General features: G+C 45.0%; 2 protein-coding genes and 1 pseudogene across 3 annotated transcripts in view; 1 reads left to right on the forward strand and 2 right to left on the reverse strand.

Moving 5' to 3' along the window:
• Positions 1-7,832: 7,832 nt before the first annotated feature.
• Positions 7,833-77,529, reverse strand: chrna5 (cholinergic receptor, nicotinic, alpha 5; the record flags this gene model as incomplete). Its single annotated transcript, XM_084337109.1, has 7 exons — positions 7,833-7,982; positions 10,571-11,281; positions 11,950-12,127; positions 14,232-14,341; positions 43,180-43,224; positions 43,456-43,607; positions 77,451-77,529. 7 exons carry the CDS (start codon positions 77,527-77,529, stop codon positions 7,833-7,835), a joined length of 1,425 nt encoding a protein of 474 aa, XP_084193235.1.
• LOC311247268 (ubiquitin-conjugating enzyme E2Q-like protein 1) lies at positions 15,282-19,895 on the forward strand (annotated as a pseudogene). The gene is made up of 2 exons: positions 15,282-15,303; positions 19,320-19,895. The product of its transcript is annotated as a ubiquitin-conjugating enzyme E2Q-like protein 1 (transcript).
• A 35,347-nt stretch (positions 77,530-112,876) lies between the features above and the next one.
• chrna3 (cholinergic receptor, nicotinic, alpha 3) overlaps positions 112,877-144,179 on the reverse strand; it is a gene marked incomplete at both ends in the record, with an annotated part of 43,624 nt that continues 12,321 nt past the window's right edge. The window contains 4 exons of the mRNA XM_084337110.1: positions 112,877-113,005; positions 113,408-114,617; positions 114,986-115,095; positions 136,309-136,353. Coding sequence (XP_084193236.1) covers positions 112,877-113,005; positions 113,408-114,617; positions 114,986-115,095; positions 136,309-136,353 — 1,494 coding nt within the window. The remainder of the gene's footprint in view (positions 113,006-113,407; positions 114,618-114,985; positions 115,096-136,308; positions 136,354-144,179) is intronic.

Here is a 144,179-nt window from a genome sequence, read left to right on the forward strand (position 1 = left end):
GGCTAGTGAATGAATGAATGAATGAATGAAAACTTTATTAACAGATTGCAGAATGGGTACAGTACAGTACAGCTCAATACATACAATTGTTAAGGGGATGCAGACCAGAGAAAGACTTTTGTCTTGTTTACATCAGGGTCCCCCAGTGTTGTGATTCCAGATGCTTTCAATGCAATTGGCTGTGCTGTTTTTAGCGGTAGACAGTATTTTGTTTCCTCCGCATATGAACGTGAAGTAGTGACTGAGGCTATACGAGCGTTTTGGGATGGAAGTCTGAACAGAAACTCACTTTTAATTTTGCCAAGCGTTTTGGGGTGGAATTCTCCGACGACGGAGCCCTGCTGTCACACGATTGGCGCATATGTCACATGACGTGCTGTGAAGACCCGCCCTACTCTGCCTCTGATTCGCAGACTGTGGATGGGGAATGTGATTGTACCAAAGCAGATGTCACTCACAGACAGAGTGTCCAGTCACGCCGCGGGGACACATTCTTGTGTAACCCTTTCACTGCCACACTACGTCACTCCCAAAAGAAAAACAGCTCAAAATGTATTTTTGACTGTCAAAAACGAAATAAAATACTGCATTCCGCCTGCATTATGAATTTATGATGAGATAGTAACGAAATAGTAATGCACAGCCACTTGGACAAGTAACTGCAATCAGATTACTGGCTTTTAAAGATTAACGCGTTAGATTACTATTTTCGGGGGAAAGTAATCAGATTACAATAAGGCGTTACTTAGTAACGCGTTACCGGCATCACTGCCCAGGATACCCTTGGCCGGACGAGGCAGCCAGACTCTACCCCCCCCCCCCTCCTACTCCTGTTGTCTTACAAGCGACCGGATTACCCCCCTTAGTGTATCCAGTCTTATAATCATTAAAGTATCATTGCTGTTATTCCTTAACTATTCCAGGTTGTATATTTACCGCCTGCGCCACCAGAGATTGGACATTCTCTATTGATATACCGACGAATACTCTTGCCATAAAAGTGCATACTAATTCCCATTCATAAATGTGATTGATTTGATTAAGTGCTTGCTCTACACACCATCGCTGTGTAGAAATAAAGACCTATTTCTAATTCGTACATTTGTGTTGGATCCGTTTCATCTACGTGACAGTGTTCATCATAATATATTTATGCCGAGTACTGGGTGGCCGAATATTAAGTACAAAGGTAGTGGTAGTAAGTATCATATCTAGTAATACAGTCAGGGAATTGTACCCCTCAGTTACAGGCGTGGTTTATTATTAACATTGGTTCATAGTACAGCAGCACATGAGGTCTCCTCTTCGTGAGAGGTAGATGGGTAAGAGACAGAATGGGGAGTCGGCATCAGCTTTTATACTCTACCTGGTGGTAACATTAAAAGCTCCACCTATAGCGCCCTCCAGTGGAAACAGTTATGTACAGTCAGTGGAAACAGTTATGTACAGTTAGACAGTTACTTGCAATCCTACATATAACCTCTAACTTTAACACTCCCACTTAGGGTTGTCTAGCACACTGTATAACTTCTTCAAAAACAATTTACAAAGAAAATAATACAGTTCAGAACAACAAAAAGAATATGGCAGTCAATATTTACACACCAAACATGACCTCTGCAAATCTTTTCAATTTCAGTTTGGAAGCAGGTTTCGTCATAGCGTCTGCTACCATGTTGTCTGTTGGACAATAAATCAGTGTCATTCTTTCTTCCCTGATGACAGATCTGATGAAATGATATTTTATATCGACATGTTTACATCTCTGTCAGCACACAGGGTTTCTAGCAATCGCAATGGTTCCCTGGTTGTCCTCGTAAACAACAGTCTTCTTATATACATAGGTATCCATTCATTTGAGCAGTTGTTCTAGATAAATACATTCCTGTATTGTCATAGCTAGAGCCATATATTCGGCTTCACAAGTTGATAGTGCCACTGTGGGCTGCTTATTTGTTTTCCATGACACCAGTGAGCTGTTTGAGTTCAAACACACAATATCCTGTGGTACTTCTTCTATCTGTGGTGTCAGCTGCCCAGTCTGCATCACTGTAGGCTTTAAGCCCTAAGCCCTAAGCCGTCGCTGCTCTTTCTGAAACACAGCTGTTTATCTGCTGTACCTTTGAGATAACGAAAAACATGTTTTGCTGTAATCCAGTGCTCCTCTGTGGGGTCAGCAAAATGCTGTGACAATTTACTCACTACAAAACATAGGTCAGGGCGAGTACATGTTGTCAAATAAATGAGGCTACCCACAACTTCTCTGTACATTTTTACATCTGTCAGTTTCTGAGCATCCTCCTGGTAGTCTAGTTTTTGATCACATGGTGTTTCCTTTGATCTACATTCTTGCATGTCAAAACGTTTCAGGATCTTTTCCACATATCTCTTCTGGGATATTTTTACACAATTGGCAGACTGTTCAGATTCAGATTCAGATTACTTTATTCGCCATTTCATACAGGTACAAAATGGAACGTGTTTTGACATTACAGTGCATACTTTTTTCACAATTATGAACAATACAACAGTAAATAAATAATTTTAAGTAAAGTGCAAGACAGGACAGAACAGTGAGACAACAATAAGACTGTGAAAGTGCGGTGGTTGGGGACATGGATACAGTGCAACACAAAGTTCAAGTCCAGAAGTCCAGCCCTAGCAGCTCGCCATCGAGGGGGGGGGGGAACAGGGGGACACCTGACTCGTTCAAAGTCCATGCCTAGAAAATGTTTCAACCTTCCAATGTCTTTCATTTTGAATCTGGTGGAGAGCATACCTTTCACCTGTTCTAGGTTTCTAGTGTTGTCTGCTGCGATGATCAAATCATCCACCCAAATGACGATTATCACTTTTCCTGACTCTTTTGACTCCCTTGAGTAAACACAGGGGTCTACTGGGTTCTGTAGGAAGTGATCTTCAATTAGACGTGTATGAAGCATCTCGTTCCAATTTCGCCCACTGTTTCAGACCGTAAATGGATTTTTCTAGCTTACACACTAGCTTCTCTCCTTTCTTTTCGTAACCTTCAGGTTGTTCCATATATATCTCCCTATCTATGGGTGCGTGCAGATAGGCTGTCTTCACATCCATCTGATGTAAAATCAAATTGTCCTCAGCTGCTTTCTGCATCACTACCCTTACACTGGTCAGATTGGCTGTGGGGGGGAATATTTCACCATAGTCTATCCCCTCCCTCTGACTGTAACCTTTAGCTACAAATCTCGCTTTGTACTTGTCGTGGCCTTCAATACCCTCCTTGATTAAATACACCCATTTCCCTCCCACTGTCTGTCTGCCCTCTGGTAACTTGGTTAGAGTAAAGGTGTGGTTGACCTCTAGGGACCTCATCTCCTCATCCATTGCTCTCTCCCATTTACTTGATTCAGGGGACACTATGGTCTCTTTAAAGGACTGAGGTACCCCACTGACTACTCTGTAGCAGTAATCAATGGTGGTAAGTGTACTGTCATCCTCGTCACTTTCTCTCCGGGCATAGTCTGTCAGATACTTTGGGGGTTTGTGTTCCCTTGAGGGATACCTCCCACTGCTTGGGGCACGTGACGTCACCCTCGGGTGCTCCTCGTCATCGCCCTCTGGGGGTTGCTGACTGTCTGTCTGCATGACCGTGCTAAGTACACTGGGCTGAGGTGTCTCTGTTTCTTCACACCTTACTCTGGAGTCCAGCTCTGGCTCCTCTGTCTGTGTCTCGTTCTCACATGTTGTCTTTGTGACAAACTTGACTAGCCTGTGTTTCTGCACTCTCCCTATACCGGGATGATAAACTAGGAAAGCGGGGCTTCCTTTGTCGTGCCCTACAAAGAGTCCTTTTTCACATCTGGACTCGAGCTTTCCTCTGTCCTGCAGGTAAGCATAACACACTGATCCAAATTGGTGCATTCTAGCTAGATTACACTTCTTTCCTGTCAGTGCTGTATACGGGGTGGTGCCTGTGTGCTTATTAAAGCACCTGTTTCTGGTGTAAGCGGCTTCTTGCACCTCATAATGCCATAGACTCTTAGGTAAGTTACTGTCTACTAGCTTACACCTAGCCATTTTGAAAAGAGTGCGCCATTCCCTCTCTGCCACTCCGTTCTGGTGTGGGAAATATGGACATGACGTCTCGTGTCTTATCTTGTTCCTTCTCAACAGTGATTGGAACTCTCTGTTTGTGAACTCGGTTCCGTTGTCGGACCTCAAGCATCTTATGTTACCATAAGGGGCTACGTCTGCCAGGAATTTCTCCGTGGCCTGGAGTGTGTCACTCTTCGCTTTGAGAAAGTAAACAAACACTGCCCCTGTGCACACATCTGTAAAAGACTGTACATATCTAAAGCCTCCTATGGACTCGTTGCTTACTGGACCGGCTAGATCTGTGTTAACTAGCGCAAGTGGTACCTTTACTTTTTCTGTGGGATTTCTGTTTCTCGATTGAGTAAACTTCCCCTTTATGCACACTACACATTCTTTGTCAGGTCTACGCTTTTCACCTTCAATGTGCATGCCTTCTGTCACTGCTTGCAGTTTCAGTAAATCCTCGTAATTACAATGACCCATAATCTCATGCCATGTCTGAATATCATGACTGACAGTCACGTTACACATATCATTATTATCATTACACTTGTCGTTGTCATTACACTCTGTTTGCAGATAATACATTCTCTGGTACACCTTTATGTTAAATCGTGTACCGTCAGGCTCTACAAGAACATTTTACCTTCATTGAAGAACACTTTGACACCATTCGCAGTAGCAGATCTTACAGAGTATAGTCCTTGTGGGAACGAGGGTACGTAGAGAGCGTTCTTTAATGTCACTGTACACCGGCGCCCCTCACTGTCTATGAGGCATACCTGTGCGTCTCATCTCTCTTGCCCCAACCCGTAGGTGTGCTTCCCGTCTGCCAGCTCCATGCTGTGTCTCTCCGGGTGGAAAGTGTTGTCAAAGTTCTTGAACCGACTCCTGTCGCTGATGACGTGGGACGACGCACCTGTGTCCACGATCAGTCCCTTCCTTTGGGCCTGCTGCAGCTGCGTTGGCCTGGTGACGTACGCTGTCTGCGCCCCGAAGATGAAGTCTTCTTGTCCCGCTACTCTCCGGGTGTCGTCTTGATTCGTCTCACGTCGACCGTCGCCGCCATCTTGTCCGCTGCCGCCATCTTGTCCACAGCCGCCATCTTGTCCATAGCCGCCGTCTCGTCCATGGCCGCCATCTTGTCCATGCGCGTATCGCGCGCTCTGGTCGCGTTTCTTCATGCACGCTCTGTCTGTGTGCCCCGTGGATTTGCAGAAGCTACACCAGACAGTCTTTGTGCAGTTACCTTTCCGATGGCCTTTTTCTCCGCATCGCCAACACGCCAGCTCCGTCGTGGGCCTGGTTCTCCCTCAGCGTCGCTCGGGCCTTCAGCACCCTCTCTCCCGCCTCCGCGGCGGCTGGGTGGATATCTTCTGAGGCCTCGAATTTTTTTAACTTGGCCTTGAACTTTCCCAGCGTCATGTCCGCTGAACCATGTGTTACCAGGAGTGTGAACGGTTTGTACAGCTCCCGTAGTCCCCTCATCACCATCGTCATCATTAGCCCATCGCTTGGTGCTTCTCCTGCACTCTTCAATGCCGTAATGATCTGCTCAGCTCTGATGACGTATTCGGTCACAGTCTCGGTGTGCCCCTTCTTCAGTGCTGTTAGTGTTATGTAGAGGGCCACGACTCGGAGTCTTCCTTGTCCGATATAATGTTCTCTCAACACTCCCAGGCTTTCTCGGCCTTTGTCTTTAGTGTCGCGGAATATCAGCCCCAAGCTTGTGTCGTCAAGCAGTGGTGCTAACTCACAGTATGCATCTGCATTACGCTTGTCGTCCAGGGCTTGTGCTTCCGCCGTCAGGTCTCCCGTGGGGGCCGTCAAGATCGTCGTCTTCAGTCCCACACCGTGCATGCAGCATAACGTGCGCTCTTCCCAGAGCTCATAGTCCTCTGCCTTTCCATTTAATGAGGGCCATTTGCTCCTTCCCTTGGTCGCCATCCTCCTTTTTGATGGTAGGCGTAGCTTTAGCTCTGTTGGTATAGCCTTTAGCCACGCTGTGCCCCCGGCGCTAAACTAGCCTATACTTCAGCTAAACTTGCTACCCTTATTATTTCGCCCCTGCGTGATCTGGGCCCATAACCTGTTGACAGAATTGAAGAACTGTTCATGTTCTGAAATGTTATTTCTAAAGATTGAGAAGATTGGATCAGTTGTATACTTGAAACCCTTTTTTTGTGGAATATTTGATGCGGCCCAGCCTCACCCAGACTCTACCTCCAGCGGCCCCCAGATAAATTGAGTTTGAGACCCAAGGGCACAGGCATAACATAATGTTAATTCGTATGAGTGGCATTACACTGTGCTTGCGATGTCTCCCTCCAGTGGAGCAACTAACAATGAATTGAGTTTTTGACGGTTCTACATCTACATTAGTGTCACTGTGGACCTCTGCTGGTACCAGTGTATATAAGGATGATTTATATACAGTATGTAGAATGACAGAAAAACAGAGCTGAATGCCCAACCTCCTTCAAAATATGCTCTAGGGTTAAAGTGATAGAACCCTCAAAGATAGGCAATGTGCAGGCAGACATGAAGAAATACATGAAAAATAACATTCTTATCTTGAACTAAAGATCTACCATATAAGGTGACAGTGGGGGAATACAGGCTATAGGTTTCTGCATAAAGACAGGATACGCAAGGCTCACTGCAGTGTAGGCCACATCCCACCTCTGAGACATGCACATTTAACAATAACAGTATTAAACATCTGGCCACAGTGACGTTCATTGAAGCATCAGCTTGAATGACCCTGTGAGTCCTTTTATTAGGTCTCTTGTCCCCATCATTTAGTATCTACACAGTATCAGTAACAATGTTACCTAATCATCTCCATACCTTATCCAGGCTTATTGCAGCATTAATAAATGTGAACATTTTCACAAATGTATTGATTTGTGAAATGTAGATAAAAATAGAAGTATTTATTTTTGTTTTAGTTTTTTTCAGTGGGAGACCAGTCCATCTTCATCGTGTTGAATCCATTCCCTTCACTTAAATTTCATATTTCATAACAAACTAAATAATTATACATAGAAAAAGTCCCTCACCAACTTGTGAGTGAATGTTGCGTCACTGACAGAAATGTCTGTGGGATATACTCTGCATACTAGCCCAGCGAGTGCAGAGAGAGAGGGACACAGGAGGCAGGTTGACGAGAAAACCCAACAATTTAATGAAAATAGGCAGGCAGGATAGAATAAAAGAAAGAAAAATAACTCAGGAGAAAGTTGACAGCAGCCTGGGTGACTAACCTAAAACTGGTTAACAAAAGTCAGCTAACAGAAACAAACAGTATGGGCAGGAACAGGGAACAACGGAGGCAAACAAACAATCTGGTCAAGACTTCTCCTTCTGTGTTGTTTTAGAGCTGCAGACACTATCACTTCTATTTTCTGGCTCTTCTTTACCACTTTCCCGGTGCAGTTAATCACCATAGCTATAAATGCCAACAACTGTCTTTTTCCCTATACCCAGATGCACTCCAACCAAGACTGACAGGGGGGGAACTGTCTTAATGACACAAGGGGGGAAATAATGACTAACGAGGGACAGCTGGTGGCAGACGAGACACAGGACTGCATGTGAGAGACACACATGAGGATGCCTGCTGGACCTGCAGGGGAAACACAAGGAGGGTTGTGTAGGGGGAGAGAAACAAGCAGGAGAGGAACAGGGGCTGGAAGTCACCACCGTGGCACTGCGGTTGAAGGGTTGGTTGAAAGGTTGGTTGGTTGGCTTTGGCCTTAACTGTTGTAGTTGGGGACAATGATGCTGGCCCATTTATAGATCACAGGAATGAAGAGCAGAGCAGTTCCCACGACTGAGACCAGGAGGAAGGCCCACAGGAACACCCGGTCCAGAACCTGGGCCACAAACTTCCAGTCTTGAACCACCTGCACACAGAGAACTAAGGTCAGCCACCACTCTTGTTTTGGAAACAGTTTAGGTAAGCTTTAATTCACTAGGTAGTAGGTACTGTGGTAGATATCACCCCCCGTCTGATGGATATGTGAAGGATGGGAGATAATACTGCCACAGGAGGAGTGGAAGCAATTAGGTAGCTGATTAGGACTGATAGAACACACCTGTGCACCATTAGATCACCCACATCCCACATGCACACACACACCAGACACACATACTGTACCATAAAACACTAGGACAGATAGAGTATTGTTGAGAGGAGGTGAGGTTGGAGCTGAGTACGTTGTAGAAAGTGATTGTTGTTAACGGAGTATTGTAAGGTGAGAGGTAGTGAGAGGAGAGGTGAAGGCAAGCAGGTGTTCATTGTGTACTGGACCCTAGACTGGCTGAGAAACCCCCTTGTGTACTGACCCTGGACCGGAAGACTACTCTGAGTATTGAACAATCCTTTTTTTGTACAAGAGCCTGTTTTTGTGTTTTGGACATCGGACTGTATTACGACCATTCTATTTTGCCCATCGGACTATATTCAAGTCAAGTCAAGTCAAGAGTTTTATTTGTCACGGCATACAAGTATACAATGAAATGCGGGTGGTCGAGCCTTTAATCAATAAATATTCGTATTCATTGATATTGCACTTGTGTGGACATATGTTTTTGAAACGTGACGAGTCTGAACACCACCAGGCTCGTCACACTTGGTGGAGGGTGCAAGCAGAGTTCTTTGGTTTCAAAACAATTACAACAATTGTCAAACAAAAACACAGGAGCAATGGTGAATCCAGTCGATGTGACGGCATTGTTCCAGTGGGCACGTTACAGTGAGACCCAGCAACAGGTGAATCAGAAGCGCCATGAGGAAGCAATGCAAGATTCTCAGGCACGCCATGACGCGATTCTGAGTGAAACTCGGGAAACTGCGGAGAAATGGAGATTGGAAGCGCTCGTTTCATTCCACCGCACAGAGACCCACAGAGAGGAGAGGCAGATGCATGTCATGTATACATGTCATGATGTCATGTATGTTGTGTATGTCATACATGTCACTATGAATTGAAAATGGGGGACCCTGATGTAAACAAGACAAACATCTTTCTCTGGTCTGCATATTATATGACCATGCCTAAAACCTAGGTAGAGGGTCATAAGACTTTACCAAGTCTTCTCCATATGGGTATTGCATGTCTATATATTGGATATTATATGACCATGCCTAAAACCTAGGTAGAGAGTCATAAGACTTTACTAAGTCTTCTCCATATGGTTATTGTATGTCTATATATTGAATATTATATGACCATGCCTAAAGGTAGAGTGTCATATGACTTTACCAAGTCTTCTCCATATGGGTATTGTATGTCTATATATTGGATATTATATGACCATGCCTAAAACCTAGGTAGAGGGTCATAAGACTATACCAAGTCTTCTCCATATGGGTATTATATGTCTATATATTGGATATTATATGACCATGCCTAAATACCTAGGTAGAGGGTCATAAGACTTTACCAAGTCTTCTCCATATGGGCATTGTATGTCTATATATATTGGATATTATATGACCATGCCTAAAACATATGTAGAGGGTCATAAGACTTGAAGCGGACAGTGTCGGTTAGCTAGGCAACGTCTGTCTCGCTCGCTCTTCATTGAGACTGACTGAGACAAAATTGGTGTAATTCTCGTCTGTCCTCTTCGCCGTGGACACATAATTCTCCTATACGATTGATAGCTGCCAACGCTAGAGCTTTGTTGTCGATAGCTTTTCTGCTCAGAGCTCAGTCAGTGTTTACTTATGGAGATCTGATCACCGTCAGTGAAACTGCGCCCCCGCCCCCCCCCCTCAGCCCATCCCCTCGACATTGTAGTCCTTTCATATTATTGCGGGGAAAAACAGCCTTACAATATAATAACAATTAACGTATTTACAAGTCGTATTAAGTTATGCAAATAATATAACATCTCAAAGCACTAGAAAATGTAATTTTTCTATTTTTACCGATTTCTGAAAAGAGGGACTTTCTGACAATTTCTGAGAAATTCGAAATCCCTTTGTTACCCGCCGGCGGGTGCAAACAGCGTGAGCCGACTCGAGAGGGTTATTGGAACATCCACAATGTTGCCACTGACAATACAGCCTTGGCAACACTGACACTGAACCGAGGTGTGATCCATTATGAATCTTCATCACTGCTGTTGAAAGTTTAACGCACATTTCCTGAAATGTGGCTAACTACTGTTTTCATGTAGTGTGTGTGGGCCTGCATGTCATGATGGATAGTATAAATAAAGTATGTTCAATGATCACTGTTCAAAACTGTTTCCAAAACCAGGTCTTATATCATTCATAGTTGGCCAAAACCCATGGAAATCTATATTTGATGATTTAAGGCAAGGCTCCTCAGTTGACAATGGAAAATAAATGTTTCCCCTACTGAATACAGTCCCCCATTGGGCCTTGAGTCAATTGAGCCTTGATCAACAGCACACCTGTAGGAAAACGAAATGCCTACAACAGTAAGTGCACAGGTATATATATCAACAAGGTGTTTACCTCTCTGACTTCATTCTCCTTGACTACATGCATAGTGATGTAGCGGATGGAGTCCAGCGCCGCCTGCAGGTTGTGCCGGGCGACCAGGAGAGGGGTGGACTCCTTCACACCACCCACTCCTTCAACCCCACCCGTTCCCACTCCTCCCGCCAGCCCCAAACTGGCCACTCCGCCGTGGGTGGCGTAACGGTCCACGTGGCTCCGCATGCAAAGGAGTTTGGGCAGCCGGTGCAGGAAGATCCTCCTCACCCACGGGGCCATGCCGTGGTGGGTGGACGAGGATCGGTGGTGGATGTTGATGGCAAAAACGGTAATGACGATGGAGAGTGTGACGAAGATCATGGTGAAGACCAGGTACTCCCCGATTAGCGGGATGACTTTGGAGGACGAGGGTATGATCTCCTCGATGACGAGGAGGAAGACGGTGAGGGACACGAGCACCGAGGTGCAGAGGGAGATCTTTTCGCCGCCATTGGAGGGCAAGTAGAAGACGAGGATGGTGAGGAAGGAGAGGCCAATGCAGGGGATGATGAGGAAGAGGGTGTAGAAGAGGGGCAGCCGGCGGATGATAAAGGAGTAGGTGATGGTGGGGTAGGAGCAGCTCTCATCAGTCCTCAGGCCGCGGCTGCCTGTGGCCTTCACAATCTCCCATTCGCCGTTGTCAAAATAGTCCCGCTTGTCCACATGGAACTCCTCCAGGAGGATGTCCACCTGTTGAAGAAAGATGGGAACATAATGTTTATACATATAAAGTTGTAGATTATTTTATGAATTGATAGTTGTGTTTCCATTTGTTTTGGTAGCACTGCATATTACGGTACACAAATTACAAAGTAATAACAGAAATACAGTACAGTAGTTGTATCTTTCTATCTATCTATCTATTGTAGTATAAACTGTATGTTCTTTCCCCCCCTCCATTTGTCATCCCCCCACACCTACTGTAGTCCCAATTTCCCCTGATTAATCAGCCTATTGTTCCCCAATACCCACGTCCTGTCTTCCTGTCTCTCAGTGATTTTGTCCCCTGATCAATCATTATTCCCGTCACCCCTGATCAATCAGTCACCAGCCTTTTGTCTCTCACCTCCAATAGCTAAAACCCCCACCTTCCCTAACACTTCCTCCCCCTTTCCGGTATAACTATACACCAGGCTCGCCCCTTCCAAGACCTGTCTGTCTGTCTGTCTGTCTGTCTGTCTGTCTGTCTGTCTGTCTGTCTGTCTGTCTGTCTGTCTGTCTGTCTGTCTGTCTGTCTGTCTGTCTGTCTGTCTGTCTGTCTGTCTGTCTGTCTGTCTGTCCGTCTGTCCGTCTGTCCGTCCGTCCGTCCGTCCGTCTTGTCTGTACAATACTGTGTTTTATTATATCATGCAGTTAACCTGTGAGCCATCATATGTCCAGGAACCAAATTTCATGGAGCAGTTCTGGAGGTCAAAGGGGAAGAAAGTGACGTCTATGATGCAGGCTGACTTGTAATTGGCTGGCGGCGTCCATGATATGGTCCCATCGTATTTCACTACAGCCTTGGTGACCGTCCCCTCAAAACGTCCGTCCGCACTGCGGGAGGAAACATAACATCACCTTATCTACTAAATGAAAGTGTCTGTCTGTCTGTCTAGCTTTTGGTTTTAGCTTTTGATGATGATGATGATAATGATGGTCAATCTAAACTCTAATCCTCAAGAGGAAATGCATGTGACCAGGGCCCTCATTTATCAACAATTCTTAGAAAGTGTTCTATTTTTGTACTTAAGCATAGAATTTAGAATGTGTGTACGCACAGAAATATCCGGATTTATCAACCGTGCGTACACGGGTCCTACGCTCCTCCCTGTTGATAAATACCATTTTGTTCTTACCGTCAATGCTCGTGCATGATTATCCATATATGGTAATGAAACACCCCCATGGGATGTGAAATAATGGACTAACCCGAGCGAACTCTGAGAAACTACACAAGCGAGATTGTTCACGGAGGTGCTGCCGAACCAAGAAGACACAACCCGTGTTATGGGATAAATAAAAGGCTGGCGGACTTGCACATGGTGATGTCAGATATCAATGACTCCCTAAGACCATTGCTGCAATTCTGCCTGGACAGCTCAAAATACTAATAGACCGTTCGTTAACCACTGTTTGGCGTTGGTGTGTCATTATTATTACCATGCTGGAATATGAATGCCTTTATTCGTTTAGTTCGATTGGCTACCGGGTATAATATGATTTGTAGAGGCATATGATACAATCTATTTTGTTGTCGGTATTAGGTAGCCTATATCAATTACATATAATAGCAGCCAGCCCATAGCCTACATTATGCAACAGTAACTTGCACATATATAATAGCACATGGCACAGCCCTGCGAACCCTGCACAGCAAACTAACTTGATCATTAATCTAGCTGTTGTATCTTTACGCTTATGAAAATATTAAATAATATGTATAGGCTATAGGCCGTCGCTTTGCATTAATAGCCTATATTCTCAAATGGCATTTAATGGCTATCCGACTCCTCGCTATCCTCGCGGACGGACCAGTATACCTTATATCATATCATATTCGTATATGTCTCCCAGGAATCGTGGGGCTCTGGGGAATAAAGGTTGGGAAGACCCTGCTATGATAGCCTATCCTTTATAATGTTATAGGCTATTTCATTTACAGTTTACTCTATCAGCCTACCCAGCATGTAATATGTTCTTTGTTAGAACTCAACTCGTTATTATTTTGCGCATAGATTGCAGAAATACGGGAATGTTTTGATTTATATTTAAAAGGCTTTGACATTGTAAAACTAAATAAGTGAAATTCTGTAAGCAGAATACAAGTCATATCACCCACACGATATATGCTACCTGTATCCAGAGCATGTATGCTTTTCATTAATTTAAGACTTTTTATTGCAAGGGTTTTGTATACACATACACTCAACAAATAACCTCTGTTCTCGTTGTAATGCGTTTTAATTCTTTCTTATACAGTAGGAAGGGGGAAGAACACTATATCGTGGGTGTTCATATGACTTGTATTCTGCTTACAGCTTCGAAATTCCACTTGTTTCGTTTAACAATGGCAAAGCCTTTTAAATATAATCAAAACGTTCCCGTATTTCTGCGATCTATGCGCAAATTAATAACGAGTTGAGTTACGCGGAGCGCAGTCAGTACACCCCGTAGTATTCCGATAACACTATATATAAACCATGCTGCATTCGTTCAGAAGGAAAGACCTATTATTCCAAATGCTATTTATAGGGTGTTGACCATAATTACACTACTGTTGCTATTTTACAATGAACTAGCATATGCCGTCCGTCTGCAGTATCGATATTCTACTGCCGGGCGCCAGGTACGCATGCCCTGAGCTGAGCGTAAATATATGCACAAAGTCAAGTTCACGTTCAAATTGATAAGTCACACACTTTACTTAGAAATGATCGTACGCACGGGTTACGCACATATCTGTGCGTACGCAACGTTGATAAATGAGGGCCCAAGTGCGTAAACCCCCATCCATTAAAACAGGATGTAAACGATTATGGCAGATAACATTCAATAGAATCAGATAACATAAAATGTGTGAATAAACAGACAACCATAGTCATGATTAGGAAGCTATTTTGTTTCTCAGAGATAAATATTCCCATTTCCATGAACATACTTATCATACAGCACAATGTCAGGGCGCCAGACAGTGTTAGAGGGGACTCGGATAGTTGTGATGCCCAGGTAGTCTTCAGGGTTCCACCTCAGCTTCATGTCAACCCACTCCTGCACAGTGGGGAGGAGGGAGTCATGGCTTGTAATCACTACATGCATGTAATTTAGATGCCATAGGAATTATTTCCTCACTGCAAAAAAAAAGCTTCTGTTGATTCTTAAAATCTTATTTTCAGAAAGGTAAATACAAATCTGTGAATCTGAAAATTTACCTAGCTCAGACCCTGTTCTATTTTCATGATCCTCCAATCACAACTGTTTGTTCTTCCAGCTGAACTCATTTCAATGATAGGGCCACACTATAAATAAATAAAAATAAATACACAGTAAACAATAAACATTGAAATCTGTGTTGGACACTGTATGTTCCATTGTTCATTTTAGGACTTTTATTTAATGTTTTATGAACATATTTAAAAGCATAGAAACATGTGACTCTCTATGCAAGGTGAACCTATTCAAGTTGCACACGCTCCTTTTACTGTTTGAAGGTCTCAATACAAACAAGCCGGACAATATTTACTGCGTAATGGGGGTTTTGTATGCATGTTTCAGTAGGTACACGCTTCTTTTTACTGTCTGAAGATATAGGTCTCCAACACTACCAAATGTAGCTAACCATATTACTTTTCTATACATATTTTACACATTGATGTCCCTGATTCGTGTAACCCTTGTGACTGCATAGACCTCTTGATTATTATTATTTTATTCTTTAATTTAAAAAAAAGTGGCGCCTTTTTTTCAACTTTATCAAGGTTTCGCAATTGTTATGTCCCTAGTCTGCATGATAGCAGGTGCTAAAGACGTTCTCTTCAAACTGTTATAGGTTGGAAGCAAACTTTGCTTATGTCCACTAAATTATAAGTTAACCTAGGCACACTGAAGCGCCTCAGTATACTCGTGCACTCTTAACTTTTTATGGGTCACACTCCTGAGTGAAAGTGTGGTAAATGATAAAAATAAAACATTACTGATTCCTCAAGGGACAATGCTACAGGACGAATGCTGTGGTAAGTGGTTATAGGGAAAACAGTTAATCTTTAGGGTAAAGAGTGCAAACCGACTATACAATGATAAATATTCAATAGAAACTTCAGTTAGAATCAGAAAATGTCTCTCTCTCTCCAACTGCAAATGGCCTTTCCCCCTTCACATATCTTCTATAGGAGGCCACAAGTATATTTAGATTACAGCAGGCCTTGAGGCCAGTAAGGAACAGATGGTGGGTGAACCCAACCTCCCCCCACACAAACGGACATTGTGATTGAGTAGGGCCACTGTAAATAACTTTAGACCAATAAATGGCGCCTGAAGGCTAGATAGATTTGGCAGGTCAAAAGTTCCTGTTTACTCTATCTAGACACCAACAGGTCACTCAGAAGACCCATTGTTAGGCTGTGAGCAAATCATCTATTTTCAATCTTTATTGGGTCCAGCTTCCCAGGAGAAGGGCACCTGGTCATCTCCTGGCCACAGAAAACTACTTTTAAGTAATTGCCTAAATTTGGACAACAGTAAACTAAAACTATAAAGTATTATGTATTAAAAGTTAGCCTGGACGGGTTTAGTTTATTGTATAAATCAGTTTGAGATTAAACAAGTAACGGATTGATCTATTCGAATTTAAATTAAGCTACCAACATATTATAGAGTAAAATTAGATGTTGGTTACAATGTTTGAGTATTTGAAAAGGTTAAAAACTAAGCCAAAGATACTACTTTAAATTATATAGAACAATAAGGAAGGAAAGATCAATAAATAGGGTTAAATAGCTGTAGAAGGCTCCAGAATTCGGGAAAACCATTAAACTAATATAGTTTGAATAATTAGGAAGTAATCTGTAAATTTTAATCCTTACAAAACAAAGTAACAAATAGGAATAGTGATTTGAAGTAAACTGCTGATGGATGTAGTGGTAAAAATAGTGACTGCCCTCCAGTTATGGCAAAACTCAGTTTAACAACTCAAATACCACCTTAAAAGGAGATGATTCTCAAATTCAAGATGACGTGTCACAAAATGGATGCCATCTAAAGTAATTCAGCCAATCAGATAAAGCCATGCTCCTGGGCCTACGTCACATGATGGGACAGGACGAGGGGCGTGGCTTTAGTTTCTTAAGCAGGGGTGTTCGTTGAAGGAGGAACACGCTCAGAAGAAATCATCCCGGGAGACGCTCCACTGAGACGGTTCGAGAAAAGAGACGATAGAACGAGACGCAAACCAGCAGCCCACCTGAAGATGATGACTTAGAATAGAAGTAATTTCTGCTGTTAAACCCTGATGATTGAGCTGTGTTTTTCAATAAAACACAGAGAGCGTTCTGTTTGCATCTGCCGCCATCGTGTCGTCTCAGATTCATTTCAAGGGAGCCAATCGAATAAAAGGAAAGCGTGTTTTCAACGCAGAGAAAAGGAAATTCCACTATACGAGACAAGACAACGCTCGATTAGCGATACGTTACATAGAAGAGATACACGTTAAATGGTACCGTGATTCCGAGCTGTATATTCGAACCAAGCCAAGACCAAGATGCATTGCTACCAGGAGGACCGAAACTCGATCTCTCTCATCTACAACGGCAACGGTTTTTTCAACATCAGCCGGGAACAACAACGAATTTGACGGTGAGTAAACGGAGGGATGGGGCGTCTAGAATTGGTTTGGGACGAGCAGCCTTCGAATAGGGTTGGATATAAAGAAATTACCGTGTTTTACAAAAAGATATTGTCGATCACGGCAGAGATCAGAAACCAAGATTCACACCGTTGGGTCTGGTCTCGACCGCGCGAATAATGTCTGAACGTAAAGCACTGATGGGGGAGATATTTGTGGTATGTACAATTGGGAGATTCAGTGTAGTGTAATGGGTAGAAGTGAGTTTGCATCGATATCAGCCCTGCATTGTACAGGACCGGTAGCGATGTGGATAAGGTAAAAATCATTCAGACTGTTGCCCGATCAGGGTAGAAAAAGAGAATGGGACGGGACTGGCTGGGATATTTGTTGTTTGGTAAGAGGGTGCGAGTATGGGGACTCTGCCCACTGGGCGGGAGCGTGCCGCTCGCTCTGGGGTTCGCCCCGTTGGGTGGGGGGAGCACCATACGAGTATGATGAATTGCAAACCCTCTATTAAACAATGATATGCTAGTCAGTAAGAAAGGTAAAGTAAGGCTATAACTGGGTCAGATTGTGCGGCCGCCAGGTTTAAAGGAAAGCATGGGAATCCACCAAAAGGATGGACTGCTTTAAATCGATGTGCGTGACATTTGATTTTTGTGAGACGTTGCAAAACTTAAGAAATGTGCAATACATCGAAACGGTTCGACTCCGATTACTGCGCCAGAGAGGGAGACCTCGGTGCTGGAAAACAAGGTTGCTATGATAGAATCAAATTGAGTACATTAAGTAAAGCACTGAGAACACTGTTACTGGATGAAAGAGTTGAAAATAACTGTGGTGATGTGATATAACATATGTGTTTTGTGAATGGATTAGTGGTTAGGAATGAATGGAGATGCGTGGGTTATTTTTTGTAAACATTACGTAACTCCCATGACGAGATCTCGCATGATGCTACTACTGGTGGCTGACTACGAGACCTTGCATGTTTGTAAACATGACGTAACTCCCGTGACGAGATCTCGCGTGATGCTACTACTTGTGGTGGACATCGAGACCTCGCAATGTCCGGTTAGAGAGACTCCGAGAGCAACTTCCTGTATAAAAGGATTCTGGGAGTTGTGGTTTCTTATTGAGTAAGCACGTCGAGTTAGACGTCGTGTGGTGGTTTGCTGCGTGATGACGCACTTGTAGTAGGAGGGTGATGACACCTCCTTCGACAGGAGATTGTGGGTATTGTAGTGCAATAGATGTAATGTTCGAAAATTACAGCAGAGGGCGATGTTGCCTCTCTAATGCTCCCTCCCTCTCTCGCCTTCTTTCCTCCCTCCATCCCTCCCACTCTCTCTCTCCCTCCCTCCCTTCCTCCCTCTCTCTCCCTATTTTCCTGCCCTTCCTCCCTCTCGTTCACTTCTTTCCTCCCTCCATCCCTCCCACTCTCTCTCTCCCTCCCTCCCTTCCTCCCTCTCTCTTCCTATTTTCCTGCCCTTCCTCCCTCTCGTTCACTTCCTCCCTCCCTCCATTTCCTCCCTCCCTCTCTCTCTCCCTCCCTCTCTCTCTCCCTCCCTCCCTCTCTCTCTCCCTCCCTCCCTTCCCGCCCTTCCTCACTTCCTTCCTCCCTCCATCCCTCCCTCCCTTATTCTCTCCCTCCCTCCCTTCCTCCCTCTCTCTCTCGCCCTTCCTCCCTCTCGTTCCCTCCATCCCTCCCTCCCTCTCTCCCTCCCTCTCGTCCTCCCCCTCTCTCCCCTTCCTCCCTCTCGTTCACTTCCTCCTTCTCCTTCCCTTCCTCCTTGCTGGGTTGCTCTTTAGACTGAAGGTGATTGGAGATACGCTAAATTAAGAGGCGGCTCTCACTCTCTCTTTCCCTCCCTCCATACCTCCTTGCCAACCCCCCCCCCCCCCCCCCTCTTTCCCTTTTTTCCATCAACACTTGCCCTTCAGATGATTAAAAGTAGTAGGGAATACGCTGCTAACAAATTCCGGTTCAAGTTGTGAAATGCGTAGTGGTACTAAAGTAAAGTTTAATCATTCGGACCCCCCCCCCCACTCTTTCCTTAATGTCCCCCCCCCCCACTCTTTCCTTAATGTCCCCCCCCCCCCACTTTTTCCTTAATAATGTCCCCCCCCCCACTCTTTCCTTAATGTCCCCCCCCCTCCCCACTCTTTCCTTAATGTCCCCCCCCCACTTTTTCCTTAATGTTCCCTCCCTCTCTCTGCCCTTGCCCGCTCTCTCTCATTCTCTCCCTCTCTGAGCGCACCATACTGTGATCATGTGCATTAGGATCGGCTAGGAAACGAACTAACAATAATAATAGACATGGTACTTACATACTGTAGTGTCATTAAGTGAAATATAGGGGATCGGATCGCCGAGGTTGTCTAATGCATGACTAATTTGACCAGTAAAAGAGGTGAAAGGCGCAAAGGAGAAACAGCAAAATGCAGCACGAGGGGTGATCGCCAGGGTGATCGCCAGGGTGAGAGAAGCCAGTGCATCTTCTACACCGCCACCGGCACCTCACTGCGCCCAAGTCCGAACGCGGAGACTTATGAGAGAGCTCCAGGAGATCCGGCGGCAGCTTCGTCACGGTGGAGCTGGTCGAGGACAACCTCTTCGACTGGAATGTATTATGAATTATACCAGGTAGATGTAGACTCTCCATTATGGCAGACTCTCCATTCTCTCCGCCTTTCATGCGGGTGCTCACCCCGCGGTTGGAGAATGGTTACGTGATGGAGGGTGGGGCCATATGCATGGAGCTGTTGACACTGCGTGGTTGGTCTAGCGCCTATACCATGGATGCGGTTATGAGGCAGTTTGCCGCAAGCCTCGTGAAAGGACAGGGTCGCATTAGCAGAAGGGTAGAGGAGGCTGGTGGGGAGACTTTCAGCCGCAAGGGGGCAGAGGCCGCCTTTAAGACCCTGGTAAAAAACCATGAAAAATATGGCTGGAAGTCTCCGCCGAAGTCCAAAGGCTAAGTTGCGCCACCTACCTCCCTCCAGATATGAGTTATGTTTTTTTTTATGCATGATGTCTTTTTTGGTTCCAGTTCCCCCCCCCCCTCATCCTTACGGAATTCCTTTCCTACACCCCACCCCTCCCTCTGGATCCCGTCCATCTCACCCCTCCCTCTAGATCCCTTCCTAGTTCCTCCCTTCCTAGTCTCCCCTTTCCTCGTTCCTCCCGTCCTAGTCTCTCCCTCCCTAGTCACTCCTCCCTTGCTCCCTAGACTACTCTCCTACGCCCCTCCTCCTTCCAGCACCCCTGGGTTCTTAGGTGAGCCTTTACATCCCCTATTTTTACAAGGGAGGATTTTCCGTTTCCTTTCCATGCCCTTTCCCTGCCCGGCTACACCCCCTCATTCCCTTTTTTCATTGGGGGTTTGGCTAAGGGTGGGTTGAAACATTGTGAGTGTTGTTTGTGGGTGGACATGTTGTTAAAAGGCGTGTTGTTATTTGTTATTTGTGGGGGTTACAGGAGGTATAGGAAACGCGCGGCTGAAGGAGGAGAAGGCAGTGATAACGCAGAAGAGGGCAGGCCGGTCCAAGGATGTGCTCTGGTTTGTCTAGACATGCGAAGTGTGCTTTAGTGACGTGCACTCTGGTAACAGGGTGGTTGTTATGTGCGGTGGGGGTTATGCTGTATTTTTGGGACCAGACACCCGAACTTATAAATATAGACGTGGACAAGCGATCTTTGCCGGAACCTCACAAAAATTTGTTTATAAAAATGGCAAGAGCAGTAGCGAAAGTTGCAAATAAGACAGATTGTTATGTGTGCGGCTTAGCGCCACAATCTGCGGCAGCTGGATTACCTCTTATGGCACACCCATTGACTGAGTGTCATGCCTCAGTGGTGAAGGGATTTAATATGCCTTTCCTGTGTAAGGGGGTAGGACAGGTGAGGATGGAGGGATATCTTGGGACAGGGTTGTCAAAAGGGGGGAAGACGATGCGGGCTCCGTTAGATGTTGGGCCTATTCCGGTGGCGATTAGACCGGAGGAGTTTACGAGGTGTGAGGACGGTAAGTCGGAGGGGATAGAAGTGGGGTTGTTAGGTAATTGCGTGGGCAGTGTGGGGCTAGGGGCTGCAGAGGTAGCTGCGCTGGCTCCCCCGGGTACGTATTGGAACTGTGGCGAAAATGCGTATGCCTCGTTGCCAGCGGGTTGGAAAGGGATGTGTGCAATGGGGTATTTGGTGCCGGCTATGAGGGTAACTGATGTCTTGCCAACGCACCCTGGGGCGAGGAAGACGCGGGCTGCGACTCATACGAGTCGTTTTTTCGGGGTGGTACTTCCCCCATATGGGACATGGGCGAATATGAAGGAGATTGATTATTTGGCTAAGGAACTTGAGGACATGGCTGCCACATCAGCAAAGGGGTTTGGCCTGGAGAACGAGGAGATGCGGTCATTGAGGCTGATGGAGATGCAGACTAGAGCAGCTATGGAATTTTTGTTGGCAGCTTCGGGGGGTACATGTGCATTAATTGGTCAAGAATGCTGTGCATATGTGCCTGCGAACGATGAGACGTCCATGCCAGACATAATTGAGCATTTGAAGAACAGGGGGAATCATGGGCAGATTGGGGTATAGGGCAGCTAGGGTATGTAGGTTGGGTGATTGTTAAGTACCTACTCTATGCAGTGGTAGTGTTTGTAATATTAGTCGTTTGTGTGTCTGTGATGAGAGCATGCTTTGGGTATCTGTTTAGGACTCTCTGCGCAGCCGGCCCGGCGGTAGAGAAGTCACTCTGCTCGGCTGCACCTGCTATGGCGATGATGATGGTGATAGAGGAGGATATTCCAGGGAGCCGAGCAGGGGTGGGCATCCCGTTGGTGCCAGGATACCAGGAGTACGCCCTGGCTACCATTCTGTGATCTGAAATGGTGGACATTTTGGGTCAATGGGTGGTGGGGTTGGGGTGTACGTAAGGGTATGTAATAGGGGACGTGCCTGGGGATATTGTAAAGTAATGTTTGTTATGAATAAGTGAAATTTTTTTCCATAGGAGGTACACAAGAGGAGGATGTGTTGGGAGTTATTATGTCCCTGGGGTCTGGTGCTGGGTCTGAACGATTATGCATGATCGTCCGGCAGGGCATTGGACCTCCTGGGGTTAATAGACTGGATGATGCAATGGGGTGATTGGGCATTAACTACCTTGTACCTGTGGTGAGGTATATCCTGGCCTCTGTGGAGAGTCTGTAATGGACGCTTCAGAAAACAGAGGGTGGGGCCTTGCGGCGTGAAGGGAGCGATGTCCAGGTATGCTTTTGAAGGGTGTTAGTGGACATGTGTCTGAGTTCGACATGTGTCCGCTGGGTGGAATGGTATTGAAACATGGAAACAAAAGAATGAGTGATATGTGTAATCAGGTTTGAGACTCTAATCTAGATGTTTGTGATTTTCGAGGTGAACAGAATTGGAGTGAAACCACGAGGAACATTGGAGAGCCGAGATTCAACAAAGGAGGAAAACCAGTGTGTTGACCAAGAGCGGAGATAAGGGAGTAGACACCTAAGACGCAAACACCAATGTCAATCACAATATCTCTCATTGTTTGAAATTTGTATGAATTAAGTAAAAGATTATTCATACTGTTGGTACAAGATCTCTCAAAAATGTTATGTGGTATGAATTTTAGATAAGAAACATATTCATACTGAAAAGACTGAGTAAAGTGAAATTCCAGTTGGAAATTAAAGAGAACTGTTGTATTTTGTGCTCTGTCTTTCAGCATTTCTGCCAGGCAACAAGGGCACCACAAGTCAGGTAAGACTACAGATCACCAGTGAGAGGGAAAGAAAAGAATAGACAGGGTGTACAAGTGCCGTTATTGGCTGTTCGAGTAGGAGATAGTCACAAAAGAATAGACACCTACATTTAGACAGGGAATACAAAAAACACTTCCTTGCCTGCTGCCATTTGAAAAAACAAAGAAAAAGATTTCTTAGACTAGAAAACAAAATAGGAATTAAAACTCTGGTAAATGAGAAATAGAAACTCATATAAGAAAATGGAAACCGTGACAAATAAAGAGATGACCACCCTAATTGGTTGGATGGAGGATAATCCAGTACAGATTATCGCTAAAAATAATCCTTTCACACAGGACAATCCTTATTATTTGGCAAAAATTACTAGATTATCAAAGAAATGGAACAAAAGATGGCCACACATCGCAAAATGTTGGCCTATTGAATGCTCTTTTGATTTAGCTATAATAGCAGATTTGCATGCGCTAATTAGGATTTAGGAGGAAAAGGGGAGGAAGGGGAGGAAAAGAGGGGAGAAACGCATGCAAGAGATAACGACTTTAGAACTCTTCTCTTGGGAAGCAGAGAGAAGGAAGAGTGAGGAAAAGGGCAGTTCTACTGTCAATGAGGAGGCCAAGCCGATAGAGGAGGTAGCCCCAATCACGACCACTCCCCTGGCCCCTAACATCGACAATTGTCACCTCCCAAAGTGCAGCTGAGATAGCCCCGCTCACCCAAGACTCCAACCGAGAGCAGAACAGGTAAGAACTGAGGTAACTATAGCACCCCCACCGTATGATAGCAGGAATAGGGAACCAATATACCCTATCCTGCCTGTGATAGAAATGAACAGCCTTTATAATATAACTAACGACAGGGGCCGTGAGACAGAGACGGGACGTGCAGTGACAAGAATCACCCTAACGCCTGGAGCAGCCGAGCAAGAGGAGATTGAAAGGAGGGGGCGAGCAACTCGTTCCCAAACTCCTCCTGCTACCAGAGCGGCAAAGAGATATATAGAAGAACAACAGCGACAAAGGAGGACTGCACCACTCTCTGCCGCACAGAAGGATATCCTCTGGGCTGAAGGACAGGGACGCCTAGGGGGCGAACGGAGGACTCAGACTATTAAAAAAAATATATATACGGTAGCGACCTCAGCGATAGGGAATACTACCGCCAGAGAGAGCCAACGAGAGGTCCCCCCCCTTGGCCGTCAGTGACCTCAGCGATAGGGAATACTACCGCCAGAGAGAGCCAACGAGAGGTTCCCCCCCTCAGCCGTCAGCGACCAGGACGAACTAGAGGAAGACTCAGCGGTGGGCGCCACACTGGACCAGTGGGAGAAAAAGGACAAGGAAGAGGAGCAAGAGCAAGAGGAGGAACAGAGGGGAGCCTCCGTGAGGACACCAAGAAGTAGGCCATCTGCTCCAAGATACTCTTCCCCACCAGAGGCCAAAGAAAGCAGCGAGATGACGAAACTAAGAGACGCCCTGGAGGACTTAAAAGTAAAGCACGAGGGAGTAGTCGTGGAAGAAAGAGAGATGGAAGAACGGATACAGGCCTACAACACGGCAAAGGACTCCGATTCCGAGGGCTACAAAGCGATCACCCACACCTGGAGAGAGGCCGAAACCATAAGGAAAGCTTTGGAAAAATAAAGTGACATGATAATGAAAAACATCAGAGAGCTGGAAGCCACCGAAACGAGAAGAGTGACAAGATCAACTACAAGAGAGCAACTGTTCAAGATAAACCCAGTAATAATAAAACAACAGGGGTTGGAATATAAGCCCTGGAATGCTTCAGATATGACCCAAATATCGGAGAAATTGCCATCCCTCCAGAACGGGGCATTTCCGTGGATTGCCAAACTGGAGGAACTGATGGTAGGCCAACAGCTGGCTATAGGCGATGTCAAGCGTTTGTTCTCACACAAAGTAGGAGTCTCGGCCATGGAAGCACTACTACAGAAGGCTGGTATGATGAGGTACGTAGTTTCAGGAGCACATGACCAGGACCTATTTGCCGCCCACAGGGGAGTACTGTGGCTAGCCCTGCGGGAAACCTATCCAACCATGATGCACCCAGACAAGATCCACATTGGTACCTTGGGGCCTGATACCCACCCCAGGGAGTATGTGGCGAAGGCCTACGCCACCTGGAGGGACATGACTGGCCAAGACCCAGAAGCCAATCCGATGGGGGAGGCGATGCTCAGAGAAAAGATTCAGCGGGGCCTCTCCAATGAGGTGAGACAAAAACTGATTGAGGTGGTATGTCTGGGAAGTCTTCCTTTAAACCAGTACATGGAAAACGTGAGCCATCAAGTTGAACTTTACAGGAAAAAGGAGCAACAGGCCAAGGAAAAAGAAACGGCTAGCCAGCGAAAGCTCTTGTACCAACAGCCTGCCGAGGCAACCAAGGTAGTGGAATACCTACAGGCTATGGTACAAGCCGCACAGCCCAAAGCCGAGATGGGGACTGGTGGACAACTGAACAACCAGGAACCAACACAGCCCGAAACACAGGGAGGGCCGGCACCAGTACAACAACAGTACCAGAAGGGGCCGAACTGGCAGCCCCGAGGACAGAATGGAGGCCGAAGAGGAGGACCGACTGGATACCCGTCTTCGGCAGAATGCTGGGTTGTGGTGAAATAGGACATCTGGCCAGGAACTGTGACAAAGGGTGGCGAGCCCAAAGAGCCAGCAACAGGGGTCAAGAAAATACCAGAGGAGGAGGCCGAGGAGGATACGGCCGACTCCAGGATCAGTATTACGGGCCGACGCAAGGCCAGACCCAGAATCCGACGCAAGACCAGACCCAGAATCAGTATCAAGGCCAGACCCAGAATCCGAATCAAGGCCAGACCCAAAATCAGAATCAACAACAGAACATGGGCCCAGTAAATCCATCCAGGGGGCCGGAGCAGACGTTCTGACGGGGCCCAGATAATTCAATGGGGGGGTGTCAGCTGTCATTGTCAAACTTAAGGGAGGAGCCCATAGTGTACGTAACGGTAAATGATCAACCTGTCAGGATGATGGCAGACACCGGAGCGGCGTTCACTGTAGTCCAATTTAAGGATGCCACACACCTACCCATGTCCGGTCGATATGTACGGACAATTGGATTTGAGGGAATCAAACAGCTGATCCCAGTGACAGAACCTGTCACCCTGAAATATAGAGGCAAAGAAGCTACGGTTTCCATATTGGTCTCAGACACCGCACACCCATCGGCTTACTGGGCAGGGACGGCCTTGGTATGCTGGGGATGAACATTTTATGCACGCCTGATGGTTGTGTGATCGATGTCCCGGAAGATCACTACTATCAGATGATGCAAAGGACAGACACCCGACCACCGGAAGTATACTGGTTGGGAGACCTAAGCCAGGAATTGCTCGGGCCAGCGTTGGAATGGGAGGCATTCATCACAGCCAACATGCCAGGAACAAAGAACCCAGAGACACCATACCATTGCACTCTACAGTACTATAGAGATGCGGATCAGTCACAAGCCAAGGAGTGGCTGAGAAATCAACCAGAGGAGGTACAGCTCAACGCCACCAGCATTATAATGGGACCCCAAGGAGCAGCAATACGTCTCGCATGGAGCACCTATCTGCAGAAAGAACACGAGATCGCAGGCAGCGTTCCACACGTGACACTGAAAGTGGCGGACTCGTGCGATCAACAACACATCGGAAGGATGATGAAAGAGGCAGAAAAAATGGATTTCGAACAGATGAAGGAGAACCGATTCATATGGATAAGCCCGGACAAGCGGTTTGTCAAGATAATGGTTCAAGGCACAGGGATGGGCCGTCCCCAAACGGTGCAGCTGTCACAGGAGACAGTGGAAAAAATCCCCAAGAAATTGAGCCTCCAGGAGGAGATGATGGAGGCCGTGCCAGAAGTGCTGTGGTCGAAACATAGCACTGACATCGGACTGATCAAATCTGCTCAACCAGTGAGGGTGGAGCTTAGACCAGGAGCAACCCTGCCTGGAAAAGTCAGTACCCACTGAAGGAAAAAGCGGTGGCTGGAATCGAGCCACAAATCAGAGGACTTCTGAAAGCAGGAGTACTACAGAAAACGGATAACCCCAGGAGCAACACGCCGTTGCTTCCAGTAGAGAAACCTGACACCTTGTACCGGTTGGTACACGACTTGAGTCAATGAGGTTTTAATTGACTATCCTGCTGATGTCCCAGATCCCCAGACGCTACTGACATTTATCCCACCGCAGGCTGAGTATTTTACGGTTATAGATTTGTTTAGTGCTTATTTTAGTGTACTCTTGAGCAAGGAGTGCCAAATTCTTTTTTGTTTTACCTATAAAAATGAGCATTATGAGTACACTAGGATCCCTCAGGGATTAAACCATTCTCCACACAAATTTAACAAAATCTTAAGAGAAGATCTAGATGGGTTAGACCAGATATTGAAGTCCAGAGTCATTCAGTATATGGATGACATTATTTTGTGTGCCGATGATCAGACAACATGTCATATTGAATCTGTTAAGTTATTGCAGCTGTTAGCAGAGAAAGGCCACAAGGTGTCTTTGAAAAAATTGCAATATTGTCAACCTAAGGTGACATATCTAGGCCAATCAATTTCACAGGGCCATCGGGCTATTTCAGAAGAACATTTGGTGACTATTAAGAAAGCTCCCAAACCTGTGACGGTACGTCAGATGATGGCTTTTCTGGGGATCGTGGGGTATAGTTCCACTTGGGTGGAGAACTACACAGAGCTAGTAGGGCCCTTAAGAGCCATGATAAAAATGTGCAAAAACGATAAGTTGAGTGCTAAATTAACATGGACTGAGGAGGGCCTGCGGGCATTTGAAACCATAAAGACCCGTCTGTTAGCGGCCCCTGCCCTGGCCTTGCCTGATTATACCAAGCAATTCATACTCTATGTCTCTTCCTCTTCAGATCAGAGGTATGCATGCGCGGTGCTGACCCAAAACACCGGGGTGGGGATCCATCCACAACCAATAGGATACTACTCCGTCGCCTACTCAGAGGTGGAAATGGGGATGCCTCCGTGCTACCGAGATTGCACTGGGGTCTTCTTGATGTACGAAAAAGCTGCAAGTATCATGATGGGGTATCCAGTAAATATTATGGTAGCACATGCCGTAATTTTTTTTTGGAATCTGGTAAATGTGCACTAACGATACCCTGTCTTAAAAATTATTACAGGATTTTGGAACAGGAAAATGTTACTTTGACTAGGTGTTCCACGGTGAACCCAGCGGAGACCCTTCCTAAGCCTGAGGATGGAGACCCTCACGACTGCGTGGCTGAAGCCGAGAGGTACTCCAGACTTAGAGCTGACTTGCAGGCTTTTCCGTTTAGCAGTCCTGATTTGGAACTATGGACAGACGGCTCATGTTACAGAGTTGGAGAGGACCTAAAAGCAGGTTACTCTGTAGTAAAATCACAAGGTGATGGGTTTGTCATAGAGAAGGCCAAAGCCTTGACACAACCCTGCTCAGCTCAGTTGGCAGAATTAGTCGCTCTGACTGAAGCATGCAAAATGGCAGAAGGCAAGACTGTAAATATCTATACTGATAGCAGCTATGCGCAGAACATAGCTTTTCTCTATGGAGCGGTGTGGAAAGGGCGAGGTTTTAAGAGAGCAGATGGTACCGCCATACGTCACTGTAGTCAGATAACCGATTTGTTAGGAGCAATAATGGAACCCAAACAAATTGCAATAATCAAATGCGCTGCCCATCAGTCTGATGAGTCTAAGGTGACCAGAGGTAACAACATGGCAGATGACGCTGCCAAGCGAGTGACAGTTGCGGACAGAGCAGGTAAAGTATTGGTTATCACACACGAGGTTGAGCTGGAAAATAAGATCACTTACAAAGATGTTTTGACCTTTCAGGAAGAGGCGGGTCAGGTGGAGAGAAATCTCTGGTCAGCAAGAGGGGCTAGTAGGGATGGGACAGGTTTATGGCGGAACCATGAAGGACTTGTGGTTGCACCGACGGGCCTGGTTGGACTGCTGATCCAAACGGCGCATGACTTCTGCCATGCACACCGGAGAGAGGTGAGTAGAAAAATAAAAGAGTATGGTTTTTGGGCGGCAAACCTGCTACAACAAATTGATCATGTAATAAGCAGATGTGCAATTTGTTTGAAGAATAATGCACGTAGAGGGATTATTGTGTCCCCGGGACACATCCCCACACCGAATGGCCCCATGAGAGAACTTGTGATTGACTATGTAGACATGATAAAACGATTAATCAGAAGCGGTATATTCTCGTCATCGTGTGTCGTTTTTCGAGGTGGGTGGAGGCGTGCGCGACCAAGCATAAAGATGCTGCCTCAGTAGCCAAGTTCTTATGCCGTGACGTAATAAGCCATTTTGGTATTCCTGATAAAGTCTGTTCGGACAATGGAAAATAATTTGTGGACAAAACTGTACGTTTAGTACTCCAACAACTAGGGGTGAAACAGCATTTCGGTTCCGTTTACCACCCTCAGAGCCAGCGGGCTGTGGAACGCATGAACGGGGTTCTGAAGAAAAATTGGTTAAAATCTGTCAACACACAGGTCTAAAGTGCTCTACCATTAGCATTAATGGCGTGTCGTTCAAGCGAGATTCCAGGCTTGCATTTAACACCGCACGAAATGTTGTTTGGCCGATGTATGGTTGTGCCAGGCTTGAGCGCAACAGGCAAAGGTCCGAGTTTAGACATCCTGGACTATGAGATGCGTGAGTACGTAAAGTACATGGCAAAGCTCCACGGGGAGATTCTCGATTATGTTTCCAGTAAACAGGAAACAGAGGAGGTGGATAGGCGGAATAGGCGGAGTGCACCTCAGATCTTACCAGGAGATTACGTTTATGTAAAAGTGTTCAGACGTAAGTGGTACGGAGCGCGGCGAGAAGGACCGTATGAGGTCGTACGAGCTACGGAAAAGGCTCTACAGGTTAAAGGATCACCGATGTGGTTTCATCTTTCGCATTGCGTAAAAGCCCTGCAGGATGGGCAAGAATTGGAATCCGAACCCCTGTTCATTGATCAAGAACAGGAGGAAATGCAGGACGAAGGAGAAAATGAAGATGATTATGGTGAACCAGACAGAGGGCAAAACGATTGTCCCTCTGTGAGAGATGAAGGATTCCTACAGGAGTCAGACAGAGGAAATCATGAATTGGAATTGAAAAATGATTTTTCCTCTGTGGACTTTGAAGGCGTACCGACAGAGGTACCGGAGGCACCGGAGGAGATAGCGATTAGCGCAAATCCAACGAAGAGGCCACGGCCCCAACGGGTTATCAATAGACCTCAGAGGTTTCAATAGAGGATAACTGACAGGGTTGAAGCTAAGGAAAAAAAAAAAATCTAACCCTGACTAACCTTACTGTCATGCACTTGTCCTAATAAACTAACCTACACTGTAACACGCAACACTTGATGAACATTGTTACTCAGCTGATAGAGTTGTACCCTTCTTGCTGTCTTGTCGTACAGAACTTGTAAGTCGCTTTGGATAAAAGCGTCAGCTAAATGACTAAATGTAAATGTAAGGATAAAATAGACCTTAAAGGGGTCCTTTCGAGGGAGAAAATTGTATATATGTTCTTGGTTAAAGGGGCTATGTACTGCTATTCCTAGCACTATTTGGGCAACTTTACACAATTCCTGTTAGTCTATTGAAGACATTTGTAAGGTTTTTAAAAAGAAATGCATTGTTTTATATTTCTAATCAAGTACTCAAAACCATCATTTTTCAGCCTCAAGAAATCAGGCTGTTATGGCCTGGCTCCGCCCATAAGCACTTTGAGTGACAGTGCCACACAGTCTGCACTGGTAGAGGGAGGGAGGGAGGAGGGGGAAGAGAGAGAGAGAGAGAGAGCGAGAGAGAGAGAGAGAGAGCGAGAGAGAGAGAGAGAGAGAGAGAGAGAGAGAGAGAGAGAGAGAGAGAGAGAGAGAGAGAGAGAGAGAGAGAGAGAGAGAGAAAAAAAGACAGGCCGTTATTGACAAGGCCCCCTCTCTCCCTCCCTCCCTCTCTCTTCCTTTCTCTCCCTCTCGTAATGAGTCCGTGCGGCAGAGAGAGAGAGAGAGAGAGAGAGAGAGAGAGAGAGAGAGAGAGAGAGAGAGAGAGAGAGAGAGAGAGAGAGAGAGAAAAAGACAGGCCGTTAAGTTCAAGTTCAAGTTCTTTAATAGTTGTCATACAGAAGTACAGAATACTTTCATACAAAATGCTTCTTACTGTTACGCTCCAGAGACTGTGCTAGACAAGATAGTATCAAATAACATAATAACATAATATAGCATGAATTTAGAAGAAGAATGAGGTCACAGTTGTTCGGTATAGACATATGTACAATGTTCTGAGTTACCATATAATATACAATACACAATACTATGCAGTGTACTAATGTACAGTACTATCTAGTGCAAAGCAGAAATGGGATGAGGTACAATTTTAGGTACAATTTACAGTAAGGTGTACGAGTTGTAGTGCAATCCTTCATCCATAAATATAAAGTGTGGGGAGTGGGTGCTACAGTGTGTTTGTTTAAAGTGGGTGTGTGCTATAAAGTGTGTGTAGTGGGTGCTACAGTGTGTTTGTTTAAAGTGAGTGTGTGCGTGTGGATGTGTGTGCTATGTGTGTTTGGTGGTTGTTGTTGTGTAGTGTTCATTCATTGTTCGTTTAGCAGCCTGATGGCCTGGGGATAGAAGCTACTTCTGAGTCTTTCTGTGCTCGCCTTGAGACTCCTGTATCGCTTGCCTGACGGCAGCAGTTCAAAGAGGCAGTTGTTCGGGTGGCTCGAGTCCTTAATAATTCTCTTAGCCTTCCCCTTGCAACGCTTGTAGTAAATGTTCTGGAGGGTGGGGAGCCCCCCTCCAATTGTGCGTTCGGCTGAACGTGTCACTCTTTGTAGTCTGCTTTGGTCTTTTGCAGTGCTATTCCCAAACCAGGAGGTGATGTTGCCGGTCAAGATGCTCTCTATTGTACATGAGTAGAAGTTCTTAAGGATCTTCTGGCTGACTTGGAACTTCCTTAGGCGCCTGAGGAAGTAGAGGCGTTGTCGTGCCTTCTTCACCACACTGTTAATGTGTATGGTCCATTTCAAGTCCTCGGATATGTGGGCTCCGAGGTACTTGAAGCTGTTGACTCTCTCAACCGGTGCCCCGTCGATGCTGAGGGGGCTGTAGTCCTTGACCCCCGACCTCCTGAAGTCCACAATCATCTCCTTTGTTTTGCTGACGTTCAGGGAGAGGCTGTTTTCCTGGCACCATCCCGCCAGGACCTTGACCTCTTCCAGGTAGGCCCTCTCGTCGTTGGCAGAGATCAGGCCCACCACCACTGTGTCGTCAGCAAATTTGACGATTGTATTGCTACTCCGCTGAGCCACACAGTCGTGTGTGTACAGGGAGTAGAGGAGGGGACTCAGAACACAGCCCTGGGGGGCCCCTATGTTGAGGGTGATGGATGAGGAGGTGCAGTTGCCTGCTCTCACCACCTGGGGTCTGCCAGTCAGGAAGTCCAAGACCCACTGGCAGAGGTCATAGCCCAAGCCCAGGTCCCTGAGCTTGGCTATGAGTATGGAGGGGACTATGGTATTGAATGCCGAGCTGTAGTCGATGAATAGCATTCTCACATAGTTCCCCTGCCTCTTGTCCAGGTGTGATGCTGCTGTGTGCAGCACATGGGATATGGCGTCCTCCGTGGACCTGTTGGGGCGGTATGCAAATTGCAGGGGGTCCATGTTGATGGGGAGGGAGGAGCAGATGTAGCCCTTTACTAGCTTCTCAAAGCACTTCATGGCTATGGAGGTGAGAGCTACAGGGCGGTAGTCGTTGAGGCAAGCAGGCTTGGATTTTTTGGGTACAGGGATAATAGTGGACTTCTTCAGGCAGGTGGGGATGACAGCCTGTTCTAAGGACAGGTTAAATATGTCAGTGAATACTGGGGCCAGTTGGTCGGCACAGACTTTTAGGACGCGGCCGGGGATGCCGTCCGGACCTGCTGCCTTCCTGATATTCACTTTTTTAAAGGTCCGCCTCACCTCATGCTCTGTTACCCTGAACACTGCGCCTCCATCAGCAGCCGACCCCCCCCCCCCCATTGCCGAGGCTTGTGAGCTGGTGTTGTTATTACCAGCATCAAACCTCGCATAGAAGGTATTGAGGTCGTTTGCTAAGGAGATGTCACTGTTCAGTTTGAGGGAGGCGCCTTTGTAGTCTGTCATCGTTTTGAGCCCCTGCCACATAGCTCTAGAGTCAGCTTGTTCAAACTGGAGTTCAATTTTATCCCTGTAGCGCCGTTTGGCCTCTGACACTGTCCTCCTTACGTTGTGTTGCGCCACCTTGTGGTCATTCATGTTGCCTGCCACTAGGCCGTCATTGTATGCTTTGGTGCGCTCTCTCAGGGCTTCACGGACGGATTTGTCTACCCAGGGTTTTTGATTTGGGTAAACTTTCATTTTGGTAGTGGGGATTGTTTCTTTCACCCTAGTACAGACATAGTCCAGCACTGTCTCCGTGTAGGCATTAATGTTATCTGTGTCGCGGAATACAATCCAGTCTGTGTTGTGGAACACTGACCGGATCGTATCCTCTGACGTCACATCCCATTTCTGCACCTCTCGCGAGACTACGGGAGTACTTTTAATTCTTTGTCTGTACTTTGGTGTAAGGAAAATGGATGCGTGATCTGACTTGCCAAAGCCACTATCAGAATGAGCCTTGTAGCCACCTTTAAATTGCGTGTAACAGTGATCTAGGATGTTACCGCCTCTGGTGTTGCAAGTCACATGCTGGTAGAAATCAGGCAATACCTTTCTCAGATTGGCGCTATTGAAATCTCCCAGTACTAAAATGGCGGCGTTAACGTTCGTCGCTTGTATATTATTTACCTCGTCGTGTAGTCTGGAGAGCGCGGCGTTGTTGTTGGCTTGCGGTGGAATATACACTCCGACCAGGACGATCGCCGTTAACTCCCTCGGGAGGAAGAAAGGACGACACTTGATGGTTATATATTCCAGTTCTGGGGAGCAGTGGTTGGATAATTCCTTCACATTCGTTGGATCACTCCAATTTTTGTTAAACATGAAGGCAATACCTCCACCACGTTGTTTACCGGACTCTGATTGTGTCCGATCCTTCCTATGGATAAAGAAGTGATCCGCTGGTTGAATCGCGTGATCTGGAACCTCCGGTGTTAGCCATGTTTCGGTGAAGCAAAGGACATTGCAGTCCCTAACGTCTCTTTGATATTGAATCCTTGCTCGGATGTCATCCAGTTTATTGTCTATTGATTGTACATTGGCTAGCAATATACTGGGAAGTGGTGTACGGTGTCGTCTGGATCTCAGCCTGTTTCGGATCCCAGCCCTTTTTCCTCGACGTCTTTTCCTGGGGTCTAGGAACAAAGGATCTGGTCCTAGTCTCCGGAGGATTTCTTCCGGCCATTGATGTGGTTCGGAAAGTTGATCCAGCGAGTAATCATCCAGTTGGTAAGTTTCCCGTAATCCAATGTCTATGAGTGACTGACGGTCATATACATTAAATGCACCAACAGTTGGTACGCACAAAACTCTAAAAACTATAAATATTAACAAAAGTAAACACAGTCTCGACGGAGCTAACAGAGAGGCAGCCGAACGGGGCGGCGCCATCATCACAGGCCCCCTCTCTCCCTCCCTCCCTCTCTCTTCCTTTCTCTCCCTCTCGGCTCTCGGTGATGAGAGTCCGCGGTAGCTTGTGTGTTTTTTTTTCTTTCTTTCAATCTCCCGTTTGCAGGTGTGTGACGCGCGGCCGGCAGGTACCCCCCCCCCCCAAGTGCTCTCTATCTCTCTCTCTCTCTCTCTCTCCCCATGCAGAGTATGAGGAAATGGTTTCACTGTGTACAGTCAGTCTAGGTAGAATGTGGGCGGGCATTAGCTACAACCACAGAGCCAATCACATCACTGTCTGCTACACATATCTTCTATAGGAGGCCACAAGTATATTTAGATTACAGCAGGCCTTGAGGCCAGTAAGGAACAGATTAGACCAATAAATGGCGCCTGAAGGCTAGATAGAGTTGGCAGGTCAAAAGTTCCTGTTTACTCTATCTAGACAGCAACAGGTCACTCAGAAGACCCATTGTTAGGCTGTGAGCAAATCATCTATTTTCAATCTTTATTTGGTCCAGCTTCCCAGGAGAAGGGCACCTGGTCGTCTCATGGCCACAGAAAACTACATTTAAGTAATTGCCTAAATTTGGACAACAGTAAACTAAAACTATAAAGTATTATGTATTAAAAATTTGCCTGGACGGGTTTAGTTTATTGTATAAATCAGTTTGAGATTAAACATGTAACGGATTGATCTATTCGAATTTAAATTAAGCTACCAACATATTATAGAGTAAAATTAGATGTTGGTTACAATGTTTGAGTATTTGAAAAGGTTAAAAACTAAGCCAAAGATACTACTTTAAATTATATAGAACAATAAGCAAGGAAAGATCAATAAATAGGTTTAAATAGCTGTAGAAGGCTCCAGAATTCGGGAAAACCATTAAACTAATATAGTTTGAATAATTAGGAAGTAATCTGTAAGTTTTAATCCTTACAAAACAATGTAACAAATAGGACTAGTGATTTGAAGTAAACTGCTGATGGATGTAGTGGTAAAAATAGTGACTGCCCTCCAGTTACGGCAAAACTCAGTTTAACAACTCAAATACCACCTTAAAAGGAGATGATTCTCAAATTCAAGATGACGTGTCACAAAATGGATGCCATCTAAAGTAATTCAGCCAATCAGAGAAAGCCATGCTCCTGGGCCTACGTCACATGACGGGACAGGACGAGGGGCGTGGCTTTAGTTTCTTAAGCAGGGGTGTTCGTTGAAGGAGGAACACGCTCAGAAGAAATCATCCCGGGAGATGCTCCACTGAGACGGTTCAAGAAAAGAGACGATAGAACGAAACGCAAACCAGCAGCCCACCAGAAGACGATGACTTAGAATAGAAGTAATTTCTGCTGTTAAACCCTGATGATTGAGCTGTGTTTTTCAATAAAACACAGAGAGCGTTCTGTTTGCATCTGCCGCCATCGTGTCGTCTCAGATTCATTTTAAGGGAGCCAATCGAATAAAAGGAAACCGTGTTTTCAACGCAGAGAAAAGGAAATCCCACTATACGAGACAAGACAACGATCGATTAGCGATACGTTACATAGAAGAGATACACGTTAAAAGCCATCAGTAGCACTTTTATGTCTATGCTCTAGTGGATGAGCCCCGAGTCGTGTTGCTAATATCTTTCATTTTTATTTAATCTTTATTTTGAATTTGTTCATTCTTTATTTTTTTTTGCTGTTTGAATGTTCTTTAAACACAGTTTAAAATGTATCCATAACTATATTGCAGACTGTTTGAAATTAACAGGAGAGAGGGAAAATAGGAGTGAGGATAAAGTCTCCACCGGAAGGAGCGTATCCAGAGAGATACAAAGGTTGTTACTGTTCCCCTAGGGACCAAGGGCTGTACCCCCGGGTGAGTATGTTTGTGTATGGATGTGTGGGTGCATGTGTGTGCGTCAACCCCCCCCCCCCTACTCCCTTTTTTCTTTATCCCCCTCTACCTTTCTCCCTTCTTCCACTATTTCATCTTTTCAACTCAGGTATATATACACTTAGCAGATCATGGCAGTGACTTGCAGAAGCATCCGCTTCGTCTCATGGAATGTCAAAGGGATGAATAACTCTATCGAAGCAAACAAGGTACTTAAACACCTACAACATCTAAAGGGTGACCTTTGTTTTTTACAGGAGACACACATCTGCACCTCAGATATCCCTGCATTAAGAGAGCATGGATGGGACACACTTTTCATTCTAAATTCTCTGCAAAAGCCAGGGGAGCTGCAATTATTATACATAGGGATGTACCCTTCGAGCCGTCCACCATTTTAACTGACCCTGACGGACTATATGTTATAGTGTCGGGCAGACTGCAGAACACTCCTGTGGTTCTGGCCTTAATATATGCACCAAATTGGGACAATGATAAATTTGTATCCAACTTATTTTCCTCTATACCTAACCTTAATGATCACCACATAATTATTGGAGGGGACTTTAACCAGGTCCAAAACATAGAACTTGACAGATCGTCTGATAGACGTACTACCGTCTCCAAAGCAGCTAACATCTTAAAATGTCACATGGAACAGCTTGGCCTTATAGACCCTTGGAGAACAAAATTTCCTACCGATAAACTTTTCTCCTTCTTTTCCCATGTCCACCACACATATTCGAGGATAGATTTATTTTTACTGGATAAAAAACCACTACATAATGTAATCTCTATTAAGTACCATAGTATAGTCATTTCCGATCATGCCCCGACATCCGTTGAAATGAACTTCCCCCAGGGTAGACCACCCTCTAAATTTTGGAGATTCAACTCCCACTTACTATCTGAACCTGAATTTAAGGATTTCATTCATTCACAAATAAAAATCTTCTTTGAGATAAACGACACGCCTGGAATTAACAGCGACATACTCTGGGAGGCCTTTAAGGCATATCTCCGCGGACAGGCTATCTCCTTTACCTCTCATCTTAGGAAGCAGGAACAATCCAAATTAACAGGTATATCAGATGAGATCAAACAGTTAGACATCCAGTACTCGTCCAAACCCACCCCTGCTCTATATAAAAAACGACTCCAGCTTCAAACACAATATGATCTGCTCTCAACTAGTGAGATCGAGAAACTACTCCTACACACCAAACAACGTTTTTTCGAGCAAGGGGACAAGGCAGGAAAATTGCTTGCGTACCAAGCACGAGTGGCGAGTGCCTCCAGACTGATCCCCAGAATAAAATCCCAATTAGGTGTCACTACAACAGACCCTACGAAAATTTCTGAAATTTTCTCTGACTATTATTCTAAACTTTACATGTCAGAGTCTTCCCAGCAGGACTGGGATCGCCCGAACCCCCTCAAGTCTCTTACTTACCCTCAAGTAAATAAAACGCAGGCCGAAGAGTTGGGCATGGTTATAACCATCTCTGAAGTGACTGAGGCAATCAAATCTTTACAAAGTGGTAAATCACCCGGGCCAGATGGCTATACAACAGAATTTTATAAAACGTACTCCATGTTGATTGCCCCTTTTCTACTGAGAGTATATAACGACTCCCTTCTAAAGGGCCAAATTCCACCCCCGCTATCAGAAGCGTTGTGGTCCCTGTTGCTCAAAAAAGGTAAAGACCCTCTCCTTTGTAGCAGTTACAGACCAATCTCCCTCCTTAATGTGGATTGTAAAATATTGGCTAAGGTCCTGTCTCCAGAAGGTGGTTCCATTCCTGATAGACCCGGATCAGACAGGTTTCATCATGGACAGGCAGTCCTTCTTTAACACCAGAAGGCTCTTAAATATCCTTTTCACAACCACGACTGGCGCACCAGAAATTGTACTCTCCCTAGATGCTGAGAAAGCGTTTGACAGAGTGGAATGGAGATACTTGTTCCATACACTTGAGAAATTCGGTCTGGGCCCGGGTTTTATTTCATGGATAAAACGTATATACCCGGTGGCCTCGGTTAATGTAAATGGTATCAAGTCGGGCCAGTTCTCGCTTTATCGTGGCACCCGTCAAGGATGTCCACTTTCTCCCTTACTCTACGCGCTTGCCGCAGAACCGTTAGCCATATGGCTTCGCAATGAGGACAGATTTGAGGGGATTGAGAGGTTCGGTCTGGTTCATAAACTCTCATTATATACCGATGATCTCCTACTCTATGTCTCCAATCCGTCATCGTCCATCCCTGTTATCCTAAACATTCTAGAACAGCATAGGCAGCTCTCTGGGTACAAATTTAATCTCCAGAAAAGTGAATATTTACCTGTTAATGCATCTGCGGAACGGCTTCCTCAATCGCTTTTCCCCTTTAAAAGGGCCATGGAAGGATTCACATATCTAGGGATTTTCATAGCCAAATCACCTATGGAGCTCTTCGCAAAAAATGTCCGTCCTCTACTGGATCGCTTTAAGTTGGATCTGACTAGGTGGTCCTCTCTCCCCCTCTCACTTTTGGGAAGAGTTAACCTGATAAAAATGGTGGTCTTACCCTGATTTTATATGCTTTTCAGCATATATCAATATTCATTAATAAAGCTTTTTTCTCCTCGATTGACCAACTTATAAGTTCATTCCTGTGGGGTAACAAAAGAGCACGTATTAAGAGGACAGTCATGCAACTTTCCAAATCAGAAGGGGGTTTGGCTTTGCCTAATCTTCGCTATTACTACTGGGCATGTAATATAAACAAACTCCTTTACTGGAGGTCCAAAAGGGAGGAAGAAGAACGACCCCAATGGGCTCAGATGGAAATCTCCTCTTCAAAATACTCACTCTGGTCTGTGGCAACATCCCAACTGCCCATGTCAATCCCTATTAAACAAGTGGCTCAGAACCAAATCGTAACTAATACTTTGAAAATCTGGAATCAGTTTAGGAAACAATTTGGCCTACACACTCCATCGGGGCTAGCTCCAATCTCTCGTAATCACCTATTCCTACCATCCTGCTCCGATCCTGTATTCAGAATCTGGGCAAACAAAGGATTGCTAACTATTAATGACCTCTACTCCGGAGGTGTGTTCTCCTCATTTGCAGAATTATCTAAAAAATGTGGTCTTCCAAACTCCCACCTTTTCCGCTTCTTTCAGATCAGGCATTTTGTTCAGAACCAATTCCCACAATTCCCTGGCCGTCCTCCAGACTCGAGGATTGACCCCCTCTTATCGCTCAGCACTGGGCGAAAAGGGCTTGTCTCAATTATATATGATAAAATATTTTGGATAGACCCAACTTGCTTAGACTCCCTAAAAGCCAAATGGGACAAAGACCTGGGAATTACCATCACAGATGAACAATGGGATCATATATTAGACCTTGTACACACCTCCTCTATATGTGCAAGACACAGCTTGCTGCAGTGTAGGATCCTGCACAGGGTTCATTACACCAATGCGAGGTTAGCAAAGATATACCCGGATAGAACGGATGCATGCAATAGATGTAAACAATCTCCAGCCAATTATATGCACATGTTTTGGACGTGCCCTAAACTCACAGAGTTTTGGACTACAATATTTGATACACTGAGTAAGGTCCTGGGTGGGACGTTAGACCCAGATCCACTCACTGCCCTTTTCGGAATTCCGAATACCCCTACAATCACATCTAGGGCTGCAAAACGAGTTGTGGCATTCACTACCCTCTTCGCTAGGAGACTCATTCTCTTTAAATGGATACACCCTTCCCCACCCACTCACAACAGATGGATACATGAGATACTACATTGCATTAGACTTGAACAAATCAGATTCTCCCTAAAGGGCTCCCTTGAAACATTCCATGCGACCTGGCAACCATTTCTGCAACACATCGATACCCTGACTATCAATGAAGAGACTGAGAAAGAATAGAGCTTTACACCTCTAACTACATTTTCATATCTTTTATTATTATTTTATTCCTATTGTTTACTGCCCCCCCCCCCCCCCCCCCCCCCCTTCCCTGTCCTAGTATGTATGGGTGCAAATGAGATCCCGAAGAGGGTGGGTAGGAACAGGGGACATAACTGCAGAAGATCGAACTATTCAAGAATTAAAATTAACAGGAATTATACTACAAGAAGGGGCAGGGATAAAAAGTGAAATTATTTATTTTTTCTTTTATTGTTTCTCTTCTCCAGCTAAATAATTTGTCTATATATTTATTTGAATGTAATGCAGATATGTTTGTTGTCAACCTCCATTTGTGGGAAGGGGTGGGAATGATGGAGGGGAAAGGGGAAAGAAGGGAAAAAAGAAAAAAGATGGAAAATGTATAATATGTAAAACTGAAATGTTCAACTGATGTTTCTTCCTGAAATAAAGAAAGTTTTCAAAAAAGCATAGAAAAACTGGTAGAGAATATATAATACAATATTGTAAGGGTCCACCTGTCCTAAGACCCTTCCCTGCACCTCTTCTTCCCTCAGTCTCTCTTGGTCAGCTCTCCTCTCACCCTGCTCCCATCCGTGGTCCTGTGCCGCCATCTAGTGGGCAATCGCATTTACTAATGTTCAATCTGTCTTTAGTCATTATTAATGTAATCTCTGTCATGTTGTCCATGTTGCCTACTCTGTGTTTCCTGGCCTGGTCTAGTGTGTTGTCTCTTGTGTGTGTATGTATTTGTTATTCAGTCCTGTCGTGTATTGGTGTCACTTTAGTCTGTCAACTTGTTTCTCCCCATGTGTGCCTCGTTTTTTATTAGTCTGGGTATATCAGTCTTGTCTTCCCCCTTCCCTGTGTCGGTGCATTATCCTGTTTTCCCTATCTACACTGGTCACTTGTATCCTGTCTTTTGTTTCTTGTATGTCAGATGTTTCTCGTGTTAGTTTTTTGTACTTTGTTCTCTGCCAGCATTGCTGAGGTTTTTGTTCACATTTTGGAAAGTAATTTTGTTTGTTACATTTCTTCCTTGTGTTAAGTAAAGCTCTATTTTTGGTTCTCACTCCGTCTCGTCCTGCCTGCTCTCTCCTCGTCCTGTCTGCTATTGGGTCCTCCACAACACCAACCCGTAACAAATATAAATACATACAAATGTATTAAGGAAAGTTAAATTAATAAAAAGAGGAGATAAATAAGGGGCATATTTCAAAACTAAAGAAAACAATATCCCCACAAATCGTTCTTGCTATTTGCTTGAGTACATTTTCTTTAGAGATCATTCCAGGTGCTTGTACAGATTGAGGCATGGCCACATTACCGCAGTGTTGTGGCTGCCTATCCTCGAGTGCTGAGAGAGGACACATCTTGGTAACTGGTAAGTAGGAAATAGGGCTGGGTGTCTGAACCTTTGTGCGTCCCTGGTACCGTTTCTGTCTTTCTTGAATTGTGTGTGTGTGTGTGAGCACAGCGGTGTCTGTGTTTATTATTATTTCTTGAAATTGGGACCATATCTTCATTTTACATATATTTTCATTATGTCAAAAGATTATGATTTGAAATGCTCTAAAAAAAAGTTAGTCATATAGGGGTACACACTTGTCCCTGGCGTCCATTTTCATCAGCTCCACTTCCATGTTAAAACGCATTTTTTAATCTGCACTCATTCGTTCAATTCTAGATAGAATTATCAAATGCAATCTCTTTACACACTGTCAGGGATCAAGCTTTCGAGGCATGATGCTGTTAACGATTTAGAACACACGGTGGCGCAATTGCTCTACAGCCCACTTTGCCGGCTACTAAGCAGGCAGGAGGCGGTGATATATGCTGGGGATGTGGCTGAAAGGGCACCAGACTGCTCCGGTGGGGGGGGGGGGGGGGGGGGGGGGGGGGGGGGGGTGCGAGAGAGCGCTCAGCCCAAAAAAACACCTCCTCCACCTCTCCTCCGCTCCCTCTCCCCTATCGCTTGTCACAGGCTGAAATACGAGCCCCCCAGGCCGGCCCCCGCTTCTGTGCGATACCGTCACTAGAGCTCCATACGCGGAAGTGCTCTGGTGCTCGGCCGACAGCGATCTGTGTTCAGAATAATACCGGGAGATCGAGTAGTGCTCGCCCGCAGAATATAATAATAATCAGCGCTTACTAACGTTTAGCGTCTCCGCTATTTCTGACCGAATTAGTCAACCTTTCTTTTTTATAATGGCAGATTCTTATTCACAGGGATTTTGTCGAGTTTTCATACGCTGTAATGTGATGTAAAAAATGTATAGATATATGATGAATATGGCCGTTTCTCTTGGTATCAAACGAACACGAATATAAGTGGTTAAAATTCGGAAATATTTGTAATTTGTTACAGATATCTTGAGATTAGGCTATTAATGTTAATCATGGGGAATTTTTTTTTTAAATAGTAAACAGTTAAAATTATATGGCTTTGATTATTTCATCTCTTAAGCCCAGTGAGTGTCAGCAGTTCTAGGGAGCCACAACGGAAGGAGCACTTTGACATTTTACATTTCTGTTGATTATTTTTCTTCACTTGACACTTGACACTCTCACTCGAGGAAAATACTTACACGAGAATATTCTTTGGCAGTGTGTTTGCAAAAATTATGCCATTGGATTATTTCCTCTGCATGACAATGATCTAGAATAGAATAGAATAGAATAGAATAGAATAGAATAGAATAGAATAGAATAGAATAGAATCCATCTACTATGGAGACAATAAGTAAAGGTTTGTTTTTTGAAAGGTGAACAGCTGATACAGAGGAAGTGAGGAGAGCCCAACATTACTCCTTCTAACCTTGTCTGTAACAATCCCCCCAGCCCAGATGGATAGATGGTGGCTGCTGACCTTCTATCGGGCTAATTTGCATGGAGTTATTTGTCACTGTGACAGGGGAGCCGAGCGGACGACCTGAGTGACTGGAGCTGGTGTGGAGGGATGAGTCCACAGGGAAATGGCCATTCATTTGTGGAGAATACTGTAGGTACACTTGCCTGTTTCATCCATACATTGGTTGTCATCAACTGGTTTTTCTCATCCTGGGACAGAGAAACAAAATATTCAATCTATTTGACTTGACACAAACACTGCATAACAATGAGTTATTAGAACGTTTTCTTATGCAACCAGTGATCACCATGCTTACTGTAGAATGTTTGTGGTATGAATAGTGTTTTTCTCTTTTGGATGATAAAACAGAACACCATACAAGATTATCTGAATCACGCCATTAACCATACATGGGTAATTGGGAGTATTTCCAAACTTACCACGTCAACTAGCTGGGAGATGGCCAGTCCAAATTTTACCCTCACCGTCCCGTTGAGATACTCCACTGGCCGAACCCATTTCTGGTAGTTTTTGAAGAGGTGCTTGAACAGCTTGTCCTCTGCCTTGGCATAGGAGGAAAGCTTGGGGATTCCTACAGAAGTATGGAAACACAGGTTTGTTTATGCACAGTAACACATGACATACTGTAGCTATGCACAGTAACACATGATGTACTGTACTGTAGGTATGCACATTAACACATGATGTACTGTAGCTATGCACAGTAACACATGAAGTACTGTAGCTATGCACAGTAACACATGAAGTACTGTACTGTAGCTATGCTGAGTAACACATGAGGTACTGTAGCTATGCTGAGTAACACATGAAGTACTGTAGCTATGCTGAGTAACACATGAAGTACTGTAGCTATGCACAGTAACACATGAAGTACTGTAGCTATGCACAGTAACACATGAGGTACTGTAGCTATGCACATTAACACATGAAGTACTGTAGCTATGCACATTAACACATGAAGTACTGTAGCTATGCACATTAACACATGAAGTACTGTAGCTACGCACAGTAACACATGAGGTACTGTAGCTATGGACAGTAACACATGAAGTACTGTAGCTATGCTCAGTAACACATGAAGTACTGTACTGTAGCTATGCACATTAACACATGAAGTACTGTAGCTATGCACATTAACACATGAAGTACTGTAGCTATGCACATTAACACATGAAGTACTGTAGCTATGCTGAGTAACACATGAGGTACTGTAGCTATGGACAGTAACAGATGAAGTACTGTAGCTATGCACATTAACACATGAAGTACTGTAGCTACGCACAGTAACACATGAGGTACTGTAGCTATGGATAGCTATGCATGAGAGGTGTGATAGGTGGGATAGGTGTGATAGGTGTGAGAGGTGGGATCGGTGTGAGAGGTGTGATAGGTGTGAGAGGTGTGATAGGTGTGATAGGTGTGATAGGTGTGAGAGGTGTGAGAGGTGTGATAGGTGTGAGAGGTGTGAGAGGTGTGATAGGTGGGATCGGTGTGCTAGGTGTGATAGGTGTGATAGGTGTGAGAGGTGTGATATGTGTGATAGGTGTGAGAGGTGTGATAGGTGGGATCGGTGTGCTAGGTGGGATCGGTGTGATAGGTGTGATAGGTGTGATCGGACACCTCTCACACCTATCACACCTATCACACCTATCACACCGATCCCACCTATCACACCTATCACACCTATCACACCTCTCACACCTATCACACCTATCACACCGATCCCACCTATCACTCCTATCACACCTATCACACTGATCACACCTCTCACACCTCTCACACCTATCACACCTCTCACACCGATCCCACCTCTCACACCTATCCCACCTATCACACCTATCACACCTATCACACCTATCACACCTCTCACACCTCTCACACCTATCACACCGATCCCACCTATCACACCTATCACACCTCTCACACCTATCACACCTATCACACCTCTCGCACCTATCACACCTATCCCACCGATCCCACCTATCACACCTCTCACACCTATCACACCTATCACACCTATCACACCTCTCACACCTCTCACACCTCTATACCCATTCTGCAATCTGTTAATAAAGTTTTCAATCAATCAATCAATCAATCAATCCGGGCCTGTGACGTCAATGTACCCATTCTGCAATCTGTTAATAAAGTTTTCAATCAATCAATCAATCAATCCGGGCCTGTGACGTCACTGTACCCATTCTGCAATCTGTTAATAAAGTTTTCAATCAATCAATCGGTCACTGTACCCATTCTACAATCTGTTAATAAAGTTTTCAATCAATCAGATCAATCAATCAATCAATCAATCCGGGCCTGTGACGTCACTGTACCCATTCTGCAATCTGTTAATAAAGTGTTCAATCAATCAATCAATCAATCAATCAATCAATCAATCAATCAATCAATCAATCAATCAATCAATCGGTCACTGTACCCATTCTACAATCTGTTAATAAAGTTTTCAATCAATCAATCAATCAATCCCGCAGTGCATCAGCCAATGCCTGCAGTGCAATACTCCATTTCAGCCATTGGGTGGGACAGTCACGTGACCCAAATCACGTGACCCAAATAGAGGGGCCTCAGCCTGCTGCTGCTGTGGTGGTTCTGTGGTTCTGCAGCTGGATACCCGGATGTTGGTTTTTTACATCGAATTCCATACACCGCAATTATGCATCGAATTTTTGACATCGAATTATATACACCGCAATTATGCATCGATTTTTTTTTTGGCGTCGAATTGAATTTTATTATGCATTCGAATTGTTTTATTAACACTGCATTTTTATTTCGCATAGGTAAATTCGGAGCAAAGAAATTCAGATACATGATTTTCAAAGTATTTATTTGCAATGCTATAAATTCGGTGTCTGAAACTATAAATGCAGTGTCTGAAATAATTCAGATACAAAAATGCGGTGTCTGAAAAAATTCAGATACATGTTTTCAAATTCAGATACATGTTTTCAAAGTTATTATTTTCAATGCTATAAATGCGGTGTCTGATTAAATTCAAATACTTCTGGCACTCATTTGCTTCCATAGGTGAGTATGCTTTGTATGATGGCGGTATAGAATTGGACCAGCAGGTGGTGTCGCGGGTCACTCGCATTCTTCCCATATAAGTAGCCTATACAGTAGATCCGGGACGTTTTACAATGATTATATTTGTCCCTTGGCTGGTATCAAACTCTGCAAACTGTATTGCAATATTCCCAAGGTGTATACCCCTCCACACAGACAACAGGCTTCCACTTGTTGTAGTCCAATTTACTGAATAATTGAATGAGTCATTCGCAGGCAGCAGAAGATATTCAATCTGACTGCATTGTGCGGGATGTTATTGGTGTCAAGTAGATATGATTTTATATAAAGTGTGGTATCTTCCGCCTGTGGCTGAAAGGTTCTGTCTCTTGACGCTGCAGAGTAAATCACAACGAGTGTAACCAACGGTCACTGGCTGTTGGCGGACCACTTGCTGTCAGACCAGGCGGGCATGAACTTCACAGTTGTGACCACAGAAGTTGAATAATGCAATCACTGAAACACTTGGAAAAGTATCTAATTGAAGTGTTTACACTGAGAGGGCTCCCGCCATATGGTATCAACCACACTGCATGAGCATTACAGCAACTCAGTCTGGAGACACACTTCCACTGATCAGCCAGTGTCTGTCACATCACTCTCCTATAAATCACAGAGCATGTTGGAGACATTACCGCAAATCCATTTATTCTATTCATGTTAAGGTTTACGATTATTATTATTATCATTAAAAACTATTTGACGGGCGGCTGGGTAGCGCAGTGGACTAAGCACTCGCCTACCACCGCAGAGACTCTAGGATTGAATCCAGCTGTCAGCGGTACCTCCGGCTTGGTCAGTCGTCCCTACTAACACAATTGGCAGTGTTAGCGGGTGGGAAGCCTGTGGGGTATGTGTCCTGGTCATTGTAAACTGCGACTACTACTGGTTGGTCGGGGTGCCTGTTCAGCAGGGAGGGGATCTGCGGGAAATAGCGTGAACCTCTGCATGCGTTACATTCCCCCAGTGAAACTCCTCGCTGTCAGGTGAAAAGAAGCGGTTGGCGACTCCACATGTATCGGAGGAGGCATGTGTTAGTTCTACACCCTACCCAGGCCGACAGTGGGGCAATGCGTGCAACGACCAGGAAGGGAATTGGCATAACGACAAAATTGGGATGAGTGAAATATACATAAAGCCCCAAAATAAATAGAATTAAAATAAATAAAAAACGATTTGACCACAGACTCCTCTGCCTATAGCTTCTGATCTATCTGTTTATAATTGATTCCTAATGCCTTACCAATACATTTATACCAACCATGGAGATCTGGTCACATGGTTCCACCACAGTAGGTAGCACTTATCTTACAGTGCTGAAAGAACACATAACGTCCAGTAATCACAGGATATTGCTAATGCAATGACAGAGAAATTGTATTCACAGCCATGGGAATTGTAAGGGTTATCTGGTGATTGGAGCATGTTATATGGTAACGTTAGTTATGCACAGCAGTCAGAGGAGGTTAATGGTGTTACAGCATCGTCTCTGCTGGGATAAAATCTATTTTTTTTCTAAATGCAGCATCTACACAGTGTCTACTGGCAATGGGGGATATCCCTATAGTGAAGAACTGTAGAGGTCATCAGAACTAAACCACTGACACAGCAACACTCCCCAGAATGTACCACACAGGCTACTGGTTGAGTCATAGTCATTGGGGACAATTCCCCAGTAGCTACTTAATTAAGCTAGCTTGACACAGCTGCTGCCCCGTACCTACATCAAGTAAATAACCACATAGTCGGATCTACAGCTACCCCCCCCCCCCCCGGCCCAGAGGGTGTCATATACAGTAGCTACCTATAGTAGGTACATAGTGTTTGGAGACAATTTCCCAGTAGCTACCCAGTAACTTACCTATTGAGATGGACCATTGCAGTTGTTACAACCCCCCAAGACACATTAGCAGAGATATGGACACAAGGTGGTCAGAGCTATACAGCTTATCCTACATCCTATAAGATTCTACTTCAATCATTCTAAAAACTACTAAATACATCTTCTGGGAGGTAAGATACGCTGTATATATAAAGCTGCAGATAAGCTCTGACCACCTTGTATTTCTGGGAATATTGTCTGGATCGCTCCTATACACATGGTACATACTGATAACAACATGGTACATACTGATAACAACATGGTACATAGGCCTACTGATAACAACACGGTACATACTGATAACAACATGGTACATACTGATAACAACATGGTACTTGGGGGGCTGTAACAACTGTAATGGTCCAATAGGATATACTAGTTTTCTCCCCATCTCGATAGGTAAGTTACTGGGTAGCTACTGGGAAATTGTCCCCAAGGACTGTGTAGGTGCCAGTAGCTGTATGGTGCATTCTGGGGAGTGTTGCTGCAACAGCTGTTTAGTTGTGATGACCTCTGTGGTTCTTCACCAGGGATATCCCCCACATCTCCAGTAGGAATTGCGTAGATACTGCTAAGTAGATTGTACCTCCTGGGAGATTATGTTGTAACAACTATTAAACTGTGCAGATCTTTGTGAATAACTACAATATTATAATGTGCTCCAATCGCCAGGTAACACCTGCAAATTCCACTGCTATCATTAGCATTATTCTTGTCATTGCATTAGTGATACCCAGTCATTACATGTGTTCTCTTCTTTCAGCACCATAAGTTAAAGTGCTACCGAGCCAGTATCCATGACAACCTGCATAAAGATATCCCACAAGGTGCCCTGAAGGAGAGACTGGCACTAGCAGAGAGAGAGAGAGAGAGAGAGGGAGCTCAACCGCTTCCCTGGTTAAATGACCAGTAGATAATCAGGTTGTTTCTTCTTAAAGGGGAACACCACCCGCATTTAGAACTCCAACATGTTATTAATTCCTACTAGAGAAACTAAATATCTGTCGCAACTTCGTCCTTCAACCAAGGTGCATGAACTGGGGAAAACAAGGGCGAACAATTCAGCAATTCAGAGAGAGAGAGAGGTTGAGAGATTATGGAATTCTGTCACATGTCAAGGTCAATGAGGTCAATCTCACCAAGAGGGGAAATCGTACTGGGACTAACAAATATCTGACATTGAATGGTGTGGTAGATAAAACTCCCGCCTCCTTCTCTCTTTAATCTCTCTCACCCTTATTTCTTCACCCTTTCTCCCATTCCTTCCTCTCTCTCTCTCTTTCATCTCCCCTTCCTATCTACCCAACCCCCAATCCTTCACCTCCCCAGATGTTTAGTACATTGACACCCACCCACCCTCTCCCGTTTGTATAACGATGTTCCTCATTGAGTGGGGTTCTCTCATCCCTGGGCCCTCATTTATCAATGCTGCGTACGCACAGATATGTGCGTAAACCGTGCGTAAGATCATTTCTAAGCAAAGTGTGGGATTTATCAATATGAACATGTGCTTGAGATTGTGCGTATATCTATGCACAGCTCAGACCGTGCGTACGTGGCACCAAGCGGTAGAATAGGAAAGCAGCAACAGCTTTCATGCATTCGAGTTTCAACACTGACGTGTTCGGGATGACTCATAATCAATTATAGTTAATTGTAAAATAGAGACATGAGTGTAATTATTGTCAAACCCTATAAATAGCATTTGGAATAGGTCTTTCCGAATGAATGCACCATGGTTTATCTAGCATTATCGGAATACTTCTCACAGAGTGCGCTCCGCGGGGAGCTGTTTTCAGAGACAGGGAATTATTTGCAGAGAGAACATAATATTAAGTAGAGTCCGCTACCCGAGACACATTCTCCTTGATTTGTACTGCAATTTGGGACCGAAATCGGTGCGTGGAACAAAACGCACAAATTCCATCCCTGTGCACCCTGGGATATTTGGCCACCGGCACGGTTCAGCGTGATATTGGAGATGGATCGAGCAATAGACTGTACCACCCATGTAGCTGTCAAAGCTCCATCAATAAACAAATTAAGTTCTATGTGAATAGAAAGGGATTCCACTCAGTCAATGTAAATGCGATGCGTATTTGGCTGATAAATGTCATTGCTAGTGGCCGGGAGGAACGCACGGCGCGACTCATTGTATTTAATTCAATTGTAATGTTATAACTGGGGTATCAGTAATTAAAATATCACTTAAGTTATCCACTGAAGCCATAGTTAATGACTCTGACCAACCCAACGACCCAACAGGAGCGCAATTATAACGGGCTCACGCGCGCACAAGAGCCATAGAGTGCATTTATTTTGCAGGATACAGTAAACGCAAGTGGTTATGAGTTTGTATTCTCCATTGGGTTGCATAGGTAGCAATTTGCTTCAGTGACTTGTTCATTTCAGTCATTACAATGCAAATGTCAGCTTGTCATTTATTTCTGTCAATGTGCTGGTTCTGTAGGACTGCTTCAGTCAACACACTTAGACGCTCCTTCCGCCTGAGTGTCCACTGGAATGGACAACTTCATTGGATTTATTTATTCTCAATATTTTTTTTTAAATCATACGATTAAATATTGTTTGAATATAATTTTGTGTCATGTTTCCAAATAAGATTGTTCACAATGAAATGCTTTCTACCTTCAATTTGTTCATTAGATGACCTCCGTGATCAAACTCGTTCTCAGTGAAGTTTATCTTTATAGTTCGCTTATAGCCATTATTCCACATTCCACAAACAGGCATGTTCCCACAGTTTTTTTTAGTTTTTTTAAGATTTCTTTTTAGCATTTTTACAGCTTATTATGGTCACAGGACCGACAGAGGAGAGGGAGAACGGGAGAAGATGTGGGGGAGGACATGCGATGAATCCGTCCGGGAGCGGGAGGCTAACCCGGGTCGACCACGTAGGTCTGCATCGCAGTATGCAGTGCGCCACTGGGGCGCCCCCCCACAGGGGTATTTAATTACCATAATATGGTTGATTAGGGGCAGTTCTCTATGCAAATACTTATAATTGTGCACGAGCATAGACGGTAAGAACAATTGGTATTTATCAACAGGAGTCTGTGCATGCAGGTTTGAAAAATCCCGATTTTTCTGTGCGTAGAGACATTCTAAATGCCGTACGTACTGTAGGAACGAAAATAGAACACTTTCTACGCATTATTGATAAAGGAGGGCCCTGGTACTTTGACTGAGTTAATAAGTTGTTAACCGGGTCTCTTCTGACCAGTGGAGGCTGCTGACCAAATTATTAGGTGAAGCACAAATTATTATATTATATTATATATTAAATTATATTTTTAAATCATCCCCCACTGTGTGTCAGTGGTCAGTGGACACAGATGAAAACATATTAACATTAGGTGACAGCGGACCTGACCAGATGAAAACATATTAGGTGACAGCGCACCTGACCAGATGAAATCATATTAGGTGACAGCGCACCTGACCAGATGAAATCATATTAGGTGACAGCGCACCTGACCAGATCAAAACATATTAGGTTACAGTGCACCTGATCAGATCAAAACATATTAGGTGACAGCGCACCTGACCAGATCAAAACATATTAGGTGACAGCGCACCTGATCAGATGAAATCATATTAGGTGACAGCGCACCTGACCAGATGAAATCATATTAGGTGACAGCGCACCTGACCAGATCAAAATATATTAGGTGACAGCGCACCTGACCAGATCAAAACATATTAGGTGAAGGTGACAAGGAAGCCACAGACTCATACCCCCCCGACACTCAACTAACCGCCTCGGACAGTCCTTCATACCAGTGGCCATCAGGCTCCACAACAGTGGGCAGGGACTGCTGCCAGACATCGACCTAGAACTAATAGGAACCCAAGTAGGACAATAACACTACCTTATGCATACTGCACCTTATGTGGATACTGTGATACTGTGAATAATGTATATTTCAGTTAGTTAGATAGTAAATTATAACACTACCTTATGCATACTACACCTTATGTGACACTGTGAAAATATATTTCAGTTAGTTAGATAGTAAATTATATTGACCTATTTGTTTACACTGCTTGTGTTGTTTTCACTACCTGTACCCCCCCCCCCTTCCCCCATGCTGCTATGATGCCTGAATTTCCCCAAGGGGATGAATAAAGGAATATCTTATCTTATCTTAAAAGGAAAGATGAAATTACCTACCTGGGTTCCATCCTATAGAGGCAAATCTTTCCTGTGACAAAATGGGTTCCAATGTAATAAAACTAAGTCAACCAACAAACTAGATTCCTGTACCGGATCTCCTCTCTTGTAAACAAGAATACCTTGAAGACTCTAACAGGAGCACTCATTCAAGGGTACTACGACTATGCTTGCACCTTATGGTACCAAAGCACCTCAAAGGCACTAAAAACAAGATTACAAACATCACAAAACAAACTGGTCAGACTACTGCTTGACCTTACTCCTAAAACCCACTTCACCCCTGCCCACTTTGACAACCTAGGATGGCTTAGAGTAGACGACAGAGTACAGCAACTTGCAATGGGCCTGGTCTACAAGATACACTACACCACTAAGATATCCATGTGCATGTCGAAATACTTCCCAAAGGTCAGTGAATACCATGACCACAACACCAGAGGGAGTTCCACAAATCATGTTCAACCCAGATAAAATAATTTAAAAAATAAAAAAAATAAAATAAAAAAAATCGTTATAACTTAGAAATTAGATTGCATAGGTCTATGAATCGATATCGCGATTCTGTTTTGATTAATTGCCCAGCCCTACAGTGTAGTGTGTACAGTAAGTTAGCTTGGTGATCATCATTGTGATGTAGGCTAAGCTGGCTAGCTACTGTTAGCATACAAGCTTTTACAAACACTGTAGCCTACTTACTTTTTCATCCACAACCTTTATTCTGATCCAGATGCATAAGTCCACTTCTTCATGTTGCTCAGTTGCTGGTTTATACTTCGGTCCTAATGTTGGCGCAACGTTTAATTTAGCCTGTGTTGTTATAGCTGTACAGTTTACTAAACTACTAGCTTGCTATGTTTCACACAGTCAAAACGGGTCCAGCTGCAGGTTCGGAGGTTAGGTTTAGCTCGGGCCAATCTCAAGTTTCTTTATTAGTTGTCATACAGAAGTACAGAATACTTTTATACAAAATGCTTCTTTCTGTTACATTTTGTATAAAAGTATTCTGTACTTCTGTATGACAACTAATAAAGAAACTTGAGAAACTTGAGATTGGCCCGAGCTAAACCTAACCTCCGAACCTGCAGCTGGACCCGTTTTGACTGTGCAATGCAGCAATCTCTGATTGGATTTTAAATCATTCATCCTCTGTGTATTATTGGATTGTCAAGGCTGTCAATCATTCAATCCCCCATTCAATGGCAAGAGTTTAACTGCACAGACCGTGCTTAGATGAAGTTAAGAGCCTATTTTGATTGGCTATTATTTATTATTTATTTAAATTGGGTCAACCTGTGCAGATATTCTGCACGAATATTACTGCAGTCATTACTGCAGTGCAGGCCTGCTCAGAGCTGTCAATTTTGGCCATTTTTGAAGAAAAGAAAATTTACAGAGGAAAACATTTATAATAAAAAATAATAATAATAATAAAAAAAAAAAAAAAAAAAATATATATATATATATATATATATATATATATATATATATATATATATATATATATATATATATATATATATATATATATATATTAGAGCTGGGCCGTTAACGGCGTTAACGTGCTGCGTTAACGCTATACTAGTATCGCGCGATAATATAATTAACGCATTCATCTAAAAATTACCTTTATTTTACCCAGGGTAGGTTCGCTGAGCACAGATGCTCTTTTTCAGGAACGCCCTGCTTCACATTCACACAGTTCCATTCACACCTGGGAGCTGCCCAGTACAACCACAGTTGACACCATTGGCCACTGAGCAACTCCACTGGAGCAGTTGATTCAAGCCATGTCACATAGTTCAAGTTTGAAATGATTCTTTCTGTTTTGCTCCTGAGAGTGCTAGATACTGTACTGTACTGGTAATATTATTTATTTGTGTTAACTTCTGAATAAAACAACTTATTAAACACAAGTACATCTTATTGAACATTATTTTGATATTTCATTACCAATTATCATAGCAAAACAGCTTTTTCAAACAGTCTGTAATGCATTTTGGAAACGGGAGATGGGCTCATGGTGTAATGGGTCACCTGGCCTGAGAAACACAAGGAGGAAAGAAAAAGTAAGGACTTACTTCTGGTCATTATTTGGGTAGAACACACATATTTTGAATGCCTTCGGCAGGCTTTTTTTTTTTTGTTGAGCCATCTAGATTAAATCCAGGATTGCAGATAGATTAATCTAGATTAAAAAAATTAATCTATGCCCACCTCTAATATATATATATGTAAATTTATAATAATTATGAATTATGAGTGAATTTGAATTTCACGTGTTGTCATAGAGAAACCTCCACTGCTTCTGACTGAGTAAGTTATTCAGCTTCGGCTACTTTCCACCATAATGGCAGAAGGCATGGCTTTGTCCCTTTAAATTATGTATCTTTAACAAAATTAGAGAGGTTCATTTAACTTTGCACAATAATATAATGGTGTCAAAATCGACTTTGATGACATTTATTTCCCCGCTATAGTGAACCTGAAGAATTACTGAATAGAAATATCTTGATATATGGCTTGATAAGAAATGCACATTTAAATACCATATAGACAATCTTGTCAGCAAACTTCTTCTTTTGCAAAAAAAAGGCTTCTTTTACAGAAGCAGAATTTAAGCAGTTTTGGGTCATGGCGATGTAATTTATAGAAATGCTGCTCCTTTCACTCTTAAACCCATTTATTAAAAATTGTCTGTACACTCTACATCATTGTTATGTGTTACACTCCCAGACCAGCCCAAGTCTGGGAGAGTCAACACCACAGACACAGTGTGAACAATGAGTCTCACTGTCCCAGACAAGGAACAGACAGTATGAATGATGTGAACAATGGTCTCATACCACCCTCTAGTTGTCACCCGCAGACGGTGCAGGCCAGCACAGTAACCATGTTGTTAACTAATGTATTAGATATAATTATTAGTATGATTAATGTGGTGTCATGGTGTGTGCTGTTGTTAACTTTCCCTCCCCTTGTTTGATGTGGGTCCCCTGTCTGGTTGTGTTTTGGTTTATGCTCTTGTGTCCTTGTGGTTGATGTATTGTTTTAGACTGGCTTGCCAGCTGTGGTCTATTGGTAATTAGTCTTGTTATTTAAAGGGGAACTCCACTTTTTTTGGAAATTAGCTTATTTAACATCTTCCCTGGAGTTAGACAAGAAGATGCATACCTTTTTTGTCTCTGTGCGTGCATTTTAGCTTTGGGAATAGACGCTCCGTTAGCATAGCTTAGCTTCATCACTGGAAGTGAGGCAGGACAGTAGCCTTACAGTGCCTTACAGTGTATTGCAAGGTCTGACATTGACCAAACTCGATATGCATGACCTTGGTGGGCTCTAGGTCAACTCCTGAAAAGGGGGTCAATGTCAGACCTTGCAATCAAAAGTTAGGGGGCGCACTGAAATTATGGCAAGGGTTATTAGCCCCCTAACTTTTGATTGCAAAGTCTGACATTGACCCCCTTTTCAGGAGTTGACCTAGAGCCCACCAAGGTCATGCATATCAAGTTTGGTCAATGTCAGACCTTGCAATACACTGTAAGGCACTGTAAGGCTACTGTCCTGCCTCACTTCCAGTGATGAAGCTAAGCTATGCTAACGGAGCGTCTATTATCAAAAGCTAAAATGCACGCACAGAGACAAAAAAGGTATGCATCTTCTTGTCTAACTCCAGGGAAGATGTTAAATAAGCTAATTTCCAAAAAAAGTGGAGTTCCCCTTTAAGTGTGGGTTGTCCTCACCTGGTTGTGGAGTCATTACTCCTTGTTACCTGTTCCTGTGATGTCTGTGTCAAACGTTGTCCTTAGCCTGTAGTTGTATTCTGTCTAAAGTAAGTGCTATTAGTTTTCTGTTTTATTGCTCTTTTATTTTGTGTGTTCAGTCCGTCTTCTGGTTAGGTTTTGTTTTGTATTTAGAGCCAGTGCGGCTGTGCCTATTGTTTGTGCTTGTATGTACATTTGTCACGTTGCTAAGTAAAAGCTCTTTAAATCATGACTGTTGTCTCCTGCCTCATATCCCTGCTCACTCTCGTCCTGCTGCCTTGGGTTCTACCTCCACCTTACCCCGTCGTAACACATGTCTTCGATATTCTCTCTGAATTAGTTCGAAAAATATCACTTGAGACTTGAATTGTTCCCAATGCTTACAAAACTGCTGTTGTAACACCATTACTGAATCTGGATTTTAATGTCCTAAGAAATGATAGACCTATTTCCAATTTACCTTTTATGAGTAAATTACTAGAAAAAGTTTTTTATCAATTGAATTTTTTTTTTTACTAAAATTGTATATTAGAGAAATTCCAGTCTGATTTTAGATCAAATCATAGCACAGAGACAACTCTGGTTAAAATATTGGGTCTCATTCCCGAACGGATTTACGACCAAAAATGTCCTCTTGGGCAGATTTCTGCCCATTTAAGACATATTAGGGCTGGTAGCGCGATTCCCCAAATGTTCCTGAGATCGGATTTGACCATGGCTGAGAGCAGATTTAAGAGTGCTGAGGAGCACACTTATGATTGATTGACTAATTGAAAATTAACTTGACAGACTGTGTTCTCATAGTGATTCCTTCATGTCAACGCTCAGACCCGGCGCCATGGGCGGGCATTGGGGGGCCTGGCCCGCCCACTGAGTCAGCTGTGCCCACCCTGAGAAAAAAAAAAAAAAAAAAAAAAAAAACATTTTTTTTTTTTTTTTTTTGTCAATCAAAGTAGACTATCCAAATGCTTAGCCCTAGTGGGCACTGATGTCAACAACAACACTACTGAAGCTAGCACGGCACTCTGTGAGAATTCGTTTTCTACCCTCAAGAACATCTTTACAGAACATCGCCTTAGTATGCTTCATCGACGCAAGGCCAATTTAATTCAGTTGGCATTTGAGAAGGACTTAACAAAAAAGTTCAGGAATGAGTGGAGGGGCAGTGTTTTAAGAAGATTTCACTCTGTCCCCAAACGCCGCTTGCCGCTCTACTAATGATGGTGAGTAGCCTGTGGAGGAATTTTGTTTGCTTTTTTATGCACTTTATTTTTGTCAGTTCAGTTCAGTTTGTCAGTGAATTCAGAAGTGTTGAATAAATGGAGACTTTTCAAAGATATAGAATAGAATAGAATAGAAATGTATTATCCTGAGGGAAATTTGACACTCCAAATCACTCAGCATTAAACATTTAGACAGAACAAGTCATAAGAATAATAAGAATAACTAAACAAATGGCCTAAGAATAGAATAAAATGAAATAGAATAAAAATAGAATAAAAGATACAGTAAATAAATACAGTAAAAATATACTGAAGTCTACAGTAGGTGTAATATTGCACAGTGCTGTTTAAAAAGTAAGAGTCCAGGAAGATGGTAACTGTCACTCTTTGCTCAGTGATGCAGTGAGGCACAGTGATGCATTGTATAGTCTGATGGCTGTCGGAATGAAGGACTTCCTGTGCCGTTCAGTGCTGCATTTAGGTAGTGTGAGCCTATAACAATACATGCTCCTCCTGTCAGCCAAGTCTGTGTATAGTGGGTGGGAGGGGTTTTCCCTGATGGCCTGGAGCTTAGCAAGGCTCCTCCTCTCCGCCACCCTCGCTAGGGCGTCCAGCTACACCCTAACCACGCTATTGGCCTTCCTGACCATCTTATCCAGCCTGTCTGTGTCCCCTGCTCTCAGTCCGCTGCCCCAGCAGGTCTGTTATATATATCCGTTCAGTCTGTTTTTGTATAAGTGAATGTTCTTAAGATAGAGAAATTTGATTTTTCAATTGCCTCTCTGCTGTTTAGTTCAGCACCGTGGGCAGCGCCAAGCAAGCCACAGCGCCGCTGTCCCAGCTGAAACGTATAAAAGGGAACCTGTGTTGAAAAACCATTGTGCCCCCCCGAGAACATTTTATGCCCCCCCACTAATTTGTTTCTGCAGCCTGGTCTGTCAACGCTACAGGCCTCCTTGGAATTAATTACTTAATCATAATTAAAATAAATATGACAATATTTGTACGATAATAAATTACGCATTTGATGTCGGAAAAATAAATAATATAGATTAATCTGATCACAGGGCAGCTGGATTAACCATATCTGAATCAGCTTTTTTGGACAAATGTATTATTGCTTTAATTACTAAGATATTCAAACACAATTATGCAATTATTGTGAAATGATTGAAAATAATAATTATTTAATGCCTTCTGTGGAATTTGTATTTCTTATTAGCTACATATCTGTTTTAATGATTAATTATACATTTGAAAGAATGCAGGTCAACATGCAATTGGTATACAATGGGACAGACCTTTGTTTGATATAGCTATAAACCTGCATTCCTTCGAATATATCATTAATCAATTAAACTGATATTGAAATTCACTATATAGCCTATACACCAACACTGAAATGACAGTGGATAAATAAATAAATAAGAACTAAAGCTAATCGTGTGGAAATAGACTGAATTAATATTCCATAAGTCTTGTGTGCGTCAGTATAGCCTACGTGTCAGTGAATGAACAGTATATAGGCTTATACTTGTTTTATTAGGATTTAGTAGATACTATATGTATGCTCTGCCCTACGTACAGTATAAGTACAGACTGTAGTTATACTGTACATAGGGCAGAGCATATATATAGTATCTACTAAATCCTAATGAAACAAGTCATATGGGATAATAAGCCTATACTGCGTTCATTCATTACGCGTGTAGGTTATACAGTACTGCACGCGCGTGTGTGTGTGTGTGTGTGTGTGTGTGTGTGTGTGTGTGTGCGCGCGCGCACTGCGGCAGGTGCCCAAGCTGTACTATATATGATGACAATACAATTAATCTAATCTCATTTCGATGGGTCGCAAAACGCTTCCGCATCCATTTTCACACGGCTGCATCATTAGTTGCCTTATAAGGAGCTCTGGAGGCGTTGTTTTGTATGCAAATGACCTGAACGGGGACACACGTTCATGTTTCAGACTGGTGCCATTCCCAAACGCAGATATCACAGCTGTGATCGTTTGAGACACTTAAGACATATTACCAGCGTGTTGAGGACTCAGAGTGAACTTGTCATTGATTCTGTCTCAGTCGGTTCCAAGATAAGTCTTCCAAGAGAACTCTTTGGAAAATATTGGGGAATGAGACACATTGATCTCAGGATTAATACTGATGCCGGCAGAGTCTCTGTTTTGATTATTTTGGACTTGAGCGCTGCATTCGACACACTCGATCATAGCATTCTAATAAATCGCTTGGAAAACTGGGTTGGATTATCTGATAGTGCACTGAATTGGTTTCAAACATATCTCACAGAGTCAAGTCAAATCAAGTCAATTTTATTTATATAGCACATTTCCAGACAGCGGCAGCTGGCACCAAAGTGCTTCACAGGCAGGTTGATAAAAACAAAATAATGTGATGCAAGATATAAGATTAAAAACATAGTAAAGCAATAAAAGTAATAAAAACTAAATAATATGATGCAGGATATAAGATTAAAAACATAGTAAAGCAATGAAAGTAATAAAAACAGGTAGGGCACAGTAATAGAAAGAGGATAGAGGGGCCAGGGGTCTAGTAGTAATTAAGTGGGGGGGAAGGCCAAGGAGAACAGGTAGGTTTTTAAAAGTGATTTAAAAGCCTGCACGGTCTGGGCGGTCCGTACGCTGAGGGGGAGGCTGTTCCACAATCTAGGCGCTGCAGTGGAGAAAGCTCTGTCTCCCCTAGTCTTGAGCCTAGTTCTAGGCACCACCAATAGCAGCTGGTCAGCTGATCTGAGGGATCGGTGGGGGGTGTGGCGGTGCAAGAGCTCAGACAGATAGGGAGGAGCCGTGCCATTTAGTGATTTAAAAAACATTTAGGGCTAATTTAAAATCGATCCTAAAGCGAACAGGCAGCCAGTGGAGCGAGGCCAAAACTGGGCTGATGTGTTCATGTTTTTTTGTTTTGGTGAGGAGGTGCGCGGCTGCGTTCTGCACCAGTTGTAGGCGGCGAAGCAGGGATTTGTCGATGCCCGTGTAAAGGGCATTGCAGTAGTCGAGGCGAGTGGTGACAAAGGCATGTATCACCGTCTGAATGAATGAATGAAAACTTTATTTAACAGATTGCAGAATGGGTACAATACAATACGGCTCAATACACGCAATTGTTAAGGGGATGCAGACCTGAGAAAGACGTTTGTCTTGTTTACATCAGGGTCCCCCATTTTCAATTCATATAGACATTTATGACATACACAACATACATGACATTTATGGCATAGGGACATAATGGTATTTAGTACTGATACATTTGTGACATAAACGGTATTCAAATATACAGTACTGTTACCCCTAGATCCTGACAGGAGGGGGTGGGTGGGTGGGAGATAAATATACATATGGTTGGGTGGAGACTGTACATTTGGAGGGGGTGGGTGGGTGGGAGAAAAATATACATACGGCGGGGAGGGAATATATACATGCAATGGGGAGGAGACTGTCTATTAGGAGGTGGTGGGGGGTTTGGGCATTTACGGTGGCCAGTTTCGAATTGCAGCCTCCCGTAGGTGCTCTTTAAGAGCGGTTTTGAATGTGGGTAGGGATTCACATTCCTTTACAGCTTTGGGTAGGGCGTTCCACATTGATGTGGCATAATTGCGAAACGTGTTTAGTCCCTTGTTTGAGCTTACTTTGGGAGAGGTATGCCTTTGCGAACATTCTATGTCAGTTTAGGAGATTTTGTGTCTGAGAAACAAGACTTGACTTTTGGTGTTGCACAAGGAAGCTGTCTTGGTCCACTCCTTTTTTCACTTTACATGCTACCACTAGGTGATGTCATCAGAAAACACAATATCAACTTTCACACAACTATACATTTCTGTTGAGCCGAATGACACAAATGCTCTACAGCAGTGGTCACCAACCCGTCGATCGCGATCGACTGGTAGATCTTTGAGACTTTCCCTGTAGATCTATCCCTGAAGAAGAAAAGAAAGTAACATTTTTTTTTTTTTTTTTTTTTAGATCTTTCCCTGAGAGTCCACATTACAGTTCTACTTTTGTTTTGATGTTAAAAGTGATGCTGCACTTAGCACTGACTGAACTTAGCACTGACTGAGAAAGTACACATTACAGTTCTACTTTATAAAATGCTAATTGTAAATATGTTTGTCAATGTTAATAATATGAGAGTCCACATTACAGTTCTACTTTTGTTTTGATGTGAAAAGTGATGCTACACTTAGCACTGACTGCACTTAGCACTGACTGAGAAAGTACACATTACAGTTCTACTTTATAAAATGCTAATTGTAAATATGTTTGTCAATGTTAATAATATGAGAAAGTCCACATTACAGTTCTACTTTTGTTTTGATGTGAAAAGTGATAAGATAAGATTACTGCACTTAGCACTGACTGAGAAAGTACATATTACAGTTCTACTTTGACATTTTAATGTTGGACCAAAGCATTGCATGTAATTAGAATACAGGCAAATACAAGTAATTTAGTTTAAAGTACAATCTTGGCTGTCTTTTTCTCTCAACGCTTCAATAGGTAGATCTTGCCTTCACAAAAAAAAGAAAGTGATCTTGTGCTTAAAAAGGTTGGTGACCACTGCTCTACAGTATGCTCCCTGACTACCTGTCTGTCAGCAGTTGATAAATGGATGAGCAATACTTTTTTTTTTTTACTAAATTAGGATAATACAGAAATACTTTGAATTGGCCCTAAAGCCAAAATAGATGCAATTTTTTATAGGCTATGAAATCTGGCTCTACAAAATAAAGCAGAAGTAACAAGCTTAGGTGTTCTTTTAGACTCTGATTTAAGTTTTACAACACACATAAATAAAGTGACCAGGACACCATTTAAGAAATATTGTTAAAGTCCAGCCGTTTTTAACCCAACAGGATGCAGAGAAGCTGGTTCATGCTTTTATTTCAAGCTGATTACATTATTATAATGCTCTTTTAACTGGTCTCCATAAAAAATCTATAGAGAAACTACAGTTAATCCAAAACTCTGCTGCTAGACTTTTAACAAAAACAAGAAAAAGAGCGCATATTACACTTGTTTCAGCTACATTGCACTGGCTTCCTGTATCCTTTAGAATTTATTTAAAAGTAATTTTACTTATATACAAAAGCATAAATGGTTTAGCACCTTCATACATTACTGACTTCCTGTCATTTTATGTGCCAACTCGAGCTCTTAGATCGACCACAGCCAACCTCCTTAATTAAAGGAGAACTATCTTATAAATGGCCTTTTCCAGTGTTTAGCATTGTTTTCTAGCAATGTGGGTTTGTATCAATGGGGTCTATGTCTCTAATTCTCATTTTGGCGCATTCGTCCAATTCACAGCTCACTAGATTCTCCCTCACTGAACTAAGCCATTTTGAAACGTACGCGTACCTCTGACGTCTAAGAATTCTCATCTGCATAATAACGCCCGCCCCCTCTATGTTTGTTGCCACCGCAGGTGCGCACACTCAACCATTATTTATTGCAGTATGCAAGCAAATGCGTCGAATTGAAGTTTAACAATGAGTTAGCATTTGGTTAGCATTTAAAAACGCAAAAGGGGCAAGATATGTTCAGTTGTGCTGTTCCTGACTGCCAAGCAGCGTCCTTGTCCTTGCATTCATTTCCTAATGATATCGTGCTCCACAAGCAATGGGCCAAGTTCGTTTTTGGATTTTTGCAAAGACAAAGGACTTTATAATGCTGCCGTGATTTCCTGGCTGTTGCTAAAGAAGGGAGGTAGCCTGTACCAAGTCTTCGGGACCGAAAGAAAGCATCGAATCAGTAAGTACATACAGTACGTCGTAATTAGTTAATTCATTGTTCATTCATCCGTTTGTGTATTACAGTACTCTTCCGTGTGTGTGTGTGCGTGCATTTCATATGGGAGTTGAAGCTGAGCCATTGGCCATTGATTCACTGTCTGTTATATTTATTATGGACAGAAGTCATCAAATCATTACTCAGCAACTGTCAACTGCCTGCACATGTGTCAATAGTGTATTAATGTTACTATTACTGTAGCGTTTCTGCGTTTTGCGATTTTCCTCTGTCGTATACAGTAGGAAGGGGGAAGAAGTGGGTGTTCCTATGACTTGTATTCAGCTTACAGCTTCGAAACTCTACTTATTTCGTTTTACAATGTCAAAGCCTTTTAAATATAATCAAAACGTTTCCGTATTTCTGTCTGCTTTATCGTTTTATGACAGAAATCTGATAGTGTATGCACGTTCGCGCGAGGGGGAGTCGGATTTGGAGTCCAGACTACAGCTGGGCGATCGCCTACAATGGCGATTGCCTAGAGCGAACTATTGAATATTATTATGAAGAGGAAGAGGAGAAACGGTGATGATCCATCCATAACATAAGGTGTTACGATTCTGGTTCTTGACTACGGTCGGGAACCTCCCACCTTCTCTGTCATCTGTCACTTGTTACTGTCACTTGTTTTCCCTAGGATGGCTTAGAGTAGACGACAGAGTACAACAACTTGCAATGGGCCTGGTCTACAAGATACACTACACGACCAAGGTACCCATGTACATGTCAAAATACTTCCCAAAGGTCAGTGAATACCACGATCACAACACCAGAGGGAGCTCCACAAATCATGTCAAACCCAGATTCGGCTCAAATAAGGGACTAAACACGTTTCGCAATTATGCCACATCAATGTGGAACGCCCTACCCAAAGCTGTAAAGGAATGTGGATCACTACCCACTTTCAAAACCTCTCTCAAGGGACACCTACGGGAGACTGCAATTCAACACTGGCCCCTGTAAATATCCTAACCCAATCATTCCAACCCCCTCCAATGTACAGTCATTTACCTAGTATGGTTTTGTCAATAGTTCAATGTACAATTGTGTTTGTTTGTACAGTGTCTCCTCCCCCCCCCCTCAATGTACAGTGTTACTTGTTTATACAGTGTGCCCCCCGGCCCCCCCCCCCCCCCCCCCCAACCACCTCCAATGTAAATTACCCAGTATGGTTGTCAATATCCCAATGTACCCAACCCCCCCCACCCAACCTCCAATGTACAGTTTCTACATCAAATGTATATACTCCCTTTTCTTGACTCCTTCTGTATCACAAACAGTACTGTATTTGCAAATCTGGTATGTCATAAATGTATAGATGTAGCAGTACTGACTATCTGTATGTCATGTATGTCATATATGTCTATATGAATTGAAAATGGGGGACCCTGATGGAAACAAGACAAACGTCTTTCTCAGGTCTGCATCCCCTTAACAATTGTATGTATTGAGCCGTACTGTATTGTACCCATTCTGCAATCTGTTAAATAAAGTTTTCATTCATTCATTCATTCATGTCATTTAGTGCTGTCAATTAGGGGTTGGCTCTGATTGGCTGTCACGGGGGTGTGTGTGGAATGTTGGTATTTGGTGGTTATATAACATTCCTTTCCTCTGCTTGTCATTTGTCAGGTCTTCACTATAGGCGTTCGGAGATAACGCGGGCGGTTCCTGTTCTGGACCACCACTAAGCTCCATTATCTAATTCTCTCGTTTCCTTGCCTTGGCATAGTATCCTAGTATTACTCTTTGTGTTCTTTACTATTAAAGTCGAACCTGTTCAAGAGTATACCTTCTCCGTCTCTGTGATTGCCTACAACAATTGGAACTCACCTACCTCCATCCTGACAATAAGGTGCATTTTCAACAGATATGTTGGATTCTAGTATTTTCAAACAGGCTGGATATAACGTTGGTTGGTGACTGTCACGCAAAGCGATTTGCGAGTATGGGCGGAGTACTTGATTGAAATACAAAACAATGAATTCTTTTTAGAAAGACCTTACAGATGTGTTCCATAGACCCCCAGGAATTGTGTAAAATTATGCATTATTTTTGTCCTGTCTATTGTATGCAGTGTTGCTGGGGGTGTGTGGGCCCCTCTGGGGTGGTCAGTTTTTCCGGTGTTTCGCGCATTGGTCTTTGTTGTAACTTCATCTGGGATGCAGTTTCTGGTAGGGTGTGTGTCGTGGTTAGGGGGGGTGGGCACGGGTAGTAGAGTGTACTTGGATTGTTAGCTGGTTACGGTGATTGAGCCACCATTGTGCCTGTCATTGTGTGTGGTGGTGGGGGTGTCATTTCTGTGGGGTGCTTTGTTGCCTCTGGTCCTGGTGACCTTGCCCTTGTGGGGGATCGAAGGTTATCCTATAACCCTAGTTATATGAATATGGCGAGCGCTCTGCTCTATTGGAACTGTCCCTTTAATCATATGCTATCATGAAAACTTTCAACCACGTGCACGCACCTACACCTGCCTGACCACGCCCACATCCGCTCACATATAAGCGGGGTCATGGCCATACTACCAGCTTCTTCCCCCGCCTTCCCCTCGCCATATTCATATAACTAGGGTTATAGGATAACCTTCATTATATTTCATATGGCTTTACGCTCTGCTCTATTGGAACACAAGAGCGGAGCAGAGCGGAGAGCCCGACAGATGTACCCGCTGAGGTCCCCTATAACCATCAGAATACCGGAGAGGATCTGGGCCCCCCCGCCCCCCCCTAGTGAGGGATGGGAGGGAGACCGGACCCGACTGTGTGAAGAGGGAACAGTACCTCAACGCACAGGGTGAGCAGACCGTGGGACTTACCTTTGTTTAGAAGGGCCCGCGACTACTCGGTCGTGCATCCCGCACGCCACCAGGGAACGGATGTGAAGCAAAAAACCCACGTCACAGCCCTCAACATCGCGGGGTCGGGGTCAAAAAGCCCCGCCCCCGTGGCAAGGCCATAGCAGCGGGGCGCGGAGGAGGCCCCAGCCCCAGGCCACATCCCGGGGGCCAGGACCCCCCGAAAAAGGGGCCTGGCGAGGTCAACGAGGCCGCGGCATCGACACCCCACCAGCCGGTCACTGGTGACACCACCCCCCACATCGCCAGCGTATCGGACAGGGCCTACAATAGGTGAAGGCCCTTCTCCACTTGGCACGCCGCTCCGAAGCGCTCCAAGGAGGCTTCCCCCCCACAATGTCGTGGGGCCAGCTGGCGCACCGGGGAGACAACCCTCCAAGGAGGTTGATCCCTCAATCCAGGCCGACAGGTCTTAACAAGAGCAGAACTCGGCCTGCGCCCGGAGCACTGCGGACTAGACAGGCGCCTAAGGGGCTAACTGTAAGAACAGTATCCCGGCGGAAAGGGTGTTTGGTATGCCGTGCACCATGTCACAATCTCATGGGGTCACGAACCTCACAGAGTCTGAGTTAGCAAACTCCGCCAGCGAACAGATTCCATCACGAACCCTGACCCTGCCAATGTATTAATCCCGCGTGGTTGAGGTACAGAGAAAGAGTATGACACAATTGGCAGATGTCATGAAACATGCAGGGGCATACTCTCGGGCAGCCGGGATCAGACCCGGGCTCAACCAGAGGGTCGACTCTGCTACCAACACACCGGGGAGACAACCACCCCCCTATGTTTATTAACAGAAAATGGTTGCTCCCTTAACCCATTAAGAAACCCCGGAAACATAACTGCGTGTGTACACAGGCTATACAATGCAGTTCAAGGCGTTTCAGGTTTAAAAATTGTTAACCCAGGCCAACAGGTCAACAAGGGCAAGGCCCGACCTGGGCCTGGAGGACCGGGACCTACACAGGGATGCATAGAGGAGTTGACAGAAGCAGCCTCCCGGACAGCCCCCTCCCATCCCCGGTTTAGCAGGGAGCGAGGGGTGAAACTAATAGAGAAGGACCAACCCACCTAACATTGTGCAAAAAGGTACAACATAGTATGGACCAATGCACACCACTGTTAAGGGCAACTGGTAGTGGCATCTATATGACACACACATTCATGACATCGTGACGTCCGGCCCGCCCTGGCATTTTCCCCCTGGAGAAGCTCAGGGTCCTTCGGGGTACCAGAACTTGTCTGTGCCCCGGTGGACAACGGGTTAAACTGATCCTGTCCGGCGCGACCAGGACAAGTCCCGTGCCCTTGTCACGCCGCCGCCCCCAGTCCTAAGAGGGGGGTAGGTACGTGTGTCGATCCAAAACATCACAGGGGGCGCCACCAAGACGGTCAGTATGCGAACGCACCGCTCCCGGTGGCCCACCTAACGGGCGTGAAACCCCCCTGCCAATGTTTGATCTACTCCGTCATCTCCCCCCGGAGATGTACGCGAGTCCTTGAGTCTAACCTAGTGCACTGACGCTCGGTAGAGATAAAAGGAGGCGCAACTCACTCAAATTCTCTTTCTGATAGGCGGGAGCCAACGTCCAGTGCGGATAGCAGTAGGGCATCCCGTCTTGGAGGTGGGACTTAAACCCAGACTCGGAGTACGGAGCTCCCAGGAAAACAAAGCACACTCTGCCCGAGGGGAGAGAGCTCTGTCTTTGTGGGGCGTCAAACAAGAACTCCCCGCCCCCTCCATGCAATCCTAATTGTCCATCGGACACCACAGGCTAACGGCTAGCTACAAGCTAACGGCTAGCTACAGGCTAACGGCTGGCTATAGGCCAACAGTTAGCTACTGGCTAATGGTTAGCTACAGGCTAACGGCTAGCTACTGTAGCTGTATCGGACGCGATGGAGAGGTAACAGAGGAATCCTCGTCTGGAGCTGGCTGTTCTGCGGGCCGTATGCCTGAGCAGCCGACCCCGCACAACTGACACAGACTGTCCGCCCCCGCCGCTCACCGCCAATTGACGTGAGCGAGCAGAGGCGGAGAGCCCGCGCCGCAAAACACCACCCACCAGAGAGACCGTCAATAGTATCCAGCTGCACAGCCGGAGAGCAACGCTGGCGGGGGAACTGCCCAGCGACACGCACTCCCCTCCGGGCGCCGCTGAGGCTCACCTGCCTGCCACAAATGTGGAGCAGGAAAGCCCCACTACGCCCCGAGGAAGCCCAAATATGAAGCGCCGGTGGAGGTCAGAATAATCCTCTAGACTCTCCGGTGGTGACGACATTATTCTTTCTTTCTCCCGTAAATTAGTGAGAGAGGGAAAAACAAGACAATGTCAACACAGCTCCTATAACTAATTAACTACTTCAGCACTGAACTTGAAGAGGTGCACTGCAGCACGGACTTCCAAGTGGTGAAAGTAGGGAAGGAGCTGGTAGTATGGCCATGACCCCGCTTATATGTGAGCGGATGTGGGCGTGGTCAGGCAGGTGTAGGTGCGTGCACGTGGTTGAAAGTTTACATGATAGCATATGATTAAATGGACAGTTCCAATAGAGCAGAGCGTAAAGCCATATGAAATATAACAGTGGGTTCTACGTTTTTGCTTTCGGATTCTGCGGAGTGGTGGCGGGTTGTGTGCTCCATGGACTGTGGCCGTGCCGGGGGGGGGGGGCACGATTCTGGATGTTTGGGTGGATGGACATGGTGGTGGTCTGGGATGGCACTGGGGCCTTTGGGGTGCTGTGGGGGTTGTGGTGGGTTCTTCATGTGGGGAGTCCCTGGGGTGTTGGTGGGTTGGGGGAGTTCAGTGGTGGCGTGTGCAGGAGACTGGTGTTCGGCTCATGGGGAAGGTCTGGGGGGGGTTTGGTTGGAGCCTATGGCACCTATGGCTTCGGCTGGGCCTTTCCCAGACCTTTCCAGGAGTTGGGTGCTGGTTTCTTGCATGTGCTTTGATGGATTTTGGTTGGTTTTCATCGTTCCTCGGTTCGCTGGCGTTTTCCTTGCGTGGGGGGCTCGCTATGGCTTCTGCTGTGTTTCGGGGTGTCCCGGTGTTGTCTCGGACCGTCCGTGGTGCTGCATGTCTTCTCATTTGACCGTTGTTGTGTCTGTCTGCTTGAGTGTTTGGAGTCGTTGTCTTGCTGCGTGGTTCCTTTGCTGCAGGTCCTAGGGCACGTAACATGTCATTCCTCTGTGGAATTTGGGGGTTTCCTTGTGGTGGCAAGGTTGCCGGACCGGGGGAGATGGTGAGATGGGGGACTGGTTTGCAGTTTATACCTTGCTTGGTAACACTTCATAATAACACTCAGTTATAAGACCTTCATAAGGTATTTATAGATAATGAACTAATCATGAACAAACCATTTATACATTCGTAAATGCATCGGATGTACCAGATGGCGATCAAACAATTGGAATATTATTTTTGGAATACTCCCGATTACAGGTAAGGACTATCTGACGTACATTTTTGCTTGATTGTGCAATGCTTTTATACCGATCGGGCTGATAAGCGTTTTTAGTGTTCAATACGAATGCCGTTACTGGCAATCAAATAATCAGAAACGACCCCCCCCCCCCTTTCATGCATTCATGATGAAACATAATACCTATGATATAGATTTGATTTGGGAATAATAGCGTGTACAGGCAAGAAACGGTTACGTTTATAGTAGAATTATATTTTAGAATTACTCAGCCCTTCAGGAATTACCCCAGACCACGCTATAACCATACTTATATTCACCACGGTATAACAGGAACGTATGGATGAAGAAATTAATAATTTTTCACATATTGAACAATAGATAGGTGATGTCAAATGGGCCATAGTATTGTATCCATACAGTAGCTATATATAAAATATAGTTATAGCTCTACAAACAAGGTGACGCACTCCTATCTTTAAAGCGTGGCAGTGCTAGAATGGGGCCCGGCTAATCCCCGGCGGTCAATGAGTTAATGATGAACAAATCAAGTACAAACAATGTTGATAATGAGTTATAAATAGTGTAGAACTAATTTGTAAATGTTATACTAATATAGTTATAAATGATTTAATAATCATTTACGAATGTATATAAATGGTTTGTTCATGATTAGTTTATTATCAAAAAATACCTTATAAAGGTCTTATAACTGAGTGTTATTATAAAGTGTTACCCATTGCTTTTATTCTGTCAACTGTATGCAAATGTCATGCCTACATTCATTTGATGCTATTTGCTGTGAAGGACTTTGAGCTGCAATCCATGTATGAAAGGTGCTATATAAATAAAGTTACTATTATTATTATTAAACTAGGGCAACATTAATGGTTCCTTGAGTTTTAAATAAAGGTTTGAAAGAATTGAATGGAATTTTAACTGCTTCTTTTGCTGAGGCAGATTTCCAGTAAGAGTTGGGAAACAAGAAAAAATATATACGGTGTATTGATTGTGTTGTGAAGGGCCAGATTAAAACTGAGAATCTACCTTTATTGTTTTATATACATTGTATATTATTTATATATACACGGAATATCCCTTTACCTGCGTTCAAACCAGAGTAATATTCGCTCTCCTATTGGACAGCGCCCCCAGGCGCCAGGCAGTCTCGCACTCAGACAGGTGCAAGGGGCGAGTTTGGGGCATGTCAGAACATGCCCGGAGACAGCGTATTGATACCAGACAAGGACTGAGGTTTGGAACTAGATAATCATTTAAGTATATATGCTGGCGCAGGTGCGCCCAGCAGTAGTTCATCAAGTTCGTCTAAGCAAGCTTCGTGTCTTCGTTCAGTACCTTACCCACCTTCACCACGAGTCAACGTGCAGTGAAGTGAGCAACCTTGCGTCTAACAGAGCATTGAGAACCGCGTGCGAATAGAATGGTAAAAGTGTCAGAGTTTAATGAAGTAACGTTGAGTTCGACTTAATCTAATGTGAAGTGAATAGTCGTTCATTTATTGTATATCGTGCGGCCACAGTTTGTTCGTGTGTAGCATTACCCAGCGGTTCGTCGTGTCTTTAGCTAGTGTACTTAACCAGGGTGTGTGTCCTAAATACGTCGCCCACACCCGAGGAGTCCTAGGCGGAGAACCGTTGGACATGTACACAGGAGAATCGGCGTCGGCGATTGCAGAACCATTACTGGTTGGATTATATTGATTTGGAACGTGGTACCCGGAGAAGAGCATCGTTGATTTCCACTATCGTTTGGGATTCAACCTCGTGAGGATTACAACTCGGGCCGGCCTCGTGGACGGAGGCTGGCTAGCTGTCAACAATGCTGTCGAGCATTTGGATTACAATTATTACTTTGCTGCTGATCAAGGGATTTACAAGGGCCGACTCCTGTACCTGGAGTCTCTTTATTCCTCATTGAATCAGACTGAGTATCCGAGCATTCCTCTACCCTCCAGGCCTTACACCCCCGGAGGGAACCCATTGTCTCCAGGCGGTACCAGTGTTGCCCTATCTAGTTGCTACTATACGACAGGTGGTGTCAACTTAGACCCATCGTAGGATTCCTGCTATTCTTAGTGACTCATGCTATTGACTGACGTTACGCATATTCTTCGCCATACAAGCGCGACCCTAATTCTCATTCTGTAACCTAATGTTGCATAATAATAAATTACCCTCAAATACTATCTAACCAAGAGAAGAGTACCACGCTCAGGGGATAGACCTCGGAGCGCGCCAGGAGAACAGGTCTCCACCAAGCCCTGTCTGCGCCCGATCACCTCCGTCAGTGTCATCCCCCAGCGAGGCGGACCAGAGACTGGCACAAGCCTTGATCGCCACGCTGACAGCTTCAACCGAAAGAGACCGACTCCAGGGTGAGCGCGACCGTCTCCAAGCACAGACGCTTAGTGAGCGCGAACACTCTGCAGCGGAACGAGAGCGCCTCCACGCGCAACTCCAAGCACAAGCCCTTAGTGAGCGCGAACACTCTGCAGTGGAACGAGAACGCATCCGACTAGAAGAGAGTCGCCTCCAGGCTGACGCAGCGATGACCATCAGACTGGAAGAGAGGCGCCTCCAGGCTGAAGAAACCATTCAGCGAGACCGTACCAACGCGCAACACGATGCACAGCGCGACGCCGCCAATGCACAGCGCGAGGCGGAACGAGACCGCGCCAATGCACAGCGCGCCGCCGCCAATGCACAGCGCAGATGCAGGCGTAGATGATAGAACAATTGATCCAGAGGGCTACCCCCCACTCCTCCACGCGGAGCTCCCGGAGATCATCACGACACGGGTCGAGGGCACCTTCCCCTCCCCGACACATCTACACGGGACCCAGCCAGCAGGAAGAACCTGCCTACGTCGCCGAGCCCCCTCCGCAACCAGTCTACACGGGACCCAGCCAGCAGGAAGAACCTGCCTACGTCGCCGAGCCCCCTCCCTGACCGGTCTATATGGGACCCAGCCAACGGGAAGATCCCGCCTACGTCGCAGAGAAACTAACAAGAAGACTCCAGGACCTAGCGGAGGAAGAGGAGGGATATCAAGCCCACCAGCACGAACCCATCTTGGACCAGGAGGCCCAGTACAGCCCCGACCCCAGCCCCGAGCCACTGCGTTACGAACCCCCGACCCAAACCAAGGTTGAGTTTAATACACAGTCAGCACCGAGGAGCAGCACCTGGGGGCCCGGCCTCTGGTACCCACCCAGCACTAACCCACGACCCCACGTACGGGGAGACTCGCTCAGGAGGCCTCTCCCCCTACGCTCATCGGTGTCCCAGCCATCCATGGCATCTTACCTTGGCGCACCGACGTTCCCAGACTTTACGCGCGAGGACAGAGCACAGTACACGGAATTACGCATGTGTTTGGAGACTATGATGTCCGATGTCCCCGACAAGTCGTACAAATATGCCATCCTCATCAAGCATCTCAAGGTGCCCAGAGCGCATAACATAGCGCTGGCACATTCCAACTCAAACACCCCATACTCCGCAGCTCTGGTGGCCCTCGACGCGCGCTATGGACGCATATGGGATTACGTGATCCAAGAAATACGAGAGATCGACCGCCTCCCCCCAGCCAAAGACAATAGAGCACTGGATGACCTCTCTATCAAGGTACAATCCCTCGTGGGGATGCTGGGGTCCCAAAAGGAGAAGGGGAGACATGAACTGTATGCAAATTCTAACGTGGAGCGGATACTGGAGAAGCTCCCTCCAGCCCGTCAAGAGCGTTTTCGGCGGCAGAGAGACCACCGTGACCCCAACGGCCCAGAACCATCCCTCCTAGACCTGGCCGCTTTCCTCGCAAGGGAAGTTAGCAGCCTACGACTGGACACATTCGTGTGGAGTGGATCTAGCCCAAGAGATGGACCTCGGAGGTCCAACGATAACCGCCGGTCAGTGACAGTTATGCACCAGGCCGAGTCAGTGCCGCAGCACAAGAGCCACAACACCCACGTCAAGGAGAAGTGGAAGGCTGTCTGTCAGTACTGTGAAAATGAACATTGGCTGTCTCAATGTGACACCTTCAAGAGGCTGACCGCTGACGAGGTGAGTCAGTGGATCAAAGCGAACCGCCGCTGCTTCCGCTGCGCGCGCAGCCATATGGCAGCTGAGTGCCGCCTAAAGAAAAGATGCAGCAAGTGCGACGGCGCCCACCTGGAGGTCCTGCACGACAGCAACAAGCGTCCGCCAGGACAACAAAGTAGGCCCGTCACGGTGATGTACCAGGCCGAGGCGGTGTCACCACAAACCAGACCTGGACCCCCCCCCTGGTGTCCTGACTGCTACAGCAGACACTGGGAGTCACGGTGCTACTCGGACTACCGCGAGTCGGCACCACTACAGAAGATCCATTGGCCCCCCCCCTGGTGTACTTACTGCCGCAGCGGACACTCCATGTCACGGTGTGAAGCCTACCAGAAACTGACCCCCGCCGAAATGGATCAGTGGAGTAGGACGAACACACAGGACCACGCTCGCTGCGATACACTGCGCGAGGCCCACAAGAAAAGACTAGCCCGACAAGGCAACCCACCAACAGGAGTGCTCCACATAGACCCCAAGCATAGCGGGAGCCCCCGAGTGCTCATCAAAGTGGTCAGAGTGCTCCTGAGTTACGAGGACAAGGTCCTGGACACTTACGCCATCCTAGACGATGGGTCTGAAAAGACTCTCCTCCTCGCTTCCGCCGCAGCCCAGTTGGGCCTGCGGGGTGCCAAAGAAACAATGACAATCCGTACTATTCAGCGAGACCTGAAAACCATAAAGGGCAAGAACGTCTCATTCAAAATAGCAGCGGTCGGGCAGCCCGAGAAGCGGTACAGCATCACTAAAGCATTTACAGGCCATGACATAGGCCTGTCAAGCTACAACTACCCCATCCCACAGCTGATGGCGAAGTACGAGCACCTACGCAGACTACCTATACCGCTTATCGACGGCGCCACACCGACCCTGCTCATAGGCTCCGACCACGCGGACCTCCTTGTCCCAATCGAGGCGGCCCACATTGGACCCAAAGGATGCCCAGTCGCGGTTCAGACCCGACTGGGGTGGACGCTCCAGGGCCCCCTCTACGGACTTGACAGTCAACCCACGTCTACACGCTGCCTGCACACAAAGGTGAGCGACACCGGCCACTCTCTCGTACAGCCCGTTGAGAGGCTATTGACATTAGACGAGAAGCCTGTGAGAGAACCGTGGGCTCAAGAAGAGGGAGTTCCGAACTCCACCCCCCTCAGCTGCGCTCCAAGCGACGTAGCTGACCTCGAACCCAGCACCCCAAACGACTTCTTGATGGGGCGGCCGGAACCGGCCCCTCCTCAGACGGGGTACAGACCGAACAAGAGGAACAGACGGAGGATGTGGAGACACAGCCAAGCACAGATCAACCAGTCTCAGGCCCGCTTCCTCCTAAGCTCCCTACCATCCCTTCCAGCCCGTCAGAAGCGGGTCAAGGACAGGGACAACTTAAAAGTGGACACAGTCGTTATGATCATAGACCAGTCACTACCCCGAGCTATGTGGCCGGCCGGCCGCGAAAGCAAAGTGATCACTGGTGCCGACGGAAAGGTCAGAGCGGCAGAAGTTATTGTCCAAGGGCGGACCTACACCCGACCCGTGGCGAGGCTGATAGAGTTGCCGAGGCTCCCTGACTCCCCTGATGACGATCATGACCCACTGACTTTGTAGATTGCCCTACTCCTCACAACAGACATTGAGCAGTTGACTGGACTATTAATCTGTCTCCCTTATTACTAATTAGGTGCGGACTAATTAGGAGGCGGCTGTTGTGAAGGGCCAGATTAAAACTGAGAATCTACCTTTATTGTTTTATATACATTGTATATTATTTATATATACACAGAATATCCCTTTACCTGCGTTCAAACCAGAGTAATATTCGCTCTCCTATTGGACAGCGCCCCCAGGCGCCAGGCAGTCTCACACTCAGACAGGTGAAAGGGGCGAGTTTGGGGCATGTCAGAACATGCCCGGAGACAGCGTATTGATACCAGACAAGGACTGAGGTTTGGAACTAGATAATCATTTAAGTATATATGCTGGCGCAGGTGCGCCCAGCAGTAGTTCATCAAGTTCGTCTAAGCAAGCTTCGTGTCTTCGTTCAGTACCTTACCCACCTTCACCACGAGTCAACGTGCAGTGAAGTGAGCAACCTTGCGTCTAACAGAGCATTGAGAACCGCGTGCGAATAGAATGGTAAAAGTGTCAGAGTTTAATGAAGTAACGTTGAGTTCGACTTAATCTAATGTGAAGTGAATAGTCGTTCATTTATTGTATATCGTGCGGCCACAGTTCGTTCGTGTGTAGCATTACCCAGCGGTTCGTCGTGTCTTTAGCTAGTGTACTTAACCAGGGTGTGTGTCCTAAATACGTCGCCCACACCCGAGGAGTCCTAGGCGGAGAACCGTTGGACATGTACACAGGAGAATCGGCGTCGGCGATTGCAGAACCATTACTGGTTGGATTATATTGATTTGGAACGTGGTACCCGGAGAAGAGCATCGTTGATTTCCACTATCGTTTGGGATTCAACCTCGTGAGGATTACAACTCGGGCCGGCCTCGTGGACGGAGGCTGGCTAGCTGTCATCAATGCTGTCGAGCATTTGGATTACAATTATTACTTTGCTGCTGATCAAGGGATTTACAAGGACCGACTCCTGTACCTGGAGTCTCTTTATTCCTCATTGAATCAGACTGAGTATCCGAGCATTCCTCTACCCTCCAGGCCTTACACCCCCGGAGGGAACCCATTGTCTCCAGGCGGTACCAGTGTTGCCCTATCTAGTTGCTACTATACGACAGGTGGTGTCAACTTAGACCCATCGTAGGATTCCTGCTATTCTTAGTGACTCACTTTACGCATATTCTTCGCCATACAAGCGCAACCCTAATTCTCATTCTGTAACCTAATGTTGCATAATAATAAATTACCCTCAAATACTATTTCTTTGTCAATGCCGTGTTCTTGTGGGTGTTCACCATCTATATTTGATGTACTGTCTGGCCAGTAATTAAAGTAGATAACTAGCAGTGGTTTAATCTATCACAATCTTTAATACAGTCAGGGTTTTGTAACCCCTCAGTTACAGATTGCATTGATGAATGATGCAAATTTTCTTATAGCCCCCTCTTGTATCATCCCCCAAGATGGCTATGGCCTTGTTTTATGGGTTGAGAATAGGATTATAAATCCACCTGAGGATGACAGAGGCAACCAGCACTAATGCCACAGTGTCATCCTCTCAGGCCATGGATCAATACAGAAATGCACTGCTCCTCCGCGGTCAATAGCAAGTGTGATTAGCAGATTCATCATCTCTGCACCTTCTCTCCCACTCTCACCAGCATTCTGCCTGCAGAACAGAAAAACTGATTCCATCGCATGCTTTCTGGAGGGTGCTGACCATACCACATACCAAAAATTTTAACAAATATGCGTTCAACAACAAACACAGTTCACTTGAAAATACTCTCCATTACAGTGCTGCTGGCCTGCTGTCCACATAGGAAACTGTAGCTATGGTACTGCCACATTCAACTGGTTAGCAACAAGTAGTATTCCAAATAAGCAAAGCTCCATTTCTGTAAATGGAAATGAGAATGAATGACTTTATGATTGTATGTAAACATGGACATTATCTGGTTACCAGTTAGCACTAGAAAGCAAATTTGGGATGTTGAAAGCTTGTGCCACGCTTCTCTGCTTTCTAGGTTTGACAGTTGTTATTGATTGATGGCAAATTATTGTATAACCCTTTCTCACCTAGCCCCCTTTTGAAGTGGTTGTGGGGGGTTCAAACAGTAGATGCCACACCATCAGAAAACTGTCACCCTTTGTTTCAACACTGGGTCAAAATATGAATTGATATGTAATAAACATGTTTTAAAATCCGCCTATTCAAATGTTGAACGTTTAGAGTGTATAAGGGTTTAGAGTGTTTTGAGTTGATGCAGTTAGTGTCGCAGCTGTACCTGTATGCCCATGCTGTATCTTCTCTCCTCTCCTTACTGCTCCTTAATTTCCTATATCCTGAGTGTGAAAACATCTGCCACACCGTCTACCAACATACTTCGGCGAGGGAGGCTTGGTAGAGCAACTTACGCTGCAAGTGGCACAGGTGGCAGCAGCACAGGAGCAGCAGTAAGGTGAGAGGCGTGGCTGCCCGACCTGCCGTCAGCATGATGGTGTCAGAGTGGGGCACCGGATCCACACAGCTAGTCCCTGAAGCATCACTTTAGCTTGAACCTGAAGTACATACAACAGCCAAGTCTGTATATTTACAATACGTATAGGCTCCTGTCCAATCCAAAGGAATACGTTTTGAGTATGCTTTGTATACAGTAGCTCATAGTATTTACTATTCCAGAGTGGAAGCGATGTAAATAAATACATACTGTACATGCAGACACACACCAATGGGTAAGCACACACACACACACACACACACACACACACACACACACACACACACACACACACACACACACACACACACACACACACACGCACACACACACACACACACACACACACACACACACACCACACACACACACACACACACACACACACACACACACACACACACACACACACACACACACACACACACACACAGAGACCAATGGGTAAACAAACACACACATTTAATTCCCAATAATCTCAGACCTTTTGTATACCAAACACACAAGTGCATGCCTTCCTTACCTAGCTAGGCTGATAAACCGGGGGTATGGCGATCACATCCAAGCATGCTCATACATACATATACACACACACACACACACACACACACACACACACACACACACACACACACACACACACACACACACACACACACACACACACACACACACACACACACACACACACACACACACACACACACACACACACACACACACACACACACACACACACACACACACACACACACACACACACACAGACACACACCGACACACACGTGACATATGAACCTGTTCTGTGTCTGTCCAGTGGTGTCGGTCCGGGCTGCTGTGGCGACAGTGCTGCTGCTCTCGTATTCCTCCATTCCATGCAGGTCCTCTCCTCCTTTGCCTCAGACACGGATGCTGCTTCATTCCCCTCCACCTCCCGATGTGCAGCAGGCAACCCTCTCTCTCGCTCTCTCTCTCTCTCTCTCTCTCCTTCCCCCTCCTTCAGAAAGCCTGCCCAACCCCCCCTCCCCTCTCCCCACAGCGGTTTCCCAGAGGAGCATGATCACTAATCACAAGCTGGGAGCCTCCCCACTGTACCATACGGCTACCTCCTCCCAGCATCTCCACAGCCTTGAAACTGCACTGAGAGTTCTGCCTGAGAAATCCTACCCACATGCACACATAACACCATATTGTTCCTCTATGGTGTTACTGTTCATAGCCACTGGTAGATGCAATAATGCCTCACATGTGTGTGCGAGACTTTACATTTTGGGGCTACTTTTAGCAAATTACATTAATTGACTATACAGTGAACACATTTGTGTTTGTTTTGGCTTTGCACTATTTTATTTGAGCTGTGAAAGTACCTAATTAACACAAGGTCATAATGAGCCAATGAATAAATTGTCTCTACTGCAGGGGTCAGCAATTATGTTTGGCCTCGGGCCAAATTATGGTGGGCCAGAACCAAAAGCAATGGCTGATTTAATAAATTGATAGTGAAAACATTTTAACTCTGTGACAGACCACCTTATAACTAAGACATATATTTGTGGCAGAGGCAGAAAATTGATACAAATAAACAATCTGCATAGGTGGCATAATAAACTGTAAACAAGCAGTTTTTTCTACTTTCCATTATTATACATTTATATAATAAATGTTTGCACTGAACATTATACCTTTGTCTTTTTGCCATTTAATTATAAAACCAGAGACAAACAAGCGACCCTCTCTATCCTACATTACGCGCAACCAGCAGCGTGTCATTTAACAAACAATTAACTAACGTAACTAATTAAAACTCTGCAAAAGTGCACAAACTTGACATGTCATCGTCCGGCAGACTCAAGAGCATAGCTAAACAAGACAGCTCGAAGGGTAGAGGAGTAAAATGGAGACAACAACCTCAATCCCCCGGGGGAGAAGTAGCTGAAGCTAGCCAAATTAGCAAAGGGGAACACGCTGAAATTTGCTCGGATGCTAAAATGATACTGGCGGAGATGGAGAAATTGAGAGATGAAAACATGGAAGGACACCGTCAGACTAGAGCATCACTGACGAAGCTGGAACTAGCAATGCAAGAGATGAAATGTGAAATTAAAGACCTTGAGAAGAGAACAGAAGAAACGGAGCAACGTACTAACGATGTAGAGGACAAGGGCGGGGGGTACAGGAGGGCAATTAAATACCTGCTGCATAGATAAATGGAACTGACGGCTATGTGAAGACCTATGTGGTAACATTGACTGTGTATTTCATAATCCATATGTCTATAATTAGAAAAACCATATGCAAAACACTGGTGTTCTCAAAGGGGGATACTAGCGTGACAGAAACTGTTTGAGTCCATATGAAACCCCCGCTGTTGTTGAAACTGTATTTAGACAGCCATTCCAAACCCCCACTCAAGCAATGGCTAATCTATAGAACAAACAACACCCCCCTAGCAGAAGAGAGCTGGTCTGGAACAGAGGGCAGACCAGCCCATACTTGTTATTTCACTCTGGTTGTAAAGCTTGCTAGAATCTAAAACCAAGGAACTATTAATTCAGTATACTTTATATAGGGAATCTGGTATTAAAATATAGACAAACTCCACATGGGTTAAATGCTGAATACATATGTAACTCATTACATTAAAAACTACAGATATAGAAAAGGTTTTAGGGTTAAGACTCTGTGCTCATCAAGAGCCACAGACCCCCTGGACTGAGAAGACCTGAGCAGCAAAGGAGGGGGCCAAAAGCAGACCCCTCTGTTTACTGAAGGACAACACACCCCGAGGAGAGACAGGGGGGGCGGGACGCCTCCCCCCCCCCCAGAAGATCATCTGATTGGAAACCAAGGAACAGAGAAAACTCCATATATAGAAGCAAGAAACCTAATTGGACCAAACGTATTATTAGACTGTTATTATTGGTGGAGATCAGAGTATTTAACAGAGAGCGCGGTGTTTGAGAGGGAGGCCAGACAGATGCACCCATCCCCAGGGGGTCTTTCTGGTCTCCACCACTTCCACAGACTGCCCTCTTGTCACGATGTGAGTAAACTGTATGGAATAATCACTGTTTGTTGTGATATAAAGTAAAATGCCTATCTTAGACCAGGTTTAACCATGTGGTGGCAAGAGGGCAGTCTGTTTCATTGATGTTAACATGACTACTGTTTAGGTACAGACTGGGTTTGATGTGCAAACCTTATTATATTAATCCTTTGTACAACATGTGCTAATGTACTCTGAAATAATCCTTGTATGTAAAATGATCTTTTAATTCACTCTGAGCCCAGAGGCAAATAAACCCTTTGAGTTGAACTATAGTTCCTTTGTCTGACTGCACGTTTATTCCTTGCTGGCTAAGTCAGATGAGGAGACCATTCTATCACTCTGTCCTTCTTCCCTCTGGTTAGCAAAACCTGTATGCACTGTGATTAATCTAATGTATTGACTTAGAATATACGACAGAATTGGTGCTTCGTGACCCGTTCCGCGCTGCCCCCCAAAAAGGTGTGCAGTGGAGTTTTGTGTGGCCGGCTGCTCAGCGCCGCACGGCCCCTGCACGTTGGGGGCATGCAGAATAAAGCCAGGGTTGGTACGTTCATTACAAGGGGTTTACAGTGCAGAGTTTGCTGTCTGGATGGGGGAACGAGGGATGAATGGAAAGTTGGTCGTGTAGCCACGAGTGGGGCCCAGGGTGAATATGGTTTTTACATGCAGGGATGGTGGAGCGGTGATTAGATAGGACTGTCCAAAGATAAAGGGGGCGTGCTTGTTGTCCAGTAAATATGCATGCATGAGCTGTAATGGATGTGTGATTATTCAGAGGCAGGAGGCCGCTTTCGGCCCGCTTGCTTGGCGTTTAGGGCAGTAACTACGGGCAGCGTGTTTAAAGGCCAAGCCTAGGTTAGCGGGGGGATAGAACTTTTTTATTTTGTTGTTGTTTAAAAGTGGCGGCCCGACGATTAGTTATTAGTCATATTTAGGGACAGGCTAGGGCTGATGTTAGGAGGCGCTGAGGATATATGGTGTGACAGAGTGTCACGGTTAGGGGGTTGCGTCGGATTGACCAGACCTAAGATGAGGGAAAGTACGGCGAATTTGTATGATTGACTGGTGAACGTAATAGCTGAGGTGATCCAAGCACATAATGTAGGGACAGATAATTACTTGAGAGGGGAGTAAGTGAGGCGAGGAGCGGTAGAACGTAGATAAGAGGGGACTCTGGGGAAAGAATTGGGCTATTTTGATTCGTTTAGTTCTAGTGCTAGGTATGCGGGAATTTGGACCGAGAGGCCAACTAGGACGGTGAGATGATTAGCTTGAAGAATGTTGTCAGGGTACCTGTGAATCGATACCGGTACCCAACGGTACCTTTTTTCGGTACTTTAGTCTGAAGAAATTTAATTTACCTACCTCAGTTGTGAAAAAAATAATCCAAACTTCAAATAACTACAATTTCGACAGTTTTCGGCTTGCCATTGCTCCGACTGCTTTGTTGTTGAATCAAGTCAAATCCTAGGCAAACTCAACATACACCGTCTGTGTGTGTATTAAAGTTTAATCATTTTAGTTTCTGCCCATTTCCCAGTTGCCTAGCAACAGTGTCCACACAACTTCAACCACTTAACCGACAGGATTCCAACACAGTAGTTGGGTTGGCATGCATGGACATTATTTTTCTTCAGGAATTCTATCATTGATTTGTGAATAATTGATATACTAATGATCATTTATGGGGTGAGGTGTTCCTTTAACAATCAACTGCTTGTGTAGCTGCTTAGTTGCCAACTGTAGAAGCCTGTGGTTTACAAATCAAATCTAACCTAAATAAAGGTAAATAAAGGTTACAAGGCTGGTTATGTTGCTACCAATCCTTACAAAGACTTACTGGAGAGACACTCATCATCACAAATGTTTCATTGCAAATAGAGAGCTATATTCCATTATCTTACCATACTTTTGCTGGCTCTACTTACTGTCTAATTACAATGGAATTGACAGTTAAATGGTCATCCTGTTTCTTATTATTTTCAGGTGATTTTGACCCTTTGAACATGCCAGGAAAAGAAATACAGTGAAAATACTTGTTTAGAGTATGAATTCTGTACTCATATATAGTGCATGTTTAGAAACGTGGAGGTGCAAGTGAGTCCCCTAGTGACTGAAATGTGTACTGCAACATAGAATACACCTACTCACAGAGGTGATTGATTGATTGATTGATTGATTGAAATCAAAGCAAAACTGTACATTGGAATATTGACAAAACCATAGGTTTTTTACTGTACATTGGAGGGGGGGGGGGGGTTGGGTAGGAGGGGGGGGGGACTGTAAAACTGTACAAGCAAAACTGTACATTGGAATATTGACAAAACCATAGGTTTTTTACTGTACATTGGAGGGGGTTGGGTTAGGACATTTACAGGGGCCAGTTTCGAATTGCAGTCTCCCGTAGGTGTTCTTTGAAAGTGGGTAGTGATTCACATTCCTTTTCAGCTTTGGGCGTTCCACATTGATTTGGCATAATTGCGAAACGTGTTTAGTCCCTTGTTTGAGCCGAATCTGGGTTTAACATGATTTGTGGAGCTCCCTCTGGTGTTGTGATCGTGGTATTCACTGACCTTTGGGAAGTATTTTCACATGTACATGGGTACCTTCGTCGTGTAGTGTATATTGTAGACCAGGCCCATTGCAAGTTGCTCTAAGCCATCCTAGGTTGTCAAAGTGGGCAGGGGTGAGGTGGGTTCTAGGAGTAAGGTCAAGCAGTAGTCTGACCGTATTGTTTTGAGATGTTTGTCATTTTGTTTTTAGCGCCTTTGAGGTGCTTTGGTACCATGAGGTGCAAGCATAGTCGTAGTACCCTTGAATGAGTGCTCCTGCCAGAGTCTTCAGGGTATTCTTGCTTACCAGAGAGGAGATCCGGTACAAGAATCGAGTTCGTTGGTTGACTTTTTTTTATTACATTGGATGCCATTTTGTCACAGGAAAGATTAGCCTCTAGGATGGAACCCAGGTAGGTAATTTCATCTTTCCTTGTGACAATATTGTCACCCACTGTAACTGAGAAGCCGTCGGTCGTGCTGAGTTTGTTATTTGAACCGAAGAGAATGGACTCTGTTTTGCCCATGTGTAATGATAGTTTGTTATCAGCGAGCCATATGCAGATTTTGCCTAGTTCCGAGCTGAGGGTTTTTTCAACCTGTAACTTGTTCTTGTCAGAGACCAGCAGGGCTGAGTCGTCCGCAAACAGGAACAAGTTGCAGTCACAAGCTGACGACATGTCATTTGCATAAATTAGGAACAGTCTGACTACTCCGTTATTTCTACCTACTCTCAGAGTTCTTTCTGCCTACTCCCAGAGGTCTGCCTACGCCCAGAGTTCTTTCTGCCTACTCTCAGAGTTCTTTCTGCCTACTCCCAGAGGTCTGCCTATGCCCAGAGTTCTTTCTGCCTACTCCCAGAGTTATTTCTACCTACTCCCAGAGGTCTGCCTACTCCCAGAGGTCTACAGTACCTACCTACTGTACTTCTTTCTGTTATATAGGGTGAGAATCTAACCTTCCCAGGTTATATGGGTGATTCTACGGAAATGGTTCAAAATAGCAGTAACCACCATATAAAAGTGTTTTAATAAATACAGTTTCAGATTTCGAATGGAACATTACATCTTGTGGAGATCTACTCCACAGTCATTATGAGATTGTGACAATTTTAAATATTTTGGTTTAAATTACAAAAAAATAGAAATGATAATGTGCAGAAATATGCCATCTCCATTTTCCATGTCACTACTGTAACATGTCCTGTTTGAGTCTCTACAGTGATCCTGGTTCTAGACACACCCTGGCCATCACAATAGGACACCAGACAGCATCACTTGCCATATGGTGAGTACCTATGTTTCAGTATTTTGAAATAGTTGGGCTCCAAAGTCTAGTAGTAGCATAGCATTAACTGGTGTTAACACTGAACACAGGTGTCATTACCAAACACAGATTTTGAGAGAAGAGATAAATTCAGGAAACTTCTGAAAATAAGTTATCATTTCTATTTTCATTCAAACTGATACAGTGTTCTGATTTGCATTTATTGGATCTCATACTAATGTAACCTTAATGTCAAGTCAAGTCAAGTCAAGAGTTTTAATTGTCACGGCATACAAGTATACAATGAAATGCGGGTGGTCTTGCCCGCAACGATGTGCAATACAGTGGTACAACATATAATAGAATCCAATAAAAAACAACATTGTGCAATAAACAGGTAACAGGTAACATGGTGTGACATCTCGGTATCTGTACATAGTTATTTACAGAGCATATAGGACATGCTAGGTAGCTTTGGTAGTGCAATACACTGTTCCTGTTATTCTAATTTAAAGTGGCCTTTCCTTTGGCCATAAGTGTGCGGCATGAGTGTGTGCCCACTCATGTTAAAGTGTTAAGTGGCTGCTAGTGTGTGAGCGTGCACAGCGTGCGTGTCGTGTGTGTGTTCATGTGTGCTTGTGTGTGGATAGTTCAGTGTTCTGTGGCACTCAATGTTCATTGTTCAGGGCTCTGATGGCCTGGGGGAAGAAGCTGAGCCTAAGCCGCTCTGTCCTAGTAGCTGGGGTTCGCAGGCGTCTGCCTGACCTCAGCAGCTGGAACAGGCTGTTATTGGGGTGGTGAGGGTCTTTCATTATCCTGCAGGCTCTGGATTTGCACCTCTTGTTGTATAGAACCTGCAGGGGAGGTAGTGCAATACCCGTGGTACGCTCGGCTGAGCGCACCACTCTCTGTAGGGCCTTCTTGTCTTGTGCCGTGCTGTTTCCATACCAGGCAGTGATGTTTCCGGTCAAGATGCTCTCTACAGCTCCTGAGTAGAAGGACTGGAGTATCTTCCCCGATACTCTGAACTTCCTTAACTGTCTCAGGTGGTAGAGGCGCTGTTTCGCCTTCTTTACTACTGTGTCTATGTGTGTTGACCATGTCAGATCCTCTGAGATGTGGACCCCCAGGTACTTAAAGCTGCTTGGTTGAAGCATATAGTTGAATATGGTTCATATGGTTGAATATATAGAAACTGCGCCACTCTCTGTTAAGGGGAGAGACCCTCATTCATTGTTACACATTTATGTTCTACTGAGTTCCCAGACCACACAGGGTTTCTAATAAAAGAACAGGCGTACAACAGAGGTTTTTGTATTCCCAAGATTTTACACTTTATTAAATAAAAACACTAAAAAGGACCAACTGGACCAATCTAGACCACCACTACTAGTAATTAAAAAGAATATTGCACACCAAATTAGCACTGCACCTCTATAGCGCACACACAGCACTTCTAATAAATAGGAAACATCACTGCACTGCTGGATAGAATAAACAATAAAATAAAGCGGTCAGATGGCACAGAGGTACAAAATGGAAACTAATTAAAACTCTAAAAAGGAAATTACTTGAGGACGTACAGAGAAATTATAAAGAGGAAAAACAGTGGCTGCCCTACACGCCATGTCGGTACAGCCTGAAAATACAAAACAATTGTTATATTATAGCATCATAATATATCATATAGCATGCACGTCATCACACAATGTAATACTGAATATGCCACACAAAGGCATCAATTAACAATTAAAATGTCACGCCCACCTCAAGCTCCCAATTGCCAGCCAGCAACTGTGCTCCCAGACACCAGGATGCCCACGCCACGTCTACACAAAAGATAGGACATTAAATGAATGGAAATGGTGGAACAGATCTATTAAATCATAGTGTTTAGCCTGCTCATACCTTAGAAACCAGTGGGGCAGCACGACCTCCGCTGCTGCTGTAATCACCTGGAGTGTAAATGCCAGCTGACGAGAACAAACGTGAGTTTAGTCCAAGTTTAGTTTCACTGGACTTTCCCTTTCAAGGCTAGCAGTACCTGGCCAGAGAACTCCTGGGTCCTAGTGTACCTCAGGTTACACTAAGATTTAAAAAAATGGAATAGTGCCAAACTCAGTAGATGTGAAGCCAATGGAGGAGGGGTGTGCTTCATCTTATACAATGGCATGCAAATTTCTCGATTCTGATTGGCTCAAACAGTCAAGTTACACGTGGGTATTTGTTATTACCCCCGCTCTTGGTCCCAGGACCCGCCCACAACCGAATTACTATCACTCCGCCATGCAAGTTTTTAGAAGTGAAAGCAAGATGGCGGGCAATAAACGTTACGAATGTATATGTTGACAGCGTCATAACGACTAAATGAAAAACGATTCTGTCACGGCAAATGTGTTAGTTTCTTACACAATGTTGGATTATGTAATTAGTGGGTCATGAGTCATTGTGGAACAAAATAAAAATCGTGCGAATTGATTGATTGATTGCAAATTATTATTATTATTTCTTTAACCTACTTTCTATAGAAGCAGCTGGGAGGTGCGCTGTTTTAAGTGAGCGTGGATTATTGAATTGATTGATTGATTGATTGCAACTGTCCGCCTTGTTTCCAACTGGTTAAGCTTGGCGACTCTTTCAAAGTCGCCCTCTTTCGAAGTTGGTTATGCTTAAAGTTTGTCTTTAGAGCAGGGCGATAGACCACTAGCCCTGATTCCAAACTCTAAGCATAACCAACTTCGGAAGAGGGCGACTTCGAAAGAGTCGCCAAGCTCAACCAGTTAGAAACAAGGCGGATACATACATCAGAACACAACTATACATGTTGGAAATATATTTTTATTAGAACATCGTTTTTTGGTAATCTTAGCATATAAATGCTCTACATCAGGTCTTGCAGTTGCTGCCTCTGTAGATGAAAAGGACAAACAGAGCTCAGCACATAGAGCTCAGCACATTCTCTATTTTCAGATGTGTGTTTATTCTTACTGTAGCTCATTATCTGTGTTAATCAGTTCATAGTCTGTTGGTTATGTGGTAGAGGTTGAGACAGAATAGGCTACACTGATCTGTAGATGACATAAAGGGCCATACATGTGTTTTTTAAATTGATGCTCAGAGGTAAAACAACATTGTGTTTTATAAGAGAGGAACAGTATAGTTACAGCTTCTATAAGGACATAACAGTGTGTTTTATAAGATAATAATAACTCTATGTACAATATAGTTACAGCTTCTATAAGGAAATTATCGTCTCTTAAAATGGATACAAATTTACTCTGTGTTGTTTCCTGATGTCCCAAAAAGTGATGAGGTGCTGTAGAATGATTTGGAAACCAAACGTTCACTCCAATTCTTAAAATCAACAGTTTTATTAACTACACATGGTTGTAATCAATAACTGTTTTACAAAAGGCACACTCTGGAAAAAGGGGTGTTCCCTTGGTAGCACGAGCGGTAGAAATCGCCGGCACTGGGAGTCACTGAAACTAACACGATTTCACAGATTCTCAAAGCAGTTTTACTAAAAATGTCCAGACCAGCGCGATGCTTCGTCTTCTAACTATTGCCGATTTGATAGCAAAATTGTCCTTCACCATCGAGGTTTCTCTGGAGGCTGAAACGTCTTCTTACAGTATGTCGATTTCTCAGTCTTCTTCTCTTCCCTTGGTTCCCCGAACATGGCTTTTATGAATGAAACCAAGAGGTCGGCCTGGTGATGTCACTTCCGGGTGACGTCACCACGCACATCCAATCGCAGCTTACTGGGGTCAGATTCAAAATGGCGACCGGTTCTAAACCCGCCTCTCGACTCAAAAGTGAGACTTTAATCCAAATTTCGTTTTAGGTCCAAATTAGATTGAATTCATCTTTTGTTTAATACAGTATACATTTATGTCTTGTCTTGGCGCACGTTCTAATGTGACTTACAACACTTTTCAACTTTGTACAACACAATTGGCAAATATATTCATTCAAAAGATTTTTTTTAATCACTATTTTAAATTGGGTTTTTCCTGAAAGCATGACTTACTCCAACTATTGGCAAACTGTACAATACCTTCCAAATATACTTGTTGTATCCTCGACCAGTTTTCTAGTCATAAACATTTCATTTCTCATATCAACATGTCCGTCTGATTAAGCATATCATGACAGTAATAATCCCCCCAAAGGGATCAATAAAGGAATATCTTATCTTATCTTAATGGTAATTCAATTCGGGTCATATTTCATATTGCAAATTACATTTGAATGTTTTAGCACCTTTTTTGGTTTTCATGCGACCAGGGCCCCTGAGTGCTTCTCACAGGAACAAACTTGTTTATCTCTTGGTGAGATCGTTTGTTCTAACGTTCTGCAGCTGCCTTTATCAGTTACATGTTACTGCGGCCTACATTCCATTATATCAATAAATCCGCTTTGAAGTTCCCGTGGGGGTTTGGTCGGTCATTGTAATCAAGAAAAGCACCTTTGTATGGTGACTGGTTGCTATAGTAACCGGGTTTATGGTCTATCTATATGCAAATCTGGTCTCTCTGACAACATCTCCACTTGGTCATCTTATCTACACACAGACGGCTTTTCCCTGTAATGATTCATGGCCAAGTTAACCTGGGGATTGAATTTGAAGACAATATATTGAGTTCAAAATGGAAGATTAACACTGATTATTAAAACACTGGTATCATTAAGCAGTTAATTATACCACAAAATAACAGTGTGTTTTATAATAGAATATGTAAAGTATATTTACTCTATGTAAAGTATAGTTACTCTATACTGTTTGGTTATCATTACAATATTTATTCATTCAGTAATTTTTTCACAAGAAAAAACAATGCTTATGTGCAAAATAAAACAGGTTTAACCTGTTAAGCCCTAGCCCTATTTTCTGGAAATCCGCCTAAACTACATACCTAAGTAATTGGAAGATTGCTCCACTTCTACACGGTCTATTTGCATGTTCTTGGTATCTAGGGACATCTATGGATCTCATAGAATGTATTCCCAGTGTCAGGAATATTGTGTCTGTTACTAGGCTTGAGTAAATTGTGATGAAACAAAGGAGAATATAAATTATGATTTTTCTTTGCATCTTTGACAGTCAATAACGATAGGTTATGTAGATAACCTAGTTATATTAGTATTGGCTGAGCGTCTCGCTCTGAGCCTTATGAGATATCCCTATCTCCTATGATACCTATTGTATCTCCCACGAACAAAAAACGACATGCACCCCACCTGTATGGGGCTCCGCCCCCATGGTGGCACCGCCCATATAGCAGTGACTCTGGTCACCACACATCCTTCCTCGCCAAAAAACCTGTCCCAGGAAAAGATTCCTCAAGAGGGAACTCAGGGCCGCGCATAGCGGGACGCTCAGCCAATACTAATATATCGTTATATGCCGTATTTGCTATCGCGTCCCGCTCTGAGCCTTATGAGATATGGGGAAGAGCGGACGCGAAGCCCGACAAATGTACCCCCTGAGGACCCGTAAGCCCACATCAAGGGGTGCGGGGAGCCCTGTCACCCCATCCTTCCTAACGAAGGGGGGGCGCAGTCAACTCCACCTGAATGCGAACAAGAGGGAACTAGAACCCCTTGAACACACCGTACAGGCGGACCCACGTGTGACCCAACACACTGTGGCCCATACCCATACACTCCTGCTACCCGACCAAAGGACGGGAAGCAGGAAAGGCCACAGACCCCAGAACCGCCTGGGAGACAGAACCCCCGGTCATGTCCATGAGGTAAAACCTTACAAAGGGGCCCGGGGAGGACCATGAAGCTGCAGCACAGATGTCCTCCACCGAGGCCCCACCCAGGAGAGCGGCAGAAGCAGCCACACCACGAGTGGAGTGCGCCCTGACGCCCCCAGGGGGATCCTGCCCAGCCAACGTGTAGCAGAGGGTAATGCCCTCGCACAACCAATGGGACAGGCGCTGCTCCGACAGTGCCTCACCAGCACGAGCCCCACCGTAACAGACAAAGCTGGTCGGTAACCCTGAAGTCCTGAGTACGGCTGAGGTAAATCCCCAAGCACGGACTGGACATGACAGGTGAAGGCCCGCATCTAACTCACTAGTGTGAGGAGGAGGACGAAACGCCTGAACCACAATATCCCGGGAGCGGAAGGAACTCCGGATATTCTTAGGCACGAAAGCAGGATTAGGTCGCAGAGTGACACCGCAATCGGTCCGAAAAGACAGGCACTCTGGACGTACCGAGAGAGCACAGAGCTCACCTACGCGTTTAGCGGAAGTGACAGCCAGTAGGAACGCGGTCTTGAAGGACAGCTGTCCCAACGGCGCCTGCTCGAGCGGCTCAAACGGGGCCAAGGACAACCGACCGAGGACCAATTGAAGATCCCAAGTCGGAGCCAAGGAGCGTTGCACCGGCTTAACGCGTCGAGCGCCAAGCAGGAAACGCTTCACAAGAGGGTGGCTGAACAAGACATCCCCTCAAACCCCTCATGATAGGAGGATATAGCCGCCGCATATACCCTCACCGTCGAAGCCGACAGTCTATCAAGGAGAGACTGGAGGTAACTAAGGACAGCATCCAGGGGGCAGGAGACTGAGTCCCGGCCCCCCGCCTTACACCACACTTGGAACATACGTCATCTGCCCGCGTAAGCGCGACAGTGGAGGGAGCATGCGCATTCCAGATGGTAACACCATCAGGATCAAGAACCTGCGCCCCTCAACGTACCCGTCCCAACAACTGACCTAACAGATGTATGGGGAAGAATCCCTGGCGGCACGGCATTGGTCCCAGACCTGCCTGGCCATGTCCAGACGTAATCCTCACCCGTCAGGATGAGGACCGCCCCGCGACAGTACCTCTGCACCCACATTCTCCCTGCCGGGGATGTGGGGAGCCCTCAGGCCGCGCAGATGGAGGACGCCCATAGCCAGCCGCCCGCCGCCTGGTGCAGACAGGGGGAGCGTACTCCTCCCTGTCTGTCGATACACGACACTGACGTCGTATCGTCCGTCCTGATCAACACCATTTGTGGACCAGAAGGACCGCTTTCAATACCAACACATTGAACGTAGCGCAGACCGGGCAGCATGGTTTGCCAGCTGCCCCCTACTGCGTTGGCCCGACGCGTCACCAGCGAGGGAGGCGTCGGTGAAAACGCGACGTGAGACAGCGCCGTAACCGTCCTAGGACGGAACCTCCCGAGCGTGTTGACAACACGCTCTGAGATGGATGCCCATAGCCCTCCAACCGTTGACTGGGAAGAGGAGTACTCTACATCCAGTCTACAGCAACCCCAGGCTGGTAGAGACCTGCCTGGTACGAGACCTGACGATCCACCTTGACCGCGAAAGACCAGAACGTCATCAGGGCAGAACACTCCGTAACCCCGGACGACGCAGAGGCCCCAGTGCGGCCTCCACGCACTTGGTGAAGATGCGGGGAGCCAGAGAAAACCGAACGGCAGCCTCTGGTACTCATACGCTAACCCTGCAAAGGAAGCGTAGGTAAGCCCTAGGATGGAAGATCGGGGATGCACATACGCATCCTACAGGTCTATGGAGGAGAACCAGACCCCCACCTGACAGTGTCCAACAGGTAGGAGACGATCCAAAAAATGCTGACCTTCCCATGGGACAGGTCCAGCCTGGGTCTTACACCCCTCCCTCCCTTCTCGGGCAGAGAACACCGGGAGGAGAACGCCACGACGATGGCTTGCTTCGTCCACAGAGATTGGATCTCGTCGACCAGAGCTGTTCCTGCTGGAGACCCTGACAACAGGGTCTGTACCAAACCTGAAAACGGGTGGGGTTGTGTAAACACAAGTCCCCGCCTCAGCGTTCTCTCCATCCACCTCGACATATGGTACTGCCGTAGTCATATGTGACGACACTCCCAACGCACCCGCCGTCACGTGGCGCAGGTCCGCCAGGAACTGTAGATAGTTGGCCCGGTCCCCCCGCTGTGCGTAGACAACCCTGGAACCGTGCGAGGAGCGCGTTCCGTGTCGGAACACCTGACCCTGACACCACCCACGAGGCAATCGCACCCAAGGGGGAACCCCGACAGAAAGGGCCGGTCTGATACGGGGGGCTTCCGATGAAAAAAGCCCCCCCACTGAACACCCCTCCAGAACATGCTGAAGGAGTTGTTCTGCAGCCGGACATGCAAGGTGTAAGGCCCCCATGGGTTCCTACACACCGTAGCCCTGCAGTGATATTACTACCACCCCAAATCATGTGAGCTGCGACCACTTGCCAATATTTCAGGAGTGGGAGGCACCAACATGATACCTGGCCTGGCGAAGGCGAGGCCGGGGAAGCCCGCACTGTGTGCCTCAAAAGGTTTCGAGCCCCCCTGCTGACAACACTTAAGTTGACAGACGTACCAGGCTCAACCAACACAGTTCAAGGTGTGGGATCCGCTTGACAGCACAACATTCTCACGGACAGACCCAGGCTCAGCCATCAACTGGGTGTCAGCCCCTGTCCCCATGAGAAGCGAAAAGGGGGGCCGCCCGCGCATCAACGAAGGCACGCGGCCCGCAGCCAAAGGAAACAATCAGAGCCCACTTCTTCCGCTGGTGTTGGGGAAGGGAGTGATCGGAGAGCGGGCTGCTCGCGGCAGGACGGTGACGGCTTGTTTGTTCAAGCTGAACCCATCCTACATGGCCGATCCCTCGGCCGCCAAGGCTGTCGGCCTTGTGGACACCTGTCGAATCAACGCCCAGGATACCTCTGGCGGGGGAAAAACATGGCCGCCTGTTGAGGGCCCCGTCATCGCCGCTGACGAGGCCGTGCGCTCTCTTCTTCTGGCTGCGCGGTGTGAGGCGGTGTAGGGCCTAGGACAATACCGCCCGCGCTCCAGCAGAAGACCAAAATCCCCTGCGGAGAGGGGAACCCTGAGCGGTTATAGCTTGCGGCTGGGTCAAAGCTAATAACGTCAACAACCTCGCGCAATGTGTCGACGTCGGCTGGCCCTCAAGGCCCCTCCACCAGACACCATTTTTTTAATAGAAAAAAACAGCAATTCGAACACAGTTCTAATCGTTGCCAATTCCATACCGTGGCGGTACAAGCCTTAACAGCCCACCAGCCACTCGCCAGGCCGACCCACCCATGGTGTCGGCCGGGCGGGGCATTGTTTCAATATATCAAAAACAAAGGACTGATGTTAACACGGAGCACCAGTGGTGATTGCAAACAGTACCCTCCACTGTGGTGTGCACCATGAAAGGGTTAAATGAATAAAAGAGCTAAACCACAAAATACTGTAGAATGAACAAACCCATACACACAAAGTTAAGGGGAGACGGACCAGTCCCGCCTTCATTCAAAATATTCACAACAGGACACCAGCCCTAGTTTAGCCCATTTACCAAAAAAGGTAAACAAAGCCCCCCCCCCCGCACTACTCCCCCAGTATACCGATTGACCGTCAGTATGAATGGTTGAGAGGAGAGAAAACTGTAGCAAGACAGACCTTCTCATAGCAGAGTGACAAAACGAAACAATAGCCCCCTACACAGGGCCGCCTCAGGGGGTGGGGGGCCTCGCGTCTAAAAATGCACAGGGCCTCACATTTCTCCCGGGCGGCCCTGCCCTTATACTACTGCAGCCTAGCGCGAGGCGATGTGGGACCCAAAACAACAATTGCCTGCGCACAGACACGCAACATGTTTACCATGTCGGCTGGACCCATAGCCCCACTACCCAACGCCAACCCAGATGGGAACACCGTTCAACAAACCCCGCCGGAACACAAGGTAAAATACCTGGCTAGGAACCTAGCCACGGCCTACCCTGTTGTCAACCCATTTACCCGAAAAAGGTAAATAGGACTCAGCAAAAAAAAACACAACAGCTACCGACTGACCTTCATTGATGAACCGGGCAAGAGGAGGGAGAGTGACAACATCTCACGGCGGAGACATTAGAACAGCATAGCAATTAGCAGTAGTAATAGCATGCGGCATTAGCGATAGCATGTAGCATAGCATTAGATGTTTTAGCAGCACGCCCAAGACAGCTTGGAAACCGTTCCCTGCAGAGAACGTTCACCAAACCATCCTGCCCCCGGCGCCAACACACAACATGGTTGTGTAACAAAACAAACCAGCATTACTAACACTAATACCCATGCCTGAAGACACAGGGCCTACCTGAGTACAAGCTGGCACGACAGCCAGTCTTGTACAGCTGAACCTCGATGTGCTGTCATCAAACGAGGAACATCAACACAGGCCTGTCGTGTCGCCGAAAACATGCGTTGAAGATGCCAGGGGCCAGCAACCTCCGGTAAGCTTTCAAACATTATGACTCTGATCTTTTCATCCTACTAGTTATCGTATGGTGCACGCAGCCAAGTACGCTGGGACGAAAATAGAGGAAGGATGTGTGGTGACCAGAGTCACTGCTATATGGGCGGTGCCACCATGGGGGCGGAGCCAAGGACGCGAGAAGTGGTGGTGCGACGGGTGCTCCAGCACCCCCTGCTGGCGGGGAGGGTAACTGCAACTGCAAGGTGGTTTTGGCCTTTATTCCATTGGAATACCGACGCTACTCAATGTCATAGAGCGGAACGGCACTGCAGATTTACCCTATTCTTGGAATTCATTGCCAGATCCATAGGGGCGCTGTCTCGATAATGCAGTGTTATTAAAACAGCGTGTAGCCACTCATGAACCGGTTGGGATTCGAATAGACGCGGCCTGGAAGCGCCAACGCGGAACTGGAAATCCGTTGGTAAAATAAATAGCGGCCTGGAATAGTTTTTGTTTTGGGACAATTCGCAGTAAAGGAATATATCTGTCGGCGATGTTGTATGCGGGAACGAATTGCAGAGAGGGAGGACTGTCTGAAGTGGAGAGTGTGTTTACTTGTGTCTCAGAAAAGAAATCTCTCATCTGATTTATTTAATAATAATAACCTGGACTTGCTGCAGCATATGCATCCGGATATTCTGGACTCACTGGACATTCATGTTGTCATGAAGGAGTTTATTTCCACCACTCCTGAACGCAAGACCACCTTCTGTGTTTTACCGTCTTCGGAATAGGTAATGTTATTATTATTATCGCTCCTGCAGCTATTGTTATTGCGACAGTGACACAGAGGGCGCAACAGCCAGATGGGGTAAGCTGGGCTGTGATGTGTGCATCAGAACGCTCAGAGCGCGGAGTTGGGCAGCTGTTTTGATTGAAAAGTTTGATTGAAAAGTTTATTAACAGATTGCAGAATGGGTACAGTACAGTACAGCTCAATACATACAATTGTTAAGGGGATGCAGACCAGAGAAAGACTTTCGTCTTGTTTACATCAGGGACCGCCCCCCATTTTCAATTCATCATAGTATCCTAGTGAACGAGAGTGTTGGTTATGACTGACAGACAGTGGAGCTGTTTGCAGATAGCGAGCATTTTGACGTGTTGCGTGGTGGCGATGTCTCGCAGACAATACAACTACAAGTATAATTATATAATATATATATTTTATATAAAAAAATATTATATATATAAAAAAAAAAGATTAATCAAAAACGATCGATATCTCAGCACCCCCACTCCCCGCGGACTTCTCGCGCCCCTGGGCGGAGCCCCATACAGGTGGGGTGCATGTAGTTTTTTGTTCGTGGGAGATACAATAGGTATCATAGGAGATAGGGATATCTCATAAGGCTCAGAGCGGGACGTGATAGCAAATACGGCATATAACACCATGCTAACAATGACCAGACATGAAAAATTCATTCAGCACCTTATTTGGATCATGTGTACAAAGAAATCTAAGCAAATGAATAAAGGGAAGATGATTAAACAGAAGGTTTTGTAGATACAGTACTGAATTCTGCCATCCCGACACATGCTATTTGAAATATTATTATAGAATATAGAATATCAGGCCTATAAATGACCTTATTATAGCCAACTCGCACATCTACAGATGAAGCACTTCAGATTCAGTTCCCTACTGCTGCGCTTCTGCCACTCTTCTACCACTTTAGAACTAGCACTCAGGTGTTAATTTTCGGGGGCTGGTGGCTGGGTCTAAACGTGAACAAAGGGAGGGTACTTAACTTAAGTGCTTCCCCAGGGAGGGGGTCGGGGGCTACTGCCCTCAGACCCCCAAGATCATTTTTATATGGGCAGTCTGACTTGGGGTACTGACCATATATTAGTGTTGCAATGCATGATAAGTAAACAGTGAAAAAAGCTAAGAAATCGGATGGGGCTGGGACATTTGGGACGAATAAAAATTTAAGCTGAAAATCTCCCCAGCCTGTGGGAGGCAGTGGAGGTGTGAAATCTGGCCCGGTCCAGAACAATAGGAGTCACAAAATCAGTTTGGAGTGGAGTGGTGGAGGAGTGGTAGAGGCGCAGTAGAGGTTTGATTTTTCAGTGCTGTATCTGTATGAATCGGGCCAAATCTTCTCTTTCAAATGGCAGAGTCAATTTGCATTTAGTATCTCCAGGCGTGCACTGAAGAACCATGAATGAAATCTACTGTACTGTATGTACAGTTCCATTCTTAAAATGGATATGTCTTCGCCATTTTTAATCCGTTTGCGGATTATTGCTAAATGTTCACAGAAGGTAGACACACTAACTGCGCTCCAATCTATTCCAATAACGTTCAGTTTTGTGGTAGAGAATCCTGAGAAATAAGATAAATACAAATAATTCATACACAAGTAATTTGCTGGCAGTAAGCTAGAATTCGCTGGGTACTGTAGTTTTTCGAAATTACATTACATTTAGTCATTAGCTGACGCTTTTATCCAAAGGGACTTACAAGTTCTGTATGACAAGTCATCAGGAAGGGCACAACTCTATCAGCTGAGTAACAATGTTCATCAAAGTGTTGAGTGCTACAGTACAGGTTTGTTTATTAGGACAAGTGCATGACAGTAAGGTTAGTTAGGGTTAGATTATTTTTATTTCTTTTTTTTAATTTCATATAATGGTTGAAGAAGTGGGTCTTTAGTCAACAGCGAAAGATTGGACGGGTTTCGGCTGTCCTAACTGGAGTGGGTTCATTCCACCATTGTGGGGCAAGGACTGAGAAAGGGCATGTCAACTAAATGTCAACGCTCATTGAGAGCTCTGGATTAGTGCACTGCAACCCTGCCCAAGCCCGACGGGGCCCTACCTGACCCGACGGGTTCGGGCTGGGTAGGGCTTTGTTTTTAAATAAATAATTCGGGCTCGGCCGGGCCGGGCAGTGCCCTCTTTAAAAAAAAAAATGTATTGCATTTTTTTTTTCTTTTTTTTTTGCTCGCTATACACATATAACTAGGGTTATAGGATAACCTTAAGTTTCTGTTTCATTTTCGCGTAACGTAGTGCTGTCATCAGAGAGTGAAAGCCTCGTGTCTGAGGAGTCAAGATGTATTAGTTAACAGATAAAATTGGATGTAATTACCACAGCCTGGAGGGAGAACTCGAGTGGAGCGCTGCAGGTGGACGATGAACAAATGAACCAGACCGAAGTGGCATAGGTTGAAGTTGGAATATAGCCAGTTGGCGAACGTTTTAATTTGTTCTTGGATGTATGTAGCCGGTTGGCGAAGTTTTGTTAACGTTGTTCAACGCGTTGCTGACATCAACACAGCGAAGTGGTGAGTGACGAGTCTGATTATTATTATTTGCTGGTGTGTTCTGTTTTGCGCTTTCATTATATAATAAATGTTGCTGTGCTCGAAATCTGATTTCTGTTTTCTGTTTGTTTGTATAGTGACTGAGTAGGCTATTGTGTCGTGTGTGTGTGTGTGTGTGTGTGTGTGTGTGTGTGTGTGTGTGTGTGTGTGTGTGTGTGTGTGTGTGTGTGTGTGTGTGTGTGTGTGTGTGTCAAAGAAGATTCAAATACATTTTACGAGGCTGTGTGAGTCAACGCGAGCGCTGGGAAATAGAATTTGCGAAAAAGGCTATATAATGGTTGTTAGTTTTCAGCATGATATGTGTTATTTAGTTAGACCTATTGGACATTTTCGTTTTTGTTTAATATTAAACAGTATTAATAAACTAAAATTAAAATGTAGTTAATATATAAACAGTGTTTAGAATATTTAAAACAAAAACATAATAAAATGTTTGGCTATATAATTAATGTTTCTTTAGTTTTCACTATCTGTTATTTAGGTAGACCTATTGAACATTTTCGTTTTTGTTTATTCATTAAGTTCATATAAAACCGTGTTTCGAATATTTAAAACAAATACAATTTTTTTTTTTTATAATAATAAAAAAAATTCTGGTTTTCACGCGGGCTAGGGCTTAAAATATTATTTACAGTCGGGCTTATTTTCGGGCAGGGCCTGAAGTTCACAAGCTCGGGCTGGGCACGGGCTTCATTTCAAGGCCCTTGCAGACCACTACTCTGGATGCCCTGTACTCATATGACTACAGCTGGCGACGTTTAGCTAATTCAAAATGGCGGATATTCGCTAAATTATTAAGACATTCCATAAACTAAAATCTCATTAACACTTTAACCTATTGGTAAACAAACGTATTGCGGAAAATATACACTATGACTGCTGTTGTGTCATGGTTAGGGTATTTACTCTTAGATACATTTGGAAAGAAAATGCTACTTAAATGTCATACAGTCTGGAGAGATGGATTTATGACGTGATGTAATTAGCGGTCCGCGGTAGGAGAGTAATGTTGCAAGGTTCCGATTTTAACCTTAAACATATACAAATCATCATCAACCTTTATTTATACTTGAAAAGGCAATTGAGGTCACCCTAATTTTCAATGTCATCGAGACTTTACAGACATTTCAATGCACACATTTCTACAATATAACAATAAATATGAATAACTATCTATATAGTATAAAATGAACATAGGCATAAATCAGGACACAGATTGACAGATACAAAAAAACAATGCATAAATTGCAGACATAAGAATAGGTATAAAAGACAATAAAGTAGTGCAATGTAAACGTGCAGACTTAATAATGGCATAAAATAAGTACAAAAGTACAATGTCGCTCGAAGGCATGTGAACCCCCCCCCGGAACAGTCAGTCCCCCAAAACACCCCACACAGATCTATGTGGTTGTCACTATATCACCCATACAAATGTAGTGATGTCCTAATCTATTGTAGCATACACATTTATACAACCACATGACAAATGTGTGTGGGGGGGGGGGGGGGGGGGGGGGGGGGGGGGAACGACATGGAGATTACTTGTCATGGAATCATATGGCAGTCATCTTACCTGAGTCCAGTTCTAAACCTGCAAGAATTTAAGCCAATGGGAAATGTAGCATGTATATGGTTCTTTTACTTGTCCTAGTATTACATGAACCTTTCAGTAACTGTTGAAATACATAAATATCTAAATGTTTCTCTCATGTTTTAATCAATTTCATACACAGAGCTCTACATCACACAGCCAGAAAGGTCTCAGCCCTCTTATTATAACGGTATATAAGTATTTACTGACTATATAAATGCAGCCATTTACTGACCTCCACAACCAAATTAGTTTGAAAGAAACTTTTAATTGCATGTATAAATAATCCAATATTAATCTTGTCTGAACATTTATGAGCTATGCAGTGATATCATAAAAGTGGAAAACCATATATTTATGGTTGTGTTATTCGTCGTTTCCATGGTCACAACTCACAAGTGACTAAACATGGCGGCACAGATGCCATTAAATGCAAAAAAACATTTTTGCTTTTCCAACTCATTTCCTATTCATATTTCTCATAAGTAGATCAAAGAGGATAGAGGGAACAATTAATAGAGAGTAATATATTATGGGAAAATGAGTATTGCTGGAGAAATGTCATCCAGCACTTTGCATAAGAGAGTGTTTATTATTTATTTTTTTAATCATTCTATTGTTGATGAAACAGTAGTTGTTATGGAGTGTTACAGTATGCTTTCAGAATAGTCTACCAGGTAAAATGGCTGCATGTTTCAGTACCTCAGATGAAGTCAAGTCAAGTCAAGTCAAGTCAGTTTTATTTGTATAGCACATTTCCAGGCAGCGGCAGCTGACACCAAAGTGCTTCACAAGCAAGTTGATAAAAAACAAAATAGTGTGAGGCAAGGTATAAGATTAAAAGGAAGAAGAAAAAAAACATAGCAAAGCAATGAAAGCAACAAAAACAAAACAATATGGTGCAAGATATAGGATTAAAAACATAATAAAGCAATGAAAGTAATAAAAACTGGTAGGACACAGTAAAACAAAGAGGATAGAAGGGCCAGGGGTCTAGTGGTGGTTAAGTAGGGGGGAAGGCCAAGGAGAACAGGTAGGTTTTTAAAAGTGATTTAAAAGCCTGTACGGTCTGGGCAGTCCGTACGCTGAGGGGGAGACTGTTCCACAATCTAGGCGCTGCGGTGGAGAAAGCTCTGTCTCCCCTAGTCTTGAGCCTGGTTCTGGGTACCACCAATAGCATCTGGTCAGCTGATCTGAGGGATCGGTGGGGGGTGTGGCGGTGCAGGAGCTCGGACAGATAGGAGGGAGTCGTGCCATTTAATGATTTAAAAACATTTAGTGCTAATTTAAAATCGATCCTGAAGCTAACAGGCAGCCAGTGGAGCGAGGCCAAAACTGGGCTGATGTGTTCATGTTTTCTTGTTTTGGCAGAAATGGGATGAGGTACAATTTAGGTACAATTTACAGTAAGGTGTACGAGTTGTAGTGCAAATCCTTTACCAATAAATATAAAGTGTGTTTAGGTGATCTAAAGTGTGGAGAGTGGGTGCTGCAGTGTGTTGTTTGTTTAAAGTGAGTGTGTGCGTGTGGATGTGTGTGCTGTGTGCATTTGATGGTTGTTGCATAGTGTTTATTGTTCGTTGAGCAGCCTGATGGCCTGGGGATAGAAGCTTAGATAGAAGTCTTTCTGTGCTCGCCATGAGACTCCGGTATCGCTTGCCTGACCGCAGCAGTTCAAAGAGGCAGTTGTTTGGGTGGCTGAAGTCCTTGATGATTCTCTTAGCCTTACCCCTGCACCGCTTGTTGTAAATGTTCTGGAGGGTGGGAAGCCCCCCTCCAATTGTGCGTTCGGCTGAACGTGTCACTCTCTGTAGTCTGCTTCGGTCTTGTGCAATGCTATTCCCAAACCAGGAGGTGATGTTGCCAGTCAGGATGCTCTCTATTGTACATGAGTAGAAGTTCTTAAGGATCTTCTGACTGACTTGGAACTTCCTTAGGCGCCTGAGGAAGTAGAGGCGTTGTCGTGCCTTCTTCACAACACTGTCAATGTGTGTGGTCCATGTCAAGTCCTCGGATATGTGGGCTCCGAGGTACTTAAAACTGTTCACTCTCTCAACCGGTGCCCCGTCGATGCTGAGGGGGCTGTAGTCCCTGACCCCCGACCTCCTAAAGTCCACAATCATCTCCTTTGTTTAGCTGACGTTCAGGGAGAGGCTGTTCTCCTGGCACCATCCCGCCAGGACCTTGACCTCTTCCAGGTAGGCCCTCTCGTCGTTTGCAGAGATCAGGCCCACCACTACTGTGTTGTCAGCAAATCTGATGATTGTGTTGTTACTCCGCTGAGCCACACAGTCATGTGTGTACAGGGAGTAGAGGAGGGGACTCAGAACACAGCCCTGGGGGGCCCCTATGTTGAGGGTGATGGATGAGGAGGTGCAGTTGCCTGCTCTCACCACCTGGGGTCTGCCCGTCAGGAAGTCCAAGACCCACTGGCAGAGGTCATAGTTCAAGCCCAGGTCCCTGAGCTTGGCTATGAGTTTGGAGGGGACTATGGTATTGAATGCTGAGCTGTAGTCGATGAATAGCATTCTCACATAGTTCCCCTTCCTCTTGTCTAGGTGTGATGCTGCTGTGTGCAGCACATGGGCTATGGCGTCCTCCGTGGACCTGTTGAGGCGGTATGCAAATTGCAGGGGGTCCAGGTTGATGGGGAGGGAGGAGCAGATGTAGCCCTTTACTAGCTTCTCAAAGCACTTCATGGCTATGGAGGTGAGAGCTACAGGGCGGTAGTCGTTGAGGCAAGCAGGCTTGAATTTTTTAGGTACAGGGATGATAGTGGACTTCTTCAGGCAGGTGGGGATGACAGCCTGTTCTAAGGACAGGTTAAATATGTCAGTGAATACCAGGGCCAGTTGGTCGGCACAGACTTTTAGGACGCGGCCGGGGATGCCGTCCGATCCTGCTGCCTTCCTGATATTCACTTTTTTAAAGGTCCACCTCACCTCATGCTCTGTTACCCTGAACACTGAGTCTCCATCAGCAGACCCCCCCCCCCCCCCCGAATATGTATATATTCCCTCCCCGCCATATGTATATTTCTCTCCCACCCACCCACCCCCTCCTAATGTACAGTCCCCTCCCCATCATATGTATATACTCTGTCAGGATCTAGGGGTAACAGTACTGTATATTTGAATACCGTTTATGTCACAAATGTATCAGTACTAAATACCTATATGTCCCTATGCCATAAATGTCATGTATGTTGTGTATGTCATAAATGTCTATATGAATTGAAAATGGGGGACCCTGATGGAAACAAGACAAACGTCTTTCTCAGGTCTGCATCCCCTTAACAATTGTGTGTATTGAGCCGTACTGTATTGTACCCATTCTGCAATCTGTTAAATAAAGTTTTCATTCATTCATTCATTCATTCATTCATTCATTCATTCATTCATTCATTCATTCATTCATTCATCCCCCCCCCCCCCCCCCCCCCCCCATTGCCGTGGCTTGTAGGCTGGTGTTGTTATTACCAGCCTCAAACCTCGCATAGAAGGTATTGAGATCATTTGCTAAGGAGATGTCACTGTTCATGTGTGTTTTGACTTGTTGCCAACTTGCCATCAGGAAGGCGCTTTAGACAGCCTGCCTGTAAATCAAACAGAAGGAAGTTTGGTTTTGTTCCAGAGACCATTCAACTGGTGAATAACCACAGTTCAAGGAATGGTCAGTTCACTAATATGCACCTTTCGACCCCTTGATTTTAACCTTTTTGACCAAAGTGCACTTGTTTTTTTGTACTAACCGAATTTATTTATTAGACTTGATCAGCTATAAGGATCGTGTTCTAACAGTGTCATGTTTCTTGTGCTTTAATAGTGTCATGTATGTCTCTTGTCCCTTGTTCTGTCTTGGATGTATATAAGTGCAGCTGTTTGCTGTATTCATGCCTTTTTTTTATTGAATTGAATTGAATTTGCCAACATACATATGAGAAACAAACAAACAGAAATAAATACAATGAACTGTCCTATTAAGCTTCCACAAACGGGTAGAATTAAAGCAACCAACTTATAATTGAGTATTTTAGTGATATACTTACACAGAAGAAAGATGATGAAAGCCATGGAGCAACACCCTTAGGCCCCTATAGACTGACTTCACCACTACCAAGTGTTTACACAAATGAAACGTTTCTAACCAGCGCCGCCAGGTTCTCATGTCACAGATACCAAGATATAGCACAACAGAAAGTGTACACCGGGGCAGATATAACTGACAACTTCCTGTTCCTAGTGCTGCGTTAACTATCAAATAGAACAACACTGACCAATTGTTGGATGGACCACATAGGCTAAAGTTGGCTGACATGGTGCTGTTTGTAGGCCGTGTAGGTTACTGTATGGTAAGCATTACCTTTGAATATTGCCAGTTTTCGTTTCGTTTTCAGGGTCAGTTTCGCTTTTCAGAACGCAACGTAATGGCAGGCAAGTTAGACATCATTTTTGCCTCTTGAGCACAGTGATGTATATACATGTAGTACAATGCCAAAGCAGTATGTGGCAGTAGGTGGCGATGTAGTTCAAACATGAAGGCCATTTTCAACCAATCAGAAAAATTGAATGTGCCAATACACTTCCTGCTAAAAATCAACAATCCACCATCTTTAAATGCCTCGCATGAGCCATTTAGCCAACGTAGCATTTATTTTTCAGCAAAGAAAGTGCAATAAAAGTGCAATAAACAAAACGGATACATTCACTGTGTGTTCTGCCTCTCATTTGTTGATGAAACAAAACTAACATCAACACAATTGACCACCAAGAGCGGAGTTTAGTCTCACAAAAAGATCGTCGCCGATTTTGTTAGCTTACATGCTAACGTGATTGGGATATGCCAGTATAACAGTATAGCATTGTGGCTAGCAGCGAAGTTTATTAGCTTACGTGCTAATGTGTTCGGGATATGGCATTATAACAGTATAGCATTGTGGCTAGCAGCTTGGTAACGTTAATGCTAGCAGAATGAATGGATGTAAACTTTATTTAACAGATTGCAGAATGGGTACAATACAATACGGCTCAATACAAACAATTGTTAAGGGAATGCAGACTGTTGTAGCTTGGACTGGGCTTCTTATAACAATAACTTGACAACACATGGTAGCCGCAGCTACTTGGGACAGCTCTGCTATAAACACTGGAAATAACCGTGCGGGTCTCTACTGTGCATGGGCGTTGAGCAACAACGGCTCCGTATCCATCTCGCGCAGATTACATGGCACCATTGTCGGTGAGTTTTGGCGAGTATCCAAAACGGAAACACCTTTTCAGCGTTGCCAGTAGGACAACGCGCTTTCCTGCCAAAACTGCGTTTCTGTGAGGTTTTGGTCCGCTCCCTGCCACACGCTCCGTTCCTTTAAGGTACTATGTGATTAATGCATTCCCCGCCACGCGCTCCGTTCCTTTAAGGTGCCGTGTTTGATTGGTGCTTTCCCCGCCACACGCTTTTGGAGCAAGTATCAATCTCATCCCGCAGCTGTCACAGCTTGTAATTAGCGCCCCTGAAGGCTTTATATGCTCAGACCCCCTTACTATCGATGTTGGGTCGTTTTTGAATTACACCTGCATATACCTGCCTTCCCCGTCGCTGTTGCTGTCTTTTTGCTCTCCAGGATCTTTTGTGGAGAACTGCTGTGGAGAACCTGGTTCTCCGTTCGGAGCTACGCCTCGTAATCTGCCCGCTTCTCGCGTTGCGCTCTGGTGAGTTTTTGGAAACTGTCTTTTGGATTATCAGTTTTTTGAGATCCCGTTTTTGTTTGTACTGGACTCACCTAATTTTTGTGTTAGATTAACACTGAAGATACCGTATTGTTTTTTCTCTGGACTCTGCTAACTTGTGTATTGGTTCCACAATCGCAGCCACACAGCCAGAACCAACCGGCTGAAGAACAGTTTTTCCCCCCAAGCCATCAGACTCATCAAAAGAGCCCATTTAAATGTTATATAGTATAATATCTACATCCTGTTATCTGCACTGCACACTTTTTATAACTGTATATAGTAATCTTTATTTTAGTCGTCTTATTTTATTCTTATTCTATGCACATTTGATTGTATTTATATTATTGGAAGCTGCTATGGTCGAGGGACCACAAGAAATATAATTTCACTCTTTCTTGCTGTAAGGAACTGAAATATGTGACAATAAAGGAATCTGAATCTGAATCTGAATCAATCTATGTCTTGGAGGCTCAAACATCTACATCTCCCCTTCATGATTGAAGGATTTAATAGGGAAAATCAATACAGAATTGCAGTTTTCACCCAGTATTTTGTATTTCATGAAAACTACAAATGTTTATATACCACTTTAAACCAAACATAAAAATTGAAATGTACATTGTAAGGAAGGACATAATAGATGGCATTCCATATATATTATTAACGTATTCAAATACACCAATATATAAACCTCAGTGCAGTCAATGGTTAACTGCTGACAGTGTAACCAGTCATATGGACTAAATGTTTTCAAATGCCCGTAGGCTCAGAGGTAGACCAGTGAGATGAAGAACAGAGACCGGGCTAATGAGGTCCTTCATCACCGGCTCCCCATATTGATCCAATAAGCCGAGGTAGCTCTCGGGGGTGCAGAGGAGATCTGTACCAGTGTAATACACAGATGCTTGGTCAGTGGCTGGCTCATAATCATATCTACGTTCTGCTGTTTCTGCTTAGCTGCTTCCAAACTCGTTTGCTACTGTATAAGCTCATGTTTTAATATGGGGGGGGGGCAATCGGTTTTCTCAACGTGTTGGATGTCTGGATGGATTCAGCATGCCCTGCTATCTTCAGAGGGGTCATTAAAAAAAATCTAAAAGAGAGAGCGATCTCTTTGAGAGAGATTACAAAATGAAGTTTGCATGTCCTTTGGTCTTTGTAAAGTAATACATGTAAATAAAACCATTCATATAAATGTACATGAGCAGATGACTAATTCACTTCCATGTATTTCAAAACACGAAAACTACACAGGCAAAAGACTCACCAGGTAATCATGGACTTGTAATTCCAACACTGTATTCTGACGGTTGTTTTGACTAGTTCGGTTCTTGAAGTGACATTTTTATTAGAACGTTTTCATTGAAGTGAACGGGTATTTCCGCATCTGTACCTCACACATTGCATCAAAATGAATGGAGGTGAAGTGAATCACGGCGGGATCACATTGGATGCAGAAGCATTGCAAAGCACAGTTTCTTTTTTCCATCTTAACCTTACCTCCGTTCAGACCGGTAGGACACAGCTCACGGTTTTCAGCAATAGGTTTGGCTTCTGATCTATCGTGTGAGAATTGACACTTTGCACTTAGCATAAGGCGAATAGACGGGTTTCTCGACCATGCTAGACTCACAAAGGAACGTAATCCTGGTCAGAACAATGGGGCAGACTACAGCCATGCTAGCGATCTAAACAATCAACCCATGCCCAAGCTAGCTATGTAATAGGTGAAAGAGGCACAATCAAAATGTGAAACAGCCATGCTGATTTGACTAAATGGCATCCAGCTGTTTTTGTTTGAAACAACTTTTAGTGAGGGGAGTGCCATGGTTTCTCCATACAGTCACATTGTGCTTTTTTAGCACCTGAGCACTGGTTGGGGCAACTCAGTCACATGATTCAGTGGGTATTTCTGATTGGCTCGAATAGAGTGTGTTAACAGAAAACCATCTATAGTAACTCCTCCTATAAATCAGACCGTCTCATCCCATCCGGGTACTTGGGCTTTTTTCCCGAGCCTATACTTTTGGTGGAAAACAGACACCATTCCCATTGATCGGCGAACGCTTACATTGTTTGAAAACATTTGTTTTGTTAGTGCATCATGTTGAGTGAAGCAATTACTTTTCAACACTGGCCAGCATTGAGTGCTTGCGTCGTGGTGAGGACGGGGCTTCCGGTGTCATGGAGTGAAGACGCACATTCAAAACCGCTCCCCTAGCTTTTACAAATTATCACTTGTAATGCCCTCACTGGTCTTTTTTCCCTTCTTTTAATGAATAATTTCCGCAGTATAATACTTTTTATGACAAAACATGGCAGGCAAACAGACAAATAAGCGCTGTGCTTCATCCACAATAGCCGACAAGATACACCTTCAAGCGCAGAGCACGCCGGAAGCTACACTGAGTGGTTCTAGCCTAGCGACTATCAAAATGGTCCTCACTGAGCTCCTCGAGGCGCACTTTGAGACTTACAGTACCGCCTAGCAGTAACAGCCAAGATAAGAGCGGCCATACAGACCTGGATAGAAGGTAGAAATGCTCCACACAGAAACCATAACAATACCAATGAGATTGTCTCACTCATGGGGAAGCTAGCCGCAAGAAAAACGCTTGCAGTTTCTCGAGTTGGACCAGCTAACAGACTAACCGAGCTAGCCAAGATTCAAGCTAGGCTCACCGAAGTTCACTCTTGCGAAAGAAGGAATAACATAAGAATTGTCGGTCTACCAGAGGACATTGAAGGACCCCATCCTTCAAGCTTTTTTCCTCACATGCTGCAAGAAGTCCTGGGTAAAGAATTGTTGGCTAACCCTCCGGAATGTGATAGAGCTCACCGCGCTAACATGGCTAAACCAGCAAAGGACAGGGGCAGAGAACTATAATTATATGGATCCATACATTTCAGCTAAAGGAGCTAATCATCCAGGAGGCCCGGCTAGAAAAGGCAAGTTGTTGTACAAAGGCCACTGCATCGCTAATTACGAAGACTACCCACCGGAGATCGTGGCTCAATGTGGAGTATACAGACAGGCCATGTCGAATTATGGCGGATGGGCTACAGACTGACGCTACTATTCCCAGCTAACGATCGTAACCAAACAGGGGACGAGAAAGAAGCTTGGGTCGGTCACCGAAGCAGAGGACTACTAAAGGAAGCGCGGGGGAGCCCAGAAGCTACCGAAGATGCTTGCTAACAACGTGGTTGTCGAACATGTCTAGATTATGAGACATTGTTGCAATGCTAAGCTAAGTCAACCAATTAAGCTATGCTCAAGCAAGCTAAATCAGATGTGTTATTTTATTAAGCTAAATCAGATGTGTTCTTTTATTAAGCTAACAAGTTATAGCAGACCGGTTACATTGGCTAACAAGCTCATGTTGAGTATTTAAATTACGATGGTTCATAGTTGATGGGTAAGACAGGGCCGTCTGAGGGGGTGTGCGAGCAGTGCGGTCGCACAGGCCTCGCGGGAAGGGGGCATCGCAATTTTTTTTTTAATTATTATTATTATTATTATTATTATTATTATTATTATTATTATTATTATTATTATTATATTATTTATTATTATTATTATTATTATTATATTATTATTTTATTATTATATTATTATTATTATTATTATTATTATTATTTATCTTTTTTTTTTTTAAATAAAATTTAAATAAATAGAATGTTAACAATCACTTTCCATCACAGACCTAAAATCTAGTTTTGCTTACATGCTTATTATTTCACATTAGACACGTTTGTAGAATAGTGTTCCGGGCTCTGCGGCTCTGCAGATATACTATTGGTTTCATTCAATTACTTTTATGCAAAGCATCGTGGGTGAGAGGACTAACACTAGGGGGAGCTGTTGGCGTCGGTCTGGTAGTCGGTAGAGAGATGTGAAGAAGACCGGTATTATCCATGAGGGGAGGGGGTACAGCCAGGTACAGGGTCTATTCGGCGCTGTCCACTGGAGCGAGTGGATGTCTTGGCCAAGAGAACCAGATGTGCAGCATCGGAGCGGAGGAGATGGCGCTGCGTGCCGTGGGCTTGTCGGTACCAGGTGTGGTGATTGGGTTGTGCCGGGATGGGAGGATGTTCGGCGGATGGATGAAAGTTGTTGCGTGTTGGAACCTTCAGTCAGGCTATAGCTATGTCGGCTAGTAGCTTGGCTGGGGGCAGGGACAGCTAACTAGCTAACGTGTGGCGGATGGACTGGGAGCGGACGCCCGGGTTCATCCCAACGGGGGGGACAATATCATGATGGGACTGGTGAACTTTCTCCACGGTCGTCTCCTTCCTCTTGGACCTGACTGCGTTAGGGTGAGTTTTTGGTGCCGTCTGCTCTGTTCCCGCCGTGGATCTCTCTCTCTCTCTCTCTCTCTCTCTCTCTCTCTCTCTCTCTCTCTCTCTCTCTCTCTCTCTCTCTCTCTCTCTCTCTCTCTCTCTCTCGCTCTCTCTCTCTCTCTCTCTCTCTCTCTCTCTCTTGCATGCTCTCTCTCTCGCGCTCTCTCTCGCGCTCTCGCTCTCTCGCTCTCTTGCGCTCTCTCTCGCTCTCTCTCTCGCTCTCTCGCTCTCTCTTGCTCTCTCTCTCGCTCTCTCTCTCGTGCTCTCTCTCTCTCGCTCTCTCTCTCTCGCGCTCTCGCTCTCTCGCGCTCTCGCTCTCTCGCTCTCTCGCGCTCTCGCTCTCTCGCGCTCTCGTTCTCTCGTTCTCTCGCTCTCTCGTTCTCTCACTCTCTCGCTCTCTCGCGCTCTTGCTCTCTCGTGCTCTCTCTCTTGCTCTCGCTCTCTTGCTCGCTCTCTCTCGCGCTCTCTCTTTCTCGCGCTCTCTCTCTCGCGCTCTCTCTCTCACGCTCTCTCTCTCTCCCTCTCTCTATCCCTCTCTCTCTATCTCGCTCTCTCTCCCTCTCTCTATCTATATCTCTCTCTTTCTCTCTCTCTATCTCTCTCTCTCTTTCTCTCTCTATATCTATCTATCTGGCTTTGGGCTTGTCTGTCAGGTTCCGGGGGTGTTTTGTGCATTTTCCCTGTTGCTGCCGGGTGTGCGACTGTGCAGGTGCATTGCCACTAAGCCTCGGGCAGCGCTATTATTTAAGTATGCGTTGACTGTATCATATGCCCAGCCTCAGGCAGCGCTATTATTTGGGAATGCGTTGACTGTGTCATGTGCCCAAAAAAGTATATTAATTATTATTTTTTTGCCTTTGGGGGGGGGGGGCTCGTGTTTGGAACTCGCACAGGGCCTCGCATTTCTTCCAGACGGCACTGGTAACAGACACTATATTGAAGCTAAGCTAAGTCAACTGGGTTCCTTTATGTTATGACCATCAGACTGTTCAATCAAACTAGGTAGTAGCCCAGACATGATTGGGGTGATGTCTGGACTAATATTACACTGGCCTCCCGTAACCCCAATCATCAACAACTACACTTTAACTATATTCATAGAACATATCTCAGCCTTAGGAAACTGTGTATTATGGGTCTTGTGGCTGACTCCCTGTGCACCCTGTGCACTCTGGGGGCCACTGGCACTTACCTGCACATGTTCTGGGAATGTCCACCGGTAGCTCGATTTTGGAAAACCATAACCACTAAGCTTTCGGAAATATTTGCACTGACAATTCCACTATCCGCAACAACACTACTCTTGAATGATATCTCCCAGCTGCCGGCTCCTATACAGCAAAAAAGACAAATGTTTGCCGGATTTACAGCAGCCAAAAAACTGATAGCTATGAGATGGAAACAACCTCACAAACTTACAACAATTAATTGGGCTTTAACATTCCTAGATGTAATTTATTTGGAGATCTCCACAGCTCGGGTAATTGGAGTTAAATAATCTAACATTAATTTGTGGGCATCGGCAGCTGAGAGAGTAAAATTCATGATTTAGCAGCAGAGCGAGGTTGGATGTTGGTCCTGAGGGGTCCTGGGTTGGGGGAAGAAATGTCTTTTAGAAACGTCTTCAGAAATATAATTTTATTTTTATAATTGTATTTTTTATCATTTGTATTGTATTTTTTCTATATGGGGTGGGATGTTTTGGGCCCTTAATGTTGTGGGTTCGGTGGTCACGGTCCCGGGCGCATGTATCCTTTCCGCAACGGAATTCGGTTTCCGGGTTCCTCTGATTGGCCGTGACCCCCACGTGACCCGCCCCCCTATCCACCGATCTGCCGCTGCCGCGCGCGGCAGAGCGAGCGGCCGCGGACTCGCTCGCTTCCTCAATTTATACGCATGGAAGTATTGACTGAATGAATGAATGAATGAATGAATGAAAACTTTATTTAACAGATTGCAGAATGGGTACAATACAGTACGGCTCAATACACACAATTGTTAAGGGGATGCAGACCTGAGAAAGACGTTTGTCTTGTTTACATCAGGGTCCCCCATTTTCAATTCATATAGAACAACTACGCCGTAACAAATCATTAAAAAAATATACCGTTAACTGGAATATGTTGTGCCTTTACACATATGTTGGATTATGTAATTGGTTTGTCATGACAAACAAATTAAAAAATTGCGATTTACCCGCTGGCTACAACAACACACAGTACTGCCGGTCTGACGTATACCCAGTTCATGAATGATTTGGAGTTCTGGAATTTGCAGTTCAAAACAAAGGTGTCTGGTTGGACATTCCCAGTGAATTCATCCCGTGCACAGGAAGTGTTTTACGTCACTAGCAGCAACACAAATTTGTTTGGAATAAATACAAAAATAACTCAGTAGTTAGCATGTCTTCTCAATGTGGAAAGCAAGTGTAGTGCAAAAACACAACAGCAAAAACAGTCAGAAAATCATGCAGTGGTGCGTCAAACAAATTTTCATATGTAGTAGTGTAAACTGACCACTTGATGTCACCCTTTGAACATAGTGATTACATCATTGCTTTGTTCATCATGTTCTCATACTTTCAAACTGTGGTAAAGACTGCACTGCAGGATACAGCGGTTTACAGCGGTAAACAATGTGTGACTTCTGTAAGTATTTTTGCATGACATTCTGGTTCATTGTAGCATGACTATTCATGGCAATTAATGGCAATTTAAAAAGTGTTTTTTGTGGTGTGTAAATTACATGATTACAGTGCAAGCTATTATACTACATTTACATTTTGAATGTACTTCCTTGTGCCATCATTGATGTTTTTGTTACTGTCTCAAGTGGAACTACCTTATAAAATCAACTGACAAATCATAGGCTACTGTTTATTATTAGGAATTATTAATCTTAGCCTGTATAACTGGTATATCCCTATCTGTCTTTTCAGCCAATGGATCAGGTGGGACTTTGTATTTGTATCATTTATAATGTAAAATAATAAAAAATAATTACAATTACAAAGATAGTGTTTGCTCAACACCTGGCAGCAGCTCGCCTCCACAATCATCCTTTTCTCTTCATCTGTTGCGAGGAATGCATTTGTAATGTATGAGGTTGACATTAAAAAGGGTCCATTAGTGATATAGTCTTAGTGTTGTTTCTCCATGTGAGTCACATGTCGTCTCCTAGTAAAAGTGGCTGGAGAAAGAGGCCAGCTGTTCCCAGGATACAGACCAGGACAAACACCCATAGAAAGATCCTGTCAATCACCATGGCAACATACTTCCAGTCATCCTGGGCCTGGGGGATAATCAAAGTAAGAATACATTTTCAAAGCCGTTACACTTAGTGGTCGATATGGACCTCAAGACACTGCTCAGTTACAGTTATTGTGAATTATGTACCTTGTTGTATAGGATGGGAGATTTATTCTGATTCAAGAGGAATTATAGGCCTTTCCCAGTCCCTCTGCCTTAAATATTGTACATCACAATTTTTTTGTAACAATAGGAAAGTAATTCACAACAGCAGAAGAAATGCACACCTGGATTTAAGGTGCTTGCCACGGCTTGCATATCCAAAATTTAAAAAAAGATGATCAAGATTATGATGACCTTTTTCATGTTTTGGATAAACAAGAGGACGTCTTTCTTCCCACCTATAATGCCCCCCCCCCCTGCTTGTATAAATGTCTCAACTTACCTCCTTGGCTTCATTCTGTAGTCTCATGTTCTCTGCTATGTATTTGACACTCTCAATGGCCTCCCTGACCTCTGTTGAGAGCGGGGATAGGGGCACGAGTCCTCCATCCAGAGACTCAGAGCTAGAGCAGGGGCTTCCCCCTCCTCCAGGCCCCCCAACCGCAGTAATCCCACCTCCGCTGAGGGCTCCCAGGCTGCCCAGGCCTCCGCTCCCTCCTCCAGAATCTGCAGGTAGCTTGGTGGATCGCTGGTTCCAGCAGCAGTTGCAGCGGCCATCATGGCACAGGAACCCAGAGCCCGGAGCCTTGACCGGGTTTGTGCTCAGATTGTTGAGATTGGTGAGCTCTGTGTTGATGAAAAGCCGCTGGCGCTGGGTAATGCTGGACACCATGCTGGAGGCCAGGGCCTGAGGTTTGTGCTGCTGCTGCTGTAGAGTACCTGAGGCATGGACGGCGCAGGTCCCGGAGGGCAGCAGTTGAGCGGCCCCGGCCATTGTGTCTGGGTCCCTCTCGGGCCTGGTCATGAACATCACCTTGGGCAGAAGCCCCAGGAACACGCTCCGCACCCAGCACGGCATGGTGTGGGTCTTGGGCGTGCGGTAGTGCACATTCAGCACAAAGACTGTGATGACGATGGAGAGGGTGACGAATATCATGGTGAAGAGCAGGTACTCGCCAATTAGCGGGATGACCAACGACGTGGAGGGGATGGTCTCGGTGATGACCAGAAGAAACACGGTGAGAGACAGCAGGACGGAGATGCACAGGGTGACCTTCTCTCCACAGTCAGAGGGCAGGTAGAAGACAAGCACGGTGAGGAAGGAGATGAGCAGGCAGGGGATGATCATGTTGACGGTGTAGAACAGTGGGAGGCGGCGGATGTACAGAGAGTAGGTGATGTCCGTGTAGATCTCCTCGCAGCAGTTGTACTTAATGTCGTGTTTGTATCCGGGGGCGTCAATGATCACCCACTCGCCGCTCTCCCAAAAGTCCCTGAGGTTGATGGTGGAGCCAATGAGCACCAGGTCGATCTTGGCCTTGTCGTAGGTCCAGGAACCGAACTTCATGGTGCAGTTCTGGTAGTCGAAGGGGAAGTATGTGACGTCGATCTTGCAGGAGCTCTTGAATATGGCTGGCGGGATCCAGGTCACGTCTCCATTATAACGAAGCAGGGCCTTTGTTTTGTCATCCACCTGGAAGTCACCAACCGCACTGTGGAATGACAGATAGGGGTAGTGAGAGAGTGAGAGAGAGGTAGACAGATGAGTCATTGTAAATTAAATTGGAAGGATAAAAACAATTTACTTGTGTCTTAATTCTTTTTTAATTGCCCTCTGGCTCTATCATTTGATTACATTGACTGATGTTCTTAATGTGCAATTTCTTTAATAATGGATGTGACATAAATAACCTATGGTACGTGGACTGACATACAGTATGAAATGAGCATGGCATACTGGAGTGTGGTGACCTGGTTTGTCACTGTGCTGCAACGCCTGTCCTCTGTGTGCATATTGTTCATGTAATTGCAACAACCAATACAGTTGTCTGGATAAGTCTTGAATCTGTTGTTGTCTCACTTATTGTAGAGTACAATATCTGGTTTCCATATCCTGTTGGATGGCACTCGGATGAACTCCACACCCCCAAAATCTTTGGGATCCCATCGGAGTTTGTAGTCATTCCAGATCTGAAACGAGGGCAGAATGACTTATTTATTTAGCTTTTACAAAGTTTGACAAACAATAACAGCACACACAGGAAAAACAGGACATCATAGACATCTAAGCTAAACCAGGTAACAGCAACTATTGAACAATATTTTTCTGATCAAGTGACACAGTGCTCCTTGACAATTCTACCTAAGTCACTGTGTACGGGGGCCAGGGTTCGACTTTCTTCGGAGTTGTGGGATATTTTCAATGTTTTAGCTAATTTTGATTTAAATTGTATAATTCCCATTTAAAAATGTTTTACCATGGTATGTTTGGTATCCTTTTTTTCAGCACAGCCTCACATATATGACCTGACAGTTAGTTTTCATACTGTATAATACTGTATATACTGTATACTGCATAATGTACAACACAAAACACAAAATCAGATTGAGACAATGTGTTCTTTTTACTATGAACCAATGCAAACATATTCAATCAAGCATATAAAACAGTGGAAATGCACCCTCAGGTAGCATATTTACATAAACAAAAGAGAAAAGAACAGAATTCAATTTACAAAGCATTATTTTCTCCATACACAGGTAATAAACACAGACGACATTTTTATTCTCAACTGGAAATTATCACCAGCATGCTCCCTTTTTTTTTTTTCTTTTTTTTTACAAAAAGTCAGTAAAAGTATTTTTTTTTACAAAAAAAAGAAGTAAACAAAAAAAAAGGGTTTTACAGTAAAAAAGTTAAAAATAAGTAAAGTGGGATATTCAATATAGGTACATATATACAGTACACATATGACTAGAGTGCAGTCATATAGAGTGCAGGATGCCTGAGGCGGATCCTAAAAAAAAAAAATACACTACACACGTGTGTACATACGCAGTAAAACATTGCAGCTCTTCATGCTCATTTCACAATTGATACCATGGAGACCCTGTGTATCAACACGAATAAACATGTTGCACTAAACATTGCAATGGGGAAGAAGTACAAGTGGGTGGAATATGACGAGTGTAAAGCCGCTCATTCATGACATCCGTGATGCCTGCAAGGTGCATTATCACCCGAAGAAGGCCCTGTCGGTGGACGAGATACCATGGAGACCCTGTGTATCAACACGAATAAACATGTTGCACTAAACATTGCAATGGGGAAGAAGTAAAAGTGGGTTGAATATGACGAGTGTAAAGCCGCTCATTCATGACATCCGTGATGCCTGCAAGGCGCATTATCACCCGAAGAAGGCCCTGTCGGTGGACGAGATACCATGGAGACCCTGTGTATCGGAGGAAGCATCTGATAGACTTCAGGGCTCCCGCCTAGACCGACCAGTGGGGGGCACATGTGAGCAACGACCAGGAAGGGGAGGGGGGAATTGGCATAACGACTAAATTTGGATGGGAGAAAAACACAGAAAAAACAGGAGAAGAAAAAGTGAAAAAAAAAATATATATATTTTAGGCTTTTCAATACCCTTTTTTGTTGTTGTTTGTTTTCAAATGATCCCAAATTGATGAAATAGAAAGTGAATAGACCCATACAATCTGCATTCACTGTCACAGTGTCACCCTCTCACAAGACCCGCCTGCTCACTGTCAGAGGTCCCAAATTTGATATGGTCCTATATACCTTCTTGTTTGTCTTGTTACCAGTTAATGGTTAGGAGTTACCTTTGACCCTTGGACATATAGCATAAACATAAACAGCCACTTCATTTCTATCTATCTTTACTCATCACTCATCATTCTGATCCAAATCCCCCCTTCAGGCGCCACCAGTCAGACATGCAGTTTCTATTTCAATCCAATCCCAGTGAGTTCAGTGGATTGCTTTTTACTGAATTACTCATTTCCTCTTGGTGATTAGCCTTCCATATACACATTTTAATTTAACAGACTGTAAACACACTCTCTTGTAAAGTGTCTTCATATAAAAATGATGTTCCTATGAATTAATCATCTATACTGTATGACACCTCTATCACCGTGTAGTGGCCACTGAAGTACAATCGTTTATAGTGGGTTTTATAAGATATAGTCTGCTGCTGTTTCCACACCCTCTGCCCAACGCAGCCATTGATCCCCCCGCGACGCTCGTAAAGCCACAGCACTAGAGCTGCATCAGAGAGCTATAAAGATTTCACCTAATTAGGAAACAGGAAGTGTCTGTATGTATTATGTAGCACTGGGCTGGTCAATCAGGGGAAACACTTTCCTTTGGCTACATATCCAGTCAGGCTACTCTCTCTTCTGATCATAAAACAGCCATAAACACTTCATCCAGCTTAACTAACTGACTACATCAAACACATTTTTTTACTTGATACTGCTTGGCAATTTTCAGCAAGAATTGGCAGGAAAGGAAACAGTATTGATGTGGCTGACTCGTGCTGCCACTTAACTAGGGCAGCCTGTCTTTACAGTATATAAACAAACAGATGGCATTGTATCCAGGGGTGTAGCTCCAGATTCTGGGCCCCATGAAAGAATGTATTTGTAGGCCCCCATTGAATGCGAGCGCGCGTAAGCGGATTTTTTTTTTGCCATTTTTTTATTGATGAAAAACGCATAATATGGATTTTACCTATACATTCGGATCAGCAGTTCAGCACCTGCACTGTTGGTGGGTGAGCCTAGTAAAGGATGTCGCATTGCGTTCATCTTCAATGAATGGACCAATGCAATAGTCTACCAAAGCCCTCCCTCTCTCTCTATATATCTCACACACACACACACACACACACACACACACACACACACACACACACACACACACACACACACACACACACACACACACACACACACACACACACACACACACACTTCAGAAACAAACATAGTATCAATGAGAGCATCAATAATACACATGAGTGATGTCTAGTAAAAAAAAAAAAAAAAAAAAAATTATTTTTGGGGCCCCCAAATTCCAGTGCTGGGCCCTTGGAATCATCCTAAGCTACCCCCCCCCAGCTACGCCCCTGCCTCCACCTAACAGTGGGCAATGCCCTCCATCCAACATTGGCTCTCTGCCTAACATTGGTCTCCTACCCTCTGGTGGCCATCCGCAGACGGTGCGCTCCAGTACACTGGACATCCTGACTACTGTGTTAACAATAATTAATAGTATGATTAATGTGGTGTCATGGTGTGTACTGTTGTTGACTTTCCCTTCCCTTGTGTGATGTGGTGTACTGTTGGGTTGTCATGAGTTGCTTTTGTGTTTGTCATTGACTGGTGTCTAGGTTGTTGTGTTCTGTGTTGGCCAGGTGTTTCTGTTTGTTAATTAGTCGGGGTATTTAGGTGTCTGTCTGTCCCCCCTTCCTTGTGGCGACATTCCTCCTGTCTCCTTCCCCGTTTCCTGTCCACGCCGTATTGTGCTGTCATCCTATAGTAAGTGTTAGTGTTTGTTGTTTTGTTCCTATAGTAAGTGTTAGTGTTTGTTGATTTGTTGAGTAGGTGGTTAAGTAGTTTCTGTTGTTCTTTGTATTGCACTGGATTCTACAGTAAACTCTCTCTCCAAACTTCAAACCTTGTCTCTGCCTCCTCCATACCTTTCCCTCTCTGCAAAACTGTATTCTACCTACCTCCATCGTAACAGACACGTGTGAATGTGTGAGTGAGTGGGTGAATGTGAGGCATACGTTGTAAAGTGCTATTGATTTAAATGCCAACCCAATTGTTGCAATAATAAAAGGTGATATATTGCTCACAGTTAGTACTCTTTCCAATAAACAAACAACATTGATACAAGACTGTATACAAAAACATCCACCTTCCTCTGTGATAGTCTATCTCAATAATAGACCAAAACCAAATGCAATGTTCATCTACTTCAAATCAAATGACCCAACACGGCATTGTTGGAGCCATTCTATTGTGTTCTTAGTGTATCTATCATTTATTTACATTTTGCTTCTACCCCACCTAGCGTCCAAAGGCTGGTAGTGCACGTTGAGAGTGGGGGGCGGGGACTGTTGGAATCACAGGTGGGATAATGAGCAGGAAGAGAAGGCCTAGGGATGTTTGGTGAAGGTGCCAGGTTATACATGTTTCTTTAAACCACATCAGTGTGAGAATTCAGTTATTTTTGAGTATTGGAATCTATCTTTTGATGTTTTCTTTAGATGCTTCAGATGCTTATGAATTGAATTCATAATACCTTGTATCTCGTTTTGGAATTTTTTTTGGAATGTGCGTGTTAAAGACACTACCTGGTTGACCAACAAGAAGAAGCCATTACAGGCATGGTAAAGAATGTGGCACTGCTCCCTCTAGTGGCGGATGAACGGGGCTACAGGGGGACGGGCCGGACGCGTGGCTCCCAGCAGCTGAGTCGCTGAAGAGCCTCGTGTGCTTTAGCTGAGACCGAGAGCGGGCTGAGAGAATAAACGTGTAACACGATACAGTACATCTCTACACACACGGCCAGCAAGCACACGGGGGAGCCATTGTGTGCAGTGTACACACACACACACACACACACGCTCGCACGCACGCACACACACGCACACACACACACACACGCGCGTCGGATGGTAATCATAACCGTGTCGTGTCACTCTAATGTCTTGGCTAGTCCCGGGCGAGAGGGGGGGGGGGGGGGGGGGGGCTATATTTGCCGTCTGTACACGCGTGGTTCGCGTCCCCTCCCTCCCTCCCTCCCCCCCCGTGTGCACGCGGACATTCCCGGCGCGATAACAGAGAGACGGTTATGGGCACACATCTGATATAGCATGAGCCACACGAGAGATGGTGTGAGTTCTGCCTATATGTTTAACATTCAACTGAAGGGAAGAGGAGGATGAGGAGGAGGAGGAGGAGGGAGATGATGAGGAGGAGGAGGTGGAGAGGGAGGAGGAGGAGGAGGAAGAGGAGGAGGAGGATGAGGAGGAGGAGAGGGAAGAGAAGGAGGAGGAGGAGGGGGAGGAGGAGGAGGAGGAAGAGGAGGAGGAGGTGGAGAAGGAGGAGGAAGAGGAGAGAGGGGGAGGAGGAGGAGGAAGAGGAGGTGGAGAGGGAGGAGGAGGAGAGGAGGAGGAGAGGGGGAGGAGGAAGAAGAGGAGGAGGAGGTGGAGAGGGAGGAGGAGGAGAGGGAGGTGGAGGAGGAGGAGGAGCAGAAGGAAGAAGAGGAGGAGGAGGAGCAGGAGGAGAGCAGAGCTCCTAGTGGTCAACAGTGTCAGACTGTGGTTGTACTGGGCAGCTCCTAGTGGTCAACAGTGTCAGACTGTGGTTGTACTGGGCAGCTCCTAGTGGTCAACAGTGTCAGACTGTGGTTGTACTGGGCAGCTCCTAGTGGTCAACAGTGTCAGACTGTGGTTGTACTGGGCAGCTCCTAGTGGTCAACAGTGTCAGACTGTGGTTGTACTGGGCAGCTCCTAGTGGTCAACAGTGTCAGACTGTGGTTGTACTGGGCAGCTCCTAGTGGTCAACAGTGTCAGACTGTGGTCGTACTGGGCAGCTCCTAGTGGTCAACAGTGTCAGACTGGTTGTACTGGGCAGCTCCTAGTGGTCAACAGTGTCAGACTGTGGTTGTACTGGGCAGCTCCTAGTGGTCAACCCTCGCCCTCCATCAAGTGGTACCGCAATGACGAGGAGAGGACAGCGAAACCAGCACAACACATTCAAAAACGCCCTGACCACCATGTCTCTGGGCCTGATGGGGGCCAAGCGTGAGCACAGTGACGGATGTGTGGTGGTGATGGAGAGCAGCGCAGGCTCCAGGAAAAGAGTCTGCAAGGCCACTATAGTTGACCGCCACACTGCTACCGGTGACCCTGTGACTCTGTACATATATATATATATTTTTGAACAGTTTCCCATAATCAATCATGTTAGTTTTATTAACCACTAGCTTAACGGTTGTTAAAATGTTTTTGTACACATTAGCCACTAGGTTAATGCTTATGTGTAAATCCTATTCCTAATAATTATGCACACGATTTTGTGTTTTCACCCTGTGCACTCTGACCACACAGAGACAGTGTTCACATGTATTTAATTGGTTTATTACTATGCCTGTATGCACAACCATGACATTAGCACCCCTGAGTCACGACATGAACGACTGAAGGTATGCCAAGATATGTGCACAGCTATAGCTTCTAATGATTATGTTAATTGTTGTTTGATATCAGAGTTGAGGACCACTCATTGATATAGGTATTTTGAGCGATTAATAAAAGAAAAGGGTGATATCTATTCCCACATCTCTGATATCAAAATAACACAGACCGCAGTCCAGTCGATCATGTCATGAATCATGTATGTAAATAATTCTAATTTTAAACTGTTATGCCAACCAACAGATCACATTGGCCAAAATTTTCATTTAGTTTAATTGTTTTCTATTTTTTCATTATCTGATAACCGATGGATTACATCGGTCCCATTCTTTTACCATACCTATTCACTTTTACCTGTTCCAAACAATCCTGGTATATTATACATTAATCTCACCCACATTATAATAGAGAAAAGTGAGTATTGTGGTATAATATAATGTTCTCATGTAAAGATATTCCCCTCCCCTGTGTCCCCTTACCTGTGCCCCCCCCCCTCTCTGTGGAATAAGACATTCCCCTCCCCTTTCTCCCCAATCCTGTGCCCCCCCCCCCCCTTTCTCCCCAATCCTGTGCCCCTCTCCCCAAACCTGTATCCCCCCCCCCCCCCATTTGACCTATCAAATGGGACCACATCCCCCCCTTGTTAACTATATAAGTCTCCTCCCGAGATCAATCCAGGGGCTTCTCACCTGGGTCATTTCAGCTGATCACCTGGGGCGAAGCCCTCAGCCATTCTCTCTTTAGTTTAGTTTCTTTAATAGTTGTCATACAGAAGTACAGAATACTTTCATACAAAATGCTTCTTACTGTTACGCTCCAGAGACTGTGCTAGACAAGATAGTATCAAATAACATAGTATAGCATGAAATTTAGAAGAGAAAATGAGGTCACAGTGTTCGGTATAGACATATGTACAATGTTCTGAGTTACCATATAATATACAATACTATGCAGTGTACTAATGTACAGTACTATATAGTGCAAAGCAGAAATGGGATGAGGTACAATTTAGGTACAATTTACAGTAAGGTGTACGAGTTGTAGTGCAATCCTTCATCAATAAATATAAAGTGTGGGGAGTGGGTGCTACAGTGTGTTTGTTTAAAGTGGGTGTGTGCTATAAAGTGTGTGGAGTGGGTGCAACAGTGTGTTTGTTTAAAGTGAGTGTGTGCGTGTGGATGTGTGTGCTATGTGCGTTTGGTGGTTGTTGTTGTGTAGTGTTCATTCATTGTTCGTTTAGCAGCCTGATGGCCTGGGGATAGAAGCTTCTTGTACTCATGTATATTTCTATCTGTCTGGATAATAAACCATATTATCTTGACCTCGGTTGACTGAGAACATTCTTCTTCAGGATATCCACAAATATCCCACAACAGCCATCACTGATATAGAGTGTCTGGTTAGTAACATGGGTCTCCCAGTCCCTCCACTCTGCAGTAAACAGCCATCACTGATATAGAGTGTCTGGTCAGTAACATGGGTCTCCCAGTCCCTCCACTCTGCAGTAAACAGTCATCACTGATATAGAGTGTCTGGTCAGTAACATGGGTCTCCCAGTCCCTCCACTCTGCAGTAAACAGCCATCACTGATATAGTGTCTGGTCAGTAACATGGGTCTCCCAGTCCCTCCACTCTGCAGTAAACAGTCATCACTGATATAGAGTGTCTGGTCAGTACCATGGGTCTCCCAGTCCCTCCACTCTGCAGTAAACAGCCATCACTGATATAGAGTGTCTGGTCAGTAACATGGGTCTCCCAGTCCCTCCGGTCTGCAGTATACAGCCATCAATGATACAGTGTCTGGTCAGTACCATGGGTCTCAGAGTCCCTCCACTCTGCAGTAAACAGCCATCACTGATATAGAGTGTCTGGTCAGTAACATGGGTCTCCCAGTCCCTCCGCTCTGCAGTAAACAGTCATCACTGATACAGAGTGTCTGGTCAGTAACATGGGTCTCTCAGTCCCTCCACTCTGCAGTAAACAGCCATCACTGATATAGAGTGTCTGGTCAGTAACATGCGTCTCCCAGTCCCTCCGCTCTGCAGTAAACAGCCATCACTGATACAGTGTCTGGTCAGTACCATGGGTCTCTCAGTCCCTCCACTCTGCAGTAAACAGCCATCACTGATATAGAGTGTCTGGTCAGTAACATGGGTCTCTCAGTCCCTCCACTCTGCAGTAAACAGCCATCACTGATATAGAGTGTCTGGTCAGTAACATGGGTCTCTCAGTCCCTCCACTCTGCAGTAAACAGCCATCACTGATATAGAGTGTCTGGTCAGTAACATGAGTCTCTCAGTCCCTCCGCTCTGCAGTAAACAGCCATCACTGATATAGAGTGTCTGGTCAGTAACATGGGTCTCCAAGTCCCTCCGCTCTGCAGTAAACAGTCATCACTGACCGGTATGACTGTGTATGAACGAATAATGGACTCTGTGAAGCGCTCTGAGTAAAGAGAGAGCGCTATATGAATCCAATCCATTATTTATTATTATTATTAGAGACGTCTGCAGGACAGGAGACAAACTAGAGATGTCTGCAGATGTTTCTAGTTTGTCTCCTGTCCTGCAGACGTCTCTAGTTTGTCTCCTGTCCTGCAGACGTCTCTAGTTTGTCTCCTGTCCTGCAGACGTCTCTAGTTTACTCCTGTCCTGCAGACGTCTCTAGTTTGTCTCCTGTCCTGCAGACGTCTCTAGTTTGTCTCCTGTCCTGCAGACGTCTCTAGTTCACCTCCTGTCCTGCAGACGTCTCTGGTTTACCTCCTGTCCTGCAGACGTCTCTAGTTTGTCTCCTGTCCTGCAGACGTCTCTAGTTTACCTCCTGTCCTGCAGACGTCTCTAGTTTGTCTCCTGTCCTGCAGACGTCTCTAGTTTGTCTCCTGTCCTGCAGATGTCTCTAGTTTACCTCCTGTCCTGCAGATGTCTCTAGTTTGTCTCCTGTCCTGCAGACGTCTCTAGTTTGTCTCCTGTCCTGCAGATGTCTCTAGTTTGTCTCCTGTCCTGCAGACGTCTCTAGTTTACCTCCTGTCCTGCAGATGTCTCTAGTTTGTCTCCTGTCCTGCAGACGTCTCTAGTTTGTCTCCTGTCCTGCAGATGTCTCTAGTTTGTCTCCTGTCCTGCAGATGTCTCTAGTTTGTCTCCTGTCCTGCAGACGTCTCTAGTTTGTCTCCTGTCCTGCAGACGTCTCTAGTTTGTCTCCTGTCCTGCAGACGTCTCTAGTTCCTGCTGAACGACTACGGAAAAAATCATGTTGACCGAATTGCATCTTAGCACCGCTAAGCAGGGACGTGCACAGGACTTTAGAGGGGCAGGTGCTCAAAGGCTGAAAAGGGCACTGGGCCTGTGCTATATTTGGGGGGCATTTTTGGGCGGGGAGGGGTTATGCTTTTGGGGGGGGGGGGTTTGGTGATCAAATATTGAATATTGAACGATAATAATCAGTGCAGGAGCTCACTTATCCTTGAAAGACACTTTTATCACTGACTTAAAAGGCCCATACATCTCCATAAATGTTCAGGGCGGAGGGAATAAGTGCTTACCCTACAGACCCCAAGTCTGTTAGGACAGCAGACTCGGTTGGCACTGCTCAAAACTTACCTTTTTAAAATAGCTTTTAAATTAATTATTATCTTTATTTCATTGTCTTATTTTTCTTTATTTCTATACATTTTACTTAAATATTTTATTATAATTTGTATTGTTTTATGTAGTTTTTTTTATCATTTTATTTGTTCTTTTTTAATGTCAACATATTATTTAAATTATTCAAATAAACTCAAACATGTTCCGTTGTGATGTCACCAGTGTTGGGCAAGTTACAAATTATAAAAGTAACTAGTTACTTCAGAAAGTAACTATTGCATTACTTTCAAGTAAATGTTTTACATAAACAACATACAGAAATCTAAACTATTTTAATGTTGCTGTGGGACAAAGTGAGACTAGCCTCCAATCAAATGCCATGTATGTAGATATTATAATTACAATGTTTATATAGTGGATCATACAAATACAAACACAATAGATGTTTTGGAACTTTTGATATGTATTGCCCCTCAAGAGGCCACAACTGGGCAACATTAAATACGAGATTACTCGTTACTGAAAAAACTAACACTGTTAATAATAACTGGATGTCACAGTATGATGTCATAATCAAACATTCTAGAACATTTGTGATGTCACAGTATGATGTCATAATAGACCATTCTAGAACATTTGTGATGTCACAGTATGGTCATAATCAAATATTCTAGAACATTTGTGATGTCACAGTATGATGTCATAATCAAACATTCTAGAACATTTGTGATATCACAGTATGATGTCATAATCAAACATTCTAGAACATTTGTGATGTCACAGTATGATGCCATAACCAAACATTCTAGAACATTTGTGATGTCACAGTCATCATCATTAGGTGGCTTCTTCGTTCCGAAGGTTGCCTATCACTCTCCAACCCATTCTGTCCCCACTTCTTCTCTCCAACTCCGTGACTCCGCCTCTCACTCCACTCCAATCACAGACATCGTCTACCCAGCCTCTTCTTGGTCTTCCACTTCCTCTCTTTCCATCCACTTTCCCCATCACCACCTTCTTGAACATCTCCCCGCTGGATCCTCTCAGAACATGCCCGCACAACTCCATCTTTCTCTTTTTCAACCTCTACAGCAGCTGTCCTCCTTGCATATCCGCTCTTCTCAGTACCTCCTCATTCTTGATCTTATCCTTCCATGTTATCTTCAGCATCTTCCTCAGTGTCCACATTTCAAAAGAGTCTATCATCCTCTTTGCCTCTTCATTCAGCGTCCATGCTTCTGCTCCGTATGAAAAGACTGACATAACATACGTTTCCAAAATCCCTTTTGATATGTATTGCCCCTCAAGAGGCCACAACTGGGCAACATTAAATACGAGATTACTCGTTACTGAAAAAACTAACACTGTTAATAATAACTGGATGTCACAGTATGATGTCATAATCAAACATTCTAGAACATTTGTGATGTCACAGTATGATGTCATAATAGACCATTCTAGAACATTTGTGATGTCACAGTATGATGTCATAATAGACCATTCTAGAACATTTGTGATGTCACAGTATGATGTCATAATCAAATATTCTAGAACATTTGTGATGTCACAGTATGATGTCATAATCAAACATTCTAGAACATTTGTGATATCACAGTATGATGTCATAATAGAACATTCTAGAACATTTGTGATGTCACAGTAGATTTCATAATAGAACATTCTAGAACATTTGTGATGTCACAGTATGATGTCATAACAGAACATTCTAGAACATTTGTGTACAGTATATATTCAACAATTCTCTCAGAAGTTCTCAGATCTCACAAGACAAGTGAAGATCTCACTTGTTGTTTCCGGCTACTTGTCTGTAAGCTTGAATATATTCTGTAGATACAATTTAAAATCCCCACATGGTAAAGGAAACAATGTCCTGTACAATCCTTAATGAGCTGCATCTGGAGGGAAGGCTCTGTGATGTGGTTATTAAAGTCAACAGCACTGAGTTGAATGCCCACAAGGCCCTCCTGTGTGACTGCAGTGACTATTTCAGGTAAGTTTAGCTTGGTTCAGGTTAGCTTGGTTAGTAAACAGATACCATACTGTACTTTTACTGTAAAAAGATACTATACTGTACTTTTACTGTAAAAAGATACTATACTGTACTTCTACTGTAAACAGATACTATACTGTACTTCTACTGTAAACAGATACTATAATGTACTTCTAATGTAAAAATATACTATAATGTACTTCTACTGTAAACAGATACTGTACTTCTACTGTAAACAGATAATATACTGTATGTCTACTGTAAACAGATACTATACTGCACTTCTACTGTAAACAGATATTATACTGTAAAAATATACTATACTGTACTTATACTGTAAAAAGATAATATACTGTACTTCTACTGTAAACAGATAATATACTGTACTTTTACTGTAAACAGATACTATACTGTACTTCTACTGTAAAAATATACTATACTGCACTTCTACTGTAAACAGATACTATACTGTACTTCTACTGTAAAAAATATACTATACTGCACGTTTACTGTAAACATATACTATACTGTACTTCTACTGTAAACAGATAATATACTGTACTTCTACTGTAAACAGATCATATACTGTACTTCTACTGTACAATATACTATACTGCACTTCTACTGTAAACAGATAATATAATGTACTTCTACTGTAAACAGATACTATACTGTACTTCTACTGTAAACAGATACTATACTGTACTTCTACTGTAAACAGATAGTATACTGTACTTCTACTGTAAAAAGATACTATACTTCTACTGTGCTAAGTCCCTATACTTCTACAGTGAAAATATATGACTACACAGGACAGCATGTTGCTTACTGTTTACTCATCAGATATCTCTATACTCTGCGTCCCACAGAGCCCTCTTCACTCGCTGGAGCGACTCAGAGAAAGCAGTCTACAGTATCCCTGGGGTGTCCCCGGGTATGATGCAGCTCATCATAGAGTACTCCTACACACGCTTTGTGCTGGTGACAGCAGAGAACGTGAAAGAGCTTCTCGTGGCTGCAGACCAGCTTCGCGTCACTGGCATAGTAGGAGCGTGCTCTGACTTCCTAGAGGGCCAGCTGTCTCTGGAAAACTGTGTCGGCATCTGGAGGTTCACGGACATCTACTGCTGCCCTGACCTGAGGCGCAAGGCCCATCTCTGCATCGTGTGCCACTTTGAGGAGATGCTGCGCGTCTCACAGGAGTTTGTGGAGCTGTCCCCGCAGCAACTGGTGGACATCATTGAGAGGGATGACCTGAACGTGAAGAGCGAGGAGACAGTGTTCGAGGCCGTCCTCCGTTGGATCGACCACTCCCGTGAGGAGCGTAAAACACACATCCCTTTGCTGCTGCCCAAGGTAACTAATTGTATTACGGATACACAAACATGGTTGCTAGTGCCTGAGCCACATTTTTTTTTCATTTTTTTTTTATTGTTTTACTTTTTCTTGTTTGTCTGTCTCTTGTCAAGGTCATTATGATTCATGTTACTGTTATTATTGTTGTCGTCGCTGTTGTCATTGTTATTATTATTATTATTATTATTATTATTATTATTATTATTATTATTATTATTATTATTATTATTATTATTATTATTATTATTATTATATTATTATTATTATTATTATTATTATTATTATTATTATTATTATTATTATTATTATTATTATTATTATTATTATTATTATTATTGTACTGTTATGTTCTGTTTTATGTATGAAAATAAAAGAAAAACATTTATAAAAAAAATAAAAAATAAATTGTATTACTGTGCATTACATTAAAACAACACTAGGTTCCCTAGTACAGTGGTTGTCAAACATTTGGGTCCAAACTGTTCCCTAGCAACAGAAACCCTCTACAACCGATGTCTAAGTTGTACCCGCTGTCTGCTTGTCTCTTCCCAGGTTCGCATGGGCTTGATGAGGCCTGACTACTTCAGGAGAAACGTCCAGAACAACCCTGTGGTGAGGGACAGCCACGACTGCAGGCCCCTCATCCTCAGCGTCTTGAACCCCTCTGGCTCCGACAGGCTCCCAAACCCCCTGATGCGCCCACGCCTGCCCCAGGAGGTCCTATTGGCCATCGGAGGCCTGGGTGGCGGCAGCATGACCATGGAGGCTTACGATATCCGAGCCGGTGGATGGATGGACGTGAGCGTTGAGGGGGAGAGTCCCCGGTGGTTCCACGGCACCGCTTATCTCAACGGTCTGGTCTACTGCGTCGGTGGCTGGGACGACAGAAAGGCTCTCAACAGTGTGCGCAGGTTCAACCCCGTCACTCGCAGCTGGCTGCAGGCGGCTCCCATGCACTCACGCCGCAGTGTGCTCAGCGTGGTCGCGTTGGACGGCTGTATCTACGCCATGGGAGGGTATGACGCAGACGAGTACCTGAACACCGCCGAGCGCTATGAGCCTGAAACCAACCAGTGGACAGTGATCTCACCCATGCTGGAGCGCAGGAGCTCCGCCGGGGCAGCAGCCCTCCAGGGCAAGGTGGGTGGAACTGAGGGACACAGGGTGCTAGATGAACACAAGGAACGTTAGATCAGAAATCATAAATGTCTTTATTGCCAAGTAAGCTTGCACATACAAAAGATGTGTCTGGGTCCTTTGGTGCATCAACATTAACAGACAATTAAAGTAGAATGAAATCAAATGGAATATATAAACTAAATTAAAATATTCTTTCTTATTACAGGTTTACATCTGTGGTGGCTACAACATGATGAGGTCACAGCGCACAGCTGAGTGCTACAGCCCAGACACCGACCAGTGGACTCTGATCGCCCCCATGAGCAGCAGGCGTGACGAAGTGGGAGTGGCTGCATACAGAGGACATGTCTATGCGGTAGGTGCACACAGAGACAAATGCTTTATACTAGATATTTTTATAGATATATCATTTGACTTTCAATGCTTCTGTGATGCCCTCATTTCCCTAAATGGATTAATACAGTGTCTGCCTGCCTTAACCACACACTAAAACATTCCTCTCATGTGTCCTGTCCTCAGGTGGGAGGGGGGGGCGGTGTAAACTGCCCGCGTAGCGCGGAGGCCTACAGCCCCTTGACTGACTCCTGGAGCGCCCTGCCCAACATGCTCACCCCCCGCAGCAGATTTGGCATCGCGGTGCTGGACGACCTGCTCTTCGTGGTCGGAGGCTACAATGATGACTTCAGCACCATCTCCAACGTGGAGCGCTACGACCAGAGCAGCGACAAGTGGACTGTAGCCGAGGACATGAAGATCCCGCACTGGGACCTAAGCTGCTGCATAATGCATGGCCTGCCATTTTACATGAGCCAGTACGCTGCTCCCCGTGGAGGAGGAGGAGGAGGAGGAGGAGGAGGAGGAGGAGGAGGAGGAGGAGGAGGAGGAGGAGGAGGAGCAGGAGCAGGAGCAGGAGCAGGAGCAGGAGCAGGAGGGTAGGAGGAGGAGGAGGAGGAAGAGCAGGAGCAGGAGGAGGAGCAGGAGGAGGAGGAGGAGGAGGAGGAGCAGGAGGAGGTGGAGGAGGAGGAGGAGGAGGAGGAGGAGGAGGAGGAGGAGGAGGAGGAGCAGGAGGAGGAGGAGGAGCAGGAGCAGGATATATTAGGGCTGTCAAAATTAATGTTTTAACTTTGGAGATTAATTTAAATGATTTAAAGCATTAAAATAAATTAATCTATGGAGTGAAAAATCTTCAATCTTAGCTCCGTGGATATAAGAAAGAGATCTAGCTGAGTCAATGTTGATGGTTTTGTTGAACATTTGTATTTCACAGGAGAGAAACTATTCAAAGAAAGCTATTAAAATAGTCTTTGAATCTAAATATACTTTCTTTATTTGTTACAAGCTTCGGTCTTAAGTAGAAAAATGCTATTTTGAATCTAGATTAATTACAGAAAATTGTGAGATGAATTAGTTTATAATTTTTTTTATCTATTGACAGCACTAATATATATATTTCACAAATGATTCAATTCTGTGTCAATTCTTTCTCAAACCGGAGCCAGGCGAGTGGCGACGCCGGCGATGCTTTTCTTCGTTCAGATCTCAGCGTGTGGTCAATTTGGCAACTCCACCTCTGCCAACTCGGCGTTCCATTTCCGGACGGAGGCCTCCCGGCAGGCAGGAGGCGCTGTGGGGCAACTGTACCTCCATCTACAACCACAGTCTGACACTGTTGACCACTAGGAGCTGCCCAGTACAACCACAGTTTGACACTGTTGACCACTAGGGGCTGCCCAGTACAACCACAGTCTGACACTGTTGACCACTAGGAGCTGCCCAGTACAACCACGGTCTGACACTGTTGACCACTAGGAGCTGCCCAGTACAACCACAGTCTGACACTGTTGACCACTAGGAGCTGCCCAGTAGAACCACAGCCTGACACTGTTGACCACTAGGAGCTGTCCAGTACAACCACAGTCTGACAAACTATCATTACACATGGGCAAAACAGAGTCCATTCTCTTCGGTTCAAATAACAAACTCAGCAAGACCGACGGCTTCTCAGTTACAGTGGGTGACAATACTGTCACAAGGAAAGATGAAATTACCTACCTGGGTTCCATCCTAGAGGCTAATCTTTCCTGTGACAAAATGGCATCCAATGTAATAAAAAAAGTCAACCAACGAACTCGATTCTTGTACCGGATCTCCTCTCTGGTAAACAAGAATACCCTGAAGACTCTGGCAGGAGCACTCATTCAAGGGTACTACGACTATGCTTGCACCTCATGGTACCAAAGCACCTCAAAAGCACTAAAAACCAAATTACAAACATCTCAAAACAAACTAGTCAGACTACTGCTTAGTGCTTGACCTGACTCCTAGAACCCACCTCACCCCTGCCCACTTTGCCAACCTAGGATGGCTTAGAGTAGACACATACACTACACGACCAAGGTACCCATGTACATGTCAAAATACTTCCCAAAGGTCAGTGAATACCATGATTACAACACCAGAGGGAGCTCCACAAATCATGTTAAACTCAGATTCGGCTCAAACAAGGGACTAAACACGTTTCGCAATTATGCCACATCAATGTGGAACGCCCTACCCAAAGCTGTAAAGGAATGTGAATCACTACCCACTTTCAAAAACACTCTCAAAGAACACCTACAGGAGACTGCAATTCGAAACTGGCCCCTACAAATGTCCTAGCCCAGTTGTACAGTAAAGACCAAGTATGGCTTTGTCAGTATTCCAATGTACAGTGTACAGTGTCGTCATCCCCCTACCCACCCCCCCCCCCCCCCCCCCCACCTCCAATGTACAGCCCCACCCACCCTACCCCACCCCACCTACCCAACCTCCTCCAATGTACAGTTTCTATGTCGAATGTATATACACTCTTTTTCTGGACACTTTTTGTATCACAAACAGTACTGTATTTGCAAATCTGGTATGTCATAAATGTATAAATGTAGCAGTACTGTCTATCTGTATGTCGTGTGTGTCATATGATGAATTGAAACTGGGGGACCCTGATGTAAACAAGACGAAAGTCTTTCTCAGGTCTGCATCCCCTTAACAATTGTGTGTATTGAGCCGTACTGTATTGTACCCATTCTGCAATCTGTTAATAAAGTGTTCATTCATTCATGTCTAGATGCAACAGTACTGTCTATCTGTATGTCATATGTTATGATGAATTGAAAATGGGGGACCCTGATGTAAACAAGACGAAAGTCTTTCTCTGGTCTGCATCCCCTTAACAATTGTGTGTATTGAGCCGTACTGTACTGTACCCATTCTGTTAATAACATTTCCAATCAATCAATCCAGAGCCATTGCACGGCAATGCACGACAGAGACGAGATGCTAGCAGATGGCCGACAACAACATAGATGATAAAACGCAGGGTAAAGTACTAAAAATTCAAAACATGTTGGCATTTTTTTAGAAGGCCGAGTGGATTGTACAAGTTCAACTCAACGTGTCCGGTGTTTGGCTGTCAGTCATTATTACCTCTCTGTTCCCATTCTAACTACCATCATCATCACTGACTCACCCGATACTGAAGATTCCAGATGTTTTGCGTGTGTAGCACAACAACTTAGACTGGTTATTTGTATCCAGGACGGTGCAGTATGATGATGTTTGATCCATATTTTGCAACTCTGTGACAATAATAAATCCCCGTGTTGTTGTGTTGTTGTTGTTGTTGTTGGGGCGTTTAAATCAACGTTCTGGCTCTAAACCCGCCCACTGGCCTCTTTTGCTCTGAGATCAACGGAAGTGACGCAAACGAACTAGCCAATCATAGAGAGGTAAACACAGAGTGAGTCATAGCTGTTAACCCTTTCACTACCACACTACAGAAGGTTAACCCTTTCACTGCCGCACTACAGAAGGTTAACCTTTCACTGCCGCACTACAGAAGGTTAACCCTTTCACTGCCGCACTACAGAAGGTTAACCCTTTCACTGCCGCACTACATAAGGTTAACCCTTTCACTACCACACTACAGAATGTTAACCCTTTCACTGCCGCACTACAGAAGGTTAACCCTTTCACTGCCGCACTACAGAAGGTTAACCCTTTCACTACCACACTACAGAAGGTTAACCCTTTCAGTGCAGCACTACAGAAGGTTAACACGTTCACTGCCGCACTATAGAAGGTTAACCCTTTCACTACCACACTACAGACGGTTAACCTTTCACTAACACACAGAAGGTTAACCATTTCACTGCCGCACTACAGAAGGTTAACCCTTTCACTACCACACTACAGAAGGTTAACCCTTTCACTGCCACACTACGGAAGGTTAACCCTTTCACTGCCGCACTACAGAAGGTTAACCCTTTCACTACCACACTACAGAAGGTTAACCCTTTCACTGCCGCACTATAGAAGGTTAACCATTTCACTGCCGCACTACCAAACGGTTAACCCTTTCACTGCCGCACTACAGACGGTTAACCCTTTCACTGCCGAGTGCCGCACTACCAAACGGTTAACCCTTTCACTGCGACAAAACACAGCAGGTTAACCCTTTGAAAGGGTTATAGTAAAGGGTTGTTAAAGTGACAAGAAAATTCGGTACATTTGTTTGACATGAAAATACGACGAACAACACTAATGATGCTAATGATGGAGCATCGCCGTCGGTTGTGTGATAGCAAAGGGCTAACCTTCTGTATTGTCACAGTGAAAGGGTTAACCGGCTGTTGTGTGGCAGTGAAAGGGTTGTCATTATTGCCCTGTTTCCATATTGTTGTTGGAACCATAGATATCTATAGAACACTAGATAGCTTAAGGCGGAGTCACCAGCGTCACTGAACCGCCGCCATCTTGCTCCAGTTGAATGAATGAATGAATGAAAACTTTATTTAACAGATTGCAGAATGGGTACAATACAGTACGGCTCAATACATACAATTGTTAAGGGGATGCAGACCTGAGAAAGACGTTTGTCTTGTTTCCATCAGGGTCCCCCATTTTCAATTCATATAGACATTTATGACATACACAACATACATGACATTTATGGCATAGGGACATATAGGTATTTAGTACTGATACATTTGTGACATAAGCGGTATTCAAATATACAGTACTGTTACCAGGGGTGTAGCTCCAGATTCTGGGCCCCATGAAAGAATGTATTTGTAGGCCCCCAGTGAATGCGAGCGAGCGTAAGCGCGCAAGCAGATTTTTTTTGGCAATTTTTTTATTGATGAAAACGCATAATATGGTTTTTACCTATACATTCGGATCAGCAGTTCAGCACCTGCACTGTTGGTGGGTGAGCCTAGTAAAGGATGTCGCATTGCGTTCATCTTCAATGAATGGACCAATGCAATAGTCTACCAAAGCCCCCCCTCTCTCTCTATATATCTCACACACACACACACACACACACACACACACACACACACACACACACACACACACACACACACACACACACACACACACACACACACACACACACACACACACACACACACACACACACTTCAGAAACAAACATAGTATCAATGAGAGCATCAATAATACACCTGAGTGATGTTTTTTTTTGGGCCCCCCCCCAGTGCTGGGCCCTTGGAATCATCCTAAGCTACCCCCCCCCAGCTACGCCCCTGATTGTATCAAAGATTAATGTGGCTCCAACGCGGACACGGGTGTTTGCTCCAAGCTCGTAATAGGAACAATAGAGAGACTGGGCCTGTCGTGGTTCATTTCCTTCAGAGTGGAGTCCTTCTGCCATGCATCATGGCTCTGCTGGCACCATGTGGGATCAACCATGTGATAAAACCACCAAGCCATGCAAAAACATTGGACAACTGGACCTTTCTCTCTGTATTCTGTGGCGGCACGGTGGCACAGTGGTTAACACTGCTGCCTCACAGAAAGAAGGTCCTGGGTTCAAAGCCCAGCAGGGGGCCTTGCTGTGTGGAGTTTGTTCGTGTAGGTTTCCTCCAGGTACTCTGGTTTCCTCCCACACCATAAATACATGCATGGTAGGCAGGGACTACAGATGAAAACTAACTCATTAGCTAATTCTGGTACATTCCATTGATGTGGAAACTGAAGATGTTGATTAATGTGCACTGTCCCTGGGTAATTTCTTTTATAATTAAACTTAAACTTATTCATGAGAACATGAAGTATAAATCATCCAGGATCACTTGGGGTCAAATCTGGATCACTTTACAAACTTCTGGCCGCCTCAAACCTACTCATATCCGAGCTCCGGGAGGGTCATCAAAGAGAAGTCGCCTATTCTCGGTCCTTGCCCCACAATGGTGGAACGAACTTCCCACCACAGTTAGGACAGCCGAAACCCGTTCAATCTTTCGCCGTCGACTAATGACGCACTTCTTCAATCATTATCTGAAATAATCTATTTAAATTTTTTAAACTCTAACCCTAACTAACCTTACTGTCATGCACTTGTCCTAATATACTAACGTACACTGTAGCACTCAACACTTTGATGAACATTGTTACTCAGCTGATAGAGTTGTACCCTTCCTGCTGTCTTGTTGTACAAAACTTGTAAGTCGCTTTGGATAAAAGCGTCAGCTAAATGACTAAATGGAAAATGTAAATGTAGAAGAACCAGTATATACTGTACGTAGTCATAGCAGATATACCCATGATTTAAGGGTCCAAATGAGATTTATCTTTTTTCAGTGGGACCCAGGCTTATTGAAAAATATCACATACATAATACTGTATATTACCACCATGTGGGGCCCGACCCATAGTTTCAGAAGCCAGGCCTTAAGAGGCTTCTGTCACAGTTAATATCCAAAGGGTTTTAAAGACATTTATATGGAAATTATGCTTGTAGGATCAAATACAAATCACTGTCACATATGTACAGTATTTCAAGAAAACATCACAAAGCGGACATGGTAATGTAATGGCATCGGGTTAATGTAAACAGGGTCACCCAGGGTCAGAGCAGAAAAGCTCCCCCTCGTGAATTATTGAAGCTATCAGTCTGGCCTAAAAAAGAAATCATATACGACAGAGAAGAATCAATATTCGGTGACCTTGCTCAGAATTTATTCACACAGACAGACATATGGAGATGAATGGGAACGTGGATGGGAAGCAAACTCACATGTCTCAGCCACAGGTTGGTCTCCATGATTTGGTTGACTTCGTCCTGAGAAAACACAGAGAAGAGAAAGAGAGAACTGAATTCTTCAGTGTTAGAAAGGAGGGCCACTGTCAGAGGCGATTATCCTCCAGCTAGGATTGTTAGGGTGAAACAGAATGCTCTGTGCATGGGGGGGGGGGGGGTTCAGAAGGAAACATCTGGGTTCCTCCCCAACTCTGAAGTACACCACACATGACAGCTGGGGCGGGGGGTCACAGGTCACAGTGGGTCACAGCCTTCAAGTCAGGCAGCCTCTGAATCTGATCTGCACCATACGACTCAGTGGCATAGGCAGGGGAGGGGGGGGGGGGTGGAATGGAGAGGGGGAGGGAAATAGAGAGTGTGTCTGTGTGTGGAGCGGAGGGAGAGAGGGTACAGGTCTTGGTTACTTGGACAGTGAGTGAACCAATCTCATGAGCCATCCGCATAGCATTAAACATTCATGTGGCCCCAGCACACATTCCAGAACCCGGCCTGACGTTGAGGAGATCCATTCTGTTTCTTCAGGCAGCACAGGTTCTTGCCTGATTGTGAGATGATGAGTGGGCTACCTTCAAGTGATAGACTATTGACATTTCAAACGAGCTCATATATATAGGCCCTGGTCGATTCTACTGTATGTAGGTTGAGCAATTTCCAACTGAAGCTGGGATTTCTGGAGTGAGGCATGGCCCCTCATGGGGGGCGGAGCTTCCTACAGGCGATATAGGTGCTGTGCATTGATGGGTATCGGTCAAGTGTTCATAGAATTGAGCGTCGAGGAAAGAAAGACTAACGTTAGAGAACTATGCCACACCAAGAGCTGATGAAGCAAGCAGACGCACTTGTACACACCTTAAACAATGGAGGGCAATCTGATTTGGATGGGAAGGAGCTGGCTCAGGAGTTGGAAAATTTACCTGACTTGCCATTAAAGAGCATGACAACTCTTGAGTTGTTGAAATTCATACACACAAAGCAGCTCACAGAAATATATCCCAACTTTGCTCTGCGGATCAGTGCAACGCTACCAGTAACAGTAGCTTCAGCCGAGAGGAGTTTTTCCAAATTAAAACTCTTGAAAACATACCTGAGGTCAACCCTGGCTCAAGAACGCCTCAGTGGTCTGGCTGTAATCAGTATTAACCATGAAGTTGGTGGTCAGATTTCATATGATGATGTGATTGATGACTTTGCAGCGAGGAAGGCCAGAAGGATTGCACTGTAAATAGAAACCAGTAGGAGCTACACACAGGCTAACCTTGAAGTGTGATGATAGGGAGTGGAATGTAAATAGTTCTTGAGACAAAGTGAATTTGTAATTTTTATTTATTTGTTTGTTTATTTAGCATATTATATTTTGATTATAAATGTGTAACATATTTTACAATACATTAATTTTATTTTAAAGCAAATTTGCACATTATTTTATTGTTTGTTATTGTTATTATTATTATTGATTGTTAGCTAAGTTGTTTGTTTTAATTCTTTAGTGTGTACTTTACATTTCTTCTTAATTTTCTTTGAAAGCAAATTTGCACGTTCTTTTATTGTTTGTTATTGTTAATATTATTATTATTGTGTGTTAGCTAAGTTGTTTATTTGTTTTAATTCTTTAGTGTGCATTTTACATTTATTCTTAGCTCTTGTTCTTGCTTGTAAAAAATAAAGGTGCAGTACTTTACTGTATAACTGTTAAGATGTTTTGATTTGGGGGGGGGGGGGGTGGCGCAGTGGTGAAGCTCGCCTAGGGCGCCAAATGTGCTAGGTCCGCCCCTAACAGTCATCCATCAACTCCTGGAAGTCTACCGCCTGCCAGATCAAAGATAATTTTTTCTTTTAATAACGTACATTTCTTGGACTAAATATAGCACCACAACACAATGGTGAATATTCAAATTAGATATGCAATGATAAAGCAGTGATGTACAAAGACAAATAAATATCTTTGTCTTTTTTTCTTTTTTATACACGGAGTGGTGCGATGTGACTTCAGCACACAATCCATCTCATATATGAAATGGCTGTCGTTATGTTGCCTTGCATTAGCAAATCTACTGATTTTGTGAATGGAGCTGTCCAGAGCAAGACTTTTTGTTTAATTATTTATTACCAACCCACAGTCTGAGGCCAGTGCGAGGCCGTGTCTCCCAGCTTGTCCAATCTCCACACAGCCAGCTCTAGCCAAAAGATGGCATTAAACCAAGGGGCAGCACATCTGAAGTGGCAGTGATTGACTGACATGAGCTGCTTTAACAGCAAGGGCACGAGTGAGGAGCTCAGACAGATGACATTTCCCATCTTTCCTGGCCAAGCGTTGACTGAGGCTGGGCTTGATGCAGCCACACTGCTTATACACCAGACAGGCTGATTGGCAGGGAGCCTCTCAAGGTGTCTCAGAGGGCCCTAATCACTCCCTGTCGCTTACTTCATATTCTCATCAGAGATCGAGCCACAACCAGAGTTGAGACCCCTCGCTCCTTCAGGCCATATGCCAGCATATTCCCTGTGGGCTTTCATCACCAAGAATTGATGCATATTCTTTTAAGAGAATTGCTCAAAGACTCTTCATTCATTTATGGAAGGATTTTGTTCGTACTTTCAGGACACAGCCTTTCGCTGAGCTCTGTAATGTATGTTCAACTGTCGAGTAGTGGCATGTCGCGCTCACATCACACGCCCCCTCTAGTCATAGGCGCCGGGTAATGAAGGCTACTGTAGGGTAGGCCTTCCCAAATGTTATGCTGGGAATTTTATTTTAAAATTATATATAATATATGTGCGCAGCATTATATGGGATACTATATTGTGTTTGTGTGTTGTCGCTGCAGCCCCCTGGTGACAATCAGGTGATTATTCAGCAAGGTGATTATGGGTAGGCTTAGGTTAAAAAATAAAAGGCATTCCATGTAGCCAATCACATCCTGATCCCACCGTAAAGCATAATACATTTTTTGTAAACATCCGCATTCTGAATTTTCGTCCGCCAATCGCTTTGTAGCACACACCAGCACGGTATTTTGAGTCAAATTTTAAAAAGCTAAATGGATATACAGCCTTTTTTCAAGGCAAAAAGTAAACAAAGTAATTCAGAAGCTGCCAGCACCAGCAGCAGCACCCCTGGCTGCAGCCACAATGAGCCCTGTCCGGGCTGCGTGAATACTTTCGGCAAGCAACAAGCCCTTCCGCGTTGATTGGCTGATTGGCCGAGCGCGCGGATGAGCCGCGACGCGCTCCTCAGCCAGGCAGGAATACTAAGCTCCGCTTAACGCAATTTATACAAATGGAAGTATTGATTTCGCCGTAACGAATCATTAAAAAAATATACCGTTAACTGGAATATGTTGTGCCTTTACACATATGTTGGATTATGTAATTGGTTTGTCATGACAAACCAATAAAAAATCGCGAATTAACCGGTGGCTACAACAAAACACAGTACCTACATGCATCATTGTTTACAATGAACGGTGGGGCTAATGGACACGGACAAGTTAAACTAACCGAAAGTTAGTTGTTCACCAACAATCTACAGACACAAACAAACACAGAACCGGACTGTTATATTAAATTAATTGATTGCTGTTTAACGCGTCCGTGTCCAGTCCTTTCGATTAGCCCCACCGTTCATTGTAAACAGGGCCGGACTGGGGAAATAATTCATACCGGGAGATATAGCGCGAAATATAGCACCAATCAGGCCACTTTTTAAGTGGGGGGTCTGGGGGTCCCCCACCAGGATTTTTTTTGTTACAAAGACTTAATTTCCTGCATTCTGGTGAATTTTAGTGCATGTGAATCACAAACTAATGAGCCAACAATTGCTTAGTACAATGTACTGTTATGGACCTCAAATAAAACTGTTGTGGCACTAGCAATGCTATACTCTCCACCTTCAAAAAGAAAAAAGCAAGAGCACAACATATTTTTCTATTTACTATTATAATACAGTTAACCACTCTCTCCTGTAAGGGCCTTTCTTTTTCTTTGTTTTATCCCTCTCTCCTCCACCCTTTCTCTTTCTTCCACTGTCCATCTTGACATCAACGTTAATTGACTTTCGCTCCTCTCCCGAGTCCCTCACTACCTGGCTCATTGCCTGGCTGTTATTCTGCATCTGAGTGCCGTCTGCCATTCCATTCGCCGCCTCCGCTGTCAATCAGTTGTATCGCCTGGTCCCGCCTCCACCAATCACAAGCGGCAGCACAGCTCCATTCTGTGTGTGTGATCCGCGTGAGGGAGAGAGAGTCAGATAGTTCTCCAACTCTGTCGCAGACAGTGAAATCCTGGTTGTTCCCCACCCACCTAGGTTATCTAACTATCGCGCCGCGCCGAAACTAGAAACAATGGCCTGGGGATTTTTTTTTTTTTTTCTTTTTTAATATACATTTTTTTTTAAATCTGTGCAGGCCAGGCCGCCTATAGCTTATTCCCAGTGGAAGAGTGCTGCCGAGTGCTTCCGCGTTTTCCCTGATTGGCTGCGACACGCCCTGCGGCATTATGTAGCCATAATCCCCGATGTTTTTCTTTCGACGCTTAGCTCAACTGGCAGTGCTGCCTTGCTGTGGATCCTGTGGTCCGTTGGTGACACGTTCGAATCCCTTCAATTTTTATTTTTATTTTTTTTAACGTGCATTCTTTCGCCGGTTAAGTTTAGGCATGTTAACTTTAAGCATTGTTTCAGAGTTGGTTATGGTTAAGGTTAGGCATTGTTTCGGAGTTGGTTAAGGTTAGAAGGGTTAAGTTTAGGCACTGTTAAGGAGCTGGTTAAGGTTAGAGTTTGTCTTAGAGAATGGCAATATTCTTTCGGAGTTGGTTATGGTTAAGGTTAAGGTTAGGCATGGTTAAGGTTAAGGTTAAGGTTAAGGTTAGGCATTGTTTCGGAGTTGGTTAAGGTTAGAAGGGTTAAGTTTAGGCGCTGTTAAGGAGCTGGTTAAGGTTAGAGTTTGTCTTAGAGAATGGCAATAGACAGCCTATTTCCGCGCTGCCGTGGTCACATGGGCGTCATGGCCAATCAGAGAAAACGCGGAAGCACGCAACGCACTCTTCCGCTGGGAATAAGCTACACGCGGCCAGGCCACCGGGAAAACTCTCGGTGCTCCCGATGGCCAGTCCGGGCCTGATTGTAAACAATGATGCATGTAGTTACTGTGTGTTGTTGTAGCCACCGGTTAATTCGCGATTTTTTATTGGTTTGTCATGACAAACCAATTACATAATCCAACATATGTGTAAAGGCACAACATATTCCAGTTAACGGTATATTTTTTTTGATTCGTTACGGCAAAATCAATACTTCCATTTGTATAAATTGTGTTAAGCGGAGTTTAGTATTCCTGCCTGGCTGAGGAGCGTGTTGCGGCTCATGCGCATGCGTGCGCTCGGCCAATCAGAGCAACGTGGAAGGGGTTTGTTGCTTGCCGAAAGTATTCACGCGACCAGGCCATGCCCCAGCGTCCTCCTATAAGACGCCGGACATGGTCACACTCTACCTTCCTCTGGAAAAAAAAGTTTCCAGCATTGAAAACCCAACCAAGGGACCTCAGGGCGCTGAGAGCGAGACGCTCTGCCAGTATTCATATAACTAGGTTATAGGATAACCTTTCGTTATATATCATACTGGTCATCGCGTCTCGCTCCTGCCATTATGAGATATGGGGCAGAGCAGACGCGTGACCCGACAAGTGTACCCCCTGAGGGCCCGTAAGCCCCACTACCAGGGAGGAGGGGAGTCCCGTCCACCCGCCCGTCCTAACAAAGGGGGGGAGGCAGTCAACTCCACCAAGTGCGAAAAAGGGGGAACCAGAGACCCCTGAAAAACGCACAGCACAGGCGAGACCACGTGTGACACATCACCCCGTGGCACACACCTACACACCCCTGCTAGCCCACCGAAGGCGGGACGCAGGAGAGGTCCCAGACCTCAGAACCGCCTGGGAGACAGAACCCCCAGTCATGTCCACGAGGGAAAACTTAACGAAGAGACCCGGGGAGGACCAGGAGGCCGCAGCACAGATGTCCTCTACCGAGGCCCCCCCTAACAGGGCAGCAGCCCGAGGGGGGACCTGTCCAGCCAACGTGCAGCAAAAGGCAACGCCCCCGCACAACCAATGTGACAGGTGCTGCTTGGACAGCGCCTCACCCGCGCAAGGGCCACCGTAACAAACAAACAGTTGAACGGAAGCCCAGAGAGCCCGAGTCCTGAGGTAAACCCCCAGTGCACGGACAGGACACGACAAGTGAAGGCCCGCCTCCGACTCACTAGCGTGAGGAGGCGGACGAACGCCTGAACCACAATATCCCTGGAGCGAAAGAGCTCCGGATATTCTTTGGCACGAAGACAGGATTAGGCCTCAGAGTCGCACCGCTATCGGCCAAATAGACAGGCACCGAGAGAGCACACAGCTCACCCACGCGTTTAGCAAAGGTGATGGCCAAAAATAACACGGTCTTCGAGACAGCAGATCCAATGGCGCCTGCTCAAGAGGCTCAAACGGGGCCTCCGACAACCAGCCCAGGACCAGTTGGAGGACCCACTCGGAGACAGAGAACGTTCCACAGGCTTGAGATGCAGAGCGCCAAGCAGGAATGTTCCACGAGAGGGTGGCTGAACAATGTTCTGCCCCCACACTCGACCATACGCCACTCCCCAGCGTAAGGCGCGGTAGAGGACAGAGCGCGCGCGTACCGGATAGCGTTAACCACAGAATAGTCAAGACGCATCCCCACCAGATTCACACTGTCAGCAGCCAAGCCTAGAGGCTGCCCCAGAACAGGAGGTAGAACAGAGTTCCGCGTGCCTGAGAGAGGGCCCGCTGTGACCACGGAACAGGCCACGGCGGGGCCACCAAGAGCTGAATCAGGGCCGGGGACCACACAGCTGAGCCCCGGCCCGGCGCGACCAGGCCCAAGTCCCGCGCTCCCGACGTACCCGCCCCAACAGCTGAGCTATCAGGTGTAAGGGGGGGAATGCGTACAGAATCCCGGACGGCCACGGAATCGGTCCCAGACCTGCCCGACTATGTCTGGACGTAATCCCCACTCGTCAGAGTGAGAACCGCGCAGCGACATCACACCTGCACCCACATTCACCCTGCCGGGGATGTGGAGAGCCCTCAAGCAGAGCAGATGGAGAACGCCCATAGCCAGAGCCAGGGAAGCGCACTCCACCCTGTCTGACAATATACGACGCTGACGTCGTGTTGTCTGTCCTGACCAAAACATGCTTGTGGTCGAGCCATTTGAGGACCAGAAGGACTGCCTTCAATTCCAACACATTGAATGTAGCGCAGACCGGGCAGCATGGCAGCTGCCCCCTACTGCGTTGGCCCGACACGTCCCCTCCCATCCCATGAGGGAGGCGTCGGTGAAGACCGTGATGTGTGACAGCCTGCTGCCCACGGCGACCCCGCAGGTGAGGGCACCAGACCCTCCCCAGAAGACGAGGTCCCCCAGTACTGACATGGGAACCTTCAGCCGCTTCCAAATGTCTCACACCAGGTCCATTTCCATACTGGAAAAAACCACCTCTGCATCCTCCTCATGAAGAGGAGGCCAAGATGGACCCCAGCAGCTGGCGCATCACGGACAGCGCCGTAACCGTCCTAGGACGGAACCTCCCGAGCGTGCCGAGAGAACCCAACCACTCGCCGCCGCTCCGAGAGGGATGCCCCTTATAGACCTTGAGCTTAGAAAAAGCCCAAGTACTCCACCCGTTGACTGGGAAGAGGAGCTATCTACTTCCAGTCTACAGCAAAACCCAGGCTGGTGAGACATCACCTGCCTGGTATGAGACCTGGCGATCTACCCTGACCGGCCAAGCTCCCCCACTGAACACCTCCCCGGCATGGATT

Source organism: Notolepis coatsorum, assembly GCF_963971535.1.
Source record: "Notolepis coatsorum genome assembly, chromosome: 20".
In the NCBI taxonomy this organism is placed as follows: domain Eukaryota; kingdom Metazoa; phylum Chordata; class Actinopteri; order Aulopiformes; family Paralepididae; genus Notolepis; species Notolepis coatsorum.